Here is a 144,179-nt window from a genome sequence, read left to right on the forward strand (position 1 = left end):
TAGTAGAAAAAATAAAGAAAAATATTTTTAATAAAAATTAAAAATAAATATGAATTTTTCGTTTTTTGTATTTAATAAAAAAAGAAATGAAAAAGAGAAAAAAGATAAAAATGGAAAAAAAGAAAAAAATTGTTTGAAAATTTGAAAAAATGAGTACACTGTAGTAGACTAAAATAGAATGATGGAAGTAAACAGGATTTCAAAAAATATATATAAAAGCAAAAACTATAGTAAAAAAATTAAAGAAAAATATTTTTAATAGAAATTGAAATTGAAAATGAAGTTTTTCTCTTTCTGCATTCAGGAAAAAGAAAAGAAATGAAAAACAGAAAAAAAGAAAAAGAAAGGAAAAAGGGAAATCGTTTGAAAATTTGAAAATGTGAATACACTGAAGTAGACTAAAATAAAACGATGGAAGTAAAAGAATTTGAAAAGAAATTGCTCAAAAGTAAAAAGTATAGTAATAAAAATTAAAGAAAAATACTTTTAATAAAAATTGAAAATGAAAATGAGTTTTTTCTCTTTCTGTATTCAAGAAAAAGAAAAGAATTGTAAAAGAGAAAAAAACGAAAGAAAGAAAGAATAAAGAAAGAAAATTGAATAGATGGACCTGCTAACAGATTGAAGTAGGACTGAAATTATTTCGTTTTCCCCTAGAAGTCAGTCTATGTAGCACTTTATAGTTCATAAACCAAGCCAGTGTTGAGACCTGTGCTCTTGAGAGCGAAATTGGCCCAGGTGGGCGGGGCTCAGTGTAACAGCTCCATTTTCCACTAGATGGCGCTGCTAGCCCACTGGGGTGGATTGTTGTGGAGTTCGAAGGTGTGTATGCGCATGCGCAGGAGTGGTGAAAATGGCGCCACCCAGCTACCCAGTCTGTTCTCCCGGATCAGCAATCGTGCACCGTCCTCTGTCTTCAGCTTTCATCCACTCCCCACTTTTTCACTCTCCATGACCAGGCCCCAGGGCAGTACCTCTCTCCAGAGTTTTGTCTCAGATGTGGCTGTTTTCCCTGGCCCCTTACTTCCGAAGGACTGCGGCCTTGACCCGTTCCACCCCTCTGCAGGAGAGTCTCACCGAGCAATGGCCAAATGAGCAATGGCTGAATGTCGGCTGCACCCAGGAATGCTTGCTGGACCCTGCTGCTGCCAGTGCCCTGAGACTGGCCAGGTGCCAGCCCGTCCCAGAAAAGTTCACGAGACAGTGTAGCTGCAGCGTTTCAGGGATGATGGAAAATCACAACACACACCTGGCACCAGGCTTCACCCTTAAAGACCTTGTCCCAGCAACAGAGAATATGGCTGTTTTCTGGGGTCTGCTGGGACCAGGTGGGTTCAACAGTCCTTCCAGCAGTGGAACCGCTTTCCCCCGTGTGGCCCGAGAACCTCCCAGACCCCACTCTGCTCCTGGGGATTCGCCCTTCTCACGAGGGCACCGCCAGGTATGGAGCTGCGGAGTTGCAAACTTTGTGCTCCCCTTGTTTACAGTCTTAATGGAATTTAAACTCTCTCCTTTCTCCTTTCTCCCTTTTTAGTTTAGTCCCTGAAGCTGTTTCCAATTTCCACCTTCTCTCCAGCTGCTTTTGGGGAGGGATGCTTTTCCCGTATTCTCCCCCCACCCCAGTCTCCGTCCTCTCTCCACTCACAAAAGCACCTGCCTTCCTGCACCTTTTCACTCCCCAAGTTGACTTCTCCACGCCGTGTACCTGCTGAATTCTGTGGTTCAGGTTGTGCAGATTGTTGTGTTAATCTTCCAGTCAGTTTTTTAGGTGTGTAGGATGGTTTAGTGTTGGTCTGGCTGTATTTCATGGACGCGAGACACACAAAAAAACTTCCATGTTGTTCGGCCATCTTGGCTCCTCCTCTGAAGAAAGGTATTGGAGGAAAGAACTAACAGAGGTAAGGGATGGAGCCCTGAACTGACAACATGTTGGCATATTGGTTCTGGGTAGAGCAAAAAGGACAGAGTAGCTGAAAAGAGCCAAGGAGAAGAGTAAATGATGAGGTTTGAGAGTAACAGGGCACCAGATCATATAGGGACTTGAAGAGTGTTACAAAGAATATAGCTTCTATTTGGTTAGGTGGTACACCACTGCAGGATTTTAAACAGAGGAATGACATGTTACTTCTTCCATTTTAAAAAGATTTCCAGGGGCGCCTGGGTGGCTTGGTCGGTTAAGCGTCCGACTTCGGCTCAGGTCATGATCTCACGGTCCGTGAGTTCGAGCCCCGCGTCGGGCTCTGTGCTGACAGCTCAGAGCCTGGAGCCTGTTTCAGATTCTGTGTCTCCCTCTCTCTCTGCCCCTCCCCTGTTCATGCTCTGTCTCTCTCTGTCTCAAAAATAAATAAACGTTTAAAAAATTAAAAAAAAAAAGATTTCCAACTGCTTCTGGGAAATAGACTATTAGGGAGACGCAAGGATAGACAATGAAAGCACTGATCAGGGGTTTGTGGTAGTCCTCCGGCAGGAGGGAGATGATCGTGGATTTGTTCAGTGTGGTATCAGTAGAGGCGATGAGAAGAAGTTAGATTCTGAGTACGTTCTGAAGAAAAAGCCAGCAAGATGTCCTGACAGGTTATGTATGGAGCGTGAGAGAAAGAGAGGGCCCAAGGACAGCCCCACGGTCTTTGGCTTGAGTGGTTATATTGATCTACAGCATTGTTATTTTCTGAGATGAGCAAGACATTTAGAGGAACACTTTTGGGGATGCAGATGAGGAGTTTGGTTTTGGTATAAATTAAATTTGTGGTGCCCAGTACACATCAAAATGGAGATGCCAAATAGACAACTGAAGCTAAGGAAATATCTCTGGGACATATTGATTTGGCAGTCAACAGCATAGCCAAAGATTTTAAGACGTGCTTTTTAAAAAAAAATTTAATGTTTATTTATTTTTGACAGAGAGAGAGACAGAGCATGAGCAGGGGAGGGGCAGAGAGAAAGGGAGACACAGAATCTGAAGCAGGCTCCAGGCTCTGAGCTGTCAGCACAGAGCCCGACGCGGGGCTCGAACTCACGGACCACGAGACCGTGACCTGAGCTGAAGTCGGATGCTCAACCGACTGAGCCACACAGGCGCCCCAGACTTGTGATTTGTTGAGATCTCCAAGGGAATTAGTGTAGACAGAAAAGAGAATATGTTCAGACAGTGAGTCCTCCGAGGACTTTCCAATGATTAAAGGTCTAGGGTGTGAGGGAAAGGAGTGCAGTAAAGCAAGAAGAAATGGCTAATGAGGGAGAAAATGCAGGGCTAGAAGTCCAGTAATAAAAGTGTGTCAAAAAAAAAAAAAAGACAAAGACAAAGAAAGGCTCAAATAAGAAACCAAACATGGCAAAGAAGTGAAATTAAGACTGACACTTGACCATTGAATTTAAAATGTGGAAGTCATTGGTGACATCAATGAGTCATTTCAGAAGAGTAGTGGGGACAAAAGAGATTGTCTCTTGTCCCTGATAGGAGTGGCTTAAAGAAAGAATGAAGAATCAGGGGCAGTGACTGAATTGAGAGCATATTGTTGTAAAGGGATTCAAAACAAATTATTGGAACTGCTGGGTGGGCAAGTAAGAACAAGAAACTTACTCTAATTTGTTTAAAGATGAAGCAAATTACAGCTTGTTGAGGGGTGAGGAGAAGGTGTGGCATAGTTGTGTAGGAAAATGGGACTGATGAATGGAAACATGAGAGCCATCATCTTGTGCCTGGTTATCCAACAGGAAAAAATCTAATTATACTGCATTTCATTTTCTAACCTACCACCAATTAGTTTTACGTCTATGTTCTTTAAACCATTTTGGCCTTGCTGAATTTAATGCATTTCTTAAAGCTGGTATGAAACAGTTAGGTTGAGAGTAAGAAATAATGTCAACCCTTCGGTAACACAATTCATTAATTATCTCAATCTACACAACAATCCTATGTAAAAAAAAATACTCTCATCCTTAGTTTATCATGAGGAAACCCAAACTCTAGGAATATCAAGTGATTTGTTCAATGTCACTAGCTAAGTAATGTGATTATCAGAATAAAGAGGTGAAATTATTACACCTTCTGTTCACTCTGGGACTGCCATTCCCCAGGAATAACTTTGTCCCTCTGGGTGACAGAGTGAGTCAATTTGTTATGACTCTTGTTGTATTTCTTACATGATGTTTTCTATGCATATTATTGGTAAACCTGTAATTAGAAATAAAAAAATATGATAGTGATAAAAAAGTCCCAAATTTATCATTATTCTCCCAAATCAAAATTCCCACTTACAGTGAAGGTGTTAGAAAAGGGGGGAAAAACCCCAACAAGTGAAAGCATGGAAATAGCATTTTGATATTAAAAAAATAATCTTAGATTTCAAACAGTCTGACAATCCCAATTTATAAATTAGGCAGTGGAGCCAAGAAAATCAGTGATTTGCCAAAGGTAGTAGAATTAGTCACAGGAGAACACAGAGCTCCTGATTTTGAATCTAGTGTTCTTTTCGATGCACTTAAAACACAATTAATAGGCTGAAATCAGAGTCTACAAAGAGAATTACAAGTTTCCTTTGATTACTGTGGTTTTGGAGTACTTTATACTGCTATTTCTTTCAAAGCCAGACAGAAAAATGCTCATTTTTATTCCAGTATTTCTCTGTGGAGCTTTTTCCTTGTTACAATTTAAATGTTTTTCTTTATTCACCTTCTTCTCTTCATTCGCTTGTATTTAGTGCCCCTTTCCTTCACGATTCTCTTCACAAAGGTAGTCACAAGAGTAAGCATTTGGGGTCTGCTGCTCATTTCTGATTTAGAATACATTCTGCACCATCTATCATCCTTCCTGGGGCCTCCATTGTGAACACACTCCTTTAAGTTTTTACGAGGGTCTGGGGGTTGCTCTTTAAGTCACTAGCGAGGAGAGTGGGAACAACATTGAGGAAAAGAACAGCAGAAGGGAGCCCCAGAGGGCAAGCCCGAGGAGTATCTGGATTGTGAGGGAGGTCAAAAGGAGAAAGTGTACAAGGTCTGCACAAAGTTGGGGGCCTCCAAGACTATTTCGCAAAGAGCTGATCCTAGTGGCAATAAGGAATGAACACAAGAATCTATAGCCTCCAAACCTCTCGTGGAAAGCAAGATAAGAGTAGGTTAGAGAACCTCCAAGAGAGGCTGCTTTGCTAATTTGTAACAGAGAAATAGGAAGAGAACAGAACATTCTCATGCATGTCTAATCTTTCTTTCAAATCGGCTGTTGTCTGACATTTGGACTCCCTTTGATATTGAAATCTGTTCCAGGGTTCATTGCTTTTTGGAAAAAAAGAAGTTTCATATACTTTAGTGATCATGCTAATTTAAACAGAAAACTGTGAGCAAGAGTGAGAACAATGAATGAACTAGTTGTATTATGTTGCACTATTCTGTGCTAGCAACTTGGTAGAGTTTGGAATTGAGTGCAACAGTCTCCAAGTTTGAAAGATTGGTTCGAGTGTGATTTTGAGAAAGAGTAAAGCTTGTTTCCCTCTCTAAAAAGGGACACCAGGATATAATAGAATGAACACCGAGTCAGGCAGACATTTTCTTTTAATCTCTGCCTTCCATTTGTTGAGCACGCTTGAGTAAGTTACAAAAATGTTTCTTCTTTGAAAGTGCTTGTTTGTTTCACCTGGGTTAACCATAGATAATACTGTATCTGTAATACTTTAGATATGGCAGAGAGTTAGTCTAGTTGTAACTCGAACAAAGACACCAGACTAAGGCCCCAAAGCCTTATCATTTACCGTGACACTATAAATAATTGAGATTCCACAATTTGTATTTTTTTTAAATTTTTTTTAACGTTTTTTTTTTTTTTTGAGACAGAGAGAGACAGAGCATGAACGGGGGAGGGGCAGAGAGAGAGGGAGACACAGAATCGGAAACAGGCTCCAGGCTCTGAGCCATCAGCCCAGAGCCCAACGCGGGGCTCGAACTCACGGACCGCGAGATGGTGACCTGAGTCGAAGTCGGACGCTTAACGGACGGAGCCACCCAGGCGCCCCTCACAATTTGTATTTTAAAAATTGTTTCTTCTATCTCCCACAACTTTGACTGTAACAAAGGCAAGTTCAATATAGTTTCTGTCACCCAATTTAAAATGATCTTTTTGACTGTCATGATGAATAAGCTGGTAAGTTCCATTTGATGTGTGGATGAGTATTTGTTTGGTTTGATAATGGGTCGAATACCCTGAGGACACTCATCAGTCTTCACCTCTCTTTTCCACTGACCTGAAAGAGTGTCATAGACTCTACTGGTAGAGATGATCATTTGCATTAAAGCTGTTTCAATGATGTTCGAAATTTCTGGAAACATATGAGGGTGTAACCAGGCAATAATGATGCTGCAAATTATGTTCTTGCATTCAACAATTTTATATTAAATGTCGTGTCTATCTGCAACACGCTGTTAGGTTTCTGGTACCAGAGTAAGCAAAAACAAACAGAATATTTGCTTTCTGGAGATTATAGTCCGCTGGAGGAGGTAGATAATCAAATACTTAGATGAGTAAGTGTGTGATAAACTAAGTTTTCAGAAAAAAAGAGAATCTTGTTTCAGAATGAAATTTGGTCGATTACGAGAGATATCAATGACGGCTACCAGATTTCAGACTTGCAATGTGGAATGGATATTGACATCATTAAGAAAGACAGAGAACAAGTTTTGTACCTTCTGAGTTTGCAGGGGCTTTGAGCCCTCCCATCAAAGATGTTGAGTAGAGAGTTGGATGTAAAGGTCTACCATTCAGGTGGCTAGCTGTGTAAATGTGAGGCATCACAGAGACATGATAATTAAGCTGTAACTGATGATAAGATGGTTTTGGAACGGGCATGCAGTTAGAGGAAAAGAGGGTATAGGATAATACCTTGAGGAACTCCAAAATTTAAAAGGTTGGGTAAGAAAAGAAATGCACGCACAGGTTGCCAGAGGGCTAGGAAAACATTAAAAAAGTCTGTGTCAAGGGAGTTAAATAGAGTATTTCAATGGCGAAGATATGGTCAAGAGTGCCAAATGTTGTTAAGAGGGCAAGTAATATAAGGAACCAAAATAGCCATTGGATATAGAAATTGTGAAATGGTAGGCAAGATTGATCAGCTATATCAGCAGAATAATGAAGGCAGAGTACAATGTGTTAGGATGAGCTGGAAGGGAGAAAATTGCCAGAAGAAGTAGAGATAAACTTTGTGAAAAGTTTAGTTGAAAAGGGAATGAAAAACAAGGTGATGGTAGGGGTCTGTGGAATATAGGATTGAGGGGAGGATTTTTTGAAAGGAAGAGACTTAAACTTATTTAAATATTAAAAGAATGCTTCTAGTTATCATAGCTTGGTTCAATTTATGGGAATATTAGAGGGATAATCAATAATATGAGATGGGGGAGGAGATAGAATCCCAAACGCCAAAGGATGATATTGGCAAAGGGATATCTCTTCTAACATAAGAAGAGATCGTAGGCATAGAGATAGGCTTATACAGGTTCTTCGCGCATGTGTCTATTAATGTCTTATTTTTTGTATTGATTTGAAGGAGTTCCATATTATAAGGATATTTACCCTTACCCTTACCCTTACCTTGCATACATTCCTGGAGTTTTTGTCTTTTAATTTAAATTCATATGTGATTTAGAGAGTAGATGCTAAGAGCTCTCATCACAAAGAAAAAGCCATTTTTTTTCTTTTGTGTCTGCATCTGTAGGGGGATGACGGATGTCAATTACACTTACTGCGCTATAACTTACAATAAGAGTAAATCAAGTCATTGCACCAAGCACCTTAAACTTACACGGTGCTGTCTGTTAGTTATATCTTAATAAAACTGGTTGGGGGGGAGATCAAGTTATCTCCCCTCATGTTCTCTTCTTGCCTCAGGACTCTGGGTTCTTTTATAAGGGTAGGAGTGGAGGCTGGGGGTGGAATATGAATTAACATCTTGTGTTCGGGGCACCATTAGAAAGGCCATTATGCCCCTGCCCCACGTGGCATAGGCTTTTCTTTAATAGCTAGGGGAAAAAAGGTTTCAGTATTTCTAACTGGTTTTAACAAATCTTCCTTTACAATTCCTACACGTGGCATTCTTCCTATGCACCTTCATCAACCCAAGTTTATATAAACGTTCTTTAATGTTTTTTTCTAAGACCCACATGATTTTTTTTTCACTTTAGGATTTTTAGTACCTCTAGAATTGTATTTATATCAGGCACGAAGCAGGGATCTCTGCCCAGTCCACCCCCATGACAGCACCTCAGTAGTCCTTTTAATTAGTACATGATGTCAACCCTCCGGGTTTTAGCCTCAGGCACCTCACAAATGATGCAACACGAGCAAGGAACACTTCCTTGTGCTGCATCAAAACTGCCTGTCCATCTGTTGGGCGCTTTGACCCCGCTGAGGAAGCAAGGGCAGGGAGCTGTGCGCACCTTTTCTCAAGCACCTGTGCCCCCTTCCACCAGAATCCTTCAGAATGTTCCCCGGGACTTTGCTTTTCATGATCATACTCATCTCTCAGATTAAAGGTATGTCTTAATCTTTTTGTTAGGGTTTTCTTACTAGGCTATGAGGTAATGTCTCTTTAGTCACAAAATTGAAACTGTAAATGATAAAAACAGGAATTCCCATGGATGATTTCGCTGAGAACATAGCATAGGACTTGGGCCAGTTATGACAAATACTGAGATTCTATGAGACACCTTCTCGGTCTTATATATTCTGATTTACACCGAGAAGGAGGAAGGAATGGACATTTCTGAATATCTGCAACATTGCACACGTCGAGCTGGCCATTGGCCACTTTGTACATTAGCACACGTAAAATTCTAAGTTACTGTCTCCACTTTATAGATAAAGGAATTGAGAATAATATATACAGATCAGAGAGAATGGATATAGTATTTATGGTCACACTGCTAATAAAGTGGTAAAACCTATTTGATTCAGATAATAGCAGATTCTAAAATCCTATGGTCTTTCCTCCCTATCACTCTTCAGGGAGGTTACCAGGGCTCACCTCACAGATGGCCACCGGTTGTGTAGACTATTATGTCCAGCACTGATTCAAGAGTACCTCAAACCTTTTTTAGCAAGAGAAAGACCTGTATGTATCTAAGAGGGTCAAGGTTTCAAATGCAAATGTTCCTGGGAGACAAAAATCGGTAATTGACACTAAAATCGGTAATTTACCATCTACGATCCATCCCAGGGCAGGCTGGGACAGGGGGCGGGATCCAGAGACAGGCGTGAGGAGACAGGCAACCGCAGAACAAGGTGGAGAGATGGAAAAAGCCAAAGGACCTCATGGTTTTTTGGTCTACTTTCCAATTTTGCTCATATTTTCCCAATTTGGAAATGACAGTCTCAATTTCCTCACCTGTGAATGGGGATCTACTTCCTAGTGATGCTGTACATGACTGCTAACTGGGGGCAAGTGAACTCTGTGAGACTATTCCTTCTCCAGTCGCTGTGGGTGAATGTTAATGGCGGATGTATTTTCCCCCTTATGTTTCCTTTTAGAAAAGGTAATCCTTGGAGTGGAGGGCCAAGAACTGGTGTATCCGAAAAGGCTTCCTCTGATGCAGAAGAGAGATGTTTGGCACATCCATGATTATGACGTACAGGTACACGTTTGGATTGAATAAATTGGATTTATTGCATTCACAGGATATGTAGAAAGCCAGCTCGTGCTCCAATCCGAACTGAACAAGAGAGGAGTCTCGATGTTTCTGCGGACTCCCCCTCCCCCCCCCCCCCCCCACCGCCCAGGGTACAGCGTGTGCTTGGTGGGGGCGAGGGTTGTGGAGGCAGCAAGCTTTTGATGGATTAGGACATAAGATGGAGTAAAATTTGGATTTTAGGGGGTGCCATTTAAAATCTTCCACTAACAGAGGATTTCCATTAACAGCTTTCCGGACTGATTTAAGGCAACTGCGTTTGTTCTGAGCTGGTGCCCGTGGAATGTAATCTCTGAGCATTTTGCTTTCTCAGAGTTGTAATATGCAGGTTTGTTTGCTTTACAGCAGCTTTCTGCAGCAAAGTTGGACAACTTTCACGGGAACACATTTGGCCTGTTGCTTAGAATAGTGTTTATTCAGGTGTTAAAACATAAGCATTTAAGATTTTATTAAAAAAACCCCAAATGTTTATGCAGACAATATGTAATACATATAATAGGAGACAAACTTCAAAGTTAGGTAATTTTTCAACTCCCGCTACTATGAAAGGCATTCAATGACTGTCCTTAGATAGTTATTACCAGGCAGTTGCATTGTGAGCCTTAGGTTTCTTACTTGGTCCATGGAGAATACTGTCACTTTGCTCCAACATTTTTTGAGTGGGTAAACTTTTCCCAGGGCAGCTGCTTTTCTTCCCTCCAAGACTAGAAGAACCAGCCCTCCATGCTCTCATTTGTTAGGTTTCTCAGGCATAAGCATGACACATTTCAGCATTCCAAAAGATCCCACCTAAATGTCTTTCCCATGGCTTGAGATCATGAAAATGCAACTCTCCACCTGCGGCCATCGGGAGATAACGTCTAGCCATTTTTTCTCTAGTTATCTCCTTACAAATTGTGTATTCTCTTGATCTCCAATTCCTTTATCACCTTCTTAAATGTTTTATTAATATAACATTGCAGGTCAACAATAAAAAAAAGCAAAACTTTTATTGGTTGAAGTTTGGTACTCACCCAAGAGGGCAAAGCCAATCTTTTACCACCATTGTGCAAATCAGGACTTATGTTAAAAGTCCCATATGGGGGCACTTGAGTGGCTCAGTCAGTTAGGTGTCCAACTCTTGATTGCTGTTCAGGTCATTATCTCACTGTTCGTAAGATCGAGCCTTAGATCTGTGTTGTCAGCACAGAGTCTGCTTGGGGTTCTCTCTCTTTCTCTCTCTCTCTCTCTGTCCCTCCCCCTCTTGTGTCTCTCTCTCTCTCTCTCTCTCAAAATAAAAGCTTTAAAAGTCCCATTATGAGTATGCAAGATGAGCCTGGCCTGGGGCAGGAATTATACAAGATGAGTTTGAAGCATCTTATGCTACCAGAAAGTGAGGAAATTCTCAAACAACCCAAACTTGCATCGATGGGAGTATGTCAAAAGAACATAGGAGCCAAAGGAAGGAGCTCCCAGTAGCGAAAGAAGGGACAATTTGAGCAACAAAATTAATAACATAGTTTTGGACCATAAAGAAAGATAAATTAATGCCCATGAACCCATATCCCCCCCATAAATTGAGGGGGGATAGACGAATCTATTCATAAGAGTGAAAAAATTGACATAGGCACTACCCTTTCCAGGAGATGGACATAACTCCCCACACTTTAAGCATGGATTGTGCATAGTGACTTCTCCATAGAGAAGAACATGGAAGGGGAGAAACACTGTTACCTTGAAGTGGAGAAGGGCTGACAAATGTCACCTCAGTGAGCCGATCAAGGTTAACATCATCAGTAATAACTCATGTTGATAGTAGGTACTTTTAGTATGATGCGATGAAAATGGCACCTTTTTCCCTCAAATCTCCACAGTCCCAATCCAGTAATAAGAAAAATTTCAGAAAAACCTAAATTGAGGGACAACCTATAAAATACTTGATTGTTACTCTTCAAAACTGTCAACATTTTCAGAAAAATAAAGAATGTCTGAGAAACTGTCATAGAGGATCCTAAAGAAGCATGACTGAATGTAATGTGCTGCCCTGGATGGGATCCTGAGACAGGACTTTAAACAAAATTAAGGAAATCTGTATAAATGTATACACTAATTGATAATGGTAGTCTTGGTTCATAAGTTGTGATAGGTACATAATAGCCATGTAAGATATTAGCAATATGGAAATCTGAGTTGTGGGGTCCATGGGGATTCTCTGTATTATCTTTCCAACTTTTCTCTAAGTCTAAAATGAAAACAAATTTGGGGCGCCTGGGTAGCTCAGTCAGCTTAACGTCCGATCTCGGCTCAGGTCGTGATCTCGCGGTCTGTGAGTTCGAGCCCCGCGTCGGGCTCTGTGCTTCCAGCTCAGAGCCTGGCGCCTGCTTTGGATTCTGTGTTTCCTCCTCTCTCTGCCCCTCCCATGTTCATGCTCTGTCTCTCTCTGTCTCCCAATAATAAATAAATGTTAAGAAGAAAAAAATAAATAAAAATTTAAATTAAATAAGATTAATAAAATTCTAAATTAAATATAAAATCACAAAATTCTGTTCATGTAGAAACAATAGTAATGACAAGAATAACGATAATGTCACATTTAACAACATTAACAATAGTGTCTGAATATTAGCTAATACACAATGTATACGGTTCCTCATGTTTGTAAATGCAATTCCACCCTTCTTATTTGAATAAACACCCAGGTTCTTGCTGGCCCACTGTGAATTATGTGTTTATGATAAAGTCCTAATTTTACGTTAAACTTGCAGTCAAAAATGCCCTCATGCGCACCTCACATTCAACAAACACAAAACTCCCCTCTCCTTTCCTCAAAGCTGCCCCTTTTCAGAAGACCCTCATTTCAATAGCATAGTTTAAACAAACTAGAAGCCTGAGGGAATTCTTCACTCCTCACTTGTGCTTCCCCATCAAAGAATCACTGAGCTGATTCCAGCATGTAAATAAATATCCTTTGAAATTATCGACCCACCCCCCCTTATCATTGCTGCCACTCCCCTGCCCAAGTGACCTATAATCCAGCAACAGTCTTTAAATGCTTTTCCTGCCTACGGTTGTGATTTTTGCTGATCCATTACCCATAATAAGTAAACCACCTAAAATACCATACCTACTTCTGCCTTTTTTTCTTCTCTTGGCTCTTAGGATAAGGTCCAAATCTTCTTAAGTGACTAACTAGTTGGTGCCTGATTTGGCGCCTTCCTACCTTGCCGGTTTTCGTATTTATTCAGTTTACATTTGCTTTTCCCGCCATGTTGAACTCTTCTGGATTTCTCAAACATGTCGAGCTCTTTCTTGCCTCAGAGCTTTTGCATGTGCTGTTCTCTGCCCCTGACTCCTCTTTCTACATCCCTCACACAGTCACTTCATTTCTCCTATTATGATGCTAAATAATACTCAGTTACATTTGATTGATTTTCTTCTTTGCCAAGCTATAGCTTCCATAAGGGCAGTGACCTCTATCTTGTGCACCATTGTATTTTCCATATGATCAGTATGCCTGAAATGACAGCTATTGAATACATGGGTGAACAATAAACTAAAGAAATGTGCTAGACATATGACCAGTAACTGTAAATCCTGAAATTATAAATAGTTCTTATGGATTATAAAGAAAGAAAATACCACAAAAGAAAATAGTTAAAGGATATAAATTAGGAAATCATATACAAGTATACAAATAACAACATAAACTAAATGAACAGAAGAAAAATATCACTCCCAATGGTCATCGAAGAAAACAATTTGTCACAATAAGTTATCAATTCATTACTGTTAACATCTAAGGCACAAAAACAAGAACCACTGTAAATTTCTAGTGAAATTCTAATTTTGTGCTTCCTTTCTTCAGGTTATTTTGCAGTATTTCTCTAAAAGCTTTGCATTTTTTCCACCTTGCCGATAAAGAAATTATGTCTAACTACAGTGAACACCTCAAATCAAATTTCTAATATGGATATAGATTAAATAAGTTCACATTGTGCTTTTCAGCCATAAAATACATGCTATGAAAAACACTTATTGGGATAGGAAAATGGTGATGGTCATAATTAATTTTTATGTGAGACAATAGACTATAAAACACTATACCCAAAATTGTTAAAAATACATAAACAAAAGCTCTATGAGCAGAGACTATAAATATTTTCCTTTCCTTTCATTTTATTTTATAACTAGAAAAAATGCCCATCAACAAATTTAACGAAAACATAACTTACAAGCAAAATCCTCCATATATTGGTTCTCGTTCACTCAGCCTAATCCGTATTGATCATTTTGTCTGGCCCTTACTGCTGGGTTGCCAGATAGATTGATAAAGTCTAATTTATCCCAGGATCCACCCCACTCCCCACCCCAACACACACCTACTGAGCACACGATTAAGCCACGCGATGGATATTGTTTTGCAGGAAACTTATGAAGAAGAATTGTTGTATGAACTAAGGCTAACAAGAAAAACCTTAATACTTCACCTTTTAAAATCAAGGTAAGTTCTATTATAATTCACCACCTTATAGATGTATTAGTCTGTAGTATCTCAGCTTTTGTAAAAACTGCCAGCGAAGTGAATTCGTCAAGTCACTGTTACCTGTATATATTCTGAATTCCTAGTCTTCTAATATAAGCCCCTTGCATTTCGACATCTTAACAACAATTACAGACACTGCCCTTCAGTTCCCGAGTTACTCTTTATTTGGAAACTTGGAGTCCTTTGTGAATCAGTGGAACAAAGGAAATTTGAAAAACATGGCTTTTTAGAGTGGACTGCTAAGTTCTTTAAAACAGATATCAAACCAAGTTCTGTGGGAGAATAAACCAGAACTGGGAAGAATTTACTTCATCGGGTTATCTTGTGTTAGCTAAATAATTCTAATGGCCTTCATTTCTTCCTTAGCTTTCTTTACAACTTCTGTGTTGTTATTGTTAAATTTCCATCGTTTTTCTTTGGGCCATTCCTATACACAATAGCTCTGCCTCCCAGACCCAAACATTAAAATCATGAAGAATTATTAAATGCTAAGTGGAAGGGTAACTCTACTGAAGGTTTGGAGGGCACCTGGGTGGCTCAGGTGATTGAGCATCAGACTCTAGATTTTGGCTCAGGTCATGATCCCAGGATTGTGGGATCAAGTCTCATGTCTGGCTCTCTGCTGAGTGTGGAGCCTGCTAGAGATTCTGTCTTTCTCATTTGTGGATCTTGAGAAACTTAACAGAAGACCAGGGGGGAGAGGAGGGGAAAAAAAAGTTACAGAGAGGGAGGGAGGCAAACCGTCAGAGACTCTCAAGGACTGAGAACAAACTAAGGGTTGATAGGGGTGGGGGAGAAGGACAAGTGGGTGATGGGCATGGAGGAGGGCACTTGTTGGGATGAGCACTGGGTGTTTTATGGAAACCAATCTGACAATGAATTATATTCAAATTTTTTAAAAATAAAAACAACAACAACAAAGAGATTCTGTTTTTCTCTCCCTCTGCCACTCTCTCAATTGCATGTGTGCACACGCGCTCTCTCTCTCTCTCTCTAAAAAAAAAAAAAAAAAAAAAAAGAATTGAGGCTCTAGCCTATTAGCTAAAAAGAACAGCAACAAAAAATATAAAACAAAGAAACAAAAAACCTTTCTTCTACTCCAGAGTTGCCCACTGGACAGATGCACAGAAATAGAATTAAGCTAAGAACATAATTCTATTGATAATTTATTCAGACTCTGCATACATTCTCAGGATGGAAGAAGGCTAGCATTTATTGAGCAATATCTATATGCCTTCTCTCAAAGTGCTCTCTTAATTCCCACAATATCCATACAAGCAAATATATGATTTTACTTTTATTTTACTGAGGAAAAATCATAGGTTCACTGAAGCAAAAACCTGTCAGGGTCACAGTGCAGATGATGGTGCTGATTCTCTAACTCAGATCTACCTGTTTTCGAAATTACTCCATGCTGTCTATGCCTCAAGTAGCCAAATCTTATTATATATTAGCTCTTGTGTAATTCTGTTAATCCGCCTGGAGTGGCATATTATAGACTTGTGGAGGTATAAAGTAGTATAATCTAATATTGATACTTCTGATCGACCACATTACTTTAGTCCCCTCCAAGAAGGAAGTGAATTTAGTACATACCATGGAGCCTTTCAAATCTGTGAATACTACTTATTCAGATGTTTTCGTATCTTATGGTAACAAACAGAAACTTGATCTTATTAATTTAGATTTTTGTCTTGGGTTTTGTTTTTTGTAACCACTTTTTCCCATATTTCCCCTGTGAGTTTCATCTGACTTGGTTTTAACCACACCGAATACTTATTTTATAAGCTGATATTGAGAAATAGAGGTAAATCTTCATAGACCAACCATGTCGGATCAGATTTTTATTCATCCAGTGGAAACACTGATTGGGTCAACTTAGTTTTCACTACAGTAAATCCAATAATAGGTGAAAAGTTACATGTGTATGTATATATGAGGCAAAAGAAACATTAATTTAGAATATGTTATACAATCAAGCACTTTACCAAAAGTTATACCTATGTGTTTTGAAAATAACCACAAATTTGATTGTATTTTATTTACCTGTTGTACGTCTTTCATTTTTAACCAACAGTTTGTTATAAAAAAAATTCACATAGAGAGCAAAGTTGAAGTTATTTTATTTTATTTTGTTTTATTTTATTTTTAGTTGAAATAATTTTAGAGTGAACATTTATATACCCACAAATACACATATACCCATAATCCCAAGAAGATATATGTATAACATATACCCATTAACATTTTAATATGCTTGTTTTATATCCTATTTTCCTGTCTATCCATTCCTCAATCCATCCATCCATCTATTCATCCACCTATCCATCCATCCATCCATCCATCCATCCATCCATCATCTTATTTTTATACATTTTAGACATTAACATAACTTCCCACTACATACTTCAACAAGCAGCAGATCATTAGAATTTAATATTTGTTTACAGTTTTCTTCTTCTCATTTAAAATTTTTATACAAAGAAATGCACATATCTTAAGTGTATATTCAGTGAATTTTGGCAAATGCGCATACCTGTGTTACCCAAATTTTTACAAAAATGAACTATAGAAGAAGTGGCACTCAGAAAATTTACTTCTGTTTTTTCCTAATCGATTCCCCTCAAAACCTGCTCATAGAGGTTCATCAACTGCAAATTATTTTTGTCCATTCTGGAAGTTCTTATAAATAGGTTTACTCTATGTACTCTTTTGCATACGGCTTCTTTAATTCAGCATTGCATTAATGAGACTCGTTCATGTAGTTCCACGTATCAGAAGTTTGAGTCTTTTACTTTCTGAGTACTATTCCATTGTATAAATATACTACAGTTTATTTATTTAGTCTCCCATGGTTGGACAGCCTAAGCTCTTTCCAGAATTTGGCCATCACAAGTAAAGCTTAAATGGGCATTCTTGTATAGCCTTTATATGATACATGCTTTCATTTCTCCTTGGTCAAAGCCAAGGAGTGAAATTTCTGGGTCATAGAGTGTTACTTAAAAAAAAAAAAAATTGGGGCTGCCTGGGTGGCTCAGTCAGTTAAGCGTCCGACTTCGGTTCAGGTTACGATCTTGAGGTTTGTGAGTTCAAGCCCCACATCAGTCTCTCTGCTGTCGGCACAGAGTCTGGAGCCTGCCTCGGATTCCGTGTCTCCCTCTCTTTCTGCCCCTCCCCTGCTTGCACTCTGTCTCTCTCTGTCTTCTCTCTCTTTCTCAAAAATAAACATAACAATTTTTAAAAAAGAATAAAAATAAATAAATGAATAAATAAGTAAATAAAAGGCTTCCAATCAGTTTCCAAAGTGGTTGTACAATTTTGTATATTACAACGTATGAGAATTCTAGTTGCTCCCTGTCGTCTTCATCATTATCATTTTTTTTTTTTTAATTTATTTGTCTTGAGAGAGAGAGAGGAAGGCGAGGGACAGAGAGAGTAAGAGTGGCAGAAAATCCCAAGCAGGCTCTGCACTGAGAGCACAGAGCCGGATGCAGGGCTCAATCTCACAAAATGTGAGATCATGACCTGAGCAGAAATCAAAAGTTGGAGGCTTATCTGACTGAGCCACCCAGGGGCTCCCCTTTATAATTTTAGTTACACTAGTGAGTTTGTGGTAATATTTCATGTTCAATAAACTTGCAGCCCCTGTTGAAAACTTTTTTTAGTATCTTTTTATATCTTGAAGATCAGCTCTTTGTTAAATATATCTGTTAATGGCGTTTTCCATTCTGTGATTTTTTTATTCATTTTCTTAATTGTGTCTCCTAAAAAGTAAAAATTTATCGTTTGAAAACAATTTTAATTTATCACATGTTTCATTTATGGTAATTGCTTTATGTGAACTGTCTTCTAACGTCTTCATTGTTTTGGTTTTTAGATTTGATCTGCTATTGTCGTGAATGTGTGCGTGTGTGGGCAATTTGTGGGAAGGTCAAGGTTCTTATCTTTCCGTATGCTTAGCTAGTTATTCCAGCCCATTTTGTTACATTGCCTTTCTTTGCATTGGATTGCTTTCATACTTTAAACAAAATCCAATGATTATTTCTGGGATCTCTCTAGTCTGTCCTGTTCATTTACTTTTCAATCCTGAATCCGCGACCACATTGTCTTGTTTACTGCAGCTTTAAGTAAATCAAAAGCCAGTTTGGGTAACCTCTCCAACTTTGTTCTACTCTTTCAGAAATTAAAAACTCTAGGGGCGCCTGGGTGGCGCAGTCGGTTAAGCGTCCGACTTCAGCCAGGTCACGATCTCGCGGTCCATGAGTTCGAGCCCCGCGTCAGGCTCTGGGCGGGTGGCTCGGAGCCTGGAGCCTGTTTCCGATTCTGTGTCTCCCTCTCTCTCTGCCCCTCCCCCGTTCATGCTCTGTCTCTCTCTGTCCCAAAAATAAATAAAAACGTTGAAAAAAAAATTAAAAAAAAAAAAAAGAAATTAAAAACTCTAGATCCTTTCCATTTTTCTAAAATGTAGAATCCATTTGGTAATTTAATTTTATTTATTTTTAATTTTTTTAATGTTTCTTTATTTTTGAGACCGAGAGAGACAGAGCATGAGCAGGGGAGGAGCAGAGAGAGAGGGAGACACAGAATCCGAAGCAAACCATAAGTTCATGACCAGAGCCAAAGTCGGACGCTTAACCGACTGAGCCACCCAGGCGCCCCATTTGTTAATTTTATATTTTAAAAGCCCTGGAATTTTGTTTGGAGTTTTATTGAATGTGCATATCAATTTGGAGAGACTTGATATCAATAACATTAAAACTCTTTCTGTCGTATCTCTATATTTACTTAGGTCTTTAATTGCTATCAACAGTGTTTTGTAGTTTATAGTGTAGAGCTCTCACGTGTCTTTTGTTAAATTTATTTCTGCATGTGTAATGTTTGTGGCATTCTTGTAAGCAGAACTGCTTCTCATTATTTTATTTTTCTGTTAGGGTTTCATCTATGAATCTATTGATTGTTCTGTAGGTTGCTTAAGGATTTTCAACAGCAAATATCGACCGTTTTACTACTTTCTTCCTAGTCATTATTCCTTCTATTTCTATATCTTATTCCAATGATTAAGAACTCCAGTACAATTTGAGTAGAAGTAATGAGAGTTGGCAACCATTCATTATTTTTTATTTTAAGGGGAAAGTATTCAATATTAAAGGATTAATATGATATTGCTAGGAGAATTGTCATTGGTTTACCTTACTAGATTAAGATAGTTGCCTGAGAAATCTGCTGCAAGTGTTCTGTCTTCAACTATTGAAATGTCCATATGTCAATTTCAGTAATTGATTTGTGAATACTAAACCATCTTTGCACTCTTGGGAAAAAACTTTTGCTGTATTCAGTTTACTATTATTTTGTTAAGGATTTTAGGGGCGCCTGGGTGGTGCAGTCGGTTAAGCGTCCGACTTCAGCCAGGTCACGATCTCGCGGTCCGTGAGTTCGAGCCCCGCGTCGGGCTCTGGGCTGATGGCTCGGAGCCTGGAGCCTGTTTCCGATTCTGTGTCTCCCTCTCTCTCTGCCCCTCCCCCGTTCATGCTCTGTCTCTCTCTGTCCTAAAAATAAATAAAAACGTTGAAAAAAAAATTTAAAAAAAATAAATAAATAAAATAAAACCATGTTAGTGATTAATATTATTCTGTATTTTTCATTTTTTGTAATGTCATAGTCAGATATTTATATTAGGATTATGGTGATCTCATAACATGAATTAGAAAGTATTCTCTTTTCCTATATTTATAAAGGACATTTTTGGAATGTTTGTTAGAATTCCTAAATGAAACTTTCTGTGCCTTGAGGATTTTTTTGTGTATGTGTGGGAATGAGATTTTATGATTACAAATTCAATCTTATTAATAAAGGCTTATTCAGATTTTCCTTCATATTGAGTCAGTTTTAAGTTGTAATTTACAAGGAAAATGTATATTTCATCTAAGTTGTCAAATTTTTGGCATAAGGTGTTTCATAATATTCTTTTTTTCCCTCATTCTATTCTTTCGTTCTACTCGTTCTAGTCTATTCTTTTAATGTCTGTAATATCTTTAGAGATAATCTCTTTATACTATCTAATATTGGTTATTTGAGTTCTCTTTTTTCCTTGACTAATATAAAGGAGTTTACCAATTTGATGTTTTCAAATAACTAAAATTTTATTTTACTAATGTTACTGTTTATTTCACTGATTTATTTTATTATCTTTATTATTTTATTTGTCCCACTTATTTAATGGTTACTTTTCTCTTTTTACAGAAACATTTCATGTGTTCTGTCATAAGTATTTAAAGTATTTAAAGCTACGACATTTCTTCTAAACATAAATTTAGATGCATCTCAAAAATCTTGATATGTTGGATTTTTATTATCATTTATTCCAAAATATATTGTAATTTCTTTTGAGATTTCTTCTTTGGCTCATGTATTACTTAAGAGTGGCTATTTAACTCCAGCATTTGGAGTTAAAAAAATTTTTTTAATGTTTATTTTTGAGAGAAAGAGAGACAGAGCATGAGCTGGGGAGGGGCAGAGAGAGAAGGAGACACAGAATCTGAAGCAGGCTCCAGGCTCTGAGCTGTCAGCACGGAGCCTGATATGGGGCTCGAACTCACAGACCATGAGATCATGACCTGAGCCAAAGTCAGACACTTAACTACTGAGCCATCCAGACGCCCCCCCCAATATTTGGTGTTTTTTAAAAAATATATCGTTGTGTCAAATTTTTCTATTTTAATTGTATTTTTGATGAAGAATATAGTTTGTATAACATCATATTTTTAAAAAACGTATTACAATTTTTTATAGCCAAGCATGTTTCTAACTCATTAAACATACATGTGCACTTGAAAAGAATATGTATTTTACAGTGTTGGGTGAAGCATTCTATAAACAGCAATTAGAAAAAGTGGTGGGTTATTTAGAATTATTTTTATTTAATTTATGTGTCTATTTTCTCTGTCCATTGCTGAGAGAGTTGTGTCAAAATATTTAACTATGGTTTTTGAAATTGTTTTTCTTCTTTCCATTTTTCTCTCTTTTCCATTCCTTTAATATTTGTTTCATGTATTATAAAGCTTAGCTATTAGGTTCAGACATATTTATAATTTTTTTACTGTGAATTGATTCTATTTTTCCTCCAGTTCCCAGTAACTGTTTTTTTTTTTTTTAAATTTGAATTCCAGTGTAGTTAATATACAGTGTTATATTACTTTCAGGTGTAGGCATAGTCACTCATCAATCTATATATTACTCAGTGCTTATCAAAATAAGTGTATCTTAATCCCCTTCACTTATTTCATCCATTTCCCCCCTCCCACTTCCCTCTGATAATAATCTGTTCTCTGTGGTTAAGAGTCTGTTTCTTTGTTTGTCCCTTTTAATTTATTTATTTGTTTTATTTCTTAAGTTCCGCATATGAGTGAGATCATATGGTATTTGTCTTTCTCTGACTGTTTATTTCAGTTAGCCTTATACTCTCTAGATCCAGCCCCGTTCTTCAGAAATGGCAAGATTTCATTTGTTTTCATGACTGAATAGTATTCCATTGCATGTATAGATATCACTTCTTTATCTGTTCATCTATCAATGGACACTTGGGCTGCTTCCATAATTTGACTATTGTAAATAATGCTGCAGTAAACATAGAGATGCATATATCCTTTAAAATTAGTGTTTTTGTATTCTTTAAGTAAATACCTAGTAGCACCATTACTGGATCATAGGGTCATTCTGTTTTTAATTTTTTGAACACCTTCCATACTGTTTTCCACAGTGGCTGCACCAGTTTGCATTCCCACCACCAGTGCAAAAGCATTCCTATTTCTCCACATCCTTGTGCTTTTAGCCATTTTGATAGGCGTGATGTGATATCTCATTATGTTTTGATTTGTATTTCCCTGATGATGAGTGATGTTGAGCATTTTTTCATGTGCCTTTTGGACATCTGGATGTCTTCTTTGGAGAAATGTCTATTTGTGTCTTCTGCCCATTTTTTAAATTGGATTATTCATTTTGTTGATGTTGAGTTATTTAAGTTCTTTATACATTTTGGATACTAATCCTATATTAATATGTCATTTCCAAATATCTTCTTCCATTCAGTAAGTTGTCTTTTAGGTTTGTTGATTGTTTCCTTTGCTGTACAGAAGCTTTTTATTTTGATGTAGTCCCAATAGTTTATTTTTTGCTTTTGTTTCTCTTGCCCCTGGAGACTTACCTAGAAAAATGTTGCTATGGCCAATTTCAGAGAAATTACTGCCTGTGTTCTCTTCTTAGATTTATATGGTTTCAGGACTCACATTTATATCTTTAATCCATTTTGAGCTTATTTTTTTGGGATGGTGTAAGAAAGTGGTCCAGTTTCATTCTTTTGTTTGTAGCTGTCCAGTTTTGCAGCACCATTAAAATTGTTTTTTAACATTTTATTCATTTTTGAGAGACAGAGAGTGACAGAGTGCAAATACGAGTGGGGCAGAGACAGGGAGACACAGAATCCAAAGCAGGCTCCAAACTCTGAGCTGTCAGCACAGAGCCCGAAGGGGGGCTTGAACTCACAAACTGTGAGATCATAACCTGAGCCGAAGTTAGATGCTTAACTCTCTGGGTCACCCAGGCACCCTTATAGCACCATTTATTGAAGAGACTTTTCCCCATTGCACATTGTTGCCTCCTTTGTTGATTCATTCACCATATAATTGTGGGTTTATTTCTGGCCTTTAGTCTGTTCCATTGATCTATGTGTATTTTTTTATGCCAGTACCATACTGTTTTGATTACTACAGCTTTATAGTATAACTTAAAGTCTGGATTTATGACACCTCCAGCTATGTTGGCGAATTGATTCTTTTATCATTATGTCATTATACAAGATCTGTCTTGTCAGGAAGTGTATTTTACCTGATATCAACATAATATCCTAGCCTTCATATATTTACTCTTTGTGTAATGTATTATTTTTCATCCATTTCCTTCAACATATCTGTCTTTCTATTTAAAATGTGTCTCTTGTAATTTGGCAAGTAGTTGGGTCCTGTTTTTAGCAAATTCTGACAATCTGATCTCTAATTATAATGTTTGATCCATTAACATTTAATGTTTTGAATGATATGTTGTATTTAATATTTGATTTCTGTCTGAGTTTTTTATTGTTGTTGTTTGTTTGTTTCTCTGGTCTTCTTTTTTGGATCTTTGGATTATTTGATTTTTTTATTACCTTCCTTACTGGCTTTTTATTTATCTATTGGGTTTTTAGAAATATCTCTCTGCTTTAGGTTTAAGCTTTTATTTCAGATATTACAATATTTATTTAAAATTAATATTGTATCATTTAATATAAAATGTAAAAGCTTCACAATCATATAAGTCTATTTATACCACAATTTTTTTATGTTAATTTGGGTATGTATACATCTGTAAACATTATGAACTCCATGATGCATGGCTATCATTTTGGCTTAAAGTGGTCATGTGTACCTGAAAAATTCAATGAAAAAATAATTTTATTTCCTGAATTATTTATCATTTCCTATCTTACTATTCTTAGAAATTCAATTTTCCGTCTTCTGCCAATCCCTTGAGCCTGAAGGACTTCTTTTACTGATTTTTGTAGTACAGGGTCTGCTGGCAGAATTTTACCTTTGAATGATGGATGCTTTGAATTATCAGACAAAATTTCAAAGCATCCATCATAAAAATACTTCAGTGAACAGGGACACCTGGGTGGCTCAGTCAGTTAAGCATCCAACTCTTTTTTTTTTTTTTTAATTTTTTTTTTTTCAACGTTTATTTATTTTTGGGACAGAGAGAGACAGAGCATGAACTGGGGGAGGGACAGAGAGAGAGGGAGACACAGAATCGGAAACAGGCTCCAGGCTCTGAGCCATCAGCCCAGAGCCCGACGCGGGGCTCGAACTCACGGACCGCGAGATCGTGACCTGGCTGAAGTCGGACGCTTAACCGACTGCGCCACCCAGGCGCCCCAAGCATCCAACTCTTGATTTTAGCTCAGGTCATGATCTCACAGTTTGTAAGACTCAGCTCCATGTCTGCCACTGTTCTGACACCGTGGAGGTTGCTTGGGATTCTCTCTCTCTCCCTCTCGCTCTGCCCCTCCCCTGCTTTCTCTTTCTCTCTCTCTTAAAAATAAACTACGGGAGTGCTGATGCATAGGGGCACTCGTACCCTGCTGTTTACAGCAGCACTTTCAACAATAGCCAGACTATGGAAAGAGCCTAAATGTCCATAAACTGATGAATGGATAAAGAAGCTGTGGTTTATATATACAATGGAATCCTCCTTGGCAATGAGAAAGAATGAAATCTGGCCATTTGTAGCAACATGGATGGAACTTGAGGGTATTACGCTAAGTGAAATAAATCAGGCAGAGAAAGACAGATGCCATATGTTTTCACTTGAATGTGGATCCTGAGAAACTTAACAGAAGACCATGGGGGAGGGGAAGGAGGAAAAAAAAATTACAGTGAGGGAGGGATGCAAACCATAAGAGACTCTTAAGGACTGAGACAAACTAAGGGTTGATGGGGGGTGGGAGAGAGGGGAAAGTGGGTGCTGGGCATGGAGGAGGGCACCTGTTGGGATGAGCATTGGGTGTTGTATGGAAACCAATTTGACAATAAACTATATTTAATATAAACAAGGAAATAGACATTAAAAATAATGCTTCAGTGAACAATTATAAACATGCTTGAAACAAATGAAACAAATAGAATGTCTCAGGGGATGAATAGAAAACCTCAGAAAAAAATAGAAGATATAAATAAGAATCTAAAGGAAATTTTAGAACTGAAAAGTAAAATACATGGAAAAAATAAAACTTTCAATGCATGGGCTCAATATCAGAATGGAGAGGGCAGGGATGCTTAGGTGGCTCAGTTGTTAAGCATCTGACTCTTGATTTCAGCCCAGGCCACGAACACGATTGTGAGATTGAGCCCTGCATTGGGCTCTGTGCTCAGCCTGGAGGCTGTTTGGGATTCTCTCTCTCCCTCTCTGTCTGTCCTTCCCCTACTCGTGCACATGCTCTCTCACTCTCTTTTTCAAAATAAACATTAAAAACAAAAAAGAACGAAGACGTCAGGAGAAAATAATCAGTGAATATGGAATAATAGAAATTACACAATCTAAATAACAAAGAAAATTTTCTGAAAAAAAAAAGCCACTCTCAGGAATATGTGGTAATAAAATAAAAGATGAAAAACTGAGGTCATCAGAGACCCCAAGGAGAGGAGAAAGAGTATGGAGCTGAAAAAATATCAAATGAATATCTTGATACTGAAAATACCCACATTGGGCAAAGGAGACACTAAAAACCTACAGGTTCAAGAAGCTGAACAAATTCAAAACAGGATAAACTCAGACAATCTCTAATATATAAATCTCAAACAATTCCAAGACATACCGTGGTTCGTTTTATATATACATACATACACATGTATGAAATGTATTATCTAGAGTAACCACTAAAAAACCTATACAGGGAGGTACGCTGAAAAACGCTATAGATAAATCAAAATGGAATTTGAAAGTATATTTAAGCAATCCATAAGAAGGCAGGAAAAGGAAACTAAAACATGAGAAAAGAAGGAACAGGAACAAAAGATAAAATAGCAAACTTAAGTCTTAATATATTAATAATTACTTCAAATTGTAGAAATACTGAAAATGGCAGAGTGGATGAAAAATATCATTAAACTTTACGGTGTTTATACAATGTCTTCCAGAAAACAGAGAATACTTCCCTTCTCATTTTATGAAGCCAACATTACTTTGATACCTAAACCAGACAAAGACAGTATAAACAAAATTAAATAGAATTCAACAATGCACAACAAGAGTCATACACCATAACCAAATGGGATCTTTTCCAGGAATACAATACTGGCCCAATATTCTAAAATTAATCAACATAATTTACCATATTAACAATGAAAAGAAGAAAAAATCACATGATATTATTAATTGGCACAGAAAAAAGCTTTTGCTAAAATGCAACAATCATTTATGATTAAACATTTCAGAAAATTAGCAATATAACAGGATGTCCTTGACTTGATAGCGAGTATTTACAAAACCCTACAGCAATAGGATTATTACTGGTGAAAGACTGAATGTTTTCCTCCTAAAATCTGGAACCAGGCAAATACGTACACTCTCACTACTGCTAGTCAACATATTCCCAGGACATCTAGTCAGTTCAACTCAGAAACAAAAGGAAATAAAAGGCATATAGATTGGAAAGGTAGGAGGAAAAAAAAAAGTCCTTACTTGCAGGTGACATACAGTGGTTGGCTTAGAAAATTCTACAAAATCTAACAAACAGGCTAACCAAACATCAAACAAAAAATATCTTCTGGGCGTAATAAGTGCATTCAGCAAAGTCACAGAATATTGCATCATAAAAATATCAATTGTATTTAAACACTCGCCATGAACATGAGGAAACTGAAGTTTAAACTGTCACACCACTTGCAACTGTTCAAAAAGAAATAAAACTGTTACAAATCAGAGAACTAAATACAAAGCTTGTTCACTGAAAGCTACAAGATTCTGATGAAAATCATCAAAAAGATGTAAATAGGTGGGGTCTTACTTTGTATTACTATACTGGAAGACCACATGGGAAAGATGTTCATTTCTCCAGTGGATATATAGGGTTATCACAATTCCCACTGAAATTACTGTAAGACTTTTTATAAATATAGACAAGATTATTCCAAAACTTATAGGGGAAGACAAAGGAACTAGAGTAGCTAAAAGAAATCTGAAAAAAGAAAAAAAAAAAAACAGGAGTAATCACTTTGAGAGCTATTATATAGAGAGTCAGACTGTCAGCACAATAGACACAGAAATCAATGGCATCAAATAGAAATCTCAGAAATAGTTCCACCCTAGTAAAGCCAACTGTTTTTTGACAAAGTTTGTAAAGCAAATCAATGGAGGAAGTAGAATCTCTTCAGCAAAAGGTGCTGAAACTATCCAGCAAAAAAATACAAAAACAAAAGAAACTCAACCTAAATCTCAATGCTTTTACCAAATTCATGTCAAAATTAACTCAAAATAGATCATGGGTGTCAGTGTAGAATGCAAAACTATAATACATTTAGATAAAACAGCAAATATCTTAGGATCTTGGGCTAAGGCAAAGAATCCTTCCACTTGACATCAGTTCATTTGACATGACTAATAAAATAAAAGACAAAGTTGATAAATTGGACTTCATTGAAATTGAAAATGCTTAACTCTACCAAAGTCTCATTATGAGGATGAAAAGACACGCTGCAAATTGGGAGGAGACACTGGCAAACCGACAGAGGACTAGCGTCTGGAAAAATAAAGAGTTCTCAGAACTCAACAATAATAAAGCAAGCAATTCAATCAGAAAATACGCGAAAGGTAGGAAGAGACATCTCACCAAAGACAATATACGGGTGACAAACAAGCACTTGAGAGATGTGTGGCATCATTAATCATTCAAGAAATGCAAATGAAACTATAATGAAATATCATTTCATTCAATTAGAATGGCTAAACCTAAAACAATAATTATGTCGCCAGAAAGCTGGCAAAGGATATAAGGAATACTGGATCATTAATACATTGCTGACGGGAATATTAAACAATATAACACACTGGAAAACAATTTGGCAATTTAAAAAAAGAACAAACATGCAACCTCCCTCAGGGGAAGCAATTGTACTCCTGGGATCAGTGAGAGAGATGAGAGGTCATTTTCTGGTGGAACAGTTCTGTATCTTGATTGCAGTGGTGCAAATTACACCTATGATAAAATGCCACATGAACACAAACATGCATTGGACTAGTGTGTATTTCTGGGTTTGTTATTGTACTATAATTATGTGAGATGTAACTACTGGCAAGATTGAGGGAGGCGTGCATAGACATCAGATTCTGCTACGCTATCTCTGTAACTACCTATGATTCTATAATTAATTCAAAATAAAATTAAAAAAAATGAGATACTAGTACTTTGTATTCATACATCGGAAAAATGTGGGATCCTCTGCTTTCTAAGAAAATACAATTTTTGAATATAATTTTGGGGAAAGAAACGCGATGCCCACGATGATTCAGCCCATTAAAATGTACATTCTGGTTGCACGCTGAACATATAATCCTACCTTTTGGGAGTTACTGAGAATGAGGCAGGTTGTGTTCACGAAGCATGGACATAAAGGGAAATCTACTGACTCTGCTCGAGTAGGGCAAATTGTGATGTTCCGCCGGCTCTTTGAGGAAGGGTAACAACACACAGGTGGATATGTTTAATTTAAGTTCAGTATTTTCTTTATTGTGTTTTGTAACTATCTGTTTTCAAATTCATGAGATAACAAAGTAAGATTGTTGGGTAAACAACTATGTCGAGAGGATGATGTCAACTTTGATAACGAACATGTTTATGTCTCTACAAACTACACAAATGTTTGTTTTTCACGTTGATATAAGATAGTGTACGTATTACCTCTCCAAAGTGATTTTGAGCTCGTTCTATTCAGTCAAACCCAAGTGATGGTTCTGATACTAGGGCTTTCTCTACTCCGTCACCATTTCCTCTCTAAGAGAGCCAATATTCCACTTTTCTTCTTGGGGCCTCGTAAATCTTAAAATAGAATGGCTATTATCCACGTAGGGTAATTCAGATAGAACTAAGTAAATTACAGAACGGTGTAAGAAGAATCCAATGATTCCCTATGTACTTCTGTCGCATCCATGTACTGAGAGAGTTGAGATATACGACCTAAGTTCTTGGTCTGAGGATACCCATGGGATTTGTTACAGGGCATGTGGGAAAGTAGAATCATTCTACTGATTACTCAGAATGCCATCCCTTAACGTGTGCAGAGAAAAAAAAAAAAAAAACTATAAAGAATTACATGAAGGGGAACCTGAGTGGCTTAGTTGGTTGAACATCTGACTCTTAAATTGGCTCAGGTCATGATCTCAGGGTTCGTGGGTTCAGGCCCCACATCGGGCTCTGTCCTGACAGCAGGGAGCCTGCTTGGGATTCTCTTTCTCCCTCTCTCTCTGCCCCTCCCCCCCCCCGTTTGTCTCAAAATAAACAAATTAACCTAAAACAAGAAGAGTTACATGAAGATATTAGCAGAGGTTGTCTCTCTGTAGAGAGTTTCATTGATACTTTTCTGTGTTTTCTAAATTTATATTATGATTAATACATACTGCTTTTATCTGAATATATAGTTGTTGGGTTAATATATGTTAAGATATATGCATTTTATGTATATTTGATATACACATCAAATATATTTTGTATCAAATATATATATATATATATATATATGACTTTACTTAGATAGTATTTTCTCTAGTTTTTTTCTCAACTTGCTCCCAGAATCTCTTTCAGTCTCTTCTAGTGTTTACCAAATCATGAAATCTGGGCAGAAAGCCTTTTCGTGTGAGTGGGGTTGATTTTGCTTATGTGTTTTTAGCATGAGAGGAACGTGCTGAGATTTGGAAACAGCCTCAAGGCTTCTCTTCCCCATAATTGGTTTTATCTGCTATCTTTGTAAACTGACTAAATCTCACTACCTCTCTGCCCTCTTTTCCAGGGAGTTCCTAGCCTCAAATTACAGTGAAACCTACTACTCTATAAAAGGAGAGGCCGTCACCAGCTACCCTTCCACCACGGTATCTTATGGAACCTTCCCTTGTCTTCTGAAATTTTCTCATGGGATTTTGAAACGCAATCCAGCTGTACAGGCGGCTTCTGAAAATGTTATGTCAGAGGCGAATCTTACATTGAATACTGTCACGAATCATTCTAGAATAGAACACATGACCTTTCAAACTCTAAAGGAGGCCGACTACTGTCTCACAAGCAGATTGATGACTGTTAATGTATTTTTTCTTAACTAAACTGACTTCTGTGTACCCCAAATGGTGTTAAGTCTGGAGAAAGGGTAAAGCAGGAACCAAAGAGGTAGAAGGCACCCTGATGAGATTGTCATCGGGCTAAAGGGATAAAAACTAACGACTTGAAACTAGTTTAAAACCTCCATCTAATTGCCCCTCATGTGAGTCCTTATTCCCCGGCCTAGGCCTTCTGCTGCACCAACATTGTGGTCTCTCCTTCATTCTCCAAATGAATTTTTGTTCATTTATCATCAATAATATTCCAGTGGATACAGGTTCTATTTTTACGGCCTTCCTTCCCTTTCCATGCCCTCCGTAGCCTTCTAACCGAAGATGACATTGTTTCTTTTCACCAAAAGTATACTTTCTAAAAACTTATTTCCTGGTTAAGGCATGTGTCAATCATGGAATGTAAACCTTCAGCCAATCTTTGTAAAACAGAAATGGAAGAAAACTGGGCAACATGCTTTTATGCAGGGGGTGGCTGTTGGCCTAAGAGGGGCTGCGATCACACGGGGAGTGTCACTCATGGACAAAATGGACAAAATGGAAAAGGTGATTACCTGATGGAACCGTTACAGGCAGAGCACCACGTAGGGAGTGACAGGGATACCAACTTGACTGAAGCAAGGCCGCAGGAGGAAAGGGCTTGAGGGGACCTGGCTGGAGAGCAAAACCTAATTTTAGCAATCATCAACAACATTGGCATGGGGCGCTTGGGTGACTCGGTCCGTTAGGTGTCCAAATCTTGATTTTGACTCGGGTCATAATCTCACAATTTCATGAGTTTGAGCCCTGCGTGGGTTCTGTGCTGATGGTGCAGAGCCTGCTTGAGATTCTCCCTCTTTCTCTACCCCTCCCCCACTCGCACCGTCTCTGTCTCTCTCAAAATAAATAAATGAACTTAAAAAAAATTTTTTATTTTTTTTATTTTTTAAAAAATTTTTTTTTTCGGGGCGCCTGGGTGGCGCAGTCGGTTAAGCGTCCGACTTCAGCCAGGTCACGATCTCACGGTCCGTGAGTTCGAGCCCCGCGTCGGGCTCTGGGCTGATGGCTCAGAGCCTGGAGCCTGTTTCCGATTCTGTGTCTCCCTCTCTCTCTGCCCCTCCCCCGTTCATGCTCTGTCTTTCTCTGTCCCAAAAATAAATAAACGTTGAAAAAAAAAAAATTGGAGGGGCAGAAAGAGAGGGAGACACAGAATCGGAAACAGGCTCCAGGCTCTGAGCCATCAGCCCAGAGCCCGACGCGGGGCTCGAACTCACGGACCGTGAGATCGTGACCTGGCTGAAGTCGGACGCTTAACCGACTGCGCCACCCAGGCGCCCCCCAAAAAAAATTTTTTTTAAAAATTGGATTGATTTCATAGGCAACTGGGGAAAAATTATAATAACAACACGAGAAGGGTAGTTTGGTAGACATTTTAGGGTGGATGAAAGGAGAAATACTTAAATGGAAAAGGGTCACATTTCTGAGACTGGATTCATCAACTAATACACTCCTAAATTTGTGAGGAAAGAATCCACATCCTGCTTCATACAAAGTAACGATGCAATTAGAATAAAAGAATTCTGAAGGAGTTCAAAATTTTCCAAATGACAGAGTGCAATGAGCGAATACATGAAGGAGCATGGGTGTAATTTGTGAGAATGCAATGCTGATATATTGTGAACGTAAAATATGTGTATAGTGATATTTATGCAATATGAGCATATGTATTTATACCAATAGTCTCTTCATCTATTTTAGGATCACTGTTTTTACCAAGGATCCATCATACATGAATTTGATTCTTCTGCCAGTATCAGCACATGTAATGGTCTGAGGTATTGCACAGTTCTCTAATTGGTTTATAAGTTTGCTTAAGGCATTTTCAGAGACATTTGCTTTTCATCTTTCAAACAGCCTTATAAATAGAAAAAATCATGGGAAAAAGCTACTGCATATTTTCAGCATGAGTAGCCCTTCTAGCCCATCACTGATGTCCATTTCTGACAAAAAGATGTCTAATGCACAGCCCTAAGCAAGACAAATTTTTTGTCAAGGGATTCAGAGACTGCTGGGAATAATCTAGCCTGTCCTCTCATGTCAGAGACACTGAAATCAGAGACTAGCCTCTGAACATTCAATTTGCTGGTGATAGAACTCTATGGAAAAACCAGGTCTCCTGACTTCTAGTCCTGTGAATTCCCACCACAACACAACACTTCACAGCTTTTTGCTCTTCAGGAGTTTAGAGTCTTTAGAAATCAAAAAAGCCAGAAGTATAGTCTGTATCAGTTCCTTATAGATCTTGGGCTCAAGGATTAAAGAGGACATGTGGGGTAGCAGGGTAGGAGAACAAGACATTTCCGCCTTCATTTATGAGTACTTTACTTAAGTAGATCCCAATATATTCAAGAATAAAGACTCTTTTAATGACAAAATTGCCATGTAATAATATTTGTGCTTCCATATAGTTACTCTACAATTAAAGCATGATGGACATAAAAATTCACAAAATATTTGTGAGAACTCTGAGATTTCAAAGTAGAGATTGGGCTGGTAAGCTTCTGAAAACCTAGAGGAGTTGATTCTTACGCATGTTATTGATTCAAAGGCCACACATCACCTCACCTTTTGATCACTCAGAATATGTGTGCAGCCACGTGTTCATGAGGCCTTGGTCTTATAGTTTCCTTTCTTAGCTAGGCAAAGTCAATAAAATGGAACAGAGAAATATGGTGAGAAATAAAGTAGTAAAATGGTATAGATTGAATATACATCATATTTCCATTTTCTGTAGGGGATTCTTCAGGGTATATAACCAAAGGTACCTCATCGAACCAGTGAAATATTCAGATGAGGGACAACATTTTGTGTTCAGATATAATCCAAATGCACAGTTCGCAGCCAATTATTCTTGTACGGAACTCAATTTTACCAGGACAACTGATCCGAAGGACACTATTAAAATCGTGGAAGACCTCAAAACAGAAGTAAGTGCCTTTTTGAAAAAATCATCTTAATGTCAGGATAAGCACCTCTTATTTCCTTTCTGATCTCAAAAGAGAGAAATGAGCACAACTAGTGAAATATACATGCCACCTGAGTCTGACTCTTCGTTGTTTGAAATCTAAAATGTCAAACTTTTTATCAACATAGAAAATGTTCGTTACCTACAGCAAATCTCAGTTTGTCCCATCAGTTTTAAGGAACGGGAATTTTTGCAACCCTACATGTGATTTATACCATCAGGGCTACAAGTGGTTGGAAAGAAAGAAATTTGCAATGTCTTAAAACCTCTACGAGCTATTGTTTCCCCTTGTCGTCATTGCCATCAATTTGTTGGGAGAGGGGGGATTTGCTGATGATAAGTCAAGGTCTGCCCCTTTCATCAGGCCAAATATTCTAATTATTAATTATTAAGGACAATTAAGAGTAATCGCAAGTTCAATTTCTGGCAGATGATTGCACTATGAGAGTCCTATGTGTTTTAGGCTTTCTTGTATGACTAGTTCATATCACCTCAAATCCTCACGAGGCGTTAGCCTTTAAAGATCCATGAGTGCCCATCTGCTTCACATATCCATGGTCCAGATTGTGTCTGAAACTTACTAGGTGCCTAACTGATGTTTTTGATGGACTCAATTAATTAATAAATGATCACTAAAAAAAAGTTCCCCCCAAAATGACTTAGTTAGATCTTTGAACAATACGCTTCTGGTTTATTACTCAGAGAATATGCATGTACCTCAATAGATGACATTGAAAGCTGAAGACAGAATGTTCTGGTATTGTTGATTTATAAAAAATAAGGATCTGTTATTAGCAACCTTTATACATTTCTTTGGAATTGAGACTGCCACAAAGTAGGGGATTGAGAGACAGGAGAGGAGTAGAAGGAATACAGTCAGTCCTATTAGCCAGTCCCACGATTTGCTCTCCACTCTTGATGAGTTGAGTCCTTTTTATACGAGCTATTTAGTAAGCATTTACTTTATAAATGAAAAAAAATTTAAAAACTGTATTCATGATTCTTTATTTATAACTCTTCTATTTATTTATTTAGAGTATAGCTGACAATGTTACATCAGGCTCAGGTGTACAACCTAGTGATTGAACATCTCCATACATCATGCTACACTCACCACAGGTGTTGCCACCCTCTGTCACCATGCAACGATACCGCAATGCCATTGACTATATTCCCTATGCTGTGCCTTTTGTTCCATGACTTATTCATTCCATAACTGGAAGCCTGTGTCTCCCACGCCCCTTCACCTATTTTGCCTCCTACACCCTCCTTCCCTATGACAACCATCAGTTTGTTCTCTGTATTTATAGGTTTGATTCTGGTTCAACTTGTTTGTTTATTCATTTATTTTGAATTTTAGATTCCACACCTAAGTGAAATGTTATTTGTCTTCCTCAGTCTGACTTATTTCACTTAGTATAATACCTTCTGGACTGATTCATACCGTTGTAAATGGCAAGATCGTATCCTTTCTTATGGCTGCGTAGTATCAGTGTGTGCGTGTGTGTGTTCGTGTGTGTGTGTCACATCTTCTTTACCCTTTCATCTACCAATAGCCACTTAGGATGCTTCCATATCTTGGCCATTGTAAATAATGCTGCAATAAATACAACTTATGTTACCTGAAAGACGATCTGATGTAAAGGGCCACATGTTTTAATAATATATGGGGCTTTCTTTAGATAAATTCCTGGAGTTATTAGTTATACTCCTCTTCCTCACCTTCCTGTATCAATAATACTAACATTTCTTACCATGAAAATTTTAACGTCAAATGAGAAACATTGACCATACTCTATTAAATTTTTCATAAATTTCCAGAACACCCCCAAAGAAAAGTATGTGGAACTGTTCATTGTTGCTGATGATAACGTGGTAAGTTTTCAGATGAATATTTGCTCCTCGTTCATACTTATACAACTATAGTGATCCTAAAAAAGAGAAAAAAATATTTTAATCGGAATTCCATTTTGGGCTCAATGTTGTTTTTAGCTTCCCCAAACAGATTTATATAAGAGATGATAAGTTCCTTTGGCAGTATAGAAGACTAAGCCAAAATAGAATTCTCCTCCTTTTACTGAGCATATGGAAATGATGAACAACGTACACAAAATTGAAAAAATGTGCACAATCTATAGTTGAGCTCAGAAGAAAACACAGAAAATCTCCAAGTCCTAAAAATGAAAAGAGAATCTCTTGTCAGAGCAGTAAGTAAAATTCACAGGCTTGGTGACATATAGTATATAGAATGTATTGAATAATGCCCAGAGCCATGATGAGCTGTCCCATCTCTGAAAAGGTAACCGGAGAATGTCTCCCTACTGAAACTGCAAAGACAAAAGGAGTGTTCTGTTTGTTTGTAGCAAGAGGAAGGGAATATATTATGCACGGGAAAGCAAAAATGTTAAACACGTGTCATATAATGATATGGAGCGTGATATATTTTTCTTTAGATACAGAAATGCCAAGCAAAGCTTTTAATGTAAAACTTGATTAGAAACTTGATAAACTGTTACAGCTCAAGTCAAAAATGTTCTATGAAGACATTTTCATAATCTAAGATGAAACTAATCACATGAGGAAGAGTCAACTAACACAATGGGAAGGAGAATAAGCTCTCCAAGAACTGTAAACCAGCCACTGATATTTCAGATTATATACCTAACAATAGAGTCAAAAAAGATGTGCAACAAAAAATAACAGAGTTACAGGCAGAGTTAAGTTTTTTTCAGTTCCCCTCTATCAGGAAATTTTAGGTAAAGTAGGAAAAAATTCAACACAAGTAGAAAAGATCTGAGTCACATAAATATCGTTTTGATATAATAAATTGGTAGAATCTCCAAAACACACAAAATAGACAATCTATAATCTTTTCAAATGCAAACAAAATACTTCCAAAAATTAAACTGGTATTTGACCACAAAGAAAGTAAAAAGAAATAGAAAAAAATAGATGTAGGGGCGCCTGGGTGGCTCAGTCGGTTAAGCGTCCGACTTCGGCTCAGGTCATGATCTCACAGTTCGTGAGTTCGAGCCCCGCGTCAGGCTCTGTGCTGACAGCTCAGAGCCTGGAGCCTGTTTCAGATTCTGTGTCTCCCTCTCTCTCTCTGACCCTCCCCCGTTCATGCTCTGTCTCTCTCTGTCTCAAAAGTAAATAAACGTTAAAAAAAATTTTAAAAAAAAAGAAAAAGAAAAAAATAGATATATAATAAAGAGCACCCTTTTGTTTTTAAACCACAACCAAATTGGAAGTTGTAACAAAAATTGATACATTAAGCCACTAAATGGTCATTGGTTTGGAAACTAAAGCAAAATACATTTCCAAATATTAACTGACTGAAGAAGTCAAATCTGAAATTATGAAACATGTGTAACAGCAAAAAGAAAAGACTGGTATAGAGAAAACTTTAGATGCAAGAGGTGTAGCAGTATTTGGAAGGATATTTGTAGTCTTAGACATTTCTATGAAAGAGAAAGAAAAATTTAATGAACTAAGAGTCTAACTGGAAAAGTTATAAAACGAAACAGAATAAATCAAAAAAGGATAGAAAGGAGAAAAAAATCTTAATAATGCATGAAATTAATAAAAGACATGAGTCAAAAAGAAGCAATTGGTAGGTCAACAAAGCCAAATGCTCATTCCTCGAATAGATTGGTAAGATAGAGAAATCTCTGACAATAATTATTAAGAAAAAAATAAAAGTACAAATAAAATTAGAAGTAAAGGAAGCATAACTATAAATATAGTACAGGTTACACGTCAATAAAAAATATACGTACAACCTGTGCCAATACAGTTATGAGCAGAAGCATGCAGTAAAATGTTACCAAGCTGACTTGAGAAGAAATAGTAAACCCAAAAAAGATTGTAATGAATTTTAAAAATTAAATAAGCAGTTCACGGTCTCTCAACAAATGAAGACACTAGGCTCACATGCATTTAAACACAAACTTTGCCGAAATTTGCTTTAACAGATAATATCTCTTACAAACAAATTTGAAGAATAAGCAAAAGGAAAAATTCTTCGCACATGTTATACAGTTATTATACCTTTCGCATTAGATATCCACTGCTGTGTAACAAACAACCCCAAGCTTAGTGTGGTTCGCTTGTATAGCAGTTCCACTGGGCTAGCTGGCTGGTGTAAAAATGTCTTCAGACACTTGACTGATATGTAGTACAAGTATCAGTTGGCCACGTAAGCAGTAGGCTCGCCTGTGCTTCTCATATGATAGCTGGGCATCAAAATATCAAGAAAGAGGCCAGGCTTCAGTATGTAAGACTTTTTAAGCTCCTGCTTGTACTACAATTATTAATTAATGTCTCCTTAGCCAAACTAAGCCATAGAGTCAAGCCTAGAATCGATGTTGGAGGGAAATACACAAGGGCATGGATATCTGGAAGAGGGATTTCTTAAGGATCATTACTGGAACGATCTATGATGACTTTGATAACAAATCCAGACAGGAAAGTAAAATTGTAAGACGATTTCACTTACCAAAACAACTGCAAAATCCTAAAACAATAGTTGCAAACCCAGTCCTTGCACAGATTCAAAGAAAGTTTACATGGCAATGGTTTATCCCAGGAATGAAATCATCTCAAATATTTCTGATAAAACTCTTAGCAAGCGAAAGATGGAAGGAAATAAAGAACATTTACCGAAATCGTTCTATCCTGTATAAATATTAAACTTAAACTGTAATGTTGGAGGTTTTTTCCTCCAAAAGTGAGAATAAGATATATTTATTTTCGCTGTCAATACATTTTATTTTAACATATTCACTGAAATTTTTAGTCACCATAATAAAACAAAATAAATGGGATCTATGTTAGTTTAAAAGAAAGACACAACATTATTGCATATTTTTAAAAATGAGGAGAAACTACAATTGTCAATTTTATAAAAAAAAAAGAAGTTGGTAAGATTTGGGCACTAGATAGGCTTACTTTAACATGTTTATGAGAACGTGTTAACTCACTTTTAAAAGAGTGCTAAAATAATTTCTTTGCTCTTAACAATAAGTTATTAGTAAAAAGTAAGAACAATTTATTAAATTTAATATTTTACCCCAGGTACCAGGCAAATATTTGCTTGATATGATTTAGGGGCATTAAACTGGGCATAACTCTCACATAGGCTGCTTTAATATTGTCTTTAAATATTTAAGTTTTTTTAAAGAGAAGTTCCTATAGTAAATCATTCATTTTCATTTAACAAATAGTTAATGAGCATTTAATATGCTAGATGCTGAGTGTTAAATGTATATATTTATAATTATATGAGTAATATATTCATACATACATACATGTATATGTTAGCTGAGTATAAAGGGCAACAGCAAGAACAATGTAGAGTTATTGTATTCTGGTAAGACAGAATAGAAAAACAAAGGCAGCTTTTGGAAAACATGTTGAGGAGTTTACATATCTTGAAGACAATGTGATGAATTTTAAGCAGGTGAGTAAGGATATGGATGTGTACAACCAGACCCAGCAAGTTGAAAGGATAAGTAGAACACAGGTGTCTAGATACTGGGGAAGACTAACCATTAATAAAGCCTTGGCAATAAGGATGCAAAGACTCTGTACGCATTTGTCTTCCTTACCCCCACTGGTGGAAGTCACTGATTGATAAAGTACCCTATCCCTCTGATCTCTAAAATACTTTCAGAATTCTTCTTTCTTGGGGGTTCTGGGTGACTCGGTCAGTTAAGTGTCTGACTCTTGGTTTGGGCTAAGGTCGTGATCTCATGGTTCATGAGTTTGAGCCCCACGTCAGGCTTTGTGCTGACAACACGGAGCCTCCTTGGGAGTCTCTCTCTCTCTCTCTCTCTCTCCCTCTCTCTCTCTCTCTCTCCCCCACCTCCCCTGTTCACTCTCTTTGTCACTCTCTCAAAATAAATGAATAAACATTTTAAAAATAGAAAGATTTAAAAAAATTTTTAAGTGTATTTATTTATTTTGTGAGAGAACGTGAAAGCATGAGCTGGGGATGGGCAGAGGGAGAGGGAGAGAGAGAATCCCAAGCAGACTCCATGCTGTCCGCCCACAGCCCGACTCAGTGTTTGATCTCATGAACCTTGAGATCACGACCCGAGCCAAAATCAAGAGTCCAACACTTAGCCAACTGAGCCACCCAGGTACCCCAGTCTCAGGATCTTTCTCAACTGTATTTTAGGTAAGCTCTACCAACTGGTCACCAAGAATTCTGGTGTGAAACCATATTTGCCATCCAGAATTTAAGGGAATGGTGGGAAAAAGGAAACTCTGTACAATGAAACACTAGGAGTGATAGGGTATTGGACACAAAGGTGATAAGAAATTTCTTGAAAGATAAAATGGTCAATATTAAAGGTAGATGAGATGACTAGGAAGATGAGGAAAAGGTGTTCAATGGACTGGATAAGCAGGAGGACATTTATGTGCCTGTCAAGAATAGTTTCCGTGGAATAGAGGCAGTTAAACTAATGAGTAGTGGGTTGAGGGATGAATGAGAGATAAGTGAAAAGAGTCTAACGTTATATCTTTGAGGTATTTAGGTATGTGAGACAACAGGAGAGCAATGGAATAGTAAATAGAGGATATTTGTAGGATTCAGAAAAGCTGTATTTCTTTTTATTCTTATTATGAAACAAGCTTGATCATTTGCATTTATCCCTACAGGATACTTTTGTTACAAAGTATATTTTATCAGGTCTCAGTCGATAATGCCAACAACAAGGTCCACAAATGGGGAGTCCATTTCTTAGAAAGGAACAAAAGACAGAATAGGCTCGAGCAGGAAGGTCCGCTTTGCTTTCTCAGCCTTTCCCTGGAGAGAAGGGGTGTCACAGTTTCCTGCCCCTCTCCATCACATCTCCGGCTGCAGGGTGGTCTTTGATTACATTCCGTAGTTTGTTACTACCATGGATACAGAAGGGCTGATAAAGTTTCTGGGTTTTTTTGCAATATAAGGATTTCTGTGACACTTTAATAAGTTTTGCTTCATCAGCATGATAAATATGGGCTCTAAAGAACACTTATCAGTTGGTTTAATAAATCAACGTAATGCAATATGTTGTGATGTGAAAAGGGAACGAGGTTATGAAGAAAATCTTAAAAGTAGTGTTAAGCTGAAGCATGTCTTTAGAAACTGCTGTATGTAGTGATTTCATATCAAAAATGTAATTCTGCATAAATTGCCACGATTTTTAGCTGACCAGAAAGAATACCAATAAGTTTCCCCCCCACCCTGGAAATATCTCACAGTGGGTGAAGTATTTTGTTGAGTTTATATCATCTGTTATTAATGAATGTTGATCTGATGTTTTATTTCTAGTGTCGCAGGAATAATCATCCTCACAGTAAAATAAGGAATCGAATTTGGGGAATGGTCAATTTTGTCAACATGGTAAGATCTCATAGCATCTGAATCAATCTAAGAATACAAATGGAAAATACCTTTTAGGGTAGATATCTCCTGGGTTTTGTGGTAAGCTCAGTATTGAGACGGCCCAAAACACAGAAATTCACTGCATAGACTAATGAACCAAAATCCATTGAAAACTGTAAGGCAATAAAGGAAACACAGCTCTGAGATTTTGGGTTTTGAAGTGAATGACATTTAACATCTAAATAAATTTCAAATATTGGTTAGCAACCACAAAATTTATAAAGCAACATATAAAGACTTGAAAACTCATCATGCATACATCAAATCCATTAATACATTTAAAATCACTGTTCCAGAACATAGCACTGTTGGAGACCTTGTCCCCGCTTCACCCACCTTGTCCCCACTTCACCCTCAGCTTCAGGCCTTGGTTAAGAGTCAGAGCTGAAAGGTCTGCACTCACAATTCTTATCTCTCCTTCAGTAGTAATCTGTTTTTGTTGTTAATTCAGTGGTCTCTAGCTTGGTTAGGGGACCCAGAGAGTTTTGTTACCCTGATCTATCCTGTTTTAGGAAAGCTCTGCCCATGGGGTCTTTGGGTAGATTATTCTCATCATTTATGTTCTTCCTTCACTGGTAGGAGACCTAGAAGGCTCTGGCCTTAGGACAGCTTCCTGTCTGTCCTCCAGGGGCAGAAGGTTTTTGTTTGTTTGTTTTTCTGGTTTTTCTTTTCCCTTCTTTCAGTAACAATAGGTTTTCACTTGAGTTCTGAGAGAATAAAAAAAAAAAAATGCCCCACCCTCAGCAATCGATATGCCATCCAGACAGACAGATCATCAATAAAGACTGGATTTGAACAACACTATAGACCAAATGAAACCAACAGGTATATGCAGAATTTTTCACCCAAGAGCAACAGAATGCACCATTTCTTTTCCAGAGCAGAAGAGACATTTCATGATATATATTATAGAGTAGGCCACAAAGCAAATCTCAACAAATTCAAGAAGATGGAAATGATATCAAGTATCTTTTCCTGCCACAGTGGTATGAAACTAAAAAAGCAACGCCAGTCAGATTAATGGAAAATTTATAAATATGCAGAAATTTAAGAGCACATTCCTGAACAACAAATGGACCAAAGGATAAATGAAAGGCATAAGAAAAAAATCTTGGTACAAAAAATGAAAACATAACCTATCAAAACGTATGAGATGCAACAAAAGGAGCTCTGGGAGGAAAGTTTATAGCTATAAATGCAAACATATATCAATTAAAAAGAAAATATCAATAAACAACTAACATTCTACCTTAAGGAACTGCAAAAAGAGCAAACTAAGCCCGTAGTGAGCACGAGGAAAGAAGGAACAATGAGATAAGAACAGGAAAAAAATTTTTTTCTGAAGGTCACACAGCAGCTTAGTGCTTTTGTTTTTCTGGAGAGCAAGAGTCTGGTAGGTTTAAAGATGTTCCCAAGTCAGCAGTTTCTCTCATCCTTCAAGCCTATCCCACCAGAGGAGGGGACCTCCAAGTCTCCCATTCTGCCCTCCATGGTTTCATGGGCATGCAGAGGAGGCCCGTGGAGAAGATTCTGAGCATAGGTGTGAGATTCCTTATGCCTGTGTCTCTCAGAGGATCCCATACTCATTCTATCACGTACTTGCCCTTTAGCAATTCCTTAAAAATGTCTGGTAAATTCTTCTTATGTCTTGTATGGCGCTCAGCATGCTCTGCTGCTGGGAGATACTCCAGTACCATTTCTGCCTTAAAGAAGCAATCTTTCCCGAGATGTCAGGCATCATCTTACTTGCCCTGTTACCTCAGCTAACTTACGGTCCGATCTGATATGACTTTGTAGATTCTCTGGCTTTTTCTTTCTGTCAGGGTAGAAGCGATATTATTTCCAGTTTTGTACATCGGAGCCGGAAGTAGATATTCTCTGAGCTTTAAGCCTATTTCTATGGCTATTAAAAACCCTCCCCACATTTTTCTAAAAGGGAGGAACAATGTGGTGTGAAACAGTTATATCTCATAGTCACCTATGTTTTTTGTTTTCCTGTTTCTTTTTATTGATTGATTTTCTCCCTTTTCTCCATATCCATACCAGCATCTGTTGATGGCCGTTCTAACAAGCATGAGATCATACCTCATCGTGATTTTAATTTGCATTATCCTAATGCCTAGTGATGTTGAACATCTTTTCATGTTCTTATCGGCCTTTCATGCATCTTTTTTGAAAAACATGTCTGTTTAGGTACTTTGCCCATTTTTGAATTAGGTTATTTGTATTTTTTTTGCTATTGAGTTGATGGGTTGTTTAGGTGTGTTGGATATTAACCCCTTATCAGATATATGGCTTGTAAATATGTTTTCCCATTCCATCTTTTCACTTTTTTAATGGACTCTTTTGCTGTGTAGAAGCTTTGAGATGCAGTCGCATTTCTTATTTCTTATTTTATTGCTTGTGCTTTTAGGCGTCATATCCAAAAAAATCATTACCAAGACCCATGCTAAGGAGCTTTAGTTTTGTTTTCTTCTAGGATCTTCATAGTAAGACTCAACATGTAAGTCTTTAATCCACTTTGAATTCATTTTTGTGAGTGGCATAAGTTACTGGTTCATCTTCATTCATTTATTTACATGTCAATACCCAATCATCTCAGCATCATACATTGAAGAGATAATGTTTTGTCCACTGAGTGTTCTTGGCTTCCTTGTCAAATATTAGTTGACTGCATATGCCTCGGTTCATTTCTGGGCTCTTGATTCTGTTCCATTGGACTATTTGTCTCTTTATATGCTAGTCCCATACTGTTTTGATGACTTTAGATTTACATAAAACTTAACATCAGGAAGTGTGATGCTCCTGCTTTGTCTCTCCCAGGATTTTTTTTTTCTTGGCTATTTGGGTGTTTTTTGGTTCTATATAAACTTTAGGAGTTTGTTTTCTACTTTCATAAAAACTGTCATTGGAATCTTGATAGGGATTGCATTGACTATATAGATGGCTTTCAGTAGTATTTGCATTTTAACATTATTAATTCTTCCACTCAATGGACAGAGGATACCTTTGCATTTATCTGTGTCTTCTTTGATTTATTTTATCAACTTATACTTCTAAGCATACATATCTTTCAGCTCCTTAGTTAACTTTATTCCTAAGTATTTTATTATTTTTGACGTTCGTGTATGTGGGGGATAAATATTTTTATTTCTTTTCAGAAATTTCCCTGTTATTGTCTAGAAATGCTACCAAATGTCTGCCTGCTAATTTTGTATCCTGCAACTGTACTAAATTCATTGAGTAGATCTTAACAATTTTGGGTTGTCTTTGGGATTTTTCTATAGATAAAATCATGGCTGCAAATAGAGACAATGTTACTTTCCTTACCAATTCTGATACCCTTGTTTCTTTTTATTGTCTGATCGCTGTAGCTAGAACTTCCAGTACTATGTTGAATAGGGTTGCTAAGAGTGGGTACTGGTTTCATTCCTGATCTTAGAAGAAAAGCTTTTTCACCATTGAGCATGATGTTAGCTGTGCGCTTGTCATATATGGCTTTGATTATGTTGGGATATGTTCCACCTATGCCTAATTTGTTAAGAGGTTTTTTTAATAATGAATAAAATGTTGAATTTTGTCAAGTTGAGATATGATTCTTATGATTCTTTTCTTTCGTGTTATTAATGTAATATGTCACATTCATTGATTTGTTTATTTGAATGACCCTTGCATCCCAGGGTAAATTCCACTTGATCATGTGAATGATCCTCTTAATGTGCTGCTGAATTCAATTTGGTGACATTTTATTGAGATTTTTTTGCATTTATACTCATTAGGGATATTAGCCTGAAGTATTCTTTTCTAGTAGTATCCATTTCTGGTTTGGGTATCAAGGTGATGTTGGCCTTGTGAAATGAGTTTGGAGTGTTTCCTTCCCTTTGAGTTTTTTCTTTTTCTTTTTCTTTTTGGAAGAGTTTGAGAATTATTGGTATTCATTCTTTAAATGTTTGGTATATTTACACTATCTGGTCCTGGGGTTCGTTAGGATAGTTTCGATTATTATTTCAATATCCTTACTAGTAATTGGTCTATTCGGAGTTTCTATTTCTGTTGATTTGGTCTCGGTAAGTTGTATGTTTCCAATTTTTTGCTTTTCTCCTAGGTGTCATGTTTCTTGTCATATAGTTGTTCATAGCAGCCTCTTGTCCTTTAAATTTCTGTGATATCAGTTGTAACGCCCCGTTTTTCATTTATGATTTTGCTGGTTTAAGTCCTTTATGTTTTGTTTAGTCTAGCTAGGGTTTGTCCATTTTCTTCATCTTTTTAAAAAACTGACTTTTAGTTTGGTTAATCTTTTCCAATGTTTTCTGTTCTCTACTTCATTTATTTCTCCTATAATGTTTATCATTTCCTTTCTTCAGCTAAGTTTGGGCTCAGTTTTTATTGTTATTGTTTTGGTTTGGTGTTTTTTAAATATGTATAGTTCCTCAGTGTGTAGAGTTAGGTTGTTTATCTGAGATCTTTCTTACCTCTTAATGTAGGCATTTATGGCTATGAACTTTCTTTTCTCTTAGAGCTGCTTTTGATGCATCCTATAAGTTTTTCATGTTGTGTTTCCATTTTCATTTCTCTCAAGAAACTCTTGTTTCCCCTTTAGTTTCTCCTTTGATCCATTGATTGTGCAGGAGAGTATGCTTAATTTTCATGTATTCATGAATTTCCAGTTTTCCTCTTGTTATTGGTTTCTAGTTCCATACCTTTATATTCAAAAAAGATACTTGGTATGATTTCTGTCTTCTTGAACTTGCTAAGACTTGTTTTAAAACCTAATATATAGTCTATCACAAAAATATTCTATGTGCATATAAGAAGAATATGTATTCTGTTGTTGGATAGAATGTTCTATATATGTCTGTTAGGTCCATTAGGGCTAAAGCATTGTTCAAATTCACTGTTGACTTATTGATTCTCTGTCTGATCTATCCATTGTTCAGTGTGGGGTATTAAAGGCCCAACTATAATTGCTTTACTGTTTATTTCTCCTTTTATTTCTGCTGGCTTTTCTTTGTATATTTGTTTTCTTTTTTTCAAGTTTTTTTTTTAATGTTTATTTATTTTGAGAGAGAGAGAGAGAGAGAGAATGTGCACACAGCTGAAGAGGAGCAGAGAGACAGAGGGAGAGAGAGAATTCTAAGCAGGCTTTATGCCATCACCAAAAAGCCCAATATAGGGCTCGACCTCAAGAACCATGAGATCATGACCTGAGCCAAAATTAGGATTCGGACACTTGACCAAATGAGCCACCCAGGCACTCCATATATTTAGGTTTTCCAGTATTAGGTATATATATATATATATATATATATATATATATATATATATATAACTATTATATATATATATATGTAGTTATATAGTTATATATATATAGTTATATAGTTATATATATATAGTTATATATATAGTTATATATATATAGTTATATATAGTTATATATATAGTTATATATAGTTATATATATAGTTATATATATAGTTTTATATATATAGTTATATATATAGTTATATATATAGTCATATATATAGTTATATATATATAGTTATATATACAGAGTTATATATATATAATTATATCTTCTTGATATATTGACCCCTTTATCATTGACTAATGCCCTTAGTTTAAAATCTACTTTGTTGGATATAAATATAGCTACCACTACTTGTCTTTCCTTTCTTTCTTTCTTTCTTTCTTTCTTTCTTTCTTTCTCCTTCTAGTTACCATTTGCTTGAAATGTCTTTTTCCATTCCTTCCCTCTTAGTGTATGTGTGTCTGTAGGGCCAATGTGTCTTGTATGCTGTATATTGTTGTATTTTGCTTTTCTATCCATTCATCCACCCTATGTCTTTCAGATTGAAGAATTTAATTTGTTTCCATTTAGAGTAATTATTGATAGGTAAGAACCTAGTATTGCCACTTTGTTTATTGTTTTCTGGATGTTTTGTAGATCCATTTTTCCCTTTTCTTATCCTACTGTCTTTTTTTTGTGTTTTGATATCTTTAGTATCAGTACACTTTGACTTCTTTATTGTATTCCTTTGTATAATTGCCAGAAAAATTTCCCTTGAGGTTATCATGAGGTTTACATAAGATATCAAACTTATCACATCCTGATTGAACCTGATAACAACTTAGAATTCATATACTTTGCACTTCTCCTTTTTCTCCTGACATGTTAGATTACTGCTGTTATAATTTAGATGGTTTTTAAATATTTTGTAACAAATAGCATTGTGCACATTGTACTTATGGGTTTTTTTTTTTGCTATGTTCATTTTTTTTAGCTTTTAAACTAGAGTCATGACTTATATACCACTATTACCAAATTGCAGAATCTAACAATGACTATATACTTACCATTATAAATGAGATTTATCAACAGAAACTTTTTAGGCCAAGAGAGAATGTAATATCAAAATAACTGTCAACTAAAAATACTATGACTGGTAAAGCTGTCCTTCAGTAATGGAGAGACAAAAACTTTCTTGAACAAACAAAAGCTGAGGAAGAGAGTTCATTACCACCAGACCTGCCTTACAAAAAATGCTAAAGGGATTTCTTTGAGGGGAAGAAAAGGAATGCTAATTAAAATCATAAAAAAACATAAAACGGTAACATTAATCTCTTACATAACTAAGAGTCTCTTATGGTTTGCCTCTCTCTCTTTTTTCCTTTCCCCAGTGTTCACCTGTTTTGTTTCTTAACTTCTATATATGAGTTAAATCATTGTATTTGTCTTTCTCTGACCGACTTACTTCACTTAGCATAATACACTCTAACTCCATCTACATCATTGCAAATGGCAAGACTTCATTCTTTTTGATGGCTGAGTAACACTCCGTTATATACCATATCTTCTTTATCCATGAATATCACGCTTCGTAGTAACGATTGCATCCTCTACTAATTCTGTGAGCTCTCCATTCAGTTTCTTATTCATCCTTTCTTTCAATCTACTTTGTATTGGCTGCTATATACAGTTTTTGTCTCAAAATCCTCATAATGTGTACTTAAACTTTATCTTCTCTTGTGATGACATCAAACTATCTGCCAGCTTAGAGTTTACAAAAGCAAATGGGAATAGGGGTGAGAAGGCTTATGGGCTACAGCTATTGGTGCCTGTTTTGAGCAGTCTCCGGGTAAGATTTCTCAGACTACTAAGTAGTTCCAAAAATCAAACAAAATATGGCAGCTAAGCTATTAGTCTTTGAAAGTCAATATCAACCTTCTAATCTGCCATAGAACCAGCTAATGACTTAAATGGAGAGATAAATAAGGTACATTTAGTCCTCAGTGTGTCACTGTTAGTGAATTCACGTAGGTCAGTTATAATCTCAGAGCCTTAATAAATTATTTATTCTAGGCACATCTTGAGCCCAGTGTCTGTAAAGTTTATGACAGCTCAAAGGGAATCTGATTTATTTATTGTTTTTAATGTTTATCTTTTGAGAAAGAGCAAGAGAGAGAGAGTGTGCAAGTGGGAGAGGGGCAGAGAGAGAGAGCGAGACACAGAATCCGAAGCAGGCTCCAGGCTCTGAGCTGTTAGCACAGAGCCCGACGTGGGGCTAGAACCTGCTAGCTGTGAGATCATGACCTGAGCTGAAGTCAGACGTTCAACCGACTGAGCCACCCAGAGGGGCCAAGGGAATATGATTTTTTAGTCAAGTGTCTTTGTCGGTCATGATAATCCACCCAGGATTCTGGCCAATTTACTCTACATTCTGTTTCAATGTAACCATTTGTAAAATAAGGCCTGTGCTTTTTTGTTGATGTACCTCACATATTTTGTTTTGTTTTGTTTTATAAAATGTTTATTTATTTTTGAGAAAGACAGAAACAGAGCATGAGTGGGGGAGGGGCAGAAAGAGAGAGGGAGACCAAGATTCCGAAGCAGGCTCCAGGCTCTGAGCTGTCAGCACAGAGCCCGACGCGGGGTTCAAACCCACAAACCGCGAGATCATGACCTGAGCCGAAGTCGGACACTCAACTGACTGAGCCACCCAGGCACCCCTGTACCTCACATGTTAAAAGTACTTATTTCAATATAAAGGAATATAGTAACAATGAAGGATCCTTCTGTAACTTGACTCTGTGAAAACTTACTTCCCCTTTGAACAGATTTATAAAACCGTGGACATTCATGTGACATTGGTTGGCCTTGAAATGTGGACAAATGGAGATAAAATAGACATAGATTCAAATATGGAAAACACCTTATTGCGTTTTTCAAGTTGGCAAGAAATATTCCTTAAAAAAAGGAATAATTTTGATCACGTTCTGTTACTCAGGTATGTAAGTTCTCTATTTTCCTGCGTAACTTAGGTGGATTATTAAAAAAAGAAAATAAAACAAATGAACAGCAACCAAATACTTTTTAAAACAATTGACTTTTGCATAGTACACAGTGACAAAATGTTATGTCTAGCCATACGTAAAATTTATAAGTGAACTTTTTCATATTCTTTCTTTCTAGTATTGGCTAATACTAGAAAGTAAACATATGATATATTTCCAATTCTGGGCAGGGTTGAAAATGTCATTAGGTAAGCAATGTACTTTTAGAATTGATTCACTTATCAACATCCAACACTAACTCCTTCCATGTTATGCCATTCCAATGCACCACCAAAACCAGCCTTTCTGGTGGAAAGGAATATCCTCATTCCCTGGATATTTTCCCTCAACAGAGTGTCCCTATCCAGTGACTAGCCTCTCAAGAGCATCTCTTCTGCTGTTAAAGATGACAACTAACTAATCTATCACAGCGTTAATATTCCTAAGTAAAGGTTGGGATTTACGTACAGTATTACATCATTCTTTAAAGCGGGATGGGGGGCATTTTTATCATATTTTTGTAATTCAAAATACCTATCACACTACTCAGCCTATAAGAAAATGATAAATAATTGTGGAGCCGAACTGATCTTCACCTTGTGTTAACCATAGTCCTGTTATCCTAATTAAATTATGAAAACACACCTTTGGAGCAATGGAATCTTTCGGCAATTCTTCTGGTGCCCTTAAGGCTACTATGTATATAACCATGGTACCCACTTATCCCACTTCATTTTCCTATAATAGCAGTGCTTCTCCTAAGGTCTGTGGATGGCCAACAAATGTGCTTTCCGCCATCACAGCGGTAAGTGTTAACTTTCAGTTCGAACTCAGAACAGTGAACCTTCCAAAGCCTATAGTTGGAGTCCAGCTCTTTGGCAGATTGATGAGAGTGTAATGCACCTCCAAAATAATATCATTTCTTATTTTTATATCTGGAATGGCCCCAGCACACATCTGCAGAGGGTCATAGTTGTACCTGACTTGGACTCAGATATTCATGCACCAGTTTGCCCTAAAATTACAGAGGTTAAAGTAAAATATCACCATGACCTTTGTTGTGGGCAAGATTAATCTCTTTGCCTATTTTTTGGGCCTGTGTTTTAAAATAATAAATAGTTAAGAAATATTTACATGGCTGTAAACGGAAAACTTTGCTTTCCTCAATGTCTCTTATCCTGAGCAGTAGCTTCTTACACCAATAGTACGTCTGCAAATACGGAGATGAGAAAAGTGCTACTAAATGTTTAACCGGACATCATATTTGAGACTTCTTATGTGTTGAGCTTCTTGGACGTCTTTTTGCCTATATTCACAGAGAACCAGAAGGGATGAGACAATATATATGGCATTATCATGGTGTGACTTTTGTTCTTAAGTGACCTTGAGCAAAATCAGACCGTGCTCGCTCTGATGCTTTATTTCCATAGGTGGTGTTCTTCCAAGATCTCCAGAGTCTAGCAAGACCAGAATTCTAAGTTCTTCCAAGATGTGTAGCCAAACACTGAGACTAAAATGTGCAACATTTCTAAAGCAAAGAAAGAAATAGAGCATATTTCTGTTTTGATCTTCTTGGTCAAAAAAGTTAAAGATTAAAGGTGGTCATCTAGCCTGACCACCTTCCTTGTATTTGAACCTTCTTAATTAAATTCCAAGTGTGGTCCTCCAGCTCATGATCACTGTCTTTAAAGTGGTTCAACTCTAAATGTTCTTGAAAGCATATCAGGTCTGGATTCCCTTAACATACACAACTACATCTGTCTTTTTAGGTAATCCAAGAATAGTTCACGTGACAACTGTTTAAAATATTTGATTATAGCTATCAAGTCCTCTATGAATTTCTATGGTTGATTGAAATTTTCTAAAAATTTTCAACTATAGCTAATTAATTAGTCATGGTGTTGAGTCTACTCACTGTGTTGTATTTTTCCCTCCAAACATTTTTTAGCTTAATTGTTTGGTCTAAGTGGTTTTATCCAAAACTGAGTATAGAGTAAGCCATGGAAAATTGGACTCTCACCTTATTATGTTTTTAGAAAGTACTTTTTTTAAGACTTCAACTTCAGACTGTACTGTTTCAATGCCTCTAATATACCACAGGTTTTAAATGAGCTTAATAACAACTAAGATCATCCTCAATTCTAGAACTCTAGAACAAAAGGCACTTTTATGTGCAAAGATACTAGCATTGTGAGGGTTCGTAGCAATTCAATCTTTGTGTTAAACTATGACCTCAGACTGAAGAGTGTATTTGCACCTTGTTTCCAGTGGGAAGTGGCTCTACACAAATGCACAAGGAATTTCTTATCCAGGGGGTATATGCCTGCCTTATTATTCCTCCAGTGTCGTTAAGGTAGGCTGTGTTTTATTGAAGTTATGTTACTTAATCAAAAAGTTTGAATTAAACTTTTGTAAATTTTCTGCGTCCCGCTGAAGAGAACACGCATGCATTCTGTCATATATTCCCACCAAGATATGTCATGATGAAGCTGTTATGTTTCTTTGATCAAATCAGAAAATAATCTTTTATAAAAACTATAGATGAACAATGAAAGTAAACGAGTGTTGTTCAGAGCTTAAAAGAACACCACACACAAATGAACATACAAAAACTAAGAAAGCTTTTTGGCATATTAAATATAATGTGTCTTTATTTACAAGGACACATAAAGTGCACAAAACTTGATGGCTGAGTTAGCAAGTGATAATTGTTCTCATGCTGAAAAGGGAGTGCATAAACCATTTAAAATAGCATATAGCAAGACAACCTTGCAATTCATTTTCAGGAAGAATAAGGCCTTCAAACTGCTGACTTAGCTATTTTATCTGGTATTTTTCCCAAGTCACTAAGCTTCTAGTAAATGGTGTCCAAGTAATCTTATTTCAGTCTTATTAAGACCTTGAAATTAAAACCTAGTACATGATCTCTTTCTTAAATGGATATTTTTATGATTATGCCTTGACTCCGGTATTTTAATAACACAAATTCTGCATAGTGGAGTCCGTCTAATCTAACACAGGCTGTCGCCACTCCAATTATGACATTGCAACTCGTCCAGAACACATTTTAAATTTCAAACAAGTGCAATGAGAGAGCCAAATTAGAGGAATTTTACCTTTACAGTAGCCTAATATCCCACTCCTTTCTGGAAATTAATTTTTTAGTCATTAACATAGAGATAAAAACATGAACTAGAGCTAAAACACAGGTAACAATCAACCCTGCCTGGGATTTCAAATCACTGAATTTCTGGGTTTTTTCGTAGCAGAAACTTCCTCCGCAAGGATCACACAACATTGTTGTGCAGTGTAAGACTGTACTTTGAAAACATGAACCTCGCATATTTATTTTTGCCCTCTTTGAATATCTAGTATATAAAAGGCAAATCAATAATGCTTATTGTATTGTGTAGGACATTAGTTTATCGTTTTTAGCTATTTGTAAGAATGAGTTTATAGAAATCCAACAGTGACTATTACTGTGCCGCAAAAAAAGGATTTCAAAATGTTAGTGTTAGAGACCCTCAGAAGGTCATTTGTCCAACATCATTATATAATTAAAGGACCCGAAGGCAAGACAGGGAGATAACTAAGTCCGTGGCCTCTCAGATAAGTACTACTTAACCAGAAGCTAGAAACTGGGTCTCGACCAATAGTTCGAAACACTATGTCCTAGAGTGCATTATCTTATAGAAATTTCTGATGCACATCTTTTCTTGGCCTTAGGATCTTTTACCTGACCTAAATGTAGTCGCAAGCAGAATTGCACATCAGCTGGGGCATAGCCTTGGGATGAAGCATAATGGTTACCCGTGTACTTGTACTTTTGAGAGATGCGTGATGGATCACGGTGGAAGGTAAGGCTCAAACCATGCAGAGAAGACATTTAGATATTTTGCGACTGGCTCTTGATTAGATCTCCATATCATCGGGATATACTGTTATTATGTGAAAATTTTCCTAATATATTCCGTAAATTCTCTTACAAAACCAGCCGTGATAGGCTTCCCTTTGGGGTCTAAATCTTATCAGTTGGTAGTGTCTGTCCTAGTGATACAGTGAGAGAAAATTTAAAACTCCATCTGAGCATACTACAAAAGTATGCAATGATTAATTAGTAAATTGCACTAAGGTGCATAGGGGAGGGATACACTCAATGTGCCTCGTTTTATCATCTTTGTTATAAACTCTAATTTCCTCCTTCAAATCTTTACTCACATGTTATTCTCAGCCAAGCCTCCCCCAGCCACTTGATCCAATTGTTCAATCCTGTCTCCTCATAACACCCTGTCGGGAATTATCTATCCCCTCTTCTTTGCATTTCCCCCCCCATTCTTAGTATTAATCACTATTTAATATAGTCTATGCTTTAGCTATTTAGCTTATTATTTTATTTTTCCAATAAATTATAAACTTCATGAAGGCAGAGGGTTTTGTCTGCTTCGTTCACTATTTCATCACACTATCTAGAAAAGTCCCAGATACACTCTATAAATAGTTACAGAATATAGGACTGTATATCCTGTGTGTGTGTATATATATATATGTGTGTGTGTGTGTGTGTGTGTATATATATATGTGTGTGTATATATATATGTGTGTGTGTATATATATATATATATCCCTTCATCATGCTGTGAATTATGTGCATCCAGGTCCTAAACCTTACATGTCTTGGAATTCCTTCACAGAGGGGACGCAGTGCATTGCATATAAGAAAAGTGTTTGCTGATGATGGTCAGTGCTTCTATATATTGATTAAATGAAGTAAAATAGTGAAAGCCCCAAATTATGGTGACTGGCACGGAATAAGAACTAAGTAACTGACAGCTGATCTTATATCATTATCTACATAATTAGTAGTGTTTTTCAGAACCCCACCATCCCAAAGTAACCCACTTAAGGCTCAAAAAGTACATCTGTACCCAATCGTGTCAATAATGGCAAGGGAGTCAAAACAAGAGGAAGACAGAAGGGAGGTGAATATCAGTTTTGTGAATCTTTAAACTTTTCAGAAGTATGGTGCATTCCTAGGATGTGTGAGATGTTACCAAATGAATCCTTTGTTCCAACAAATGTTTACAGAGACCTACTCTTGTACCAGACACGGAGTTAAACTAGCGCTTATTGGAAAAGAAGAAGAAGATCTATTTCTTGCTTTGAGAAGCTTGTAATCTTGCATGAACGATAAACAATTTTTACGGTGTTAAACTAGCGCTTACTGGAAAAGAAGAAGAAGAACCTTTTCTTGCTTTGAGAAGCTTGTAATCTTGCATGAATGATAAACAATTATGTAGATGATGGCAAGAGGCACAAGCAAAAAGTGATATGGGGCAGCAAGCCATTCAGTCTAAACTGTGGGCTTCAGGGAGGACTTTCTGGAGGAGATATAGTCAGAGTATTTTCACCAGAATGGCATGCGTTGCCTGTTTCAGTAGACGTTGCGTATTATAAAAGCCCAGTCGCTACTCTCGTATTCCACTAAGGCAAGAGTAGGAGAAGTAAATGGACTTTTAGAGTTGATCGTTTATATTTATTCTTTCTAAATCCCTCATAAAACTTTCATAGCTGTTCCCCCAGTATGCATGGATAAAATTAATCTTTGTTTTTCGCTCATCTAAACTCTAGCATTCCGGCACTAAAATTCAGTAAGTGCAACAGAATTCGGTACCTGCAACACGTGAAGGATTACAATCCGACGTGCCTGTTCAATGTCCCATTTTCTGATAAGCTAAGTGATTACCCGTATTGTGGAGACAAGAAGTTGGACGAAGGAGAAGAGTGCGACTGTGGCCCTGTTCAGGTATTTGCAAATGATGTTGTATTTATTTATTTATTTTTTTTTTTTTAAAGAATTTAGTATAGCATTTTTTTTTTCAACGTTTATTTATTTTTGGGACAGAGAGAGACAGAGCATGAACGGGGGAGGGGCAGAGAGAGAGGGAGACACAGAACCGGAAACAGGCTCCAGGCTCTGAGCCATCAGCCCAGAGCCCGACGCGGGGCTCGAACTCACGGACCGCGAGATCGTGACCTGGCTGAAGTCGGACGCTTAACCGACTGCGCCACCCAGGCGCCCCAATGATGTTGTATTTAAATTACGAAGTTTGTGCTCAGCTAGAACCTAGGCAGATAAGTAGCCTTTAATCAACCATATTTCTTGTAAAGTGTTAAGTAATGTGTTTTTTTGTCTCATTTTGAAACAAGTTATTGGCGTAGCCTCATTGCAAGGCATCTTACCAAGTCATGAATTACGCATAATGATCTTGCTGGAGACCCACAGTATCACATTTGCCTCGTTTATATATTAATTGGCTCTTCTTGTGAGAAAACCCCCTAGATGTCATTAAGTCTGATCTCATGCACAGTAACAATGTGTTCTCCACAGTCAGTCAATTGAGTTTTACTCAGGACCTTAGGAAGCTTGTCTATATCGCAGTTGGACAGTTCATGTGATTAGAAAACTCTGTCTTAATTGAGCAGAAACCTTCTAACCTTCCACATATTGATTACAGCCTTGGTCTCTGGAACACTTAGAAGAAGATTTAAGACAAATGTTTGAGTCATTCTTTTTTTTTTTAATTTAAAAAAAATATCTATTTTGAGAGAGAGCGAGAGAGAGCACGAGTAGGGAAAGGGCAGAGAGAGACAGAGACAGAGAATCCCAAGCAGGCTCCATGCCGTCAGCTCACAGCCGGATGTGGGGCTCAAACTTACGAACCTTGAGATCGTGACCTGAGCCGAAAGCGAGAGCTGAAGTCTTAACCAACTGAGCCACCCAGGTGCCCCTAGAGTAATTCTTAATCTGCTCTTCTCCAACATAGAGGCTATTTTGGTTGAGAGCTTATCATGTAGGTATGAGTCCTAAACAGCTACTTCTCAAGTTATGTGTATGTATATCACCTGGGGATGTTGTTAATTGTGGATTTTCTAATTCAGGAGGCCTGAAGTGAGGCGGAGATCCTTTATTCCTAACAACCACCAAGGTCACGTTGATACTACTGGACTGAAGACCGTATTTGTGGTATACACACAAATACTACAGTTCAAAATAAATCTAATTGTGTGGCGAACCAGAGACTGCACGATCGGAGTGAGGACAGTGACATGTCCAGAGTTTTCAAATGTCTCACCTTAAATGTGAAGAGGCTCTTAACTTTGGAAATTGATGCGTCTGCCCATGCCTGTTCTTTAAAATAGTTCTACAGTTTCATTCTAACATATGAAGTGCTGTCCATGACAGGATGCAGACAATTTCTTTTGCAATTTTTTAAAACTTTTTTTAACGTTTATTTATTTTTGAGACAGAGAGAGACAGAGCATGAACAGGGGAGGGGCAGAGAGAGAGGGAGACACAGAATCTGAAACAGGCTCCAGGCTCTGAGCTGTCAGCACAGAGCCCGACGCGGGGCTCGAACTCACGGACCGCGAGATCGTGACCTGAGCCGAAGTCGGCCGCTTAACTGACTGAGCCACCCAGGCGCCCCTTCTTTTGCAATTTTAATTTCGTTTGAGGAGACAGGGCCTAAGTGTCCATGAGTTTTTAATGAAGCGTTAACAACAGCAACAAAATCCAGCCTGAAATACTTAGCATCTTGAGAAAAATGTTAAATTATGTCTTCAGAAGTTCTATTATTTCATATTAAACCTTTAGTATAAAGCAGTAGCAGGACCCTTCCTTGCAAAGAGTGGAAAGGAAAATGGAAGGTCAGAAGCTTTGGGCTTTGTACCCTGCCAGGGAAAATTCACTGAGTGTGGAGTACTGAATGGCCAAACAGGAAGGAAACAAAGTAAAAGTCCCAAAGACCAGTTACAAGGAATCGTCTTCACATACATGTCCTAACCAAGGATAATGCATTTGCATTTCAAACCGAAAGACAAGTAACGATAAGTTATATACACGCACAGCTTATTAAACAGGAGCCTAACTACCAACCCATTTCCGATCTTTAACTTTTGCTTGTTGCCAGGAGTGCAGCAATCCTTGCTGTGATGCAAACAAATGTGTGTTGAAGCCAGGATTTACTTGTGCCGAAGGAGAATGTTGTGAATCTTGTCAGGTAAGGACCTTTGCTAAGACTGGGTTCTCCGTTTTCAGTTTATTAAGGATACAGAGGACCACAGAATTGTCTGTCCATTACTAGTTACATTACTAATCCCAGATTAGGGTTATGCTTGCTTGGCCCCAATAAAGCTTCTTCTGAGATGTTCTGGCGTTAAGCCCTGGCAGTGATCTATGGTCTGGGGAGTGAAGAAGCAGGTATCATATGTTCTGTTAGGAATAGAATTGTATGCTCAACATTACTCTTGTTCTTGGCCAACCTTTACGAAATCATTACCAACCTATTTAACCTCAGCTTGGGTGTCATTCTAACAACAGTGAAATAGAAGGGGAAAGGATTATACTGGGATTTAAAAGTGGGGAATAACTAGTACATGGAGATCTATTCCCAGAAAGGGCAATCAGATGTCCAAATGACTCTGTCCAAAGGTTTAATGACATTTCTTTCACCCACTATGTTCGGAACTCACAAGGAAAGGAAACATGTCTTCTTCATCTTCAAATCTTTCTAGAACTCATCGCAATTCAGTGCCTATTGAATGGCTGAATAAGAGAATATTTTCATGTACTTTCCTTCAGCAATGAGTCAGGGCACTTTTCTGGTTCATACGGAGAGATCTGATTTCTTGGGAGTGGAGATGCCTCATTATAGATACAGGCAGGAGGGGGTCCTGGTTGTGTGTGTGCTGGGGACGGAATGTACTAGAGCAGGATGAGCAGAGCACTTGCTCACCTCTCCATTTTATGTCCTTTCTGGTTCTGCCCAATGCTGTTCTAACCATCCTGTCACTCCTGAAATTACATAAACACCAAAGCATTTACTAATGATAACAATTCTCAGTGGAATGGAGAAGAAAGTCACGATCCAACCTTCAAACTTTTTTTTTTTTTACGATAAATTAAACGGGTCAACCCTCCCCTGCTGACTTAACCTTAAGCTACCTGAATATGCCCAAGATTTAGTCTTTTTTGTTTTTCTTCAACAGATGAAAAAATCAGGGTCCGTGTGCAGGCCAGCAAAAGATGAATGTGATTTTCCTGAAGTGTGCACGGGCCACTCTTCTGCATGCCCTATGGACAAATTCCAAGTAAATGGCGTTCCTTGCAAGAATGCAAAAGGTTACTGCTTCATGGGGAAATGCCCCACCCGGGATGGTCAGTGCTCTGAACTCTTTGATAATGGTGAGAGACGATTACCGCAAATGGCTGCTAACGATAATAGCCATTCTTTCTATTATTATCCTGTAAAAATTTATGGGCTAGTTTGAAGATAACGCCGTTTGTGGCATTCTTCCCAGATATCACCTAGAATCTCTCTGGATATTACCTTTAATATTAGTTGAGGGGCGCCTGGGTGGCTTGGTCGGTTAGGCGTCCGACTTCGGCTCAGGTCATGATCTCACGGTCCGTGAGTTCAAGCCCCGCGTCGGGCTCTGTGCTGACAGCTCAGAGCCTGGAGCCTGTTTCAGATTCTGTGTCTCCCTCTCTCTGCCCCTCCCCTGTTCATGCTCTGTCTCTTTCTGTCTCAAAAATAAATAAAGGTTAAAAAAAAATTAAAAAAAAAATTAGTTGATATTACCATTAATGTTAATTAACTGCCTCGGTATGTGGGTTAAGGTATGTTTGCTACTTTTTTTTATATCCACACTCTGCCGTAAAATATCTTCCTGATGCAATAGGATAGTTTTAAAGTGATTTGTTTACCCCATTCTGCCTCCCCGCCCCCTGATACTGACATTTCAATTAGATTAGAAAAATAAGGTATTGTGTGATGTATAACATTCACGTTTTTATTGCGTTACTTTAATCATACTACTTTGGATCCTAGAGGTGAAAGACAGTTCTGATCTCTGCTATGAGATGAATAAAAAGGGAAATAGATTTGGATACTGCAAAAATAAGGAAAACGGATTAATTCCCTGCGAAGAGAAGTAAGTACCACGTGAAGAAAAGCAAGTGCTTTCTAAGAGCGTTTTTGTGAAATCAGAACCAGAACGGCTCTTGTTCTGACAGCTGCTAACCTCTTTTGATTGAGATTAGGAAGAGAGGGAGTGAGGCAGCAAGGACACAACCCTGGGAGTGGAACTGGCATTTATGTACTGTAGTTATGAGCTGAAGGTCGTGGAATATAAGGAAGAAAGATGGGCAAGAGTTAAAATTCCTAGGAAAGAAAGGGAAGAAGAGAAGCTGCAAAAAATAGGAAAGAGCAAACAGGAGGAGGAGGAGGAAAGTAAAGTGGGAAGGGGTGGAAAGAAGCAGAAAGAAGGAAGCGAGTGAAGCCACATCCAGAAAGAAACGTAGAACTTGAAACGGGAAGGAAGGGGAGAAGTGAACGATCTGATTTTAAAAACCATGAGCTGTGTCATTCTTCCAGACTTGTTATGCTCAGAAAGGCTTTTTTTTGTTTATGTGCCACGGAGGGATATGGACTGAAAACAAACGATAAAAGACTTAGGTCGAGTTTGACTTTGCTCCTAAATATACTAGGTGAAACTGGGCGATCCCTTAACCTCCTCTTCCTTCCAATTGTTGCCCAATCTGTCAAATGGGTATTATAATAATAGCAAAGACATAGGTTTGTTGTGAGAATTAACTGGGTGCTCTGTGCCAGAAAGAGATTCGAATGTCTTGATTAACATTATGCTAATTCAAATGACTAATAGGAAATACTCTTCTGGAAACGTGAGCTAATGTTGATTTGTGACAATCACAGAGATCTAAAGAAATACGATCGTTCTACATCACAGTTCCCAGAGTCAGGACTGTGACTGTCCAACCTTTCATCCTGCCTCTCTCGGTGCTTCGGCAGCCCACTGATAAGCCTGGGTCTAGAGAAAAGTTACCAAACTGCTTCACTGCTGGTCTCGTCTCTATGAAATCCTTATTTCCAGGTCCCAAGTCTGAGAATATTCTCCCTTTCCTTCAGAGATGTCAAATGTGGGAAGATACACTGCAGCAGAGGGAAGCACTCGTCTCTACCTGGAGAAGAAAAGATCAGTCACCTTGAGAAGGTTTCAAAGAAGAATGTCACTACTGAGTGCAAAACTTTTAGTTCATACCGCAATTCTAAAGATTTGGGCCTGGTTGCTTCTGGAACAAAATGTGGAGATAAAATGGTAGGACGAAAGCCTTTTGTCCTATTAAAACTTCTTGGTTCAGTCACTTGAAAACATTACTTTTTGTAATTGGTTCCTGAGGGCCTATATATGAGAAAGCAGAAACAAATGGGCAACGTTTTTATTTTTTATGGAGCAAAGTAGTAATAACACGATAATAAATATTCATTTCGCCTAATCTCTGTTAGACAAAATGATGTGTAAATGTTATAAGTGTGCTTAATTAGTATCTTACAGTAGACATCTAGTGAAGTTATAGGCATAATTTTTAAAATTAGTTTGACTATGAAGTAGCTATAGGTTCTTCAATTATGTTATTCATTCAGCCACATTTATTGCCCATTATTACCACCATACTGTGGTGCCAGTGACCATGCTGTACACAAATGATGTAAAGATGAGTGTACTTGAGAACTTCATAGACTGCATTAAATATTAAAATCAAACACAAGTGCTTTCATAGTGTTGTGACCAATATACATTCAAGCCCAAAGGAAGAAGTGATGGACTTTACTCGTAAAACACAAAAGGCATCTTATGATGCCATTAAATGAGTGACGTTTCAGCTTTGAGGTAATGAATATTTTTCAATGCAGACAAAATGAGAAAAGACTTTAAAAAATTGTTTTAATGTTTATTTATTTTTGAGACAGAGAGAGAGAGAGAGAGAAAGCGGGGGAAGAGCAGAAAGAGAGGGAGACACAGAATCCGAAGCAGGCTTCAGGCTCAGAACTCCAGAATCTGACGCAGGGTTGGAACTCATGAACGTTGAGATCGTGACCTGAGCCCAAGTCAGATGCTTAACCAACTGAGCCACCCAGGTGCCCCGAGAAGAGACTTTTTAGAAAGAAATAGTAACATAATACGCAAAGATACAGTGTGTATGGCATAGTCAGATAACTGGGAAATTTTGGTGTGACAGAAGCTTTGGGTGAAATATCAGAATATGAAATTGAGCAGCTAGAATAAGGCCAGATTAGAAAGGGTGTATTATTCCAAGATGAAAAGTTGAGAATGGACACTAAAAATAATAGCCAACTCATCAAGGTTTATAAACAAAGGAATATATGGAAAACATAATACTTCCAAAAAAATCAGTTATTTTGAAATAGTATGGCTTCTTTCTGTAATACACCTCCTTTCCTCCCATACCACCACCCCCAAACATTACAGTGTCATTCATATCATGTGATAGAGAAATGAATTGAAAAACAAAATTCATAATGTAAAAAAGGGAACTAGAATTTTAATAATTTAATGGAGCCCTATATTGCAAATCCATATTCTTAACTACTACAGTTTCCCATTATAATAACTAAATATCAAAATGGTGAGGAATGTGTATTTGTGAAATTTTAGGTATGTGTACCAACCACATGCTAGAAAGTTCAAGGACTTTCAATGGTAGAGTATATGAGGCACCACGTTAAAGAAAATATCAAATAATTTCTTATTCACTCCAGATAAGAAAAGTCATCCAAAAATACCAACAAAATTGTTTTTTTTAATGTTTATTTATTTCTGAGACAGAGAGAGACAGCATGAGTGGGGGAGAGGCAGAGAGAGAGGGAGACACAGAATCAGAAGCAGGCTCCAGGCTCTGAGCTGTCAGCACAGAGCCCGACGCGGGGCTTGAACTCACAAACCGTGAGATCATGACCCGAGCCAAAGTCAGTCGCTCAACCGACTGAGCCACTCAGGCGTCCCCAAAATTGTTTTGTTTTTTAAGAGATAAATAAAATTGACAAACCTTTAAATAGGCTGACCAAGAAACAAAGGGAAGAGGATTCAAATAATGAAATTATACATGACAGAGGAGACCTCACAGCTCTCCTGTGAATTCTGATATCACAGAAATAGAAAGTATCATAAAAAAATATTATGGATAATTCTACAAGTTGAATATTTAAAAGAAATGGATGAATTCTGAAAAACATACAACGTACCAAAATTAAATGATGAAGAAAGAGAACATCTGAATAAACCAAGAGAGATCAAATCAATAATTAATAATCTCCTAACAAAGAAAAGTCCTGGATCAGATGGTTTCACATGTGAATTCTATCAAATATTTAAAGAATTAATGCCATTCCTTCTCATCATCTCAAAAAATCAAACAGGAGGAGACACTTCCAAACTCACTTTATGTGGCCAGCATTATGCTCTATCAAAGCCAGAAGAGGAAACTATAAGAAAAGAAAATTATGGGCTAATATGGTTGATGAACATAGATGCAAAAATCCTAGCAAAAATATTAGTAAATTGAATTCAGTAGCACATTAAAAGGATTGTACACCATAATCAAGTGGGATTTATTCATGAGATGCAAGGATGAGTCTACTTACACAAAGTAATCAATGATACACCGCATTAAGAGAATGAAATACAAAAATCATATGACCATCTGAATAGATGCAGAAAAAGTATTTGGCAAAATTTAGAATCTTTTCATGCTAAAAACTCTCAACAAATTCTGTATAGAAGGAATGCACCCCAATATTATAAAGGCCATATGTGGTAAACCCACAACTAATATCATATGCAATGGTGAAAAGTTGAAAGATTTTCCTTTAAGATCAGGAACAAGAAAAGTGTACCCACTCTCCCCACTTCTAGTGAACATAGTACTGGAATTACCAGCCAAAGCAATTAGGCAAGAAAAAAATAACAGGCATTCAATTCAGAAAGGAAGAAGTTAAATTTTCTGTTTGCAGGTGATATGATCTTATATATAGAAAACCCCAGGGATACCTGGGTGGCTTGGTCGGTGAAGTGTCCAACTCTTGGTTTCGGCTCAGGTCACAATCTCAGCTTCATGAGTTCAAGCCCCGCATTGGGCTCTGTGCTGGCAGTCCAGAGCCTGCTTGGGATCCTCTCTCTCTAAACTCTCTGCCCTTCCCCCACTTGCACTGTCTCTGTCTCTCTCAAAATAAATAAATAAACTTAAAAAAGAGAAAACCCTGAAGGCTCCATCAAGCAACTATTAGAACTTATAAGTGAATTCAGTAAAGTTGCATGATAAAGAACAACATAGAAAAATTAGCCGCATTTCTATACACTAAAGAAAAAAAAAACCTATCTGTAAAAGAAATTAAAAAAAACAACAACCCCATTTATAATAGCATCAAAAACAATAAAAATGTTTAGGAGTAAATTTAACCAAGAGGTGAAAAGTCCATAGACTGAAAATTATTAAAGACGATCCAAAAATATGTAGGAACGACAAAAGATCTTGAATCACCAAAGCAATCTTGAGCAAAAAAGAACAAAGCTGGAGGCATCACACTTCCTTATATCAAACAATATTACAAAGCTATACAGCATGGAACAGCATGGAACAGACATTTAAAACATGCACATATAGACCAATGGAATTGAATAGAGATACCAGAAATAAATTTATGCATATATGGTCAACTAATCATTGACAAAACACCAACAATACACAATGGGGAAAGGATAGTCTTTTGAATAAATCGTTCTGGGAATACTACACATGCAAAAGAATGAAACCGGATTCCTAACTTACACCATGAACCAAAATGAACTCAAGATCATTTAAGGTATGAAACAGTAAAGCACCTAGAAGAAAACATAGGAGAAAATCTCCTTGTCGTTGGTCTTTGTGATGATTTTTGTTTTGTTTTGTTTTGTATGTGACACAGACAAAAAAGCAAAAATAAATAAGGGGGGCTATATCAAAGTAAAACATTTCTTCAGCAAAGGACACAATCAAGAAAATGAAAAGGCAACCAATGGAATGGAAGAAAAGATCTCCAAACCATATATCTGATAGAGTTAATATACAAAAGTTTTAACTAATTCATACAGCTGAAGAGCAAAAAACCCCAACAGTCCAATTTAAAAAAAAAAAGGCAAAGGACCTAAATGGACATTTTTTTCCAAAGAAGATATGCAAATGACCAACAAGGAGATGAAAAAGAGTTCAACATCATTAATCTTCAAGGAAAAGTGAATCAAAGCCACTAAGAGATGTCACCCCACACCTGTTTGGATGGCTATTATCAAAAAGACAACAAATAAAAAATGTTGGTGAGGCTGTGGCAAAAAGGAAACCCTTGTGCACTATTGGTGGGAATGTAGACTGGTACAGACATTATAGAAACAGCAGTGGTTCTTCCAAAAATTAAAAATAGAACTACGCTATGATCCAGCACCCTCACTTTGGGCACATAACCAAAGAAACCGAAATCAGGATCTTGAAGAGATATCTGCACTCCTAGTTTCATTGCACCATTATTTACAGTAGCCAAGATATGGAAACAATTTAAATGCCCTTTAACAGGAAAATGGATAGTGAAAATGTGATATGCATATAAAATATCACAATAATATATACTACATAATTATGGAATATATACAATGGAATCTTATTTAGCTTTGAAAAAGAGGGAAATTCTGTCAGTTTCAGCCACCTGGATAAACTTGGAAGACTTTTCATGTATGCTAAGCAAGATAAAGCCTGACACAGAGACACAAATTCTGTATGATTTCACTTATATGTGGAAGCTAAAGAAGTCAAAGTCACAAAAGCAGAGAGTAGAATGATGGTTGCCAGGTGGGGAAAATGGGGAGATGTTGGTCAAAGCATACGAATTTTCTGTTATCAGTAAATTCTGAAGGTTTAATGTAGAAGGTGGCGATAGTTAATGATACTGTAATGTATACTTAAAATTTTCTAAGAGGGTAAAATTTTAAGTGTCCTCAACACACACAAAAAAGTAACTATTTGAGGGGATGGATGTGTTCATTGTTTTTGGTAATCATTTCACAATGTATACATTGTATACATTGTATATAATGTATATAATACATTGTATTATATGTATAATACATATAATATGTATTGTATAATACATTGTATAATATGTATAATACATATAATATGTATTGTATAATACATTGTATACATTGTATATAATGTATATAATATATAATATATAATATATATAATATGTATATATTGTATATAATGTATATACATTGTATACAATGTATACATTGTATATAAAATCGTTAAAATATGTACTTGAAATATATACAATTTTTATTTGCCAGTTATACCTCAATAGAGTTGGAAAAACATTTCCTGATACACGTTTTTTAAAAGAAATAGGCAAAAATCAGAGCGACCGGGTGGCTCAGTCAGTTAAGCATCTGACTCTTGATTTTGGCTCAGGTCATGATCTCATGGTTTGTGGGATTGAGCCCCGAATCCGCTCTGCACTGACGGTGTGGAGCCTACTTGGGATTCTCTCTCTCTCTCTCTCTCTCTGCCCGCCCCCCACCCCCCGCCCCCGCTTACATACTCTCTCTGTCTCTCAAAATAAATAAATAAGCATTAAAAACATAAAGATAAAACAAATAGGTAAATATAAGAATAACAGTTAAAAACTTAAAAATTGGGCAGGGCGCCTGGGTGACTCAGTCAGCTGAGCGTCCGACTTCAGCTCAGGTCATGATCTCAGAGTTCGTGAGTTCAAGCTCCGCCTCGGGCTCTGTGCTGACGGCTCAGAGCCTGGAGCCTGCTTCGGATTCTGGGTCTCCCTCTCTCTCTGCCCCTCCCCCACTTGTGCTCTGTCTCTCTCTGTCTCTCAAAAATAAATAAATGTAACAAAATTTTTCAAAAAGAAAAAATTTAAAAAATGGGCTAAGATAAGCCAGGCAATAATTATAAGCAACAAAAACAACAATAATTTCGTTATAACATGTACAAAAAAATAACAAGCAAAATGGAAAACAAAGTTAATAAGCATAAATAAGAAGATTAATTGATATTAAAAATAACCAAATGCACAGTTGACAACGGTGGTATAGCAAGCATGGATCTTATTGAATCAAAAGAAAACTTGCAGGATGCCTGGGTGGCTCAGTCAGTTCATCATCTGACTCTTGATTTTGGCTCAGGTCATGATCTTGCCGACGTGGAATCAAGCCCCAGGTCCAGGTGCGCACTGAGCATGCGGCCTGCTTGGGATTCTTTCTCTCTCCCTCTCTCTCTGCCTCTCTTCTCTCTCAAAATAAATAAAAAGAACAAATACACTTTAAAAAAACAGAAAAAGAAAACTTGATAGAAATAATAACATAAATTGTTGCACTTACAACTGTAGAATCTTTGATAGGTTAACATTTGAAGAATTAGTAAGAATACAGGTATTTTAATGATGAGTTTGTATATAACAGTGTTTGATTGTACGCTACATTAATTTCAAATATCTCATCAAACATTTATGGAGGATTTCTTCTACAGAAGATTCTACATGTGTTGTTTTTTTTTATAATAGAAAAAAATCATGTAAATTCTAAGAGCAAGTCATTAATTCGTATTGGTAACTTTATTTCCAGGTGTGCAGCAATGGTGAATGTGTGAAACTCGAAAAGGTCTACAATTCAACCAACTGCTTGTCTCTGTGCAGTGAAAATGCTGTAAGATTTGGCTCCTTTTTAAATTAATGTCTTGCCAGTCATTTGCTTACATAGAACTTCATTCCTGAGCGTGTGTATGTGTGTGTGTGTGTGTGTGTGTGTGTATGAGTGTTGATTTTTAAATAAAATACACATTTGGGATCCATGTTTTCATGTATCATCCGTAAAATTGATCTAAAGATCCAAACCAGGTATTACTTATAGATATTGTCAATATTATAAGTATATAGTTTATCATTGGACTGGTAATCTAGAAACCTAGTAACTTGTGTACGTATGAAGTTGAAACCTAAAGGATCTATCATAATGTCACTTACAGTAAAATTATAACAATGTCAACATTAATTGAAAGCTTTTGACCAAATAACAAAAATTGTATATATGTATACGTATATATATGTATATGTATTTATATGTATATATATACATATATATATGTAAATGTATATGTATATATACATATATGTATATGTAAATGTATATGTATATATATACATATATGTATATGTAAATGTATATATACACACATATATATATAAATATATATAATTACTCAACACTACCTGATACCACCAGTACCTAGCAGTTTGCATTTGTGGGTAACATTTTTCCTTAGTGCAATTAATCAGTAACACTTATATATAAGTTGTATGTGTATCAGGTACCCTTCCAAGTACTTTACATATATTACATTTTAAACACTTCATAACAGCCTCAAAAGCGAGTACTATTCTTATGCCCAATATTACAGGTGGAGAATAAGTCACATGATGTTATGTTGAAGGAAAAGCTGAAATATAAGTGCAGAAAGAGTGCATATCCTTAATCATTACACGATGGTCTTTGATGAAGAAAACATTGCACCACTCTTTTTTCTCATATTAACGTTGTCTCGTTATTACTAAGGCTAGTTAGAGCCAGCTGTGTGGCTATGACATGTCTAACTCTAACAGGGCTGTTCTTTTAATAACATTCATGTCTTCTAGAAAGATAAGTAAAGCCATCTAATTCATCTGGTTTTAAATTTGTTAGAATCATTCTCTTGTCCAAAGGCCACCTTCAAAAGTTGCTGCTTCTTGTAATTTCGTTTATTTGTTTCCAATGTTGATTTTGATATGCAGTTTAGTTAATTAATCAGTAAAAGTGTGTGTGCGTGTGTGTGTGTGTGTGTGTGTGTGTGTGTGTGATGTAGAAACAGCACCAAGCTAAGCGAGGTTAAAAACACACATATAACCTGATAAAATTATATGATTAACTATTCTTCCAGGTGGATGGCCCTTCCAGGTGGATGGAACTTCAGTGCCAGTGTGAGGAAGAACAGGAACATGTGGACTGGGGAGAAAACTTAAATGCTACCAGTGAGCATTCTAGAATATAATATCAAAAGCCTAGACAATGAGAAAGCTTGTTTTCCTTATTTCCCAAGTCTAATACATGTACGTTGTGTTTCCGTGTGGATTTGTATCGTCTTTTTACTATTTTGCATATTTAAACACCTAAATTTGAGTATACTACAATTGCTGTTTCAATTAATGTATCTTCTTCTAGTTATATTTGGATAGGATCTTCTAAGAAACTGTAACACAACAAGACCTTTTTAAAATCAATTAACAACTAATAGTCAACACATTTCCTGCCGATTGTTGTTCTTAAACATAACGGACTCTCAGGTTGAGTGTCAGTTGTTAATACACATGATAATTTGTATAATGTTTTGGTCTTTTACTTTATATTTTAAGAAAATGGAGGAAGGGGACATTAAAGTCCTTTAAGTAAGGGAGAAGCTGGATTGTAATAGCTCAGTTAATACTCCATTGTCCTAAGGTTGATGTCCTGGCTAAAGCTTATGTTTTTTAATGTTGCAGATATATCCATCCTGGTTGTTGTGCTTGTCCTGGTGATTATTGGTGTAGGGGTTGTCGCATTATTAATTCGTTACCAAAAATGTATTAAGCTGAAGCAAATCCAGAGGTATGTATTTTCTGTCTAGTGAAATGGGACCACTCCTAACGATATATAAGCTCTGTCACTGTAGACGATATTCCCTGGGGGAGAAGTCTAAGCCTCTTACTGAAGACGAAGTAAGAGTAACAGTAAATCAAGCTTTTACATATTTATGTTCTCATCTCCAAACACTTATCCCGATGGTTCCCAAAGTTTGCTACACATTGGAATCATAGAGATTTTTTACAAGAATACTAATTTCAGTTTCTCCCTCCGATTAAATTGTTATAGGGTGCAACCTGAGTATCAATCGTTTAGAAATCTCCTAGATGATTAAATATTAACTACAGGCATACCCCATAACTTATGTCAATATTCAACTTCCTCTTGACAGCCCACCGAGAGAGACACTGGGAGTGGAGAATAAAGGATACTTTGGTGATGAGCAGCAGACAAGGACTGAGCCCATCTTTCCCGACATTCATCCCCTCCACGTAAGCCAATGTCACTTGCAACAGCTGACTGATTTAAAAAGCTGACTGATTTAAAAAGTAGTTGCTGAGAACAAACTGAGGGTTGATGGGGGGTGGGAGGGAGGGGAGGGTGGGTGATGGGTATTGAGGAGGGCACGTTTTGGGATGAGCACTGGGTGTTGTACGGAAACCAATTTGTCAATAAATTTCATATATATATAAAAATAAATAAATAAATAAATAAAAAGTAGTTGCATGTGTATTTGAAGTAGAACTAGCCCTACGCTAAGTGATATGGGAGGTGCTAAAGAACAGTTTAACGTGATTCCACACCAATGAAGCCTTTGGTCTACATGTGGGGAAGGAAAAAATGGCAGGACATAAGCAAAGCAAGACACTATTTCACAGCAGAATCTATGAGTTAAATAAAGTATTGATTTGTGCACTATCAGAAAAATTTACAAACGTAAGCTATATTTTGGGACATAAAACGAGTCAGTAAATTTAAAAGAATGGGAGTCATACACAATGTTACCAAAACAAAACTTTATTTAAAATCAATAACAGGGGCGCCTGGGTGGCTCAGTCGGTTCGATGGCCGACTTCGGCTCAGGTCGTGATCTCAGGGTCCGTGAGTTCGATCCCCGCGTCGGGCTCTGTGTTGACAGCTCAGAGCCTGGAGCCTGTTTCAGATTCCGTGTCTCCCTCTCTCTGACCCTCCCCTGTTCATGCTCTGTCTCTCCCTGTCTCAAAAATAAATAAAACGTTAAAAAAATTTTTTTTTAAAAATCAGTAACAGAAAACTATTGGAAAAAATCTCCAAATGAAAATTAGATAATAAATTCTAAAGAACACCTGGGTCAAATGAAAAATCAATAGGGAAAATGGAAAATACTTTAAAGGAAAATGAAACAATACCTACCCAAATTTGTGGGAAGTAGTGAAACCAGTAAAGGAGAGTTTATAGAGTTTATAGCACTAAATACTTACGCTAGAAAAGAAGAAAGGTATCAGATCAATGACATCAGCTTTCATTTTAAGAAACTAAAAAGAGTAAAGCAAATAAAACTCCATGCAAATAGAGGACAGGAAAACAATAAATATTGGTCACCAATGAAACTAAAAACAAAACAAAACAAAATCCTGTAGGCAGACAATAAAAGCAAAAGCTGTTTTCCAGAAATTAATATATCTTATAAACTTCCAGTCACACGAAGAGAAAAAAGTACGAGAGTCAAAATGACTATCCGGAATCATAAAGGTGACATCCCAGGAGAGTAATGTCCCTTATTAAATTGACAATATTTTGAACATGGAGATTAATTTGAAAAATTGTTATTTTAACATATATATATTTGACAGTGTAATTCAATAGTAAACTTTTTGAAAGTTTCAAATCACCAAAGCTTACTCATGAAGAAATAGATTACCGAAATATCTCTGTATTTAACGAGAAAAATTGAATTTGTAGTAAAAAACTTTCTACAAATAATAATAATAATAATGGGTGAATTCTATCAAACATATAATGATGAAATATTACCAATTCTACATAAACTCTTCCAAAAAATGGGAGAGAATGGATACTTCCCAACTCTTTTAACAAGGACAGTATTTTTCTGTTATCCTTCTAGAGAAAAGCATTATAACACAGAAAACTGTTTGCCAATATTTCTAATAAATATACGTGTGTAAGTACTAAATTTTAGCAAATTGAATATCACAATGCATAAAAAGGATATGGTATTGTGACCAAATGAGGGTTATCCTAGGAACGTAAGGACAATTTAACATTAACAAACCAATCAAGCTAATCCACGGTATCATTTGGCCAAAAAGTAAAATTATATGACCATCTCAATAGATGTGGGAAAAGCATTTGGAAAAGATGTTATCTATGTTCCTGATAAAACTCAGTAAATTAGGAACATAAGGGAACTTTCTGAACCTGGTGAAAGTGTCTACCAAAAAACCTATAGCTGATATATTTATGGTTAAAAACCTGAATACCTTTTCTATAACAACAGGAACAAAGCAGTGAGGTCCACTCCCACCACTTCTATTGAACATTTTACTTGAGACTATAGCCCTTACAATAAGGCAAAAAAAAAAAAAAATAGAGAGAAAAAGAGTAAACCCTTTTGATTTGCTGAAGACACAATCATCTATAAAAAAATCCTATACTAGGGGCTCCTGGGTGGCTCAGTTGGTTAAGCACCTGACTCTTGATTTCAGCTTAGGTCATGATCTCACAGTTTGTGAGATAGAGCCCCATATTGTGCTCTGTGCTGGAAGCATGGAGCCTGCTTGGGATTCTCTCTCTCCATCTGTCTTTGCCCCTCCCCCACTAGTGTGCTTGCTCTCTCTCTCTCTCTCTCTCTCTCTCTCAAAACAAATAAATAAATAAATCCTATAGTAAAAAAAGTGAATTTAGTAAGATTTTTTTTTCAATATATGAAATTCATTGTCAAATTGGTTTCCATACAACACCTAGTGCTCATCCCAAAAGGTGCCCTCCTCAATACCCATCACCCCCCCTCTCCTCCCCCCATCAACCCTCAGTTTGTTCTCAGTTTTTAAGAGTCTCTTATGCTTTGGCTCTCTCCCACTCTAACCTCTTTAAGATTTTAAGATATGAATCTGTGCACAAGAACCTATTGTGTTTTCATATACAAACAAGAATATAGCTGGTTATGGAATTTCAAGCATTCAGAAATTGACTTTACATTCGGATGCTAAAAGATCTGCCTTGGTCAATTCTTACTATAATACATAAAGAAACTCCCACTCTTCTCCAATGTAAGTTTGTTTTGGGAGTTCTTAGACTTCTTCAGTATAAGAGAATAACTTAGAGAAGAATATTTCCCCATGTGTTTTGATATTTGTACATTTACCAGGTGTTTTCTAGAGATAGCTAGAAAATTTATTGTGCAGGCTTAGAAAAGGGTCATACTTGCCAGAACACTTAATTGCAAGGATAATAGTATCTCTTTTTCCTAGCAAAGAACTGCAGAGTCCTTGGAGAGACTTCCAACCAGTTTTTCAAGTCCGCACTACATCACACTGGTATGGTCGCTTACCCCCTTTCTGTTGGGTTGTGCTAGTCTGTGGCCATTTCAGTAATAATTTCGGTGTCACTTAACTATTTGCTGGTTCCTTGAAATAGTCAAATAATATAACAAAGCTCTTAAAGCACCAAGATTTTCAACTATTTTTCAAATGAACAATTCTCATTATGCTGTCTATATTAGTAGCTAAAAGGGTATGATTAAGATAGCTTTCAGTCTATGGTTCCCCAGAATCCTCCTCTCCCACAAAAGGATCTCGGAGCGTGCCACCCAGTTGGGATGGGGCTGAATGATCATTTCTCCCCATACCGCACTCAACCAGTACCGTCCATTTTGACAAATTGTTTTTACTGGGGTTTCAACAGGGATGTTTTCACAATGGAAACTCCAGCACTTGAAAAATGTTTGGAAATCTCTTACCAAATACACGGTTGGAGAGGTCCACCACAAAGTTTACAAGGAAAAAAAATGGCTTCGGATAAGACTTCACTAATCAGGACTATCTCCCCATCGTCTCCCATAGCAACGTACAAACTTTCTTAGATTGTTCACGGATCAAGAAGAGACCATCTGCATGTGATGTGCTTGTGTGTATGTGTGTCTACGTGTGACATCTGGTACAGTTCCTGACACAGCACAATTTGTGTATTCCAGAAATCTGCAAATAAAGACCCAAGAGGAATCGCAGATCCCAGTCAAAGTGCCAAAGAGGTAGGTTCCTGTGACAGATGGTACCCCCACCCACTATTGATGGAGAGGGGACACCCTCTGTCCTTATCAGAAGAATAAGATGGTTGGAATTGTTTTCTCCCATGTGCTAAAATTTCTAAGAGACAATTTAACAGAGTATGTTTCAGTCTGAGAGTTTCAAACCTGACTATGGGAGCAAGCTAGGATTTAACAGTCTCAGAGTCTTGGGCTTTTTAGACATAACAGAAACAAAACTTCTCTCTTAGACTTTTCTTGCCCAGAGTATACACACTTATGGTTTCTCATGAAGAATTTTTTTCAAATGTTTATTTATTTTTGAGAGAGACGGAGTGTGAACATGGGAGGGGCAGAGAGAGAAAGAGAGAGGGGAGACACAGAATCCGAAGCAGGCTCCAGGCTCTGAGCCGTCAGCACAGAACCCGACGTGGGGCTCGAACTCACAAACCGTGAGATCGTGACCCGAGCCAAAGTGGGGATGCTCATCCGACTGAGTCACCCAAACACCCCTCTCATGAAGAATTTTAAGGACCAAATAGCACTGGTAATTACGGAGAAAGTACCATTCCTAATGGAACAGTTATTTCATGTTTGCTCTATCAAAGTTTCACCTACTAAATCAATAACTGACTCTATCTGAGGGATGATTTCACTTTTTAAGTGCAATGGCTATATTAGAAAATTTATCAAAAAGGTGTGATTTTTGTCAAAAGGAGACAAAATGAGCACTGTGGCTACATTTCAGAGTTTCTGTTTTCATTCCTTCATTCATCCATTCATCGATTTCTATTGAGTTTCTACAATGTACTGGGTTAATCAGAAGTTTCCCCCACAAAACATTCTTTTCTCCTCTTATTTTTTTTTTCATTTCAGAGAGATGTAGAGAGGGGAGCGGGGAGGGAGGGAGAACCTTAAACTGGCTCCACACTCAGTGCAGAGCCCTACATGGGGCTCAATCCCAATCGTGGGATCAAGACCTGAGCCAAATCCAGAATCAGCACTCAACTGACTGAGCCACCCAGGTGCCTCCCCCGTAAAAACATTCTTCACAAGAAATCTTGCCCAACACACTTTCTGTGTTGGAAAGGGGAAGGAAGGACATTTCTAACGGTCCTTCCACTCCTTAATGATGGACATGTCTCATACTGATGAATGGAGAGAGATGCTCCTTAATGCAAGCAAACTGTTTGGCGTCCTGTAATGAAAAACAAAATGATTTTCTCTCTTTTGTGATAGGCTTGTTCATTTCATAATGACTGCTTAATTAGCCATGGCTAAGGAGATCTGGAAAAAATGTGAACAAGCATAGTACAACAGAATCCCGGAAAGTTACTGTAATTAGCAGATAACAATGAGTAACTGAAATATAATGTGCCGTAGACTTGAGAGCAAATAACTTCTTTTTACCAGTCTGTTTCTATTTAGAGCTTGAAACTGGATATCCAAAATGGCTGTGCAAGGCTAGGCTGAGGATTCTGGATGAAAGATCTTCATAACCCTCCCTCGATACTTGCTACACAAATTTCTGGTAGTTTTTCAAAAGTTCTTATCAAGACAGAAAATGTTGATGAGAAGCAACTTCTTTCTGTAACCTTTACCTGTAGAATTTACAGCCTGTAGTGTAGACATATGCTACAAAAAGATTCTTGGTGTTTTTCCAATGACTAATACAATATAATACAATAACAAAACTAATACAATAGACTAATACAAAATAGTCTCCTTGCTCTAGTATTTTCCTAAAGAATGTCAATCTGGTTACTTTAAAAAAGACCCTTAACCTTGAGGATATTAAATTACAGCCCCGAGTCTAAGAAGCGAAACACTTCTTATAAAAGTTTATTTCTTTGGAATCATAAAACTACTGAACCTTAATTGGAATATGACACGATTGCCACTAATTCTGGTTTAAATGAAGTTCTCTCCTGCAGAAATGCCAAGGAATTCAGTGCAGGAAGTCATCTGATTCCACTAAATAATTAAAAGGTAGAGGGCTGTCTGGCTCGTGTCTTATCAGTGAAGGAGGCAGGAGAATAGTCTTCTTCGCTACAGAATAAATCTTAAAATTGTGGCAGCAAAGGAGGACATGAGATGCTTCTGGTTAAATTCCTAGAATCTCATCTTAAATTCCTAGATTTTTAGAATTCCTTCTAAACCTGACAGAGAAATCAGAGGGGTTATAAGAATTTCAGAAAATTAACTCCAGCAGAGAAGAAATACTCACAGCTCCCCTTAAGTGCTTGTGAGATCTTTGTAGTACAAAGATTTGCGCAATTACTGTGCAATTTCTCTTCCGTCTCTAGCCTTCCCTGATTCTGGTGTGTGGGGCTGTCCAAGGAATGATGTCAGATATTTCTTATGCCCATGTTTCTCAGCACTTTCTCTTGTATTATTTTCTTTTTGTTAACGGTTAAAGCTATATCAATTGTTTCTTTGTATACTAAAGTGAAGTTTTCAAGTGCTAAATGAGAATTTTATGATTCAATAAATAAATAAATAAATAAATAAATAAATAAATAAATAAAGCAAGGAAGAGAGCTGGTTGTTCTTGGTGAGATTCCTCTTGCTTTACTTGACTGGCTGACGTGAGGACACAGTGAGATCAGCAAAGGACAGCAGGGACTCAGCATTTCACACCTAAGCAAGAATTCCATAAGCGTTTGTTTTTCTGATTAAAACCACTCATTTGAGAAAGAGTGTTGACGATTGCCCGCTGAAAGCAAAAGATGCTAATTTAACTGTTTTATGACTCTTGAGGATATAGAACAAACTGAGGGTTGCTGGATGGGAGGTGGGTGGGCTAGATGGATGATGGGCATTTAGGAGGGCACTTGTGAGGAACGCTGGGTGTTGTACATTAGTGATAATTCACTGAATGCTATTCCTGAAACCAATATTACACTACATATTAACAGACTAGAATTTAAATAGGAACCTGAAAAAATTTTTAAAAGACAAATGTTTTAGGCAAACTTGTGAAAAAAAGAACTTGTGTGTCATATATACTCCTTAAAGCAAACAATAGTCTTCTGATGTCCAAAACGAAGGGACAGTCACATACTTGTACTTGCTTGAACAATACATATGTTGCCGAACAATATATATATCTCGCCTTCTTGATTCACGATGTTTCTTCTTGCTCTCATATTTCTTCCAAAAGACTCACCATCATCTTTGCCTTGGGTTCCACATTCAGCCAACTACTAGTTTCCAGTGATTTTTCTTTTGTTCTTTCTTTCTTTCTTTTTCTTTTTCTTTTTTTTTTCTTTTTTTTGCAAATTTTTCTTCTCTTTCTCAAATTATAAATATGCCTGGCATCACCTGAGTCCTCCTGCTTTGCTGCTTCATGCCTAGACAATCACTCCGGACTTCTAGTCTGCTCCCCCATTCTTCAAATAACCCCAGTGGCCCTCTGCCGGGTAAGCTTCCTTTTTACTTTAGGGAGTATTTTCCGTGCTTGTCCTTATTACTTATCCGAGGCCCTAGAGACTTGACCTACACTTCTTTCAGATGCTGCCACCCTGTGCCGTGTTTCTTAGGGATCTTCTTCCAATACTGTCTGCAGATTAGGAAGCAATTTCATGGTTCCCTTGGAGGGAACCAGCAGGAGTGCTGTCCCTGTCCCCGGTTATGGAGCCAGGTATGATTTCATAGCCCTAATATGTATGGCTCTTATCACCTTGGACTGTTTGAGTCTTTTCCTTTGAACCAACAGTTGCAGACAGAACTCCTGTTGTGAATGAACAGACCTGCAGGACTTATGGGCTAAGGAACTCTGTCTTCCTCCTCAGCCTGTGAACTGCTTACTTTCCCACCCCATACACAGATAGAGAACCTTCCTGATGCTGGAACTTGCCTATATTAAGACAGAGCTCGTTACAGCTCTGGGATGTTGTGTTTTGGGGTACTGAATTACTCTCGGTAGCTGGGTCCCTGTACCCTCTGCCCTGGACAGAGGTGGATTTATCCAGAAGCTAATAAAGCTTGAGCTTCAGGGTCTATCGCGTGCATTGCTCCTTCCCAGACCTTTTATCTAATTTGACATTTACATTTTTTAATGACAGTGGGCTGGTTTGGGTTGGGAAGAGAGAACTCAAATGAGTTCAAATGATGTGTCAGGACAAAGATGCCCTGTGTTAGGCAGAAATTGGTGGTTCCAGGAAGGGCAAGGAGATGACCAGCCAGAAATGGGATGGGGGGACCTGGGAATGAGAGCAGCATGGCAGGTGTGAGGAACCCTCAGCAAACCCATGGCCGACTGGGGAAAGGCTTGGGTGGAGGTGAGTTCCCAGACAGCACCACAGGGAGGAAAATCCAAGAGGGGAGCAAACTTTGTGCTCCCCAATCCACCCACACAGATAATGGCCGAGGGCCAGGGCTTTACCAGCGTGCTGAGTTTGAGGCAAACCTGGGCGCAAGTCACCTAACCCTGAGCGATGCAGACCCAGCGCAACCCATAGAAAAACAATACAGAATACAAAACTAAGGGACGCCTGGGTGGCTCAGTCGGTTAAGCGTCCGACTTCGGCTCGGGACACGATCTTGCGGTTCACGAGTTCAATCCCCACATCGGGCTCTGTGCTGACAGCTCGGAGCCTGGAGCCTACTTCCGATTCTGTGTCTCCCTCTCTCTCTCTGCCCCTCCCCCACTCGCCGCACTCGTGCTCTGTCTGTCTCTTTCAAAAGTAAATAAATAAATAAACATTAAAAAATTAAAAAAAAATAAAATACAAAAATAAGAAGCGAAACCCGAGCAGACATATCAGCAGCTGTACATCCCAGGGGGCAGAGGGTGGGCGATAGATTCTGCAGTTTAAGTTCGGACAAGTGCCTTTAAAAAACACTCAAAAAAGTAAATCAGAATTCATACTTGTTGCAATAGTATTTAAATACTACTGTGCGAAGGAATCTCCCGTATACGTTCACGTCAGTTCTGCCAGGAATGCTGTGATGGAGAGCCCACACAAACTAAACCAAAAATCAGCATTCCCAAGACAGCATCCACTATTCTAAATACCGGCCAGCTCCACACGACCACGTTGCCATTCTCAGAAAGCATCGGTGCTTCCAAATGGTTGTGGAATTTAAAGGCACTCTTGCGGCGTGCTAGAATTGGGAGGTCACATCCTAAAAGACCAGTGATCGCTTCCTGATCTGGGGCACAAATACACGCATGGGCCCTGGTAGTCCTCACGGCGCAACGCATCGATGAAGTTTCTACAACGACCACTAGGTGGCCACCTAACAATCTAAATCTATGAGCTGGAAACTCGCCCAGGGAATTCACACAACACCAGGCCTGCAAAATCCTGACTTGAAATAAACTTACCAAGAAGTTTGCTCAAGTCCGTTGCTGGTTACGTAGCTCTGGGAGAATTTTGCCAGACCCCTTTCTTCTCTGCCAGGGTTGTGGGTTGGGTTAGGAAAACAAAAACGGAGCCCCTGAGCAAAGGGGAGTTGGGTGGACAGCCTGAAAACTTTGAATGAAAAGAAAAAAAATTTAATGTGTATTACTTATTTTTGCGAGAGAGAGAGAGAGAGAGACAGAGTGCCAGGGGGTGGGGGGTGGCAGAGACAGAGGGAGACGCAGGATCCAAAGCAGGCTCCAGGCTCTGAGCTGTCAGCACAGCTCAGGGCTGGGGCTCAGGGAACCAGGAGATCAGGACCTGAGCCGGAGTCAGACGTTTACCTGACCGGACCACCCAGGCAACCCGAGCCTGCAAACTCTGAATGAGGGTTTTAGATTCTGAAGATAAATCCTGTTTGCTTTCAGTCTTGAAGTCCAGTGGTGTTGAAGCTGACATGTCAGTAGCTCCAAATGACCCCATCTCCTGAAAACTACTGGGGGAGGGCCGGAGGGATCATTTTGTTTTTGCTTTTTGCTTTTATATGATCTGTTTATTTATTTGAGTTTTTTGAAGGCCAGCAAATTAGCCACTGCTGCTGTGGACGCCCGAAGAGCTCCCCCTTTCCCCAGGGATATGTAACGGCTAGTAAATACCAGGAGGAGGCATAGCCTGTGTGACTTCTATGACTTTGTGGTGGGACATTCATGACAATCGACGTCCCCCTACTAATCACCACCAAGGAGTGAGAAGTATCGATTCGACTCCTGAGCTTAGTGGACGCTTCCTGATCACTTTCTGACGGAAGCTCAGGCTTTTAGGAAAGTCGAGAGCCATTATGCAAGGGAAATGGCTGTCTCCCGGCCTTGACAGAATCCATTAGTATATTTCTCCAGGAAAAGCTGTAATTGGGAACTATATGTAATGGATATTGATCGCTAAGAAAAGAAGATACACATAACTTTAGACCTCAGGGGTCTCCGGGAGCAAAAGGTACGTAAAAAGGGGTCTTCATAGGATCATAGAAGTGCTAGCCGGAAAGAAACTGAACCGGAGTTGCTTTAGAGCTTAGGTAAGTCAATTCAAGAGCCAACAGCTGCTTGCTCAAGGATATCAGTGATTTGCTGCAAGGAGAGCAAATATAGCATTTTACTGAGTACATACTATTTGTCAGGCATTTTTCTAAGCACTTCGTATGTAGTCTTTTATTTGACTTAAAATAACTCTAGGAGTTAACTACTGTTATTATCGTCATTTTACGCTTTGAGAAAATCAAGCTCAAGGTAAAATAATTTGCCAAAAGAGAGACAGTGGACGGAAGAGCTTAGCCAGAATGTCAACCCAGGGATTCAACCTCCAGAGAGTATGTTTCCCATCACTACCACGCTGTTTGGTGTAAATATAATTTTGAGAGGGAGGAAGCACAGGTCCTTCCAACATTCACAGTGGTGCAAGGGAAACTAAGATATCTTGCTCCCATTCCCGTTTCCCGCCCACCAACTTCCCAATCTTTGCAGCCACAGCCACAACGATGCACGGATTTACACAGCAAGGCAAGCCGGGCAGGGGCCACCTCCCAATTTAGCCCGACCCTGGCTGCCATGCTGTTGTCGTGGTAGAACCGTATTTGGGGCTGCACCTGAGACTTTAGCACCTTTAACCCTTCTCCTGGCCCGTCCCAAGGGGGGGTGCTTGTGATCCCGGAACCTTTTCTGTGTTGTACTACTTCGGGTTCTGGGAGGTCTTACTCAGTAGAACAGGGCTCTGCCTGGGCAATGTTTTAGTTCGCTTTAGCATGCCTGGGAAGATGTCTGTTGCTTCCTTCATTGTCAGCGTGCAGGGAAGGAAAACCAAAAGAATTATTGACATTTGGCAGCAACTTGTGGATCGGGGGATGGCAAGAGTCAATGAAGGGGCCGACCCGCTCTGAGGAAGGCTTCCTGGTTCTAATCAAATGAAGAATGCACCAGACAAGTGGTCACATTTAACATGTGGGGAAGGAGAGAGTATCCGTGCCGCACCTTTCAGACTCCACACACCTGCCAGACCTCTCCGTATTTCTCATTCGATGCCCACTGCAAAGCCCTGTGAAAGTATTCTCTTACAGACAAGGAAGGTAGGAATAAGAGGTGCCCAGCCACACAGCGGTCAAGGGTGAAACAGAAATCCGCACATAAGCCTCAGACCAAAGCCACGATCCGAACCCACTCCAGTTTCTAAACTGACCTATTATACCCCCAGGGTGACAGTGACATCACGGGCGGCCGCTGGAGCTGATTTCTGGGAGAGGCAACTTTGATCTAGAAAGGGGCGGGCCAACCCAAGGCAGTGGGTGGGCCTAGGTTTTTTGTCGTAAAGAACAAGGCGTCCGTTTCATTTCCCAGTCTTCTCCAGGTTTTCAAAGCGATGATTAGAGGGAAGAAAATGTTCACAGGTCTACTGTCGTTCCAACAGGGTTCAAAAGTGGATTCACTGGATCGAAAAACGCAAAGGCTTTTAGGTAAACCCTCTGGCACTGAAAGTCCTTCTCGTCCTGTATTTAAACGAGTCCTTTTCTCTCCCGTTGTCCACATCAGTCTCTGGACGTAAAAGTTGACGTTCATTACCCAGAGACGGTAACATTTTAAAAACAAAAACAAAAACGCCCAGAAAACTAGAGATCGGGCTCTGGGGTGTGCCTCTTCAGGTCTACCAGGGAAAGTCGCTGGATACTAATTTGACGTTCTTAGAAATGTGTCTGATGCTCTCTCTGCAGAAGGACATAGTTTGAAATATCATTACCTACTGCCGTCTTTAGGCTGGCGGAGGAAAGGAAGAAATAGCCTCCCAGGTAGCACATTGCGCAAACCGGATACCTCAATATTGAGGCACCGCCAACCAATTCAGAAGAGAAACAAATCGATTTGCTCCACCTTGTTCGTGCTGCTTGGTTGCGTAACAGGTTTCCAGGCTGAAAATAGCACCAGCTGGACACTGTGCTACTCAATATCCCACCTTTAGAAATGAAGAATCAGACCCAAGCCCAACCCAGCGTCATACTGCTCCCTGAGTCCCCCTGAGTTTTCTAGCGAGGGGACACTCAGAAAGCAGCAGGATAAAATGGCGGATCTCACAACCCCATTTCCAGCCAAAGCTATAATCTTCCTCCTGAGGACTCTTCAGTGACCCTTCGAAAAGCCAACAAACCCAAACGACAAGCAGAGACCAATAGTACTCTTAGATTTCAAGGGGGGAAACATGGCATAAAAGTAATAAAATAAATAACAAATATGGATTGATACAATTTAGGCTCTGTTCGTTTAATTATTCATTTACTCCATCGTTCAACAGGTGCTCACTGCACATTTGCTGAATCCGAGGTATCGTTCTAGGTGCATGAAGATAGATGATGTAGAAGACTCTGCCCAAGGGGCCTCAAGCCTCACAGGAAAGCACCCAGGCTTCTAAATGGATGGCCTCGAGGTCACGTGATGAACTGCACAGACGAAGAAGGTGGCAGATGTGACTGACAGGAGAAGAGAGAGGAGGTGTATACTATTCGGTACAGTGGAGAATCTTTCAGAAAAACAAGCTTTCTATCAAGAGCTTAACAAATGGACAAAGTTTTGCCAAACAGCTAGCATTCCAGGGACAATCAGCCAGTCTACGCACACCAGAGTCTGTCAGGTCCATTCGTGGTGAGGAGTTAGGATAGCTCAACGATAATGCATGCAGAAACGTGTGATATGAGGGCAGGTTAAAGGTAGCCTGTATAGGGTATACTCTGCTGTGTTTATCTTAAAGGTAGCGGGAATTATTTAGGGGACTTAAGTGACAGTGACATGATCAAATTTGTACTTGAAGGGGAAAAAGACAGTCATAATTATGAAAGGTGGATTGGCGAGAAGCTAGCGGACTGTCCGGATTAGAAGACACCAAACTCTGCAGAGACCAGAGTTGGTAGAAAACAGAGAAAACGGAGGACTTCACATTGCTTCATTCTTACTGATGAGGGACTTATAGGGATGGGGTAGATGGAAGCGTTGATACTGGCTTGTCCATTTCTGTTTCACATAGATGAAGCTCCACCTGTTCCTTCACCAGAAAAGAATACAAGGAATAGAACCAGGTTACCCTGGAGATGAAAATGGGTTAAATGTGAGCCATTTTAACTTCCTCTTAATGTAAATACGTATAGTGAATTCATATGATATGAAGAGCAAAGTGGGAAAAACTACTCAGGAAAGTTTTCCTTTAAAAAAAAAGTGATTAAAAAAAAGTAAAATAAAGATCGTGATTTACTCAACCGTTGTGCTAGAAGCTACTGCCTAGAACAGCACCCAGGACCAGTAGCACAGGGTAGAATGTAAAATGGGCTCATCAAATACTGGCTTAGATTTAAATGAAATGTGTTACTTTTTTAGGCAATGGAAAGAAAGCACAGTGACGATAGATCAACTAGTAGGAAATAACACGGATCAAGGTAATTCTGAGAGTCGGACTCTTGATTCCCTTAGCTGCTCATGCAGCACCTGGCCCCTGCCCATCCTCAGATGCTTTGCTGGATCAGAGGAGCTCTCCTCCAAACTCCACAGATTCTGGGATTCTCCCTGCTAAGCTGAGGACACAACTCACTTCCCCTGAGCCCCAATAAGGGTCCTTCAAGGGAGAAAGGCAAGGGAGAAGAAGCATTAGTCGTTGAAGGACACTTTTCATTTTTAATGTTTATTTATTTATTTTGAGAGAGGGCACAAGTGGGGAAGGCGCAGGGAGAGAGGGAGCGAGAATCCCAAGCAGGTTCTGCACTGCCAGTTCAGAGCCCAGCACGGGTCTCGAACTCACGAACCATGAGATCATGACCTGAGCCGAAGCCAAGAGTCAGACACTTAACTGACTGAGTCACCCAGGAGCCCCAACTTTGAAGGACACTTGAAGCCAATTCTATCCAACAAAATCGTCCTCCTCTCTCTGACTTGAAACAATGCAAACATCTAATACCTTTTGTATATTCTATGTCTCCAATTAAATCTTTAGACATATGAAATACGATAATAATAACTGTTGCAATATCCTTGTCCAGTCATTCAAAACTCTGTGTCATTTCTAGTTTGGTTTTGATTGAGCTTCCTACTCATAAGGGTCATATCTTTCTGCCTCTTTAATGCACGGTCATTGTTGATTAGATGCCCATCCACTGTGAACGCCACCCTTACTGGCCCTGGATTTTTTTTTTTTTTTTTTGGTATTCCCATAAATATTCTTGAACTTTGTTCTGAAAAGCAGTTGGTTATTTGGAAACAATTTGATCCTTTTAGGTCTTGCATTTAAGACCGTTACACAGGCCCAGAGCAGTGTTTAGTCTAGGGCAACTGATTCCTCACCGCAGAGAAATACCAAGTACTCAGATGCCCATGAATTATGAGGTATCTGATGGAGCTAGCAGGTAATTTTTCCTTGGACTTGTGTTATGGGCTAAATCACGTCCCCACAAAGATCTTGCACTCCAGAATTGCAAAGCAATAAATTTCTGTTGTTTAAATGATATGTGTTATCAGGGTTCAAGGTGAGTGATAAAATCTGGTGCTGGGACAGGGATGGGGGGGTGCTTCTGTTACAAAAACCTAAAAATGTGGAAGTCGCTTTGGAACTGGACCATGGGAAGAGGCTGGAAGTTTTGAGATGCATGTTAGAAGAGGCATAGATTGCCTTCAAGAGGCATTCGGCACAAACATGACTGTTGAAGATAACTCTGGTGGAGGCTGAAAAAGATGAAGAGAGCTGTTGAGAAAGTTTCTCTGAGAGATACATATGTCATCACAAATAGAATGTTGTTAGAAGTATGGATGTTAAAGGTGCTTCTGGTGAGGTCTCAGAGGGAAATGCTGAACATGTTATTGGACCAGATGAAAGGCCTTTCTTGTTATACAGTTGTAGAACTTGGTTAAGTTGTGTCCTACTGTTTTATGGAAGGTAACATTTGCAAGTGATGAACTTGGCTATTTAGCTGATGATATTCCTATTCAAAGTGTTGAAGGGGGCACCTGGTTTCTCCTTGCTGCTTGTAACAAAATGCAAGGAGTCAGAGAGAGAGAGAGAGAGAGAGAGAGGAATTGAAGAAACCATTGTTAAGCATAGGGGAACCAGAACTTGAAGATTTGGAAAATTCTGAGCCTATCTATATTGTGAAACTAAGAAAGCATATTTTGGAGAGAACATCACGAGTATGACTACATAATAATTTGTTAAAAGATGACTGATGTGTGATTTATGGATCCAGTCAGCCATCTCAGCAGAAGCCGGGGATAGGCATTGGGTTATACCTTTAGAAACACTGCAGAGATGGGATGAAATGAAGGAAGGCTGTTGGACTTCTGAGATTCTATAAGACGGACTACCAGAGCTTTTCTGGTATAACATGCTATCCTTCAAGAAAAGGAAATAATGACCCTCAGGGTGGTTCAAACGTGGGCAGGAATGGTGGTTCTACCAAGAGCCAGAAGGCCAAGGCCTGAGGGGTCAGGGTCACTGTTCACAGTCAAAAGAACAGAGCCACTCCATTTGGACTGGTTGGTCTAAAAAGGCAGGGCCACTAACCAGGTGCATTGAGCCAAAAAGGATCATTCCTGAACCTTAAAATCTTAGGGAATTTTCTCTGCTAAGTTTCAGACGTGCTTGGAACCCATCACCCTTTTCTTCTTTCTAATTTCTCCCTTTTAGAATTGGAATGTTTATCCTCTACCTGTCCCACCATTGTACTTGGGAAGCAGTTAACTTTTCTAGTTGCACAGATTCATAGCTGGAGAGGGATTTCGTCTCAGGATGAATCATACCTTGAGTCTCACCCACACCAGATTTAGATGATATTTAGATGAAACTTTAGAGTATATGATGGAATGAGTTAAGATATTTGGGGCTGTTGGGATGGAGTTAATGTATTCTGTATGAAAGAAGAACATGAGGGGAGCTTGGGTGGTTCAGTCAGTTAAGCAACCGACTCTTAATCTCAGCTCAGGTCTTGATCTCAGGTCATGAGTTCAAGCCCTGCGTTGGGCTCCACGCTGGGCATGAAGCCTATTTTTAATAGGCTTGAATAATGCAGCTTCCTTTTCTGGCAATATGGTGAACTAGAACGCTAAAGAAATATACCTGGTACAGAATACGAAAAGGTTTGGAATACCTTTGTTTTTCCTGATTTCACTGTTGTATTGATAAGAAAGCCAAGGAAAATTTCAGAGTCCAGAAACACTGACAAATGTGAATCGAGAGCTAGATAAAAGCCACCTTCATGACAAACTCAGTTTTTATCTCACGGTCAGGGTCCGATGGACAGGATATGACATGTTATAAAATTGCAAAGCAGAAGCGGAAATAAGTCGTCAGGAAGAAGAATCAGTAGAAAAAAATAACCGGCAGATGAAAGTTTCCAAAGATAATTGGTGTTGGAATTAACAGATTCAGAATAGAAAAAAGGCACATATATTTAAAGAGCTAAAAGACCAGAGAACAACAGAAATAAGAAACCAAACTAGCCTGTAGATTTAAATATACCCATAAAATAATTAAGATTAAAAAAATATGGTTGTGTTCAGCAGCATATCCAGAAGGCAGCCTAATGAGATAGGGTTGGAGGAAAAGAATGAAAGAATAGTTTAAAGATGTAGCAGAAGGTGAAAAGATTAACCTGTATCTAGCTGTAGTCCCAAAGTAGACATTATTCATAAAACTATGGCTAAATATTTTCCAGTAGGGAGAGAAAGAAGGAAATGGCAAGGGAAAAAGAAAAAAAAAAAAATCAGCACTCGAGCCTGTGACTTCCCAGATGTGAAGTACCTGTCTTAAAAGTTATACAGAAATTTCAAATCATCAGGTTTAAAGGGAAGAACTCAAAACCTTCAGAGGGAAAATACAGGTTATAAAGAAAGACTGGAGAATCAGGGAGGGCATTATATTTTTCAATGCAGGGCAGAAGGTTATAGAAGTAAGATGATCCGTATGTTCAAATGTTGAGGGGAAATGTTTTTCAAACCTAGAAGTCTAAACTCAGCCGGGCTTAATAATCCAGATGAACAGAAAATAGACATTTTCACCATACAATTCATCCAAATTTTACCTGTTGTTCACTTACAGGAAGGTAGCAGAGGTTGTGCTTCAACATTTTAAAGGATTAAAAACATAAAGGAGACAAAAGATTTGGTAAACAGATGATTCAGTAGAGGGGAAAGCAAAGGCGTTTCCCAGAGATGGGTGAACGGAAGTTTCGGGATGACTGCCGTGCTAGGGAACCCTAGGGAGCACCTCTCAGATGGCAGCAAGACCACGGACAGCTAGGGAGCCCTAGGGAGCACCTCTCATCGCAGCAAGACCACAGACAGCTCCAGAAGAGCCGTCCCCAAGAGGAAATCAACAACAGTAGACCTGATTGAGGACAAGGTGTCTTTATGACTCTGAGATGTGGTTTCTAGTTCTTCTGGAGCGGTAGTTCTCAATGAGGGTGATTCTTTTCTTCCTCAGGAGACATTTGACAACGTCTGGAGACATTTGTGGTTGTTGCAACAAGATGGGGGTGCCGCTGGTATTGGGTAGGACAAGACCAGGGATGCGCCTGAACATCCTACAGTGCACAGGACAGCCTCCTGCCCATTAGCATCCCATCAAAGAATTCTGGGACCAAAATGTCAGTAGTTCCAAGGTGAAAAAACCCTGAGTTTCAGACAAAAATTTTAAATGAAAAAAAAAATGGACAAGGAAAGACACATAATCCCATGTACTATGTTGTTCAACTATGAGCAATATTTAAAGCAGTTGTGCTATAACTGTTTTGGAAAGATTAGGAAACAGAAATGGTGAGAAAAAGAAGGTAAAAGAGGATGGATGTTTATCTCTCTTATTTAGAAGACAGTAGATAATTCTTAAAAGTGACATGTGTACGAACAGAAGCCAAAGTAAGTTATTTAGAAAATATGGAGGTGCTGGTCGTGGAAATAACTTAGAGTATGGAATGTTTAGGATACAATGAATGGAGACCAAGAATGAGAAAGTAGGACACAGAGGCTCCTGTCTTTCATTGTAAATCTTTACGTATCATTTGATTTTTGAAACTATATTTAATACTATCATTTGATATTTGAAACTAATGAAAAAACAATGTTAAAGCAGATACGGCAATCATGAGATTCAGGAATCTAATTAAGAGATTAGAGTTCTGGGGTCGCCTGAGCGACTAAGTAAGTTAGGCGTCCGACTTCAGCTCAGGCCATGACCTTGCAGTTTGTGAGTTTGAGCCCCACATCAGGCTCTGTGCTGACAGCTCAGAGCCTGGAGCCTGCTTTGGAGTCTGTCTTTCCCTCTCTCTCTCTCTCTCTCTCTGCCTGTCCTGTGCTCGTGCTCTGTCTCTCTCTAAAAAATAAATAAACATAAAACAATTTTTTAAAGAAATTAGAGTTCTGGTTCACATAAATAAATAAGTGACTTGATCAAACTTTAACATCCTGATTTTCTGATTGATATGCCAAGAAATGCAATTTTTTTTCTGACCTTCACTGTAATCTTTCCTCATTATTTCAAGTTGGTTTCCCTTAGTGGAGAGCCCAGGCAGGCAGGCTGAAGGCAGTGTGTTCAGGGGCTGATTCAGCAAGCAGCAAGATGGTCCCATCGTCATCCCTACATGGTGCTACAAGGACAATGTAAAAATGCAACTGAGGGACGAAACTGAGGCTGATCCAAAGAGACGTGTGCAAAGCAGGTCCTTCACTCAGTGACAAAGGATGCCTATCTATTGAAATCAACTGGAATGGAAGAGTGCAGTACTTCGTGGAGAAGTGGCTGAAATGAGCGAAACAGGAGGTGGTCTAGAATAATTCCAAAGAGGGGCGCCCACTCCTAGATGCATTCTCCGTACGTGGGCACTTGAGAGTTCACCCATTAAAGGGGCTGGGATGTAAAAGAACACCACGAAGGGAGGATTCAAAAATTAAACAAATGCACATGCACACACACACACACACACACACACACGAGGGTAAATTGTCCTCTTATTGTGAAATGCAATGCACAGCCTCTGGGAGCCACCGAAATGAATGAGGTAGATGAGATCATCCGTCTGCAGGTCGAGTGATCAAGACGAGAACCCTGCTTTGCTGCAGGGCTGAAACAGCATCGTTCATGGGGCTGGGCTTCTTCGTCAAAAACAGTGAGGCTGTCATGTGTTTGTGGGTCATGTGCTTGTTTCACAACTCTTTGCTTTAAGGAGCACAGCTAATATAGAACTGTTACACTCAAACCTTCGATAATAACATGAGGGTTTTTAAAAGTGATTTACTGGGGCGCCTGGGTGGCGCAGTCGGTTAAGCGGCCGACTTCAGCCAGGTCACAATCTCACGGTCCGTGAGTTCGAGCCCCGCGTCGGGCTCTGGGCTGATGGCTCAGAGCCTGGAGTCTGATTCTGTGTCTCCCTCTCTCTCTGCCCCTCCCCCGTTCATGCTCTGTCTCTCTCTGTCCCAAAAATAAACGTTGGAAAAAAAATTTAAAAAAAAAAAAGTGATTTACTATTTTAATTGGATGCGTTCATGGTTGAACTCTTTTGCATTACTCCACAGTATTTCGAAGATGACAGTGCAATTTTCCTTCTATCACTAGGAATAATTTGCGTTCGTGGATTCAGAGAAGGCACACACGTGTAAGACCAGTCGTGATGGTTTTCTGAAAAGGAATAGCCGTATCACATGGAAGAATTTCAAATTCAATCAGCTAATGATGTTAATATTTGCAATCGTGTGGTTAAAACCCTTCCCTTTTTTACACACATTTTTCTATTATGTGCAAGTTCAGTATATGATATCTTCCCTTAGTTACAAGAGGTACAAAGTTGTCCTTCAGGACAGGTACATTTTAACAAGATATTAGAAATATAAGAAATTACAAGTTTGGTTTATTTTAGCTAGTTAGGTTTTATTTTTTTTTTTACTTATTTTTAAAAATTTTTTAATGTTTATATATTTTTGAGGGAGAGAGAGAGAGAGAGACAGAGTGTGAGTGGGGGAGCAGCAGAGAGAGAGGGAGACACAGAGTCTGAAGCAGGCTCCAGGCTCTGGGCTGTCAGCACAGAGCCCGATGCAGGGCTCGAACTCATGAGCTGCGAGATCATGACCTGAGCTGAAGTCGGACGCTCAACCGACTGAGCCACCCAGGCGCCCCTTCAGTGTTTCTAATGGTAACCAGAATGTGGTTGGAAAGGCCAAGATGGGGTCGGCAACTCATTTTGGTGCCGTGTGGGCTAGGGTGGGTTTGGGATGTGGCAATGTATTTGACAGGAAGCACAGAAAACCTTTAAAATCATCCTTGTTCTCAAAGCCCTTATACCAGCTTGGGATTTAAGATTAATGTGTAAAGAATAAAACCCCGTGTAAAGTGGCAAGCACTAGCCTTAAAAAGATTAGGAGCACAGAGCGGACTACATCATGCGTGAGCATATGGGGGTCTGAACCTGAAGGACCTTGAGAAAGACTATCTCTCAGGCTCTAAAGTTTATAATTATTATGGGCCAGAGAAAATAAAAGAGACAAGGCGATCATTAAATTCCTCTGTATTCTTTTGCATCATTTACTAGTTAAGGCCGAATGGAGATTGCTTTTTGTAATTTAAAAAGAAATAATGTGTTTTTTAGATGGGAAATGAGTGATGTCTGAATTTCACCTCCATTGTCACCATAGCAAACGGCTGTCTGAGGCCCTAGAACAGTGAGAACCAGAACAAATGACCTTCTTCCGTAACAAAGGCATCACGTCCTCGTTCTCTGCCAGCGCCGAAGGGAGATCGTTAAGCGCATTTTCAGCCCCACTGCCCACCTGTCTCCTGGGCAGAAAGCTACTCAGGGTCCTGCCCTCCACATTCTTGGAGAACAAACACTAAGGATGAGGATACTGGGCCCCTGTTTCCTTCCATGCGGCTTCCGCAATGAATAACATGAGAAAGAAATCCTAGTTAAAAAACAAACATACAATGGAATACTAAGTGGCAATGAGAAAGAATGAAATCTGGCCCTTTGTAGCAACGGGGATGGAACTGGAGAGTGTGATGCTAAGTGAAATAAGTCATACAGACAAAGACAGATACCATATGTTTTCACTCTTAGGTGGATCCTGAGAAACTTAGCAGAAGACCATGGGGGAGGGGAAGGGAAAGAAAAGTTAGAGAGGGAGGGAGGCAAACCATAGGAGACTCTTGAAAACTGAAAATAAACTGAGGGTTGATGGGGGGTGGGAAGGAGGGGAAAGTGGGGGATGGGCATTGAGGAGGCACCTGTTGGGATGAGCACTGGGTGTTATATTGAAACCAGTTTGACAATAAATTTCATATTAAGAAAAATAATAAATAAAATAAAATAAAATAAAATAAAATAAAATAGAAATGAAAAAAAAAAACATATAGGGGACGCCTGGGTGAATCAGTCGGGTAAGCCTCCGACTCTCGGTTTCGGCTCCGGTCCTGGTCTCATGGTTGCGTGGGTTCAAGCCCCGCATAGGGCTTGGCGCTGACAGTTCAGAGTCTGCTTGGGATTCTTTGTCTCCCTCTCTCTCTGCCCCTCCCCAATGTGCACTGTCTCTGTCTCTCTCAAAATAAATAAACTTTAAAAAAAAATAAAAGTTAAAAAACAAACAAGCAAACAAGGGCGCCTGGGTGGCTCAGTTGGTTAAGCGTCCGACTCTTGACTTTGGTTCAGGTCATGATCTCAGGGTTTGTGAGTTCGAGCCCTGCATCAGGCTCTGCGCTGAAGCGAGTAGCTTGCTTGGGATTCTGTCTCCCTCTCTCTGTGCCCCTCCCCTCTTGCTCTCTATCTCTCTCTCAAAACAAATTAAAATAAACTGTAAAACAAATACACTCACATACAAGACCTTGGAAGGACGCTAAGTATACTAAATAGGAAGGTTTTTGCATCCGGTTGGTGTGAAATGTTTGGCCTGTCTTATTCTCTCGGTTTTTCATTGTTTAATTTTAAGTGAGAATAGCCACTTCCCCTGCTATAACAATGAACTGCATACTGACAGTCATTTGTAGAACACAGCAGTTGATCTGATGTATTCGTACAGCAAAGCATTGACTCTAGCTTTGGATGATATTTCTCTTTAATTTTCCATAGAAAGTACCAAAATAATTCTCACTAATTCCTGTTCCTGATATCCTAACATCCTTTGTTCTTACCAGCGACAATGCACACCAGATATAGAAAATGTTGGGGCGCCTGGGTGGCTCAGTCGGTTAAGCGGCCGACTTCGGCTCAGGTCACGATCTCGCGGTCCGTGATTTCGAGCCCCGCATCGGGCTCTGTGCTGATGGCTCAGAGCCTGGAGCCTGTTTCAGATTCTGTGTCTCCCTCTCTCTCTGCCCCTCCCCTGTTCATGCTCTGTCTCTCTCTGTCTCAAAAATAAATAAATGTTAAAAAAAAAAAAAGGAAATGTAATAGCTTTCTTCCCCTGTTAAGTGCATGAACAACTGGGAATGGAGACACCCAGAAAGCAGCTTCTAGCAACTCATTTATAGATACTCATTTGCATCTTTATGTGTCATTCACTAGAAAGTTTATGTGGATAAGATAGCCAGAAGCAGCCAGTTGCTTTTATCTATCTGTCTCTATCTATCTATCATCTATCTATCTATCTATCTATCTATCTATCTTTCCATCTATCATCAACTGATTTTATCAAAATCTTACTTTCAAAGGCTGTTAAGCCATCAGCAAATATATAATTGCCATGTGCTCAGTCCTTAAACATATTACATATATATGACAAATGTGGGAAAAATAGTTCTCACCCTTCGATTTAGATAGTGAAAGTAATATCTACCAATAAATAATACAAAAGTGTAGGCCATGCAAACCTGGTCTGTAGGGCACAGAATAGGAAGTGTTCTACAACCCACATGTCTCAAGTCTCTCTGTACTGTACAAAATAGAGACAGAAAAGTAAAGTCCCCACACTGCAGGCTCTGCGGGGCAGGCCCCGCCCCCTGCCCCATTGGACCTCTGGGCTCTGACCCAAGGTAGTGGTATATTTTTGGGTCTTACTGGACCTCTCTGTGCTCTTCCCTTGAAGACATTATCCGACCTCGAGATGCCCTCCAGTTATTTCTGGGAAGTCCCCCTAGGGTTTCTCACCAACAAATCCCAGGGTGCCTTCAGTCACACCCACTCACCTCCTCGATTGTGTCTCACCTCTGTCACCTGTGCTGTCCATTCCTCTCCTGCAGGTCTCGCAAGACTTCCAATCATCAGGCCGCTGGCCCCTGGTACTCTCCGCGGGCCCCTGAGATTCACTTTCTACCCTCGCCTTGCCTTTGGGTTTGTCTAAGTGGAGACAGCAGACAGGAATTTAGGGACAGGGCAGCACAGCAATCCATTTATGTCTCCGATCCTTCCACACTGGACTGCAGGGCAGCGGGTGCTATGCAATGCAGCCCTCTCCCACAGCAGTCTCTCTCCCGGCTCCCCTCCCCTCCCCTCCCTCCCTCGCAAGAACAGTGGCCTCCTTTGCCCCTTCAGACTAAAGATGGTAAGGCCTAGCTCCTCTTGACATTCTCGGGATGCTTTACCATCCTTTTTGAGCCTCCTGAAACCCTAATCACACCTCTTTATGAAACAGCAATTTCTCCCCCCCCCCCGCCGTGTCCCCTTTCAGTAACACTCACCAATGACCCCATGTATGGCTTCTGTGATCGGCCCAGACCCTGATGGCTACAGTGTCCTAATTCTGCTTAGTTTCATGCAGAAGCAGGGGGACTATTCATCCTCCACCCCCCCGACCCCTTTTTTCCAGTGCAATTACATGAGCCCTAGAGCAGATCAGCTTATACCCAGTTAAGTCAGTTACAACACATCCCATGAAACTCAGTTCCCTACAGTCTTGGAAAACAGGCAAAAATAAATAAAGAAATAAAAGCATCCCCTCTGTCCTTCTCTTTAGGCCCTGCTCCTATTCACAACTCCCCTTCCAGGCATAAAACCTGGATGCAAAGTTGTATGCATGGCTGGACCGTGCATAAGAAGGGAAGGGGCCTGGCTTACAGAGCGCTAACTTATCCGAGCAAAACATTCTCAGTTCCAATCATAAAAGTAGGTGTGTTTGGGGTGCCTGGATGGCTCAGTCCATTGAGTATCTGACTCTTGGTTTTGGCTCAGGCCGTGATCTCATGGGGGTAGGAATGAGCCCTGTGTCAGGCTCTCGCTGACAACACGAGCCTATTTGGGATTCTTTCTTGCTCCCTCTCTCTCTGCTCCTCCCCCACTCGCACTTGTGTGCTCTCTCTCTGTCTCTCTCTCAAAATAAATAAATAAACTAAAATAAATGTTTTTAAAAATGGGTGTTTGCAGGAGGTGGGGGGATAGGGGTTGGGTAAGAAACTCAGAATTACAAAGGTTGGACTGATCAGAAAAGTTTTTATGGGGGCACCTGGGTGGCTCAGCCGGTTAAGCGTCCGACTTTGGCTCAGGTCATGATCTCACGGTTTGTGAGTTCGAGCCCCACGTCAGGCTCTGTGCTGACAGCTCAGAGCCTGGAGCTGCTTCAGATTCTGTGTCTCCCTCTATCTCTGCTCCTCCCCTATTCACGCTCTGTCTCTGTCTCTCTCTCTCTCTCTCTCTCTCTCAAAAATAAACATTAAAAAATTTTTTTAAAAAGTTTTTATGAACAAGATGAGACCAATTTGATCTGTTAAAAAAATAATTTCTTAAAGTTTATTTATATATTTTGAGAGAGAGAGAGAGAGACAACGCACGCACTCTAGTGGAGGAGAGGGGGAGAGAGAGGGAGATAGAGAGAATCCTAAGCAGGCTCCACACTCAACATGAAGCCCACCTAGAACTTGATCTCAGGACCCTGAGATTATGACCCGAACCGAAATCAAGAGCTGGACACTTAACCGACTGAGCCATCCAGGCACCCTGAGACCAATTTTATCTTGACAAGAGAAAGAAAATGAGGCTACCTTAAGGAGCTTGGAATACGCGTCAGAGAAATGTAACATTTACAGAAGGGTAACAAAGTAGAAGGTGGGCACCATGTACTGAGGAGCAAGGAAAGTTGGGGTTGAATGGGTGGACGAAGCCACTAGACAGAAGAGCTTAACATCTAGGTGGAAATATTTAAATTAGATGTAGATGGCAATAGGAAAACATTGAAGTTATACGCTAAATGTAGCCAGACCACAGGAGAAATTCTATGTCAGCAATTTCAATTACTTTAACTGGATTTTGGATCTGTGTTGGTGCTCACCTCAGAATGACTACAACAGACCTCCAGGAAAGTGTGGAAACCAGTAGAAGCCAGGCTAATTCTCCCAGTACGGCTCATGTGGAAATACTGAAATCTTTAGTTAAGGGATCTTACAGATAGTTATGGTGCTTCTCTAAATCTTTGTTCAGCAGAAGAGAGATGACAGATAAATAGGTCTTTAACATAATTCTGCACTTGGAAACTGAGAAGCTGTCCAAGTGTTCAGAAACTGATGCCGAAGCAGTTGTCACACAAGAACAATTTTTTAATTTCCGTTTCTTGAAAAATGGGTCAATGATAATTCTTTAGGCCCATGCTTCATCTCTAAGGACACACTGCTTGATTTGCAGTCTAGAAGAACCACTAATGGAGAAAAGGGCAGAGAGATGAAAAGGACCAGAATTGGCTACAAACATGTCCATTTGGCATGGACTCTGATGAGATTACAGGTCATATGGAATGGAACAGATATTTGCAAATGATATATGGGATAAAGGGCTAGTATCCAAATCTATAAAGAACTCACCAAACTCCACACCCCCCCCCAAAAAACAAATAATCCAGTGGAGAAATAGGCAGGAGACATAAATAGACACTTTTCCAAAGAAGACATCCAGAAGGCTAACAGACACATGAAAAGATGCTCAACATCACTTATCATCAGGGAAATAAAAATCAAAGCCACACTGAGATACCACCTCACGCTGGTCGGAGTGACTAAAATTAGCAACTCAGCAAACAACAGATGCTGGGAGGATGTGGAGAAACGGGAACCCTCTTGCACCGTTGGTGGGAATGCAAACTGGTGCAGCTGCTCTGGAAAACAGTGTGGAGGTTCCTCAAAAAATTAAAAATAGACCTACCCTATGACCCAGCAATAGCACTGCTAGGAATTGACCCAAGGGATACAGGAGTGCTGATGCACAGGGTCACTTGTACCCCAATGTTTATAGGAGCACTTTCAACAATAGCCAAATATGGAAAGAGCCTAAATGTCCATCAACTGACAAATGAATAAAGAAAATGTGGTTTATATATACAAAGGAATACTACTTGGCAACGAGAAAGAATGAAATCTGGCCATTTGCAGCAATGTGGATGGAACTGGAGGGTATTATGCTAAGCGAAAGAAGTCAGTCAGAGGAAATAAGTCAGTCTGTCTGAAGACAGATACCCTGTGTTTTCACTCATATGTGCATCATGAGAAACTTAATAGAAGACCATGGAGGAGGGGAAGGGGGAAAAAAAAGTTACAGAGAGGGAGGGAGGCAAACCATAAGAGACCCTTAAATAGTGAGAACAAACTGAGGGTTGATGGGGGGTGGGAGAGAGGGGAAAGTGGGTGATGGGCATTGAGGAGGGCACCTGCTGGGATGAGCACTGGGCGTTGTATGGAAACCAATCTGAAAATAAATTATATATTAAAAAAAAGATTACAGGTCACAAAGTGGCCCAAGCTTTGGGGTCATCTAAATGATCTGCATACGACTTTTTCTTTTTATCTCGTAGAAATACACAACTAGTGGAAGGGAAAAAAATAATATACTTTTGAACATTTAAGCAGAACCAAGCACTGTGCTACATTCTTTACATTTGCTCGTTTAATAACAGTTTTATTACGCACAGGGGTATGAGGTGGTTGCATCAGGATCACACAGCAAAAGGCGTTAAAGCAGGACGCCCCATCATCAACAATCAATGCCTCTCATAGGCTACTCACTGGTATAATTGTGCAGAAACAGTCTCTCTGGATGTGTCTAGGCGCAACCCCATAGATCGGCGTTTTCTTCCAAGAATTTTCAACGGGCGTGCTACAGAGCTAAGTTCCTGCCTGCCTGCAACCAGTCCTCTATCTCTCTGATCTAAACCAAACCTCTGGTTGAAGGAGATCCATTCTGTTTTCCTTTCCTGACACCTTCATGGGGTTTGTTTATTTCTTTGTTTGCCTTTGTTCCTTCATTTGTGTGTGTTCAAAAGAAAATAAAATTTAATGTCATTTATTCACTTCTATTTTTACATATTTTTGCTCTTATGTGCAAGGTGTTAGTGAGGACTCAAAGAAAATTGAAACAGAAATCCTTCCCTCAAGGAGTTTTTACAAAGATAGGGAATGGATCATTGTGACCTCTAATATTGTATGTTTGTTGAATATTGTATGTTGAAAGTAACCTAGAAAATATATCATGTTGATGCGATAAATAGTATGTTGTGAAGGATTTGAAGGCCAGGTGTAAGGTACTTGAAATTTATCGAGATGCTGGGAAGTCATTTTATAGTTTTTAGTACCCCTTAAATCTGTGTACTTTCCAAATACAATTGTGGGATTATCAAAAGTTCCAATATATATGTAGAATGAAAGCATAGAATTTAGAACTAGAACATAGGAAACTAAGATAAGACATCCTGCTAGACACCTTGTTCCACTCTGTCATTTGTCAAGGAGGATGTTCAAGTTCAGAGAGGTGAAAATTACTTACCTGCATCTGATAGTGTCCGAGTTAGACTTCTTTCTAAATTGAAATCTCTTGGTAGACTGTCATTGCACTGAATGCCCACTTATTTCACTCACAGATCAGTGTTTCACAAGATCTTTGTGACCACTGATTCATTATCATATCGACTGAACAAACAACCGAGTACCCGTGCTACGTTCCATGCATAATGAGGAAAGCAACCCAAGGTCCCTGCCCTAGAAAAGGTGCATTAATGTGGAGGAGGCTGAAATGCCAATGGAGGCGTCTAACGCATTTGGATTCACAGGGTGTTGGGAAAGAACAAAACGCATTGCGGGATTTTAATACACAATAGGCTTTTCAAAATGCATGGGTTGTTTCTTAAAAATATTCCACATGAAATGCCTGTTAACTACAGATGACTTTGTTGTAAAATCCTCAAGGTCTAGAACAACTCTATTAATGAAACGGCCAAACATGCTGTTGCGTCTACAGTCAACAATTTCATCTGGAGGAAGGTCATGTATGCTTTACTCTTCAGTGACGGAGCCCCTGCTTGGCCAACAGCCAGTGCTCCAGAGACTGCTTAAGCTGAATTCACATTCGGGAAATGACAGAAATCAGTGTCTTGCCTGCTCTGAAAGCTCATAGCAATTCTTTAGCAACTGGCCTTTTTTCTGAGCTGCAGAAAATCTCTCTTTCATGAAGGAATTTCATTGCACAAATTTGAAGAATGATTCAGGGCTATCAAGGTCATTGGGCCATTTTTTCTCATTTTTTTTTTTGTTCAGGAGAGGAAAGCGACACCCCCAAAGGCTGGAGGATGTGCTAGCAAACAGATGCAACCAGATCCCCGGGCACCTGGCGCTTTTCCAGTATCACTTCCATGGCACCATGTGTCTTTGATGTCTTATCCAATGTAATTTTCTCGTTATGAATGAACTTCCAAGGACCCATTACGGAGCAGAATCCAAAAGAGTCAAGACGAGTTCCCCGTATTCATTCAACACTATTCTGGGGCCACATAGATTCTTATTCCAAGGAGAACAGCTAGGGAGAGAAAGAAGGACTCCAACAGGGTTTCCTCTTCTTTTGTAACAACTTTGCTGGGATGAACCACTTGTTGGCCTGTGTCTTAAACTGAGCACCGCCCACTCTAATAATTCAGAATTTCAAACATTAGGAAAACTAATGTTAAACATGTTGCCTGCGTTATCTCATTCAGCTGTCACAAGTCTCTGGGGGTATGAGTGTGTGTGTGTGTGCGTGTGTGTGTGTGTGTGTGTGTGTGATTACCTTTATTATGTAGATTAGAAAACGGGCTCTGAAAGGTAATCTGTCTGGGTCTTATATCCAGTAAGTGGCAGCGCTGAAAATAAATTCTGGTCTTCACCAGTTTACTCCTCGAATGCATCAACTCTTCCCCTAAATTAGGCAAAAACAAGTACTTGCTTTCATGCAAGGTAATCATATGTGTATAGTTCTGGCTTTAGAATGAACAGAAGTGTGCTTAAATTTATGTAGCATTTTGCATTTCCCAAATGCCTCCTTTTTCATTGCTTGGTTGAAGAGGAAAATCTTTACAAGCCATTTTTGGGAGTCATAGTGATTTAAAAAGAAAAGAAAAGAAAGAGAAGAGAGAAAGGAAGGGAAGGGAAGGGAAGGGAAGGAAAGGAGAAAAGAAGAGAAGAGAAGAGAAGAGAAGAGAAGAGAAGAGAAGAGAAAGAAGAAAAGAAAAGAAAAGAAAAGAAAAGAAAAGAAAAGAAAAGAAAAGAAAAGAAAAGAAAAGAAAAGAAAGAAGGCAAGACACAGGGAGGGGCCCTAAGCAGTGATGGTTCTGGCATTCAATGGCTTCAGAGGCAAGGAAAGGATTACAGTGCTTAAAGTTCCCCGGGGTTTTGTCACTATCCTAGGTTGATAAGCCCATCAGTTTTAAGTATAAAATTGGTATAGCATTGCCAAGGCCATTGAGAACTAATCTCTAAAATACCAGGTCTCTGTTAAAGCGGAGAATGAAAAATGCTACAGATAGAGATCCGGGAGTCACAGGATCTAATGTTTGTGATTTGTGGAAGTCTCATTACCACCACGGAAATCTGAATGATTCTATGCACCTAACAGCCATCAGCCCCAAGCCACCTAACAATGCATAATGTAATAAACCCCTACTGGGTGGAAGAACAGGAGACGATGTTCCAGTGTCACAACATTTCTATGCAGTAGCCGACACGCTGACTGCACTCACACCCTTTTCCTTTGGCCGTATTGATTACGCTGTGTGAATGTACTCACACACAGCATAGACGTCAGTCTGGTTTATACTGCAGGTGCCTCTGGTTAGCAACACCAGTTCTCCAGAGACTCTGGTCTCATCGTTCGCAGAACTGAATACTTGCAAATGGTCTATTTAAAGGGTACTGAGCGGCTGCAAGGTTGAACTAAGATGTGGGAGTCTGTCTCCTCAGCTACCTCCAGCTATAGAAATAGGTAGACTGTAAAAGTCTAGTTCGATCACGGGCAAAATGCAAAACAAGTCATGGAACAGTGCCAAAAGACTGCCGCCAGCAGGTATGAGAAATTTGCGGAAACCAATTCTTCTGTAAAACATTGTGGCTAAAATCGACTGGGTTACAACTACAGTCTAAGCCAGGGGCTAGAAAAACCCGAACTTGCTCCTAGTTGAGCGCTAACTTTTTTTTTGAGTAATCTTAGAATCAAAAGCTGGACTTGGGTACCTTTCCATGTCTGTAATTTGGGGTGTATATCTCTATACCTTACTAACAACTTGTCTGACATATATTTATCACACCTAGAGCACAGCTCAGTGTCATAGAAGATAGTGAAGTCAGGTCTTTTGAATAAATTTGAATTCGGTCTACTTATTGCCTATAGCACTCGGGCATCATTAAGAGGCAGGGTGTGTATAGTGGTTAAGTGTATAGATTGGACCCAGAAAGCCTGTGTTTGAACTTTAACTATACTATTTACACATGTTAACCTGGTCCAGTGCTCATGTCTCTCTGTGCCTTATTTGCCTCAAATGTAAATGTAATAATGTGCCCACCCAACAAGGTTATTGTAATAATTAAGTGAGTTAATATATGTAAGGCCATTAGGACAGAGTCTGTATATGGGAAACATTAGTACATATCAGCAAATACTACCGTGTTAAAAATAGCTTCATGAACTGTATGATTCCCCACTTTTATTCTCTTCCACAATGTTCTATCAAATATATTTATGAACACTGAAAGGCCCAGTGGAAAACAGGGAAACCTGAAAGCAAAAGTTAATCATTAAAGAGCAGGAATAGGGGTGCCTGGGGGGCTCAGTCAGCCGAGCGTCCGACTTTGGCTCAGGTCATGATCTCACGGTTCGCGAGTTCGAGCCCCGCCTCTGGCTCACTGCTGTTAGCACAGAGCCCACTTTGGATCCTCTGTCTCCCTCTTTCTCTCTGCCCCTCCCCTGCTGGTTCTCTCTCTCTCTTCCTCTCTCTCTCTCTCTCAGAATTAAAAAAAATATATAGGAATAAATATTTGACACATCCCCAGATCCCCCAGGTCACTCTCCCATCCTAGAGTAAAAACGAATGCCCTGATCATACGACAGTTATTATAAGCTTTGCTTTTGAGGCCATTAATTTTCTGGCACTTCCTGCCTGTGTATACCCACTGCAATTAATTTACTGGCACGTCCTCCTCCTGTACGCTCGTTAGAGTCCCACTGGGGAAGCACTATTTCTGATTCCATGTCTCATGTATAACTCAGAGATTGTACCTGTCTCGATTTCACATGCCACTGAGAAGAGAAAATGGTTTCCAAAGCAGTAAGGCAATAAAACTCCTAATTTTGTCTTTGAAACAGGTACTCTACTTAGAATTGGACCTCCTTTGAACACATAGGGTTCGAAAACTTTGCAATATGGTGACGATGAGCCCGTTGCTGCCTTAGCCCGTCAGGCTTTGCTGTAGCCCTTGGCCTAGCAGGCAAAGACTCAGCTTTGAATAAAATTAGACAAAACCAGAAAAGCCTCTAAGGAAACTGGCTGCTTCCCTTAGGGAGGGTCAAGGATCAGTCTTACGTCACCAAGCCCAGGGGCCGTTCTGTCTGTCGTTTTTCGCATTCAGTTGTCCACTGAGCAGCTGCACTAACCTCCACCATCAGTCCCCAGACCTTGGCCTGGGCTTCCCTCTCTATTTCCTGACTGGTACTGCTGTCCCCAGTGGCATTGGAAATCGGAGCTGAATCCCAACTGAACTGGATAGGATTCTGCCCTACGACTTACGCTTCATTGGTATTTACGCTGGCGGCTGGAACTGTGTTCTCTGCTTCATTTGTTGGTTTCTGTTTTGTTTACACTGAATAGACCACCTGCAAACACGATGCTCATTTTGTTTGACGAGGTGTCTGTCCACGATCTAGAAGTTCTCTTTATCTGCAGCATTCGGGATCCGACTCCCTGTATAGATGCCACTCTCTCCCTCTCTCTCTCTCAAAATAAATAAACTTTAAAAATTAGAATTACAGGGGCACCTTGGTGGCTCAGTCAGTTGAGAGTCTGACTTGGGCTCAGGTCATGATTTCATGGTTCATGGGTTTGAGCCCTGCATCAGGCTGTGTGCTGACAGCCTGCCTCAGATTCTGTGTCTCCCTCTCTCTCTGCCCCTTCCCTGCTCATACTCTGTCTCCCTCTCTCTCTCTTTCAAAAATAAATAAGCATTAAAAAAATTAGAATTACACATGCACACATTTATATGTATGTATAAGGGTAGATTCATGTACACAAATATACAATCTGGGTTACTAGGAGGTATTTTCTCATGTATTCATATGATCAATCCACTTCTAAATCATTTGTTCATTTACTCATTAAATACAAATTAAATAGTATTAGAGCAATTACAACATGCCAGGCATTGGAAAACAGGGGAAGAATACAAGATTAAGGTAAGGAGACGTGGCCCAATACAAGAAGAAATGGAAATTCCAAATATTAAAATAGTTTTAATATTTTAAAATATTGATATCTAAATTTTAAAATATTAAAGCTAGAGTTTACAAAAATGTAAAACTTCCCACAAAGTAAGCCCTAAGTCCAGATGCTAAACCAGTGAATTCTACCAAGCGTTTAAGCGATTAACTGTTTCAATTCTACACTAACTCTTCCCATAAGTGGCAAGATGCAAACTCTCCCCCATATTATTTTATGAGATGAGAATAAACATGATGCCAAACACAGAAAAGGATATTTCCAAATGGAAAATTGCAGGCCAATCAAGAATATGGTTGCAGGGGCGCCTGAGTGGCTCGGTCGGTTGAGCGTCCGACTTCGGCTCAGGTCATGATCTCATGGTCCGTGAGTTCGAGCCCCACGTCGGGCTCTGTGCTGACATCTCAGAGCCTGGAGCCTGCTTCAGATTCTGTGTCTCCCTCTCTCTCTGCCCCTCCCCTGTTCATGCTCTCTCTCTCTCTGTCTCGGAAATAAATAAACGTTAAAAAAAAAAAAAGAATATGGTTGCAAATGTCAAAAGCAAAATAGGTTCAAATACAATTAATTCAGGTATAAAGAGGATAATATATCACAATCAAGCTGGCTTTATTCTAGAAAGAAAGGTTCATTTAACATTAACATTTAATCAATATAAAGCACCATACTAAGAGACTAAGGAAGAAAAATTATGCAGGCATCTTGATATAGACGGAACATCGTTGGATAATATGGAACATCCATTTATGACAAAAATTCTTAGTCGAATAGTAATAAAAGGATGTTTATTTAATCTGATTTAAAGCAGCTACAACCATCTAAAGCAAAATTCATATTTAATAGTTAAAAATATGTAGCTTTGGCTCTTACATGAGAAATGGGGCAAGGACCAATCCTACTGCTACTCTTATTCAACATTGTATCGGCGGTCCTAGCTGGTATATTAAGGCAAGTAAAAGCAAAAGAGATACAAAGACCCAGAGGAGGCAGTAATTTGCTTTGATAATGTGACTTTGCATTGTTGAATAAACAACAGAAGCTACAGATCGTTACAATTTTTAAAAAAATTTTTTTAACGTTTATTTATTATTGAGAGACAGAGAGACACAAAGCGTGAGCAGGAGAGGGGCAGAGAGAGGGGGAGACACAGAATCCGAAGCAGGCTCCAGGCTCCGAGCCATCAGCACAGAGCCCGACGCGGGGCTCGAACCCACGAACCGTGAGATCGTGACCTGAGCGGACGTCGGTTGCCCAACCAACTAAGCCACCCAGGCGCCCCCAGATTGTTACAACTTTAAGTGAATTTAATAAAGCCACAAGATGCTGTATAAACATGCAGATATAAATTGCGTCTCATGACACTAACAAAAACTATCGAGACGACTCAAAACTGTGTGATTAAGACTGAATCTAACAAAAATGTATACAAACCTCTACACCGGAAACTATAGAACATTTTGGAGGGAAATAATAGAAAGTCTGATAAATGAAGAAATACATCATGTTTATGGCTTTGAAGACTCAATATTTTAAAGATGTGTGTTCTTCCTAAACTGATTTGATACAATACAAAAGGCTTGTGTGTGTGTGTGTGTGTCTGTGTGTGTGTAAAATAGGAAGATAAATTTGTTTTAAGTTTATTTATTTTTGAGAGAAAGAGAGAGAGAGAGCGAGAGCAGAAAAAGGGCAGAGGCAGAAAGAGAAGGGGAGAGAGAGAGAGAATCTCTGTGCCATCAGCTCAGAGCCTGCTCTCCAACCGGGAGATCACGACCTGAGCCAAAACCAAGAGTCAGATGCTTAACTGACTAGGCCACCCAGGGGCCCCGGGAATGGGATTTTAAAAACTATTTTGCACCTGGAAATGTGAAGAGCTGAAAATGGCCTAGATAAACTTTAAGAAGACTGGAACGCTTCCCAATATTACGAACGTTGCTAATCTGTAGGAATTAAGACTGTGTTAGCTGACATCAGGATTCTTTTATGAAGCTAAAGTAATTAAGCCAGTCTGTAAAGGGGCGCCTGGGTGGCTCAGTCAGTTAAGCATCCAACTTCAGCTCAGGTCATGATCTCGTAGTTCGTGAGTTCGAGCCCCGCGTCAGGCTCTGTGCTGACAGCTCAGAGCCTGGAGCTGCTTCACATTCTGTGTCTCCCTCTCTCTCTTTCTGCCCCTCCCCGACTCATGCTCTGCCTCTGTCTCTCAAAAATAAATAATGAAACATTAAAAAAAAGAAAGTCTGTAAATACGGAAGGATGGAAAAAGAGAGTGATACAGACGAACAGAGGGTTCACAAGCAGAGCCACAGGTGCTAGGGAGGAGGGAAAACGGTAGTCTTTCATTAAACACTGCTGGGCCCTTTGATATCTATTTGAGAAAAGGTGAATATTGACCCCTATCCCACTCTATGTACAAAAGTCAACTACAGGTGATTTGTAGATCTAACTTTGAAGTAATAAAAAATATGTACAGAAATCTCTTTACAGTATTGAGGTAGAGAAAGATGTCTTCAACACACGCACACGCCCAAACACACAAAACCATTAATGGTAAAGGAAAAGACAGATGAGAGGAATAAAATTATCAATTTCTGGTCGTCAAAACACGCCATCAAGTACGTCAAAGCACAAGCCATAGTGCAGGAGATATGGGCAAAATGTAAAGCTTATGAGTGTTTGCAACATAAATATACAAAGGACTCCCATTTACCAATAAGTATAAAATAGACAACTCAATCGAATATTAGGCAAGAAATGCTAAACAGGCATTCACAAGTGAGAATAACCAAATTACCGAAGGACAACAAATGTACACAAATGTGTTCAACTTAATTTCTTCTTCATCAGGGAAATACAAACTGAAAGCACAAGGAAATACCACTGAACTCTCCAGAATGGCTAACATTAAAAGGCTGATACAGTGTTGGCAAAGAGGTAGAGCAGAGTTCTCATATATATTCCTGGTGAGATTGTTAAGTGGTACAATCACTTTGCAAAGCTCTTTGGCGGTATGCTAAAGATGTATCAGTGCGTGCACGCGCAAGCGTGTGTATGTGTGTGTGCATTTTAAGACCCAGAAATAACACTCCCAGGTTTTTGCCCATGCGTACACACAGCTGATGCACAAGAATGTCAAAAATGTGCAAGAATAACACGCGTGAGAGTGTCTTTTTCATTTCAAGTCACTGAATAGCAGATTGTGTAAGTAAATCGTGGTGTATTTATACAATAGGATGCTACACAGGAATGAAAAAAAGATGGTTTGCTGCTACGTGCAATATCAGAGATGAGATGAGTTTTCAGGCATAATTTTCAGTAAAAGAAGCCACACACAAGAGAACTTATATTAGATGGTTGTCTTTCTATAAAGGACAGAACCAGGGAAAACTAAGAAGGAATTAGTGTTTATCTCTGGGGAGAAGAGGAAAACCAAGGGGACATGCGGGTGCCTTTTGGGATGCAGATAATGTTTTCTTACCATTGCTCTGTGAAAAGACATTTTCACATTTTATATCTGTGCACTTTGCTGAATGTATGTCACATCGTAATTAGGTATCATTAAAACATAAAAATATAGTCCCTGCACTCAAAGTCCCTTCTCCTTAGTGTGGTGACTACAGACGTATCGATACTACATGATCTTTCCCTTACCCATTTATCCACCTTCATCCTGGCAATATTTTCCTATGGGCAGATGATGCTAGAATCTATAGTTGTAGCACCAACATGGCTGCCCTCTTGTCAACCAGACTCGATACAATGTGGTCACTTGAGCACTCCCCCACCTCAGCCCACAATATCATTCTCTGAGCCTCTACAATCACGTGGGTCCATTCTGTCGTCCCTGCCCTGACCATTGTCATTCTGCTTGACACTCTCATGCTTTTCCCTGGACAACTGCAGCAGCCACCTGATTGGTCTTTACAAAGGCACTTTATACCTACCGTAATATAATTCCTTCAAGATCATACGTACAACGATGCCATTCCTTTGCTTAAAAAGGTTATCATCTCTCAATTGCCTGCTGAATGAAATCGAGGCCCCTGAACTGCGTGGTCCTTCTCTGCGCATTTTGCTTCCTTTGCTCATAATATCCCCTCTGCCAAGAATATCTTTCCTAATATTTCCAGAGACGTAAGTCCGCGTGGCCTACGATCTCCAAGTCAAATGCCATTTCTTCCATGATTTTTTTTCCCCACTTCCTTCCTGATGCAATTCTTCCCTCCTTTCAAAGACCATCATTTACTTTTATAGCTGTTGTGTGCGTCTATCAATTTGCACCTTACATCAGGGGCCTACCTTATGTGAGAATGTGAAATGTGTAATCAGAAACTATGAGTTTGAATCCGACCTTCACCACCTATCAGCTGAGTGATTTGAGGCAAGTCACTTCCCTTGAGCCTCAGTTTTCCCTTGTGTCAAAATGTGGGAGAGGCATCAGACTTCCTAGGACACCTGGCAATATAAACCTCATCATAAAATAAATGGCGTCCAGGTCTCTAGGGAACCTTGGGAGCCAAATGGAAGTCGGTTAGGTGAACTCTAACGTCACAGCAAATTGCATGACTGTCTCCAAGTTTTCAAAAGATTTGTGCATGCTTTCTCTCTGCAGAACCACAAGCTTCTGAAAGATGGAGCTTGTGTTTTACTCACGTTTACTCCCTTAGTACAAGGTCAGTGCCTTGCACACTGCGCTTGCTTGGAAATAATTTGTTCTTTAAGCAAATCATGCGAAAGATCCATATGTTGACAGCGTGTATTTGTCTTACATAGAGACAAGTGACTAAGGAATTTGAGAATAACCAAAGATGCTGTAATCAATGACAAAATGAGGATCTAAACCCAAGTGTCGTGCCTCAGAGGCTAAGACTATAACTTGATGGTTCATCCAATAAATTAGTGAATGCAATTCTGCTGATGATTAGTTCAAGCATGTCATTTTATTGGCGAGTTAGCCTCAGTGCTGAAATGCTTTTCCCACATACTATGGTGAGAAAGCTACAGCTAGAAGCAAGGTTTCCTCTCTTCTCCAGAGACCTCCTCAGTATGTCACATTGCTTACCTCGGGAAGCTCTGTTGCTAGGCAACCATGAGCTCTTTCAACCACTTAAGTTTTAAAAGCGTTTTATAAAATTTCTCTGCTTGACATACTTGAATGATGGCGGGGTTTACCAGCGAGAAAGAACAAGACTGAAAATGGCCAGTCGTGAGCTTGGGGCAGCTAACCCAATCCATTTCTCCAACTGGAAAATGGTACTGTCCTGCCTGCTGGGAATAATGATCAGGATAATGGCCTTAATGGCATCAAACATGCCCTGGGAATCATGATTGAGATGCTCACATGTTTTCCAAGGGCAGTGGATATTAATCTCAGGATGTCCTTTTAAAATACAAATTTTACACAAAATTACTTTTGATTGCTTGCTTTAACAGGTTTTTCGCTTGGGAACTTCTGCATCGAATCTGATTTTTAGAGTAACTTAAAGCAGTATGGAGGCTTTTCTCCTTCACCTGATTTATCACCTTTCTCTGAAAAATTTGCCCCAGGGGGTTCTCTCTGGCCAGTTGCTGAACTCTCCTCCTCTTGGTTTCTTTGGCTGCTTGACCAAGGTTGCAAATGGGAACTGAAGCTGACCTCTATAACTGGATTCATCATTGCTACTCATATTTCTCTGCAATGCACCACGAATCTCTTCCAATCAGAGCTAGCCCTAATCCCGGTAATGTTCTCATTCTCGTATTTTTTAAGGTATGATCTATTTCAATTTTTGCATATGGAGTACATTAAGAGGGTGGCGTCTGTTCTTCAAACGCCTGGATGTGATGAGCAGATTGTATCCGACTGCTTCCCTGACAACTCTTTTGTCCCGTAAGCAAATTCTGGACAAGAGTTTATGTCACCAAAAACTGATGGTAATTGGGTTCTTTTAAAGATCTTAATTCAATCCTGCAAATAATTCACCTTCCGGTTACAGGTGACACAAGAGCTGCGAGGAGTACGTTTCTACCTAAAAATATTTGAACGGTGCCAAGTGCCATACACATTTTCTTAGGAGTAATTATTAAATTCTTTGTAATAAAACATGCTAGGATGACAAGTTATAATCATTTACTTTTAGGTAGTATTTTTTGGAATAGAGAATACTTTACTCTGATGTTTACAGTGACCCTGTGAGGTAGACATTACTGTGTGAAGGTCAGCATTGTTCTGATTTATGCAGAGGAGGAACTGAGACTCAGAGAGGTGATGCAACTTGCCCACGGGAAAGCTAGGACCTTCACCCAAGGCTTGTAACCTCGAATCCAACTCTGCTACCAGTGACTCTCTTTGTCAAGTGTCCAGAAATCATGCTTATTGAGCTGTTTATTGCATCTTGTACTTGGTAGAAAGAAATAAAATTCTAATTATCTGATACTAACACCAAAAGTAGATAAAAATATTTTTGGAAAGAATTTTCTATATCTCAGAGACACCATCATCATCCTTCCTTTTTTATGTTTGTCAATTCTTGAGAGAAAGAAAGATAGAGCATGAGTGGGGGAGGGACAGAGAGAGGGAGAGAGACACGTGGAATCTGAAGCAGGCTCCAGGCTCTGAGCTGTCAACCCAGAGCCCGACATCGGGCTCGAGCTCACGAACGGCAAGATCATGACCTGAGCGGAAGTCGGAAGCTTAACCAACTGAGCCACCCAGGTGCCCCATCCCTTTTAACTAATGAGAAAAGTCAGGCGAAGACAAGTTAAGTAACTTGCCAAATATCGCGCACTTAAGAAGAGAAGGGAGCTTCAAACCTAGGCCTGTTGGTGACTCCGAAACACCACCCCTCTGTTCGACGTACCAAGTATTAGGCAGCTATCTAGAAACAAGTTATGGTGGTGACTATTCAAGCTCACAGGTTCCTTGGGGGACCCATCCTGTGATCCCAAGTTCATGATCACAGTATTAACTAACTGCAAGTTTCATGCAAAGGACTGTTGGGTCTACACAAGAAGAATCATTGGGGGCCATCAAGACTATGCGGCTAAAGAATATTAGACTTGGGCACTGGAGGTCTGAGAACAGAGCTGCAGGTGGTGGGAGAGCAGAGAGATGGCCCTTCCACCAAGCTGGTGATAGGGACACTTGCCTGCCATCCTTCTCCACCTTATTCCCACACCCTTTTCTTTTTTTGTCACATTTTAAATAAAACATGGTTAAGTAGCATGCCCGCACATCCTGGTTTTCCCAGGTCATTTCTCTTTGCTGTCTTGTTCCATGGTAGTTATCAACAGTGCCGCTTTGTGGTCTCACATCTTCTCCGTCTGGGTAGCGGATGACGCGGTAAGAAGCTTGTAGTCTGGGCACGCCTCAAATGTCTGGCTTTGTGCCAAAACCTACATTCTGTTATAAAATTAACTTGCGTGTGGTTTGTTGCCAGCTGTTTTCGTTTGGTTCAGTTACGGGAATTATTTCAGCCCCGTATCGTTCATTTGCAAAACAGGGATACCAAAATACATCCTGCATTTGTCATGAGGATTAAAGAATATAAGGGGCATCGCCTCTCGGTAAAAGTTTGTTCCCACGCTTGACTTCCAGATACTTTTGGTATCGCCTATTTAATATATTTTTTTCTAATGTGAGTTATGTAGACTTGAGACAAGGTTACCTTGGCCTCAGCTGCACAGCTTGGTGATTTGGCAAGTTTATACTTCATGGTATGCTTACCCCAAGTGTAGTTACCATCTGTCCCATTGCCCGGCTATTACGATATCATTGACTGTATTTCAAGTATCTGCTCTTTATTCCTGTGACTCACTTGTCCCCTAACTGGGGGACTGTATCTTTGTCTCTAGTGTCACTTATTGAATATTGAACTCCATGCTGACACTTCTACGTTTCCATAGGTGCTGCTTCTCTTCCAAAGTAGAAAAGTCCCTCAGCGGTCATGATCACATGTGAAATCGCTGTCTGTCCCAAGCGCTCAATATGATTCCTTGTACTTGCTCTTTGTGTAATAAACACTTATGGATAGATCTGTCTATTATTTGATCTTGCTGAAATACTCAAGCATCCGCAAAACACAACAGTGTCGCAGAAGCCATGTTAATGCTGGAAAGGATTCAACGCAATCCCTTCATTTCAGAGGAGGGAAAATCGACAATCAAGGAAGAACAAATTTTACTCTCTTGGACACGAGCAAGCCAATCTCGACGGTCATAATATTTCTTTCACCCCACTAGGGTATCCCGTAGCAAGCAGCTGTAAAAATATTGGCCATGTGGGTGTAGGATAGATGCATTGCAGCTAGTTAGTTGGAAGTATTTTCTCATGTGTTATCTCTTAGCAACACTTACCTCTAACCAGTATTTACTATTTGCATTTTGCACGTGAGAAAACAGTGCATGCCTGATTCAGAAAGGGTAGAGTACAGCAGGGAACCTCAAGTGAATCAAGTTCCTTAAGGAAACACGGCACTGTATCTTAAGAAGGCATCCACATGGTCTAGCCACAGAGAAAGGCAATTTCAAGTCAAAGTTTGCATGAAGATCCATTTGCAGAGAGATCTGCGTAGCCTAACAGGCTGATATGTGCAGGATTCGGGGACTTTGGCAACATGAACTAAGGGGAAGAATGAGGCACAGTGGTATCCTGAGGCACAAATGCCAGAGCCCTGCTGGAAGTAACTGGATTGGCTACGCAATGGCCACGCAGCTCTGAGCACAGTGCAACAGGGAGCCAGGCCTCAATTACGAATTTCAACGTGGTCAGTGTGGAGAAATAGCATCCGGAAGGGAGGACAAGGTGTCGGGAAATCGAAGAGGGAGGAAGTCCTGGTTGCACAATTCTTGGCAAGCGGGTCAACTGTTGTTAGGGTTCTAGGAAATTTCCTCACTGAGCACAAGTCGAGATCAAGCCCCTAGAGGAGACAGCAGCTATCATTCTAGTAACACTCATTACATTGATAGTAATGTCTTGTTAAAGATCTATCACCTTGGGGCGCCTGGGTGGCTCAGTCGGTTAAGCGTCCGACTTCAGCTCAGGTCACGATCTTGCGATCCGTGAGTTCGAGCCCCGCATCGGGCTCTGGGCTGATGGCTCAGAGCCTGGAGTCTGATTCTGTGTCTCCCTCTCTCTCTGCCCCTCCCCCATTCATGCTCTGTCTCTCTCTGTCTCAAAAAATAAATAAACGTTAAAAAAAAAAAGATCTATCACCTCAAACTCCGTGGTGGAAGGGGAGTCTCTCCTTGTTCCTGCTCTGACCCAGGACCTAGCTGGCACAGTGTAGTGGTTCACATAAATATTTGTTGCAAAAATAGATGAATGAACAACCGACAAGAACAATAGGATCCTAATCATGGAGACCAGATAGAAGAGAAAAAAAGAAAACATTTCCGAATCAGGCAGAGAAATCTCTAAAATGGAAATCACGTTGGTGTCCTATGGGCCAGGCTGAAATTCTGGCTGTGGTATGGGTTCACTTCCACTTACAAGATCCATGGTCAACTTGGCGGAAAAGGGGATTCCATGGGACCACTGAAATGCAGGCTGGAGAGTGTGACTTAATCTCAAGTCTAACCAGAGAGGAGTAACTGTCATTTATGGGTCCCTGTACTTATTAGAGCTGGCTCAGGGTCCACCAGGCTTACTGCAAGTGGGTCGAGCACTGGAGAGTCACAAAGACTTCAGGGTATTTGTCCCTGCATTAGGTCATTTTAAACCGACACCCTTGGCAGTCTCTGTAAAGTCTACATATTGGCTTGATGCCTTATCATAATTTGATGGAAAGCAGGGTATTGATTTTTACAATAAAAGCAAGAAATACTTGGAAAGATTTTGATTACTTCCATTTACTTAATTAGAACTAGAAGAAATCAGCCATCTATTAAAACTAGAATTGTGTAGAGAGGACAGAGTCCTGCATTAAATTTGCTTTGGCTCATGCTCTGCCTGTCACTAGGCAAGTGCAAGATGTTACTTAACTAGACTTCTAAAGATTTCTCTGTGCTAGCTTATTTTGTTGGTCCCTTGTTTATACTGTAAATAGTTCTACTTAGGAAAGATCATTTGCCATTGCTTTGAGGTGAATTAGGTTTCAGGAAATTTCCAAAGTATTCAATATGCATTTGGATCTGTTAACAACATTTTCTTCATTTCCCATTTGAATATCTTTTCCTGTAAACAGTATAAGGTAACATTTAAGGATAATTCAAGCTCAGCTATGAGTCATGTTGGGATAAGTGCAGTAGGCAGTAAAGCTGAGACATGGTCAGATCAAAACCAGTGGAACTGACTAGTATATTTAACTCTGCATCCTAGCACTTAGGCAAGGGTGAAATAGAGTTAATGTTCTAAGGAAAGGGATGAAAGAATGGATGAAAAAATGAAACGTGAATGAATTAACTAAGCTTGAAGGATGCATTTGCTAATCGTCTGCCTAGAAATCCAATGTAATGCCCGAAGACATGAAGACAAATAGTTAGGAGCAGTGATAATGTAGAATCTATGTCAAGCCCGTGGTTAATGACATTAAGTCCCCATGCTTTGAGAAGAGAGTGCAGCCCAGTCTAGAGGAAGGCCAGCTGCCAGCAATGATGTTGAAGTCCTAATAAAGTAGCTGCACCCGAGGTTAAGACTCTCACCTCAACATGGAGCTGAACCGTTGAGCAGGAAACAAGACACAGCCATTTGGAACAAAGAGGCCTATAAGTCAGAGGTGAAACTGAAGGCTATAGCCCGGTGACATTCATATGCTCAAGGTTCATCATAGATGAAGCAGGTCAATGACGACAAATGTAATTCGGAATCTATTAGTTCACAAGTTGGATGCCACCAATGCACTTCTTCCTGTCTTCGGGGCTTTGGCTAGAGACTTAGAAGAAGGTTAAGCCACAAGTTAAATGCTTCAGCATCTCATAGCCGAGCAGGCATGAGTAAAGTAGGAAGTGATCCCAGAAAGTTCTTGCTAAGTACCAAATTTTCTTTCTCACCATCCAGAATGAAGAAGTCTCACCCAAAGTAAAGGAAAGATGGTACAGAAGATGGCGAGGTGGGTGGATCTACGCACCTTCCTTTAATCCTTACAACTATCTTGTGAACCAGGCTCCATTTTTTCCCGGTTTTCTCCCATATCTTCCTAGATAAGGAAGCTGAAGTTCATGATATTTAAATAGCTTACCCAACGTGACAGTACAGAAAGTGACAGAGCTAGGTGTCAAATCTGGATCTTTTCTAAGCTCATTGCACCTTCAGCAACCTGACGACTGAGCCAACAGACCTGTGAACTGAAAAAGAAAAGAAAATCCAGGTCTCCTTTTCTGGAGTGGACTGTCCCCATTCTGTTAGCCAAGACGTACGGTTATTTTTGAATTCTTTTGCTCAAGTTCTGACTTGAACCCTCACCACATTGACTGGGCTTCAGGTACATATTGTGCTAGGTTCTCTGAGGGAGGTGCAAAATGTGTAACTCCTAAATCTTGATCTCATAGGATTTGCAATCTAATTGACAACATAAAAAATTATTAGGGGCGCCTGGGTGGCTCAGTCGGTTAAGCGTCCGACTTCGGCTCAGGTCACGATCTCGCGGTCCGTGAGTTCAAGCCCCGCGTCAGGCTCTGGGCTGATGGCTCAGAGCCTGGAGCCTGCTTCCGATTCTGTGTCTCCCTCTCTCTCTGCCCCTCCCCCGTTCATGCTCTGTCTCTCTCTGTCTCAAAAATAAATAAACGTTAAAAAAAAATTATTAGATGACAATATACTAGGTCCCAATATTAGAGCAGAACTGCCATGAAACAGAAGAACAAAGGTGAGGGGTCAAAATGTGGGGTCAGACTAGTGACAGCTGCTTTAAATAGAATAAGTGAGATTTTACTTTTGCCTAAAGGATCCATGGGATTAGAAAGACAGGTAAAGGTGTTCCTATAACCAGAAGAGAAAATATCTGCTCAGGAGAAACAACAGGAATTCTCCACCCCTGGATCCTTCTAACGCTCTTCCCATCGCTCAGCTGCGATGGTCGTTTTCTTCCACCTTTCTTCTATTTCTACTCCCCTCTCCGGCACTTACACCCAATGCTAACTCTTAATTTGACAAAGACGAATGTGTGAGGAGGCATCACCCGTGGAAAATATTGGCTATTTCAGAGGCCCCAGCACACAGAGCAGAGCATCAGTTTCTGGTTCTCTTTGCTCTTTTTTTTCTCAAGGACCGATATTTTTCTAGCATGCAAATAGAGATATTATGATTCAGCAAAAAGAAAATTAAAATTTTTTTTTAACTCAAGTTGACCATTATACAGCTATAGGTTTTGGATGGAAAGAAGTTGCATTTGCTTCTCTAATTTAATCATATGTTACATCGCATAGAATGTCTTTAGAATCTAGTTAGGTCCAACACGGCACTATGCAGGGTTTATAAACACAAGGGTTAAAGTATTAGAAACTATTCTAAAGCTACTTGGAAAGTGAACAGCCAATGAAACGCTCTTGCAATGAGGTAATGCTATGTGCTTGAGCTTCATTGGTTGAGTCTAAAATTCCTGTTTCCAGGAGTTGGAGGACAAGTTTCTCTGCAACCAGAAAGAACTGGATAGCCTCCAGTTGCTTATATAAGATATTTTATGATCGCTCAATAAAAGCAGGTCCCTCCTCAACTTGCCAATCGCCTCCTCTGACTTATTTCCTAACAGCACTCATATATAAAGTAGACTGCAGAAGTTGCTGCTGGTTCCAAAAGAAAACCTACATAAGAGATTAATAAATACAGAGGGAAATGCTCACTGGCTATATTTGTGTGCTGTGGTGGGAAGGATACTGAGCTACAAGTTTAGATGGTTCTTTGTTCTGGCTCTGGAGCAGTCACCTTTGCAACCTTGTGCTGCTACTTACTACTTCTGGAATTTAGTGCCTTCGCTTTTTGGGTGTTTTGTTTTGTTTTTGTTTTTGTTTCTGTTTTGCTTCAACTTTCGGATTTCTTCACTGACAGTGACGATTGTGGTAGTCCAACCCATTTCATAGAATTTTTGCCTGCGAGGGCATCTAATTAAATACTGTATGGGCAAGTGTTCTGAAACATGTAAATGTTTATCGCAACATCCCGAGTTGCCTATTATTTTAAGAAAGGCAGCATTGATGGGTTCTTTTTGAGGTGATGTTAGCACCCTTTACAAGCGAGCACAGAAAGCCTCTTTGCTAGAAGTGGCACTTCCATATGTTAAAGAATCTCAGGGGCTAGGAAAGCAATCTGTGCTTTAATACTAGGGAGAAAGTCGCAGGCTCACTTTGGGCACTGTTCTATCCAAGCCAAACTGCCTTGAGGCTTAATTAATTAGAACATTGTTCTTATCCTTGTGAAATTTTGGTAGGTTGCCATGGCATTGGGAGACTTCATTCCCATCTCTAAACCCACTAGGCTCTGATGAAAACAGCATATTTCATTCACATTGCAATGGCAAACCATCCAGCTCTACAGCCCCCTGCACGGGCACATCTTACTGCTGGAAAGAAAGGAAATGCAAAATGCGAAAAAGAAATCCTTCCTTTTCTGGGAGATAGGGCTGGTTATAGATAATGAACATATTTATTTATTTTTTTTTTTAATTTTTTTTTCAACGTTTATTTATTTTTGGGACAGAGAGAGACAGAGCATGAACGGGGGAGGGGCAGAGAGAGAGGGAGACACAGAATCGGAAACAGGCTCCAGGCTCTGAGCCATCAGCCCAGAGCCCGACGCGGGGCTCGAACTCACGGACCTCGAGATCGTGACCTGGCTGAAGTCGGACGCTTAACCGACTGAGCCACCCAGGCGCCCCTATAATGAACATATTTAAAAAGCAGAACTCTGGATATCCTTATGACCCAATTCCTACCTTCCAAAGCCATCACTCCTGCCATGCTTGTTAGTGGTAATCTCCTTATTTATGCTGTTCCGACAAAACACCAAGGAGTCACCGTGCTTTCTTTTTTCTCTTTCCACTCAATCATGAGTCTATAAGAAAATCCTGTAGGCCAATCTTCAAAAGATAGCAACAACAAGGCCCTCTTTTACTACTTGCTTTGCTACAGCTCTGGTCGAAATTTCTGTCACCTTCCCCAGCGTTATAACGAGGAACTCTCAACTATTCTCCCTGCTCATGCCTCTGCCCTCATACAGTCTACTGTTCACACAACAACCTGAAGGATTCTTTTAAAAGAGTAAGTCAGGGGCGCCTGGGTGGCTCAGTCGGTTGGGGGTCCGACTTCAGCTCAGGTCACAGTTTCATGGTCGGTGAGTTCGAGCCCCGCGTCGGGCTCTGGGCTGACGGCTCGGCGCCTGGAGCCTGCTTCCGATTCTGTGTCTCCCTCTCTCTCTGCCCCTCCCCCGTTCATGCTCTGTCTCAAAAATAAATAAATGTTAAAAAAAAAAAAAAAGAGTAAGTCAGCTATGTCACTCTGCTCCCAACCCTCCGGTGGTCCCACCTCACTGAAAATAAGAGCCAGAGGCTTTACAGTGAGCTGGCCCCACCACCACCTGTTTTCCAACTACCTACATCTTCTCTTACCATTGCCTCTTTCGGCTGTTTGAATACTTTCAACTTTCCCACCTCACCTTCGCACTCGGAATTTATTCTGTGTGGGGCTTCCCTCCAACCAATCCTCTCTCTCTCTCCCTCTGTGTGTGTGTGTGTGTGTGTGTGTGTGTGTGTGTGTGTGTGTGTTTCTATCTTTCTCCAGGTTTCTCCTCTATGATTACTTTTTTTTAATGTTTATTCGACAGACCGAGAACAAGCAAGGGAGGAACAGAGAGAGAGGGAGACACAGAATCCGAAGCAGGCTTCAGGCTCTGAGCCGTCAGCACAGAGCCCGACGCCGGGCTTGAACTCACAAGCCGTGAGACCGTGACCTGCGCCAAAGTCGGACGCTTAACCACCTGAGCCGCCCAGGCGCCCCTGCCTAGGATTACCTTTTTAGAAGTCTTCTCAGACTACTCCATATAAAATGGCATCCTCTATACAAACCGTACCTCTTTTATTTTTAATTTTTTTTAACGTTTATTTATTTTTGAGACAGAGAGAGACAGATCATGGATGGGGGAGGGGCAGAGAGAGAGGGAGACAACGGAATCGGAAGCAGGCTCCAGGCTCTGAGCCGTCAGCCCAGAGCCCGACGCGGGGCTCGAACTCACGGACGGTGAGATCGTGGCCTGAGCTGAAGTCGGACGCTTAACCGACTGAGCCACCCAGGCGCCCCCAAACCGTACCTCTTTTAATTGCTGTGTTTTTCCTCCACATTTCTCACCGTCATCTGGTAGACTTCATATTTTCTTGTTTATTGTCTATCGTTCTCTTGCACTATAAAATAAACTCCATGAGGACAAGAACCTGGTCTGAATTTTCCCCTTATATTCTCAGCATCTAGCAGTAAGATTTAAAAAATATTTAACAAAGTACCAATGAAAGGTGTTGTTTTACTATCTAATTTGAGGTATGCATGGCATATTTTAATATTTAAAGAAAACCAAAGTATAATTATGAAGTGTTAGGATTGGTTCTAAAAATATTACAATTTCTACGTTCCCAGAAGAGACTTCTGGCATTCAATCAGTGTCAAAATTATCAGAATAAGTGTACAACTGACTGAGGACATTAAGGACGTTATTTTGATTAGGGAAAAGAGAGAAAGCAGCATATGATGAATGCTCACGATTACTCAGACATGGGTGATTTTCTTTCTTCAGCCTTTTTCAGGGAATCCCAGTGGTCAATAATCATTTAAATGTACATATTCTTCTGCATTCTTTATAAAACCAGTCCTCCACATGTTTAAGTGTGAACACATATATGTGCTAATGAGATCATTTAAAAGTTCATCTAATGTCTTAAATATGGACACATCCTGACGTATGAGTAAGTTACGCTCTGAACGTAAGTTAAACATCATGGAGGTTGAGAAGAACATTTAGCTAAGCTCACTTATGTAGACAAAAAGAGGTCTGGAATGACCAGCATACCTCTCAGAGGTCCTCATGTATGTGCAGAGGGTAGCATCTTCATAAGGATCAACATGGCATATACTAGAGAAAAAGAAGACTTGATTCAGGACTTTTGCAATAGGTGTCAAGATTATGGCAATAGGGGAGAGAGATGAGCCTTAATTCTGCATGAAAAAAAAAAAAGACACCTAGGGATTTATAGCCAAAGAGCAGAGGGAGGGGGTCAGGGGATGGAAAAGTACTAAGAGAAGACGTAAAGGGTAGTGAGACTCTTGCTAAACCGTCTCAATAGGATTCTTATTGAAGGCAGGCCAGAGGTTTATACATCAAACATGGGGGATCAGGAATTTGATTAGATACTGTGGGTAATAAAATATCAAGGGTAGGGAGATTATTGCTGAACTGACTTAGCAAAATTCTTGCTAAAACTGAACTAGGCAGGCCAAGGACAGGACCCAAGGTCAAGTTCTAGCAAAAAAAATAAATAAATAAAAATAAATAAAAATAAATAAGTGGGGGGGGAGGGATGCTCAGAGGAACCTGGCTAAACTTGGGTCAAGGGGAGACTTTTTGCCACGTAAAAGGTCACCTTAAGAGCTCATCTGAAGTCCCTTTGTCTACATATATCAATAGTTCAGTAAGAATCACCCATTATTTAATTCAACCATTTGCATCCGCTGACCTTGCTGTAGGCACCATGCTAAATATGGAGGAAATCAATTTGAGTACGATCCCATCCTGACTTGGGAGTCCCCACTCTAATGGGGAGACGAAGGTGTTAAGTTAATGATTACAGTGTAAGACAACAGATGCCTTAGTAACGTGTTGAGGAAAGTGTAAGGGAACACAGGGGCAGGGATGGAATTAATGCTAAGCAGGAGAGAAAAGAACGGGAGTTAAGCAGAACTTCTCAGACGAGGATTTTTTTTCAGTCTGGTCTTGGAGGAAGAGTCAGCATTTACCAGTGTAAAGAAAAAAAAAAAGATCAGGGAAGGTCTTTCAAGGTCAAAGCAACAGCACTTAAACAGGTACAGAAACCAAACATCAAATATGACATGGCTCACTGAGGAACACAGCAAGACGCTGGGCCCAGCGCTGGCAGTCTGGAGGGGATGGGAACACATGAGGGCAGTAGTCACCTAGAGCCAGATTGTGAAGGACGTTGTACTTTAATATTTAATACTTCCTGTACTTGGGCTTGACCTTTGAGTGAGGGAGGGGAACGAGAGTCAGATTTCTAGTTTAGAAAGCTCTCCCTGGCAGAAACAGAAGCGTACGGATCGGAGTTGGAACAGACCAAACCCAAGTCCCTAACCCAGAGCCTAGGAGAACAAACGCTGATGTTCTCAAAGTGGGCTAATGAGCCTGGAAAGAAGACTACAGATTTTAGGGGAGACAGTCTTCCATTAGCGAGGTAATGTTAATTACAAGGAAAAGGTGGGATTAGTAGTGGCTCCTAGATTTCAGTGCTCTGGTGCTTGTGAAAACAGCGGCGGCATGAACAGATCTAAGGAGCACAAAAAGAAACTGCAGGATGTTTGCGGGATATAGTAAGGTTGCTTTGAACGTGTTGAATTTAAGGCGGTGGAGGGGCTTTCATATCTAGAAGTCCAGTATGCCGATCTGGGTGTGGGTTTGCACCGCAGGAGGAAGAAGCTGAGACAGGAATTCGCAGGTCACTGTGATAGAAATGAGAGTTCGAAACACTGGAGAAGGAAAAGGGTATATAGGAAGAACGCCATGAGGGGGCAGTCAAAAATGTAACCCTGGATGCACTAATGTTTGGAAAAAGCATTGTGTGTCCAGTTAAAAAAAAAAAACAAGTTTTATATAATCCCAACTATTCTTATGTGCATTATGTTAATGAGAAAAGCCTTATGTCGAGCACACATTGATAGGCTTGGACAAGCAAATTTGGGATATGCAAATTCGCTGTATTACTCTGCAAATTGAAAGAAGAACTGAAATGCTTTAGAGAAAAACAGGGGGAAAGAGAACAAGAAAGAAAGGCCAGATGCTTAGTGAGACCACAGAAACCCCGGCAGGAACATGGCGAAAGAGATTTGAAATTCTATGCTCAGCTTTAAATTCCTGTCCTCACATGAAAGCTTCAATAAGTCCAGAGTTCACTGATGTCTTTGTGTTTGTGGATTCAGTGGCATGGCAGGAAGGGCGTGGTCAATTCTCAAAGATCTATTGATTTCCACTTTGCCTACTTAGTGCAATTAAAAGACAATGTACAAGATAGAGGAGGTCATGAGAGACTGGGCCGTAAGAACTGACAAAAAAATTGTATAGAGGGCTCCCTGCTTCCCACAGGGACAGGAAATTTCCAGGTGACCTTTGTGTTACACAGTATAGACGTACATAAATGATGCATGTGGATGAAATGTATTTTAATGGATTTAGCCAGCTGGCTATGTGATCTTAGGCAAGTCGCAAATATTTATCTCTATGTCAACTCATTTATCTATGCGCCTATATTCACATATCAAATTCAAATTCAAAATGATAGCCTTATCGAGATGTTTAGTATGAACCATATTTGTCTATATATTTAACCGCCTTTCTACTTTCATTACTATGTATATATGCAAAATGCTGCTTCATTGTACATCCCAAAATAATACAATAGTATATGCACTCTTTTTAAAGCTACATATCAATCTCTGATTTTAGAAAATGACAATTTTAATTTTATGAGGGCTTTGCGATTAGGCAAACCATGCAAAACAGACAAACGAAGCTTAAAAACATTTCCATGACACAAAAAGGTAAAGCAGAAAGGCTTTTCTATAAACGATAAAAGTCAGCACAGCAAAGCAGCCCTTATGTGCATTCTGCAGGCAGCCCAGTGTCAAGTTTTCATGTTGCCCTACAGAGCCCTTATTCATGCTGCAGATACGGCAGAGATGTGGGTGTGGTTTTTAATACAGAAGCTGACTATCTATGAATATTCATAGACACACTCTAGCTAAAACCTTCTAATGGTTTTCTCGGAACAGTTAAAATAGTAACAGTAAATTTTGAGCTTACCAGATACAATTAGTTAAGGAAAGATGCTGACTTCCTTGACAATGAAAGCATACAGCACCTCCCTCCAAAGCCTTGCTGACCACAGAGCAAGTCTACTGATCAGCCTCCTCTGAGTTATGGGGGCATGTGACTTGAAATGAACTGGTAAGAAACAAGACGTGCAATTCAGACAGCTACCAAATAATAGAATCACATTCTTTCTTAAAATAGTGTCTGTAATTGGATATTTCTAGATCCCCAGGAAGAGTTCCAAAACTCAGGCAGCCTCAAGCTTACTTTACATGGTATTTATTTTGACCTAGAGGTGTCTTTGCCCCCACTAATCCTGACGTGATCTTTGTACAAATTGGGAAAAAAGACAAAGCTGTATGAAGGGAGACAAAATGTTTTAAGTCCTTAAACCAAAATTATAAATACTGTTAATACAATAGACATTTACTCATCATAGATGAATTCCATTATGCAAATTTACCTATCTGCTTATCTACCTCATGTGTACGGCAGATGAACATATACGCAATATTTTTAAAACTTGTTATAGAGCGGTTTCAGGTTCATAGCAAAATTGAGAGAACGGTAGAGAGATTTACCGTATACACCCCACTTTCACACACGTATAGCCTCCCCCATTATCCACCTTCCCCAAAAGAATGCCACACTTGTTAAAACTGATGAGCCTACATTGACACAGCAGAACCACCCAAAGTTCTCAGTTTACATCGGGATTCATTCTATACGTTTGGATAACTGTTTCATGAATGGCATGCATCCATTATTATGGTATCACACAGTTTTCTCACTGGCCTAAAAAGTCTGTGCTTTCTCTGCTCATTCCTCTTCCCTCCCAACTCATGACCACACTGATCTTTCTGCCGCCTATATGGTTTCACTTTGTCCTGAATGTCACATAGCTGGAATCAAACCGTAGGTAGCCTTCACAGATTGGTCTTTTCACTTAGTAATACGCATCTTTGGTTACTCCGCATCTTTTCATCCTTGATAGCTCATTTCCCGTTAGTACCGAATAGTATTCCATTGTCTGGGTTGTTCATTTATCCATTTACCTACTGAAGAACATCTTGGTTGCCACCAAGTTTTGGCAATTATGAATAAAACTGCTATAAACATCTGTGCGTAGGTTTTTGTGTGGACATAAGTTTCAACTTCCTGGGTAAATACCGAGAGTGTGATTGTGGGATCATATGGTGAAATTATGTTTAGTTTTGCAAGAAACCACCAAACTGTTTTATAAAATGGCGGTACCATTTTGCATTCACACCAGCAGTGAATCAGAGTCCCCATCGCCCCACATCTTTACTGGCATTTTGTGTGATCAGCATTCCACATTTTGTCTATTCTAATAGAGGTGTAGTGGTATATCATTATTGTTTAAATTTGCATTTCCCTAATAAGATATGATGTGGAACATCTTCTCATATGCTCACTCTTCCATCTGTACCTTCTCATCTTTTGCGAGGTGTCTCTTGAGATAGACCTCTGGCCAACTTTGAAACTGATTTCTTTTCCTATTGTTTAAAGAGTTCTTTGTAAATTTGGGATGATACTTCTTTATCAGGTCTCCTTCCACATCTGTGACTTCTCTTATTGTTTCGACATTGTCTTTGCCACAGCGCAAGTTTAATTTTAATGTAGGCTAGCTATTCATTGTTTATTTCATGGATTGTGTCCTTGGTGTTGTAGCTAAAAAAACACACCACATATCGAAGGTCATCTAGGTTTTCTCTTACGTTATAGTCTGGGAGTTTTGTAGTTTTACATTTTACAGTTAGATTTGTGCTCCATTTTCAGTTAAATATTTTGTGCTTTTATAACCATCTTTATTACATGTGTCTTTAAGGGCTTCTCTGTGTGCCTTACACAATGACTATCACATCCATTCCCTGACACTTTTTTGAGTAAATTTCTGGGAAGATTGTAAGTCCTGTGTCTAGATTCTTTCATTTATAGGTGGATGTACTATGTTCCACTACCATTTGTAGAACATCATGTCTTTATCATGTTATATTATCTATGTTCCTTTGTCAAAGGTAGGTTGAATATATTTAACCCAGGGTCAATTCCTGGGCTCTTTATTTTCCTCCATTGATCTATTTGTTTATTCTTTTGCTAATATCACTCTGTCTTCATTACTGTAGGCTTATAAGTCTTGAAATCAGGTAGTGTCAGTCTTCCAGCTCTGTTCTTCTCTTTGAATATTGTGTTGGCTATCCTGGCACAATATTTTTAAATGTATCTACTTTAAATGTGTCTCTTACTATATACTGTTATTTCTTTTCATGTTATATCAAGACCATTTTGCCAACTCCTTAGGAAGGATCTCAAAATTCCACATTATGGATAGGCTATCACATATTTAAATGAACTTAAGTCATTGGACATTAAAGTTTCCAATTTTTGTCATCATAAATAAAAATATATTGAATATTCTTGCACATAAGTCTTTGTGGGCATCTTTGATGATTTCCTATGAATGAAGCTCTTGATTAGAATTAGCCAGGAGAATTTTCACAAACTTTTGGAAAACTTATCAGAATTTTTGGTCATAAATGGATATTTATTTCCTCACATACTCAACACCACTAACAACGATGATGATTATGACATTGGCCATGATAGCAAAAAAAACTTTAATCAGCATTGCTTGAGTAGTAAGGAAGGCAAACATGTTTTTATGGTGATTTCCTCCCCTTTCCTTTCTTTCTTCCTTTCTTCTTTTTCTTTTTCTATATTTTGGTAATGGTCATATGATATCCTTGGCCTTTTATGTCATGGCCTTTTAATAGTTCTAAAGCCACTTTTTATCATATTTACTTTAGAATTTGGGGGTTATATTCTTAAATAAGTTTCTCCCTCTCTCTCCCTCTCTTTCTCCCTCTCTCTTCCTCCCTCCTTCCCTATCATTATAAGGTATATGCTTTAGGAATATGCAAATTTGGTCAAATGAATTGGAAAACTTTTTATCTTGTTTTTCTTATAACCTGACATAAGTTTCTTATGGACATTCAATCTTCTTGGAAATGCATAGTAAAAGTGGACTTAGAATTATTAGTTGGGACTACAATATTTTTCAGATGTATATATATTTTTTTAATGTTTATTTATTTTTGAGAGAGATAAAGACAAAGCGTGAGTGGGACTTATGGCAGAGAGAGAAGGAGACACAGAATCTGAAGCAGGCTCCAGGCTCTGAGCTGTCAACACAAAGCCTGACACAGGACTCAAAGTCACAAACTGAACGATGAGATCATGACCCAAACTGAAGTTGGCAGCTAAACCAACCGAGCTACCCAGGGTCCCTCAGACATATTTTTTAAATTCCATTTCTGCCATCTCCATGGTCAATTAACATCTTGTATTTTTTTTCTTGGGCCAATTGAAGTCATAAAATTATCTGAGACAATTGGACATATCTTCTTCCAATATTTCAAAGGAAATAAAACTTATTGTTGTAGAGTTCTACATATTAGATTATTTATTAAAGATCCCCCTTGTTTCATTAGTTATATTCTCTTTTTTATTCATGACTTTGTAGATTTTTTTCAGTCATTTTTAAAAATAGATTATAAAAGTTTTCTCTAGTGAATTAGTCTTTTCAAAAGACCTGTACTTCATTTCCTAGGGGGGTTGTCATTTCCTTAATTTATAAATAGTCTTCTTTTTTTGCATTTAAAGTTTTTGCTCTGCAATTCTGTATCAGTTAGCTAACATTGTGTATACTTTGCTTCAGTATTTTGGCAATTATTCTTGGTCTAAAATAGTCTATCATTTTACTGATAATAATTTTATCTCACCCTATTTTAGAAAAATCTATTTTGGGGGCGCCTGGGTGGCACAGTTGGTTAAGCGTCCGACTTCAGCCAGGTCACGATCTCGCAGTCCGTGAGTTCGAGCCCCGCGTCAGGCTCTGGGCTGATGGCTCAGAGCCTGGAGCCTGCTTCCGATTCTGTGTCTCCCTCTCTCTCTCTGCCCCTCCCCCGTTCATGCTCTGTCTCTCTCTGTCCCAAAAATAAATAAAAACGTTGAAAAAAAAATTTAAAAAGAAAAATCTATTTTGGAAAACACAGTTGCTCATTGTTTTTGTTATCCAGTCTATAAGGGTGATCAGTGTACTGCTCTTGATTAAATGTTTTACCATCACTCATGTTTGGTCTTCTTTTTGTTTTCTCATTATTTTTTCCTCTTTGTTCTTTGAGCTAAGGGTCCTTATTTGGCTTTGGTTTTCTCCGATATTTGGAGAACTTATACCCATTTATACATTTCATGTGTTAGCTGCAAGTTTTAAAACTATACTAGAAATTTATTTCTTCAATAAGCAGTGTAAGAGGTAGAAAAATATAAACTGTCTTCCATATAAAAGGAGGAGAATACGTTACTTTATATTTCCTGTCATTCTCTGCTTGTGTTGCCATTTTCTTGGTTTGTAGACCTACCGGATTTGTTAGTTAGTTTCTTGCTTGGCCTTCTCTTTGCCATTAGATTAGAATTTCCCAGACTTACCTGATGATAACAATCACACTGGGCTTTGGCTGCAAATCTGGATTTCTTGGATCTATCCAAACTTACTGAATCGTACCATCCATGAGCAAACCTGGGAATTAGTATTTTCGACACGTACTCAAGGTGTGCTCTTGAGTTATTTTTTAAAGGAGATAATGAGCTTACTTTCAATGTTTTTACTTAATGGATCCTTTTCTCTGCAAACTGCATTTTTGTTCAAGAGTCATTCCTATATTATCTATTATTACTGCTACATTTGTCTTTCTTTTCATTCAGTGCTTTTCAAGCTAATTATCCGTAGATTGCATTCTCGGTGTTTGTAACAAAACTTTCACCTTTTAACCATTTTGAATGTTTTCACTTTTAACTGTGCAAGTTTTCACTCACCATGGCCACGTTTTAGTGATTTGAATGTCTGCCTCATGATTGTTCTCCTGAACCTGATTATTTTCATTCTTAGTCAATTTCCTTTGCTCTTTTTGATTTATTTACATTTTTTTTAACCTTTTATTTATTTTTGAGACAGAGAGAGACAGAGCATGAACGGGGGAGGGGCAGAGAGAGAGGGAGACACAGAATCTGAAACAGGCTCCAGGCTCTGAGCTGTCAGCCCAGAGCCCGACGCGGGGCTCGAACTCACGGACCGTGAGATCATGACCTGAGCCGAGGTCGGCCGCTTAACCGACTGAGCCACCCAGGTGCCCCGATTTATTTACATTTTTAAAGAATGTATTGGGATGTGTTTATTCTGTTTAATTTATTTTATATTTTAGAGAGGGAGAGAAAGCAATCCAACACATGAGAAAGCACACAAGCAGGGGAGGGGCAGAGGGAGAAAATCTCAAGCCGCTTCATCCTGGAATCCTGACGTGAGCCAAAATCAAGAGCCAGACACGTAACCAACTGAGCCACCCAGGTGCCTTCTATTCTATTCTATTCTATTCTATTCTATTCTATGTCCTGTTTTCAATAATCAATTTTTCTCAAATATATATTCTTTCCTTAAAGGGGCGCCTGGGTGGCTCAGTTGGTTGGGCGACTGACATCGGCTCAGGTCATGATCTTCCAGTTTGTGGGCTCGAGCCCCGCATTGGGCTCTGTGCTGACAGTTCAGAGCCTGGAGCCTGCTTCGGATTCTGTGTCTCCCCCTCTCTCTCTGCCCCCTCCCCTGCTCACGCCCTGTTGTCTCTCTGTCTCTCAATAATAGATAAATGTTAAAAAAAAGAATTTAAAAAGGCAAGAACTGTGACCGTGGTTAAACCTGTGACCCATCTTTGCCAGCAGCTGTGATCGCTCCAGGTAAGAGCCTGATGGTGAGTCCCCGCTGTGGTCTGTATGTAACAGAATATTCTCCATTCAACATTGCAAGTTAGCCCTGTCTTCCTTTAAACTCAGTCCCCTTTGTACTCTTTATTGCAGATACCTTAACTGTACTAACTGTATGAATTTGGAATCCTGACACAGTGGCAAAATTGCTATGTTGACTATTACTAATTATGATCACAGACCCTCTGAGAGACAGAAGCCAAAGTGCTTTCTGTTCTACTCTATGTTTTTTATTAATTAGATGGTTGAACACATTCACACCATAATTTTCTATTTGAATTTATTACATTTTTTTAAAGTAATTGTTATGCCCAAGGTGGGGCTTGAACTCACAACCCCGAGATCAAGAGTCACGTGCTCTACCGACTGAACCAGCCAGGCGTCCCTATTTGAATTTCTTTTTTTTTTTAAGACTTTATTTTATTTATTTTTTTTATTAAATTTTTTTTTTCAACGTTTATTTATTTTTGGGACAGAGAGAGACAGAGCATGAACGGGGGAGGGGCAGAGTGAGAGGGAGACACAGAATCGGAAACAGGCTCCAGGCTCTGAGCCATCAGCCCAGAGCCCGACGCGGGGCTCGAACTCACGGACCGCGAGATCGTGACCTGGCTGAAGCCGGACGCTTAACCGACTGCGCCACCCAGGCGCCCCTTAAGACTTTATTTTTAAGTAATCTTTACATCCAGTGTGGGACTTGAACTTATAGCCATGAGATCAAGAGTGGCTTGCTCTACTGACTGAGCTAACCAGGCACCCCAAATTTCCTAACTTACCTACTCAAATCTTCTGTGCACTATTCATTTATTTAAAAAATAAAATGTAGCACCTACTACATGCCAAACACTGTTCTAAGAGCTTACAACGTAGAACACATTTACTGTCGCATTGAAATAACTTCAGCTCTAAGAGATTTAATTTGTCAAGGATATTGAATCTTTCTCTGCCATATAATTTGAGGATGCATTTCCCCAGTTTATGGTTTTTCAGTTTGATTTATCATGATTACTACTTGCTAAAATGATGGTCAAAACTATCATTTTTCTGCAGAGTTTTTCCCATAATGCCACACTGAGAAATTATAATATTCACTTAATATTTGCTACTGTTTAATCCTTAGGTTTTCAAGTACATTTTTAATTGGTCTGGGATTTATTCTAGGTTGACAATGAGGGAACTGACTTTATTTTGTCGACATGCCTAACCATTTGCCCAAATGTAATGTATCGGTTAATCAATTCTTTACTTATTGATTTGGAAGCCCATCCCAAAGTGTGCCTGCAATCACAATGTTTCACAAAATGAAATGTACAGCGTTACTGTACACCTTTTAGAGATGAGAAAAGCATACTTAGGACTACAGATGAAGGGTTTTATCGTCTCCAAAAATTTAGCTTGTTTAGTAGCATCTGTGTGATAATCCCGGCTCTCTGGAATGTAGCCAACGCACTGCTGGAGGGAAAGAGAGGCCTCTAAGCATTCACTTCCCACATGACAAAGAGCATGCATTACATTTCAGCCTTTTTTTTAGAGTCTGCATATTCTCAGTGACTTAGACTGTAGAGTTCCTGATTCACTAAGATCCACCAAGATGGAGAGCATTGAATGCAGAAGCCTTTTTTTTTTTAAAAAATGTTTACTTATTTATTCTGAGACAGAGAGAGGGAGAGAGCAAGTGTGAGCAGGGGAGGGGCATAGAGAGAGGGAGACAGAGAATCTCAAGCAGGGTCCTCCCTATCTGCTCTGAGCCTGACACAGGGCTTGAACCCAGAACCCACGAACCATGAGATCATGACCGAACTGAAATGAAGAGTTGGATGCTTAACTACCAGGTGCCCCAAAAGTAGAGGTCATAGAAAGCCATGAAGAATGAAGCGAAAACCCTGACAATAATATGAGAAAGAGAGATGTAGGGCAAAAGACAGGCAGGAGAAATAAAGAACATGATGGTCTAAGTGGCAGTTTATTCTGCTCACTTCAAAATGTTGTAAAAATTGGTTTTCATGGCATTCATGATGAGCCATAAATAAGCAATACATGATACTCAGTTTAAGGGGACAAAAAGTCAAATAATTCACCTCGTAATAACTGACTTAAATAAAATGCATATGAATGCTAAAGCTTTAGTATCTCAACATGTGCTTTTCTAGAACAGGTTTGGAACTGCTAGACCAGGAGCGTTTTCTATCATTTGAGATAGATGCAGTTCTATTGCTAAATTCTACTGCTATGCGGTAAAGGGTTAATTCAGTGGTACGGGGGGGGGAGGGGGGGTGCTCAAACCCTGCATATTCCAAAGGAAAGATTGGCCCTTCCCAGCTTCTGCAAAATAACCTGTAAGCCCCTGTGACTGTTCCTAATAAGAGTGTCTTTATGTACCAGAGGACTCGAGATAAATCAGATTTATGCCAACAATGTGACTTACGATGAATATCTTTTTTTGTTCCCTTGGGGCCCTGGGCCATACGGTATCAGTGTGACCTTTGAGCAGGGGTGGGAGGGCTGAAGCCTGAACAGTTAGGGTCAGTCGTGCAAGCGTGCTATGCCTATGTGATTGACCCCCAACAAAAAAAACCCCAAAAACCTATGTGCTGAGAGAATTAAATTCTGTCCAATAACTTCACTGGTAGAGTACAACTGGAAAGTTATGCCTGGTTTTTCCTGGATGCTGACCTACGTACCTTTTTCCTTGGATCGTTTTAATCTGTACCATTTTTTTGTAATAAATATTCACCATGAGTACGATGGCTTTACTGAGTTCTGTGAATCCTTCTACCAAATCATTGTACCTGAAGGTACTCTTGGGACCCCCGACACAATTATGGACAGCGTTAAAAATCTTCAGTAAATGCTTATGGAGTGCTTTTAGAGTTACTTAAACTTAAGTTTGGAAAAGGCATCACATTTATTACTCTATACTTAGAGTGGAAGGCGAATGCCACAATTATTATACCCCAGAAGCAGACCCTATGTAACTGTGGATTAACCCAGAAAAATTCAGAGAGGCCCAGCAGGGCCCAGCCTGGTGCTGAGGGTGGGAAGTGAGGACAGTACAGCTTTGAGCGAGATATTTGGCTTTATCTACTACTTCTTATCTCTGTTGAAATGGGCAAGTTCATTAATCTTGCTGTGCCTCTGCCTCTTACCTGTAAGATGGGGATAATAGTAGGTTGTTTGAATATTGATTTAACACATATGTAAGTAACTTAAAATAGCAGGTGATAGAGCCCTTCCCTAAGGAATGTGCCTAAGGAAAACCTCAAGACAAGGGAAGGCAATCTGTCCATGTGTGCTTGTGTGACATTTCTCCCAACTCTGTAACATGGACCGCACATTCAGACTGCATGTTACCATGTATGGGAGACAAAGGAGCAAAAATTGTACAAAAGGCTATACCCCTCTGTGCTTGGGGCTCAGTTTTTTGGGGTACGAACCCACTGAGCCCGTGCTGGCACAACAAAGAAGGCTGCTTCCTGGAAAGAAAAGCCTCATTGTCCGGACTCTCTCTGTGTAAGAATCCTGCTACAAGTATATAATTGAGGGCTCAACTACTGTTAGCTATTGTTATCACGATTGTATTGTTTGTGGCTAAAATTCCAAGGAACCTATCACAGAATTGACCCGAAGCTGAAATTATTGAGTCATTGAGGAAAAAAAAGTTCCTCGGTGACTAGCAAAGATAGCCTGGTCTTGCGGAACATTTAATATACATCAAAACAAAATATCTAAAAATACATATATAAACATTTATAGAAAAGTTCAAAAAGGAACCATCAACCATGTTAAGACAGGGAGATATAAATCTTGATTCCCATAAGCCTTATCTGTTTGTCTTTCTTTTGAATATTGACACGCGAGATTTGTCATACACACATTGTGTCTTAAAAGGAAACAACAGGACCAAAATGGAGTCACTTGGGCTAAGCCCACAGAGGCTTAACCTAATTGAGGTTCCATCTTCCCCGGGAATATAATCTTAACTATTCAGTCTAGAATTTTCTGGTCAACTCCAATAAGGTAATCTGCCGCATAAGCTCTTTCCACTCCCTACAGGAAGATGAAAAGATCCCCTAATAGACCTGTTCATTCCCCCAAAGGAAGGTGACCTCATCGAAAACAATCCTTTTGTTCACTTATGACTTCCTCGTTCTGCCTTCAAAAACCTTTCCCTTTGTGTAGTCCTTTGGATCTCCTGTCTTCTTGCTAGATGGGGTGCCACCCAATTCATGAATTGTTCAATAAAGCCAGTTCGATCTTCAAAATTCACTGGGTTGAATTTTTCCTATTTACCACGTGGCTTCTTTCCTCCATAAAATTGTTCCCATCGGCTATATTGCTGGGGGTAAGATTACTGTTGTAAAGGATATTAATGTTTTTGCGATTGTGCTACACATAGTCATATGGTTTTACAACAAGTTCACACCACAATTCAGTGCCAGGGAAGCAACATGCATAACAATGAAGGCCTTGCTATTGTCAGGATAAGGTGGTTTTCCCTCTGGTAAGGCATTAACATTAAGGCAGTGGGGGGGGGGGGTTCCTGGAAAAACTTTATACTCTGTATTTGCCTCAAGTATTTGTCAATGGGCTGCAGGTTATAAGGAAATTTAATTTTACCTGCCATTTCCTTCCTTTGCTCCCCACATCACTGTGGAGGGGAGGGTGATGTTGGGGCTCCAGGAAACTGAGTCTGTAAATTTCTGGAGCTTAGGCTATTGATAAGATTGCCTTGTTCTTGTAATTTACTAAGACATTTGTAAATGATGGAGACTCGTATCCTGCATGACCGTGATCTCTTATTGGTTAACCACCGGGTAACCAGTTAACCCGGTTGTTTTATCTTTTCCTCTGTGCTTGGGTAAGGAGTGCCTGAGGCATGTCACTCAAATCTCGCCTGGGTGGGAGGGGGTGTTGCTAGCTTGTGCTCTGCCCTCAGCTTGCCTTTGGGGCTCCTTCATTCTAAGGATACAAGGACTTAGCAAATATTTAGATACGGTTAAGCGTAAGTACATAAGAATGAAAATAAAAATAAACGTGTGTCAAATTGCTTGCAGTTCAGTAAGAAGGCAGGCATATATAATGATTTAATGTAGCAGAGACAGAAGAACCTTCTCCTGCCCAGCAGAGAGCACAGAGGTGACAGATAAATTGAGGAAGGGGCGGGGCGCCTGGGTGGTTCAGTCGGTTAAGCATCTGACTTCCGCTCAGGTCAAGATCTCACAGGTTCATGGGTTCCAGCCCCGCAGCAGGTTCTGTGCTGACAGCTCGGAGCCTGGAGCCTGCTTCAGATTCTGTGTCTCCTGCTCTCTCTGCCTGTTCCCTGCTCACACTCTGTGTGTCTCTCTCTCAAAAATAAATAAACATTAAAAAAAAAAAACAAATAAAATAAATAAACTGAGGAAAGGCATTTGAGGTGGAGGGTAAAATCAGCCAAGGTTTGTGCAACGGTTGTGATGAGCACGTTTAGGCACAATGAAAATTAAAGTTTCCAGGGGCTGGAAACGAAGCTGTGAGTGTAGATGAGGAGGGTCAGAATGGACACCCGGGTGTCCATTGAATATGTTTCCCCGTAAGCTCATCAGCGTTTTCTCAGTTCCTTTCTTAAAGGTGGAGAGTTTGCAGGCATTTGGAGCCTCTGCCCTCTAGCTCTCGCGTCCCCAGCCTGTTCCTTCAGAAGCCAGAGCAAATTACCCGTATTGGCAGATGGCTGAGACGGCTGCAGCTAAGGCTGTCTGGCATGCCTGCATTTCCAATGAGATCCTTCTGATTTATTTCATCTGCAGTAATTAAACTTGCCTTTCTTTGCAGCAATGACTTAAAAATGTCAGGTGCTCTGGGTCTCATGGAAGACGTTGTCACTGTTGGGTTACCAGGGACGACTTCAGGTGCGTCTCAACCTTTGCCGTGGCCGTTTCAAAGGTTCACCTCCCAGCTACGGGGGAAGAGCTCCTCGGCTACAGCCGTGGGGTGCAGCTCACGTCCACATCATCCATTCGAACCAAAACCTGATCATACTCTCCTCCTCTCTTTGCATCTAGACAGAATGATGACAGAGCGGTGATGGAAGCAGGGCTCCATCAGACGATGGAGAAAAGAACCACCTTCGGATATTGTGTGCCCGTAAGGGATGCAAAATATAGAGACCTCAAACCAAATAATAATAGTAATAATAAACCCACGAACTGCCAGATCGTGACCTGAACCGAAGTCAGACTCTTAACCACCCGAGCCGAAGCCGGACGCTAAACCGACTGAGGCACCCAGGCGCCCGGCGAAAAAATGAACTTCTCAAACACACACAAAAATAGTGCAACGGCGCCAAAATGCCATTTAAGAAACGCACAGACAGTGAAACTCAGATGATGCTTTGTCTCCTTGAAGACTGCAGACACATCAGGAACGGTGCCGAAAAGACAAAGGAAGCCAAATGGAAAACACATGCAGTACAGCCAGGCTTTGCACAACGTTTGCTGGAGCAGGTCAGCCTTCAGATAAAACTCAAAGGAGTTAGCCAGGCATGATAGTGTGGTTTATAATAGGAAACGTACATTTGGTCTTTGTCCCTATTGTTCTCTAGCAGAGAGCTTCTCAAAACCCTTGAGATTTCCTGTAATGAGAGCCAGCAATAAAGCTGCCTTTTGTTAGGTTAAATGAGGTTGCTTTTGCCAAATAACTAAGGATGGGGATTGACTGTGGGGAGCCCACCAGGAGATGAGAGGGTTGGAACTTTCGGTCCCATCCCCCACCCCTACTCCCCGCGACGCAACCTCGCGACCTCCTCCGTGGAGGAGAGAGGGTCTTAATTACCAATGGCCACTGATTTAATGAGCCACGCTATATAAAGAAGGCTCAAGAAACGCCCAAAAGGACAAGGTTTGGAGTGCGGTGCACCCTAACCCCACAAAGATAGAAGTTCCTGCCCTGGGGACCCTCCCAGACCTAGCCCCGTGTAGCTTTTCATCAGGCAGTCACCTTTAATATCCTTTATAATAAACTGGTAATCCAGTAAGTAAACTGATTTCCTGTGAGTTCTATCAGTCACACCAGCACATTAACTGAACCAAAGGAGAAAGTCATAGAAACCTCTGATTCATAGCCGGTCACACAGAAGCGCGGGTGACAACCATGGACCTGTCACTGGCATCCGAAGTGGGGGGCAGTCTTGTGGGACCGAGCCCTTGATCTGAGGAACCTGATGCTATCTCCAGGTAGGCAGGGTCAACCTGGGAGTTAAACTTGTGGGACGGTCAGTGTCCTCAGAGAATTAAATTAATTACTTGGTGTGTTAAAGTAAAAACACACATTGGAATGAGTGCCAGAATCATACCAAAATAATAGGCTGCTGGAAGATGGGAATAGGAGAACGAAAGGCACTTTTGACATGGCAACCAGGAAGATTCAGGAAGATTGCAGGGGGAGTGTGGGCTGGGGGTGGTAGGAGATAAGAATAATAATCATCAAGTCAGTGTTTTGCTCACTTGTTCCAAGCCAGGCACTGAGTGAAGCTTTATCTCCTTTATTTATTTATTTAGAGAGACAGAGAGAGCACGAGAGCACAAGGGCCTAGGGGACGGGATGGGCAGAGAAAGAGAGAGAGAGAGAATCCCAAGCAGCCTCCATGCCCAGCTCAGAGCCAGATCTCACAAGGGTAAGATCACGACCTGAGCAGAAATCAAGAATCAACAGACTAAGCCACCGAAGCGCCCCAAGTCTTAGCTCTTTTATTTTATTTTATTCTTAGTTTTAACGTTTATGTATTTTTGAGACAGAGAGAGACAGAGCATGAACAGGGGAGGGGCAGAAAGAGGGAGACACAGAATCTGAAACAGGCTCCAGGCTCTGAGCGGTCAGCAGAGAGCCCGACGCGGGGCTCGAACTCAAAGACCATGAGATCATGACCTGAGCCGAAGTCGGACGCTTAACCGACCGAGCCACCCAGGCGCCCCAAGTCTTATCTCTTTTAATCCTCACCAGGGCCTTTTGCGGTAGGAATGTCATTATCCCAGTTCTGCCAAGGAGGGTAAGGAGATGCAGAGACTATGATAGGTTGGCCAAGCTCATTCAGGTCAGTAAATGGGCAAACGCTAAGCAATGAAGGATCTTATTGTGACAAGCCAGACTTCGAATTTCCCCCTTGTAATCGATGAAGAAACATGGACGGACTTTAGCTAAAAGAGCGGCACGACCACATCTGTAGTTTGTAAAGACAGACCCAGGGCTGGGGTGAAGGAGGAGATCAGGGACCACAGGCAGAGAAAGCAATTAGGACCAAATAGAAAGGTGTAGCCAACATCTGGGGGTAAATATTGAGGCAGAAGCTGGGCCGCTGATGAGAAGAACATCTATCTGAGAGATGTAAACAAGGTACAGTACACCATGGTAGGCAATTCGAGAGTTAAAAGCAATGGACAAAAGCGGATATTAAAATTTTTTTTTCTTATTTTCTATTCCCCAAAGGAGGATGGGGATCTTCCTGATTATACAGGACTTATACCACAGTAAATATTTACTTGGCAATCCGGACCATCCAATTAGTGATTAATAGACCAAGTTATTTTCAACTCATGGGCCACCGCCATGAAGAGAAAGAAAATTGCCTCTCTTGTATTATGTTTGAATTCCAAGCAGAAAGATTTATTTAGCAGCCTTTGTTACAAAGCTTATAAACAACAGTTTGAAAAATGGGACAATATAAACAGAATATCATTCTGACACTGCATGAGTCAGCCGCTGCAAAATAGGACAAATTTCTGTAGCCCCGGACCGATAGGCAAAGCTTTTACAGATAAAGACCTAGTGTCTATTTTCACCTCCTGGCTCACGTTTTTGGGGTTTTGGTTTTTGGGTTTTTTTCTTTAATTTTTTTTAGTCTTTATTTATTTCTGAGAGAGAAAGACAGAGTGCGAGCAGGGGAGGAACAGAGAGAAAGGGAGACACAGAATCCCAAGCGGGCTCTGGGCTCCAAGCTGTCAGCGAGACTCGAACCCACGAACCGTGAGATCGTGACCTGAGCTGAAGTCGGCCGCTTAACCAACTGGGCCACCCAGGCGCCTCTTTTCAAAAAAAATATATTCTTTTAATCTTTATTTATTTTTGAGAGAAAGAGTGTGAGCAGGAGAGGAACAAAGAGAGAGGGCTGGCTCACATTTTTGTTTTATTTTATTTTTTTATGTTTTTATTTATTTTTGAGACAGAGAGAGACAGAGCATGAGCAGAGGAGGGGCAGAGAGAGAGGGAGACACAGAATCCGAGGCAGACTCCAGGCTCCGAGCTGTCAGCACAGAGCCCGACGCGGGGCTCGAACTCACAGACTGTGAGATCATGACCTGAGCTGAAGTCGGACGCCCAACCGACTGAGCCACCCAGGCGCCCCCTCACGTTTTTAAGAGAAAATAAAATGTACAAACACATTGCTATGGGGATTTCAGTTAAAAAAAAAAAAAAATTCGGTGACTAGCCCCAGATATAGTTTCCCTCTATTTGTCTCTCGTATGTCCATGAAAACTAGTCAAGAACGGTTTACATCAGTCATGGCTTTCCCTCTACAAGGAAAATGAAAGCAATGGCTCCAATGGCTCCAATTTTCCAGGGAAAGCAGGACCAGAAAAGTGGCAGAATTTGAGCCCAGTTCACCTGACTCCAAACACCTTTCCTCATAATAATATGAACAACCATGTCAGGATTCAGGGCATGAACTAGAAGGATGCAGTATTTTGCAGAAAGGCCACCTGGAAAGTTCCTGCTGAGTCCCTGTTTTCGTTATTTATTTTTTTTTTATTGTATTCCGTACATAGGTTTATTGCCTGTGTTGAATTTTCATAAATCATGTTCAGATGAAGGCTTCATATTTGAAAGGCTGGATAACTTTGAAAAATGCAAAATAAGCCTTCTTAGAATGGGAAGTGATTAAAGCAGATGTAGACGGTCTTGACATATCTCCTAAATCTAAAAAGAAACAAGAAGTCATGAAGTTATAATACATATATGAGGGACATCATGCAGAGTTTTCTGAATAATTTGTGTTTAAAAAAAAAACACAAACATATAGGGGCCCCTGGGTGGCTCAGTCGGTTTAGCACCCAACTCTTGATTTTGGCTCATGATCTCGCTGTTCCTGAGATGGAACCCCCAGACGGCAAGAAACCTGCTTGGGATAATCTCTCTCCCTCTCTCTCAGCCCCTACCCTGCTCGCACGTGTGCTCTCTCTCAAAAGAAATAAACATTTAGAAAAATAAGTAAAACATAACATATATACCAAAATGTGCACAAAGCGTGTACAAGCTGATGTATTTTCACAGCGTTCCCTTCCATGTACTAGTGACCAGTTCAAGAATTAGAGTTTGGCCAGCATTCCAGAAGCTCTCTGGTGCCCACTTCTAGTACTACTTGCTTCTGAACAACGGTGTTACTGGACTTAATGTCTGAATCCTCCCAAAGTTCATATATTGAAACCCTGCCCCGTAATGTAATGGTATTTGGAGATGGGCCTTTGGGTTGTAATTAGGGTTCAATGGGTTCGTGAGGTTGGGGCCCTCATGGTTATTGTCCACAGAAGAAGAGACTCCAGGGACTTGCTCTCTCTCCCCATACGTGCACAAAGAAGTGGTCACGTGAGCACACAGTAAGGTGGTGGCCACCTACAAACCCTGAGAAGAGCCCTCAAATGAAACACCTCTTGATGATACCTTGATCTTGGACCTCCCGGCCTTCAGAACAGAATAAGTTTCTATTGTTTAAACCAGACAATTTACACTATTTGTTATGACAGCCGGAGCAGACTAAGACAAACAGTGAGCATTGTTCTGACTTGTAACAGCACAGATTACTTTCCCTTGGTTTTGAATTTTAGATAACTATAATTATGCTGCGTGCATTCTTTGTCTGGCTTCTTCACCTCCGTATAATGAGAAATTCATCCATATTTACTAGAATGAAGAAATGTTTTTTCTGTTTCTAGTTTGCTGAGAGTTTTTTTTTTTTCTTTTAGCATGAATGGTGCTGGATTTTCTCAAATGTTTTTCTGCATCTAGGAAAAAGATCATAGGATTTTTTTCCCCACTGCCTTCACCACCCCCCCCCATTTTCTCCCTCAGATGAGAATTACATTTGTTGATTTTCAAATGTTAGATTACTCTTACATTTCTGGAGTAATATTAGTTTAGTCAAGAGGTATTATTTTATGTATATATTTTGCTGGACTTACTGAGCTAAAATTTTGTTAAAAATCCCCTCTGGTTAGCAAGTTTTGGGATCAAGGTTATATTAGCCTCGTTAAAAGAATAGGAAAGTCTTGCCTTTGCTTGTATTCCTTGGAAGAATTTTATGAGGTTGGTGCTACTTGCTTTCCTTAAGTTTATTTGGGAAAATTTATTGAAGTTTTATGAGTATGTGGGTATATGAGTTATATGAGTATTTTGGGTTTTCTTGTGGTTATTTTTGCTTAATGTATGTGTAAGTTGTTTAGCAACAGATTTAATTCATTTACTAAATACTATGCTAGAGACTTTTTTTTTTTGACGTTTATTTATTTTTGGGACAGAGAGAGACAGAGCATGAACAGGGGAGGGGCAGAGAGAGAGGGAGACACAGAATCGGAAGCAGGCTCCAGGCTCTGAGCCATCAGCCCAGAGCCCGACGCGGGGCTCGAACTCACGGACCGCGAGATCGTGACCTGAGCCGAAGTCGGACGCCCAACTGACTGAGCCACCCAGGCGCCCCTGAGATTTTTTTTTTTTTTTTTGGTCTGTTTCAGTTTGAGTAAGTTTTTTCTTAAGGGACTTATCTATTTTGTTCCAATTGTCAAATTAAAAAAATGTTAATGTGTATTTATTTTTGAAAGAGAGAGAGAGACCGAGCATGAATGGGGGAGAGGCAGAGAGAGAGGAAGACACAGAATCCAAATCAGGCTCCAAGCTCTGAGCTGTCAGCACAGAGCCTGACCCAGGGCTCAAACACACAAACCATGAGATCGTGATCCGAGCCGAAGTCGGACGCTTAACCAACTGAGCTACCCAGGTGCCCCTCAAATTTTTTTAGCAAAAAAGATTATTTCTAATATTCTCTTTTCACTTTTATGTGTGTAGGGTACGTGGTGATGTTTATTTTTTCATTGGGTAATCTGTTTTCCTCTCCCTTCCTTCCTTCTTTTCTTCTTTCTTTCCTTTATGGTTCACTCTTTCTAGGTTTTGATCAATGATAATTGTTTAAAAGAATCAACTGTCATCTCAGTTGCTTCTCTCTATGAAGCTCCTATATTTTATTATTAGCCACTATTAACTTTACTATTTTTTTTCTATTTTACTTAATTCAGTTTTGCTGGTATTTTTGACTAGTTTCTTTTGTTGCCAAGATATGCACGTAAAACTAAACATTTGCCTATGGGTTCTACTTTAGCTGAGGCTCACAAGATGCTTTTTGAAAAAAAAAATGTTGTAGCTTTTCTGTAATTCAGTTCAGACTATTCTCAAATTTCAGTTGTCATTTCTTCTTTGGTTCACATATTAGCTGGGAGTGCAGTCTTGAATTTCCAAAAGGTTGAAGATTTTCAAGTGAACTTTTTTATTTACTTTGAGCTTAATTCCACTGGGGATCAGACTTCATCCTGCCAATGATATTAGTTCTTAGAGATCTGTTAAAGCTTTCTTCAATGGCCCAGCATGTGATCATTTTAGTAAATTTAGTATATTAGTAAATTTAGTGAAGTCTGCTGTTATTGGGTGGGGTATTCTGTAATGGTCAGTCAGAACAGTTTATTTATTGTGCTGTTTAGGCTTTCATGTCCTGAGTGGGTTCTAATTGTTCGATAATCTATAGAGAGAAGTTTGCTAATGTCTACGTCTAGCACTTTGGATTTGTCTTTTTTACCTTTAAATAGACATGTCTTGACCATTATAAGATGTACTTCTCTATTTTTAGCAATATTTACCTTTAAATGTATTTTGTTTGATATTAACAAAACTATGAGAGCTTTTACTAAATATTTACATGGAATATGATTGGTTAATTTATTACCTTTACGTTTTGTGTTTTTAAATATGTGGTTTTTAAATATTTAATTTATTTTCTAAGTTTATTTATTTTGAGAGAGAGAGAGAGAGAGAGAGAACACAAGCTGGGGAAGGGCAGAGAGAGAAGGAGAGAGAGAGAAACCCAAGTAGGCTCTGTACTAACAGCACAGCGCCCGATGCAGGGCTCAAACTCATGGACCATGAGATCATGACCTGAGTGCAAACCAAGAGTCTGATGCTTCACCTACTGAACCACGCAGGCACCCTTTAATACTTAATTATGTTATTTAGTTGAGCTTATATTGACCACTTTGTTTTCTATTTGACACACGTTTTCTTTTTTTCTTTTTTAATTTTTTTATGTTTATTTATTTTGAGGGAGAGAGAGACAGAGCACGAGCCGGAGAGGGGCATAGAGAGAAACACAGAATCTGAAGCAGACTCCAGGTTCTGAGCTGTCAGCACAGAGTGGGACGTAGGGCCTGAACTCACGAACCACAAGATCACGACCTGAGCCGAAGTTGGATGCTTAACCGACTGAGCCACCCAGGCGCTCGTTGGCACACGTTTTCTTTTCTTTTCATTTTTATACTTTTTATTTTTCAAATGTGATTCTTATTATTCAAATTTGCCCTATTTACTTATTCACTTTTCACTGCGTTTATTACTTTTAGTGGTTACACTGCAACAGACATTCTTGAGTTAGGGCAAGATAGCATAAATATTACTTTTATCATTTCCCAACAATTCTAGGACTTACAAAATTTAACTCCATTTATCCGTCATACGATTCAGGTTGTTTTTGTCACACACTTCGATTCTACGTGTATTTTTAAATCCGTAAGACGTTATCAGCAGCCTTTTCTGCAGTCAATATTCCTTCACATTTATCCACATATTTACTCTTTCCAGTGATTTTTTTTTCTTCCATGCACGTCCATGATTTCACTGGCATCATTAATTCTTTCTACAGAAGTCTTTTGTATTTTTTTAAAATATAGGCCTGCTGGTAATGAACTCACTGTTTTGTTCTGAATGTGTCTTTACTTCTACCTTCATCTTTGAAGGATATATTTGCTGAATATTGTGTTCTATGTTGGCAGTTACTTGGGTATCAGCATTTTGAAGATATCATTAGGATTTCTTCAGACTTCCTGAAAAGTGAACTGCCTGTTCGTTCTTTAAAGGTAACGTGTCTCTTTTTCTATAACTTCTTTTAAGGTTTTCTTTTTTCTCTTTGGTTTTCAATGATTCGACCATGATGTTCTCAGGTATTTCTAAATTTACATTTATTAATCTGGCTTTGCTTGAGCTATCCGAAGCCACGGGCTGATGTCTTTCACCATTTTAGGAAAATGTTTAGCTCTTACCTCTTTTAAAAATGCCTACCTTTCATTTTCTTTCCTCTGTCTCTTGAATTCCAATGACATATACGTTACACTTTTTGAGTTTGACCCGCATGTCTCTTCTATATTCTTCTATTTTTATAAACTCGTTTTTCTCTCTGTGCCTTACTTTGGATATTTTTTATTGACTGTTTTTCCTATTCACCGTTCTGTCTGCGAACACACAATTTGCTGTTAAAATCACTAATTCAGAGATTATATATTTTAGTTCAGTAATATCCATTTGGTTTCCTTGGAATAGAAATTCCAATTCTGTATTAAAATGCTACATTCTTTCTATCTTTCCTCTTTTCCTCTCTTTTCTTGCACATCCTAAACGAATTCATTCTTTCAACGTTTATTTATTTTTGGGACAGAGAGAGACAGAGCATGAACGGGGGAGGGGCAGAGAGAGAGGGAGACGCAGAATCAGAAACAGGCTCCAGGCTCTGAGCAGTCAGCACAGAGCCCGACGCGGGGCTCGAACTCACGGACCGCGAGATCGTGACCTGGCTGAAGTCGGACGCTTAACCGACTGCGCCACCCAGGCGCCCCATAAATGAATTCATTCTTAACAACTTGTGTGCTAACTCAGCTATCGGGACAACTTGCCAACGTGCTTCTGGAGTCTATGGTGTGTTTTAGGGTGTAGTCCCATGATTGCCTTCTCACACACCTAGTACTTTTTTTATTAACTGCCATATATTGGGGAAAATAATTGTAGCTGCCTTGAATGGTTTTATTTTCAGGTTAGGAGGGTCCCCCCCCTTTTATTTTTTGCCAAATGGTCAGGAGGTTGATTACTCTAATCCAATCAAGACTGCTCTGTACCCGCACTGTGTGGCTGTTATGTTACGACTCTGTCCCCTTTTTTGTGCTTCTTCCTAGGGTATACGTATGGCCCTTAGGGCTTCCAGTTGAGATCATTGGGAGTCTCTGTCTCTTCCGAAATGAAAAACTGCAGGAATTTCTGCTCTGATTTTGAGTTTATAGCCCCAGTCTTCAGCTTCTCATCCCACACAACATCACAGTTTGACAATAGTCTCGAGGAGGAGACCAGCTGTGTTTAAAGTCCCTCAAGTTTCCAATTTTATCACTCCAATTCTGGGTAAATGACAAAAGCTCTGCTGGTTTCTCTGTCTACAGCAGCGGCGCTCTTAGATTGTAGGTGTTCCCAGATCTGCAAGTGCCTCCAGGAAAAAAGCAACTGGAACTTTGCGTCCATGTTAATTCACCATTGCTCGGGAGTTTTCCATTATCGTCTCTTGCTTGTAGGTTTCCTGTCTCTAGTAAGTATTTATTTTCTAAGTATCAGGAGGCTGTGGAAAATTCCACTCAGCTTTTCTGAGATTTGGGCTTAGCTCCTCAGTGTCCTATCCTATGCAGGAAATGTATTAAAGGGGAAACTGGCCATCATTTGTAGACGTTCCCATCTCTAAGCCTGTCACTCAAACTCAGCCTCAATCACTTGAGTAGTGAGAGCTTGGGCTGAGCCCAGACTGTCAGCCCATGTCCAGAATCTGATACTGTCCACAGGGAGAGCTGAAAGCCTTATTTCACCTTCTTGTTTAAAAGTTGTAGTCATCAAGATAGTATGGTACTGGCACAAAAACAGACATATGGACCAATGGAATAGAATAGAGAACCCAGAATTGGACCCACAAATGTATGGCCAACTAATCTTTGACAAAGCAGGAAAGAGCATCCAATGGAAAAAAGACATTTGCTAAAGCAAATGGGGCTGAGAGAACTGGACAGCAACTTGAAAAAGAATGAAACTAGACCACCATCTTATACCATACACAAAAATAAACTAAAAATGGATGCAAGACCTAAATGTGAGACAGGAAAACATCAAAACCCTAGAGGAGAAAGCAGGGAAAAACCTCTTTGACCTCAGCTGCAGCAATTTCTTGCTCGATACATCTCCAAAGGAAAGGGAATTAAAAGCAAAAGTGAACTATTGGGACCTCATCAAGATAAAAAGCTTCTGCACTGCAAAGGAAACAATCCACAAAACTAAAAGGCAACCAACAGAATGGGAAAAGATACTTGCAAATGACATATCAGATAAAGGGTTAGTATCCAAAATCTATAAAGAACTTACCAAACTCCACACCTGAAAAACAAATAATCCAGTGAAGAAATGGGCAGAAGACATGAATAGACACTTTTCCAAAGAAGACATCCAGATGGCCAACAGACACATGAAAAGATGCTCAACGTCACTCATCACCAAGGAAATACAAATCAAAGCCACACTGAGATACCACCTCACGTCGGTCAGAATGGCTAAAATGAACAAATCAGGAAACTACAGATGCTAGCAAGGATGTGTTGAAATGGGAACGCTCTTGTACTGTTGGTGGGAATGCAAACTGGTGCAGCCGCTCTGGAAAACAGTGTGGAGGTTCCTCAAAAAATTAAAAATAGAACTATCCTGTGACCCAGCAATAGCACTGTTAGGAATTTATCCAAGGGATACAGGAGTGCTGATGCAAAGGGGCACAGGTTTATAGCCCAACGTTTATAGCAGCACTTTCAACAATAGCCAAATTATGGAAAGAGCCTAAATGTCCATCAACTGACAAATGGATAAAGGCGATGTGGTTTATGTGTACAATGGAATACTGTATCATGAGAAAGAATGAATAAGAAATGAGAAAGAATGAAATCATGCCATTTGCAGCAACGTGGATGGAACAGGAAGGTATTATGCTGACTGAAATAAGTCAGTCAGAGAAGGACAGATATCATATGTTTTCACTCATACGTGAATCTTGAGAAACTGAACAGAAGACCATGGGGGAAAGGAAGAGGAAAAAAATAGTTACAAACAGAGAGGGAGGGAGGCAATCCACAAGAGACTCTTAAAATCCAGAGAACAAACAAGGTGGATGAGGGGGTGGGAGAGACGGGAAAGTGGGTGATGGGCACTGAGGAAAGCACTTGTTGGGATGAGTACTGGGTGTTGTATGGAAACCAATTTGACAATAAATTATATTTTTTTTAAAAAAAGTTTTCTTCTCCCTACTCTGTAATCTCATAGTTCTGTGGTTCTCTTACACTTACCAAACTTCTAAAAATTATATCTGACTTTTCTAGTGGTTTCCGTAGGGGTATTGGTCTGCTATGAAATCCTCGATCCTACCCAAAGCAAAAGTCCTGACTCGGCTTTTTATATAAACCAAATAAATGTCATTCTTCATCTTTTTACTTCTACATGGGATTTGCTTTCAGACCTTCTGAATACATATCCAG

At 39.5% G+C, this 144,179-nt stretch overlaps 1 protein-coding gene across 1 annotated transcript; it reads left to right on the forward strand.

Annotated features, from left to right (window-relative positions):
* The first annotated feature begins 8,462 nt into the window (after window positions 1–8,462).
* On the forward strand, window positions 8,463–76,911 carry ADAM7 (ADAM metallopeptidase domain 7). The gene is made up of 22 exons (XM_047092323.1): window positions 8,463–8,514; window positions 9,509–9,612; window positions 14,070–14,146; window positions 29,776–29,854; window positions 31,826–31,902; window positions 32,862–33,054; window positions 34,914–34,967; window positions 40,414–40,485; window positions 48,646–48,815; window positions 51,130–51,214; window positions 52,588–52,718; window positions 54,490–54,664; window positions 56,832–56,921; window positions 57,910–58,105; window positions 58,752–58,854; window positions 59,850–60,039; window positions 66,406–66,486; window positions 67,754–67,844; window positions 68,352–68,457; window positions 68,825–68,924; window positions 72,626–72,682; window positions 76,744–76,911. The coding sequence occupies exons 1-22, from the start codon at window positions 8,463–8,465 to the stop codon at window positions 76,909–76,911; spliced, it is 2,451 nt and encodes an 816-aa protein (XP_046948279.1).
* Window positions 76,912–144,179: the final 67,268 nt, after the last annotated feature.

Source organism: Lynx rufus, unplaced genomic scaffold (assembly GCF_022079265.1).
Source record: "Lynx rufus isolate CCGP_SWC_20201006 ecotype Redwood Valley unplaced genomic scaffold, mLynRuf1.p SCAF_3, whole genome shotgun sequence".
Classification (NCBI taxonomy): domain Eukaryota; kingdom Metazoa; phylum Chordata; class Mammalia; order Carnivora; family Felidae; genus Lynx; species Lynx rufus.

Coding starts and splice junctions, on each gene's coding strand:
- ADAM7 (XM_047092323.1), top strand. CDS start 8,463: ATGTTCCCCGGGACTTTGCTTTTCATGATCATACTCATCTCTCAGATT. Junction 48,816..51,129: donor GATCACGTTCTGTTACTCAG/GTATGTAAGTTC, acceptor CCTTGTTTCCAG/TGGGAAGTGGCTCTACACAA. Junction 67,845..68,351: donor AGAAAACTTAAATGCTACCA/GTGAGCATTCTA, acceptor TTAATGTTGCAG/ATATATCCATCCTGGTTGTT.